Consider the following 144,179-nt stretch of genomic DNA (forward strand, 5'->3'; position numbering starts at 1 on the left):
TAGGAGCCTACTCATCCTCCCAAATGTCCAGCTCTTATGCCAGTGTCTCGTGCCAGCATGAACACAAATCACACCAACACTAACCACAGACTAACACACAAATAAGAATGAATTTAAGGACTTACTGACCATAATATTATGTAAAATTCAGGAGAAGCAGTTGCAAGATGTGACAACACTGCATGGCCATGATTGCTGGCATAGATCATGAGAGGAAGGAGGATGTTTAGTCAGCTTGTCCAGGATGTAGTGAGAGCTGTTGGCAGCTGGGAAGGACAGTTTTGGGCAGTCAGGGAAATTGCAGGTGGATTAAACATTTTGGAAGGTCTGGGTATCTCAGTTGCAGGAGATTGAGCAGCTGAGAGGACAAGGGGTCTGTGAATACTCCCATCATGTTGGGAGGGGCTTCTCTCAGACTGTCTCTGGATGACCCTGTGAATTTTGATGGCAAAGCAAAGCCATTCTGACAGGCAGAACAGACAGTGCAGAAGCCAAAGCACACAGGAGGACATTGCTGCTTGTTTAGGTTTGGAATTTAAGTGATTCTGTTGCAAAAATTGCCCAAAGGAACTGCTGTACCTGGTGGCTGAGGTTCGCAGTGTGCAACTGAAAAATAAGTCAAAGGAAATGAAGAAAGTGTGTGTTTAAATACACCTACTAGTTATTCTGAAGATTCAAAACAAAGTTAATTGTTCTAGAAGCAAGAAAGCTTACATTTAAGACACTAAATAAATGTCAGATCATCAAGAAGAGCAGGGAGAATCACATGCTTAGCACGTGCATATCAAGGTTTTTAATGTTATCAGAGGGGAAGTTCTTTCAAGAAATGTAAAGTATCCTGATTTGGCTTGAGCATAAGTATTCCCTTAGGAACACTAACCAGTTAGGTAAAAATCTACAGAAGACTGTTTTGCACAGACCTTTTGTCCTAGATATGAGTGAAACAGGAATAACTTCATGATGAAATGTACTCTACTCTCTGTTCCCTAAACAGGGCTCAGTTCTAACTTGACTTTCATCTATGAAAGCACTACATCATAAAGTTTTTTTGTACAGACATGAGCATTTTATTGTACATTGCAAGCAGCAGTTCAAGCCATGATATTTGTGTTGGGCTTCTAAACATGCCAAGGTGTGTTTGGACAGGGCAATATGGGTTAATTGTAACTTTACCAGTTATATATTGCAAACAAAACACTGATAATAAAACATGAGACAGAAAATCAATATGGTTACAGACAAATTAATTATCAATGGTATATGGAGTTAAAAATAATGAAATGAGATCATCCACTTAGTTATTTTCAATGTTCTGTACCTCTGTGGTCCTCTTTTGAGTTTAGAAAATTTTCCATAGATCTGCAAAAGCAGAATAATTGCCTGTTCAGTCAAGCTCCTTTCTCCTTCTGCTTCTGCATTGTAAACTCAGCCACACTTCACTAGACCCAGTCATAGGCCTGTGCCTCAGATCACATCAGTTCCTGCCTTGCTGGATCCTCCCGATAAGGCTCTCATGCCTTATTATCTCAAATTAAATGAGTGCGTCCATTGCCAAACTTTTCCTCCCTTTTGCCACTTCCTGCTCAGGTCCCCAGCAGTGAAACCTCCCTAACCATTCTGCTGACCCTCACCTCCTACAAAGCCCTGCTCTTTCTTATTGCCTTCCCATTGTTTCCCTGGCCTGGATTTCATTCCCATGCATTCCTTGTTCTGTCCTTGCTTCTTTTGGCCTATCCCCTATTTTGCATCCTCCACATCACCCAGGCTTTCTGAAGTTCTTCAAACTCGTTTGAAGGGCTTCCATATCTCCATCGCACCTGCAGCTCCCACAATCTCCTCTGCTACACGCCCTTAGGTCAGGTTTTCAACTCAATGGTACAGTTGCAGACTATCCCTTTCCCAAGACAAAAGCAGATGTCTTTGGGCCAAATCCGAATCTGATATGCATCAGCTTGGCTCTCCTGATTTCAGGGCAAGGCTGCAGGCTCCAAGCAGCTGAGCAGCTCACAGGCAGCTTTGCCCAAGGGGATGACTGCACCACATCACACTGAGAAGTTCTCATTACCCCAGTAATGGCTATGGCTAGCTCTGCCTAAAGGCCAAAGACAGGAGCTGGTATATTATGTTTTTATAGTTGTGGGTCATTTGCAGTTCTGTCAGATACATAATAATGACAACAGACTTTGTTTGGCTGTTTTCAAAAACTTGAAATTGCTTGCGGGAAAAGGGTGAAAAGCAACAAAAGGACTTAATTAAAGCGTATTCACTGAGGTCACCCAGTTATGACACATACATTTGGTTTAAAAAAATACATTTTTGTTCATTGTCACAAAAACTGGCAATTCCGATTTACAAGGCCAATTTCTGTCTGCTGACTCCACTGTTCAGTTTGGAGTCTCCCTTAGTGCCAGCATCTAACAGCAGTGGCCTCCTGCAACCAACATTTACGTAGGACAAAGTGTGATTTTCCAGGTTCTCCTCCCTCCTGGATTACCAAACTTTAATTAACAGGACTCAGAGGTCAGCAACTCAGACTTTCCACATTAAGGGATCCTTTCATCAACAAATTATGGCTCTGATGGTGCCGCAGGCGCAGCCCTGGGACAGCAGTAGGTGATGACGGCGAGCCAGCCCAGGAGCAGCCCTGGGAGGCTCAGAGGAGGCCCGGGAGCGCAGAGGCCCCTCCGTGGGGCAGACAGCTCTGTGTAGCACCGGCGTTTTCCCCGTGTTCCCGGGAGCCCTGCCCGGGCACCGCGGCCGTGGGAGCGGAGCAGCCGCGCCCGCACACCTGGGCCCAGGCGGGCTCGCAGCATCCGCACGGACACACCGATCTGCCCCGACAGGTTCCGCTCCCCAGCTGCAAGACGACTGAAATGTTCTCAGATGATAGCTCTCTGAGCAAGATGAATGTGCTAAGAGCCAGGGCCAAACCCTCAGCTGTGGAGACTCAGAGCCACGGTGATTTCATGCAATACGGAGATTTGCTTTATTGCTTGGTTTGAGGCGCTTGTTCCCCCTGTATTTCCCCACAAAACAAAGCTGCAAAATTTGACTAGAGATTATTCTGCTGCTTTGTCCACCCTTCTGTTTTTCATTCCCTTCTTTTTTTACTCATTTTAACCTGATAGATTTTAAATTAAAAAAAAAATAAAATTCATTGCTTACATAACTTCCAGTGTGCCATTCTGACTAATGAAAGCCAGCAAATCTCAAAGTAAAACCAGTGTGAACAATGGTGCTACAAATGAAGAAAGAAGACACTTAGCAGAAAGTTGCCAAGAGAGGTGCGAGATGCCAGATAAAAGCCAGGGATGTATCTGAGGAAACAAGGCAACTGCAAGAGATAAGAAGGCAGATATAGAGATTTAAGCTCAAGAAATACAGCAGGTTTTTGTAAATCGGAACAAAGATATAAAGACAAAGATGAGAGAGAAAACCAGGAAGAACAATATGGAATTTATCAAGACAACACTGAACAAACAAAACAAAACTTGAAAGTATGGTAGTAGAAAGAAAGCACAAGAGAGGGAAATAACATTTTATTGCAGTGCTGGGAAAAAGACAGAACTCTGTAAGTGACAGGGCACAAATCATTAAAAGAACTGAAGTATTCTACAGAGACTTGGAGTCCTGCGTTTATAGCAACTAGCCAAGAAAAGAGTTTTTGCCTTCAAAAAGCACCTCTGAATTCACAAATGAATGAAATGCGTGGCCTGACCAAAGCGTACAGTAGGTCAAGGCACTGGCAGGCAGCTGCCTTTGATAATCCATGCAACAGCCTGTCAGACAGCAGTGTGCTCGTTCTGATGTCTGTTTAGTGTCCTGTATAAAAAAGAGCTGTTGGTTCCCTTGCAGGAGATACTTGTCTCTCTTACAAAGGATACCAGGGTAGTTGGCACAACCAATTCTCTGAGCAAAGACGCTGAGATGACTGGGCACAGAGATTTTTTTTTTTTTTAATATAATATGGGCTAAGACATAGAGATATTCTGAATGAACAAATACAGCATCACAGTTACTAACACTTAGCATGACCTCTGCTAGGAAGGTCATTAGAGACTGTTTCAGAAAATTTTAGCAAGCTGCCATGAAATGCCTACAGCAGCCTTCCACATTTGACTGTCTGCCCCCAAGTATGACCATAGCAGCAATGTGTGGGATCAGAACAAAGGTCTGCACCTTTTTTCTCCAGCAGTGCCCAAATACAGGAGCATGTGGAGCATCTAAGATCAAGGCAGCATGTACAACATTTCTGTAAGCCTTCCAGTCCTCAGCCCTGTGTCCCTCAGCAACCTTCTAGGCCAAAAATGGGTTCTGTGTATCCAGGAATCCTCAGGTTTCCTTTCTGCACTCTGGCAAAGCCTTCCCTTTAAGGCATGTAAACCTTTATAAAGAGATAAATCAAGGAGTGCTTTGGTTTACCTGCATGTAGGGTGAAAAATCACTTCTGACCTTCTCCAGACATCATCATTTCGTCCATCCCTATAAACAAACACATTTTTATGAGCCTCAAAAATCTTTTTCATGGTATGCAGAGATCTTTTCTTAATTGTTCTTTCCATATGTTGCATCTTCCCTGTAGACCTTCTCTGAATAAGAACCACGATGAACCACTTGAAAAAGAAAATACCACCAATGGTCCTTGTGACTGATCTGAGGACAAGCAGAAGGCAGTTTTGTGTTAATGGTGTGGGGGAGAGGGATTTAGTGACGGGGGAAGCAAAATGGAAAACATTTTTTTCAGAAAAAGAAGGCAGGAGAGATTTGAGAATGAATTGAAATTAACTTATTTGGCCCTGACATACGTGCAGAAATACAATGCAGGTGTAACAGCATTTCTGTAATAGAAATCTTCTGTACAAAAAGAAGATCAGAAGAGGTCCCCTCGACTCTTATGAAGCCCCATCATGCTGAAGCAGCCCAGCAGAACAGGCAGAAGAAGCCAGATCTCTGACCAACCCATCTTCCCTACTGTCTTATCACACGGGCCCAGGTTGCCACTGCACCAAAAGTGAAAGCCCCTTAGGGAATAGCAGCAAGATCTGCCTTCCTCTGAGCTACTTGGTAGCTTCATTCCCCTCCTAATCTATCTTGGAAGAGGTGATTTCGCACTGCCCTTATCTTAACCTCCATTAAACCATCTTTAATTCCACTGTGCCCCTTAATTTTAGTAAGATCAACCACAGATTAAGACACTATTCAGGGCAGGAGTGACCCTACCCGCCACTTTTGCCTCTGAGAAACAGTCTGGGAAGTATTTCACAGGTATTTAACAGCTGGTACCTGTTACCATCCCTTCACAGATACTTTAGAGACCAATCTATTTGTTTATAGTATTCATTTATCCTAGCCTATGCAGTCAAGTGCTACCCTACCTGGGGAGAGCACCAGCAGTGCAGAGCACTAATGGACAAACTCTTACAAAGAAAAACAAGAGAAAACCAAAACGCTTGCAGCTCCTTAAATCTTCTGCAACATCACCTACAACCCTGTGCCCCAGCTCCAGGGTAATTGCTAACATGGTAGGTATGGGCTCCAAGTAGGCAATCTGCAAGGGGTTCAACACTTGGGCTGGATCTGGGAGCTTCTGCTACAGATCTGGCCTGAGATCTGCTGTTTTCCCGCGACAAACGCAAGAAAGAATCCGTCCTCTGCATCCTGTTAGCATCCGAGCAAACAGGGTGTTTAATATTAGAAGCCGGTATGCATGTGGTTGCTTAGGAATGAGAAACATCCTTTTGCTATGCCCCCCGATACGCGCAGGGTTGCTGTGGGATGTTTTTGTGCATTCTACTTGAGCAGTTACCAGGGTCTAGAGTCCACGGGAACATGACATTGTAATCTTGGTCATGTTTTATTTATGGGAAGTAGCGCAGCAGATAGGGTGTGTTAACAAACAAAGATGATTGCTTCAGGGGCACTCTCTCGTCCTGAGGTAATTAAGAAAAAGTAGTTTCACTGGTTGGGGGATTCATACTGCAGACAACCTTTCCCTTGCTAAAATGATCTGCAGCAACCAGGCCAAAAAGGCTAAATCAGAAGCAACGTGGGTAGTGTTTTATCTTTGGTTAAAGGTGCATCATTAAATGGCACTGACATAAATTATACTTCTTAAAAATCCATATAACATTAAAAGCTACTGAGAAGAAAATGTCATTCTCAGAGATGTGCAGATTTTCAGCTGGAGAAATATCCAAAGAATTACTGCCATAGCCCAGCATCTCTTTCACTTCTTGAACTGAAAACAGTAACTGTCACCAAGGCCACCCTAACCACAAACTCTGAGAGATGCTGGCCTGACAAAACATGTAAACTCAGAGTCAGGCTCAGCTGTCAAAGAATCTCAGCATCACAAGGGAAATCTATTCCACCATCAAAGGTCACAACTCACAGACCTATGGCTGCTCACATTTGTTGGTTGTTTGCAAACTGTATGGCTGTGATCACAGCCCTGCAGTACTTGCTCCAGAGGAACAGACAGAAACACACACAAGGCACAGCACAGGTTTCAGTGGGAAGTACACAAAGACCTTCCTCCTTGTCCATTGCCTCTTCCCCCTTCTTTTACTGCTAGCCCCATCCCTTCCACTGCAGCATGTCCAGTTAGAAAACTCTCCCCATCTCCTTCTCCCTCTCCACAGCAGGTCAGCTTCTCCTGGTTATGGGCAGGTGCCTTGGTTGGCCAAGGTCAGGCTGATCCCGAGTGGTCCAATGCAGTCACGCTGTGCTCACACCTAAAGTGGAGAATGGCCTTGCTCCCTGAAGCTTTTAGCTGGCCCACTGAAACCAAGAGAACACTTTTCACTGATTTAGGCAATCTCTGGGTGAAGCTGCTTTGGAGGAAAAACCTAATTTCTTAGACCTTGAGACATAAAAACCATGCTATAAAAACATGTGTCCCAAAGAATGTCCCTTAGGACTAAGATCAAAACCTACCAGAGCTGAACTTGGAGGAGCTGCACAAAATTTCTGGTTACTTCACAGAATTTTTTGTATGACTTTCAACAAACAAATTAATCTTTCTGTGATTCAGAATCCCATTTATAAAACTATTATAATAGGTTTTTCTCCTACTGTTTATACATGCTGCCCAAAGATATTAAGTCTCACAAAAGCAGAGGTAACAAGCTCCAGCATTGCTTTTCTGGGACAGTTATAAGCATATGGGGCATTTCAGAGGCATTAGCTATAAAGTAGTTCATTTTCAGGACTCCCCGTCTTTCACAAATAGGCTACATTTGCTGTATAGAATGCTTACAGCAGTGCTGCTGTCTTCTGTCAGCATTAACCCAGAAGAGTGGTCTGCTCAAAGCAGAGACAATTTGAAAGGAAAGAATAAATACACTTAATGAAACCTGACAGGTACCTTTCACACCTTTCCAGGGAAAGACATTAATTGCCCCCTTTGCTTTTAACTGTCCTATGCTGATATTTTAAAATAGATCAATATAGTAAAGACCAGTATCTTGATTGCTTGAACTGTACTTTTAATTAGACTAATTTGCCTAATTTTCTCTGAGTTAATTTAAGGGCTAAAATCAGGTCTGGTGAAAGAAGGGAGAATTCTTTCAAAGGTTATGTTGCTTTAGCTTACACCAGGTCTGAATCTGGTCTGCAGGTCTTATTTTATGTTTGATGAAAGCCGGGTGAAGCCAAGATTGCCATTGAACTTCTCTGGTTAGTAAACACCAAAAAACCCAAAACCCCTTGCTCTTTTAAGGTGCCACTCAAGGGAGCCATGATCACTAATTTGTGAGGAAAGGTTTGCCAAGGAAAAATTCTGAGAGTGACATAAGGTGAAATTCCTTGTGAAGATGAAGTGGATTTGTTTCTTCTTCCAAATACCATGGAATCATATGATTCCCCACAGAGGGGGAGAACACCTTTTCAACATTCTTTTTCCTGCTTGAGAAGAGTTATCTTCCTCCTTACTTTGGCTCCTTCTGCTCGTATTTGGACAACAATCCAAATTATTCCAATATTTCCTCATCAGACATACACAGTTTCCTTTGCTCCCTTTAGGTCAGCCTTCCAACTGGACTGCATTTTTTTAGATTCTTATGAGCTGAACCCACAGCTGGATGTACAAAGTCCTCACCAGTGCTGGGCAGAGTGCACATCACACCATTTACAGGCTACTCTGGTTGATGAATGCCATGGTGGTATCTGTCTTTTGTGCAAGAGCATTTTGCTGTCTCCCTGTCACTTATGATCCTTCATACCCTTTTTATTTCTCTGACCAATGTCTGTTTAGTAAATTAGTCAAATATTAAGATCACTTTGAACACCACCATCAGCCTTCAACACAGAGTTGATCTTTCACCACCTGGTTTGGTCTGCAAATATAATAAATTTTCTTCAGTCCATCACCTTAGGATATCATGAAATTAAATTTAATGGCACAGAACTGGCCCTAGTCCTGACCCCTTACAACCCGCTCTATTTTGAGAGTGGCTCCTCCAAGATGACTTTGTTCCCCTCAAGCTGTATGTGTATTTCCCTTCCTGAACAGAAAATGTGCCTTGAAAAGAAAATTGGGAGTGTGTAGTAATACAAGCAGACTGAGATATGATATTTGGCTGGTAGACACAGAAGCAAGCTGAACAACACTTCACTTGTAGGTATGCAGGTTGTTCTGGTGTCCTTTGTGCTCAGAGGATCTGAATTAATTTTCTTTAAGCTCCTATTTCACTTAGGCAGCTATTGTGTGGGACAACTGCAGAAGCAGATCACCAGACCCCTGGGCCAGAAGTGTTTCACACATCAATAAACTTCACTTGAGGCATAATTACCTGTACAAATTACTTCACATTAGCAGTTTGGGAAGAAACCAATGTCCAGTCTTGCCCAGCCAGAGAAAGAAGGGCTGAAACCTCGTCTGTGGGAAAACAGCATGGTGAAGAGAAATATACTGATTTTACATTGAGGAATCATTCATCACCAGGTTAAAGTGGTAACATGAAATCACATTGGAATAACAGCTAACAAAAGAAGCAGTCTGAGTATGGAAAATCATGTGAACTCTCGGGCCAAGGTTTTTGCATATCAAGACAAGTATATACTTCTGGGAAAAATTGCTTGAGAGATTACATCAGACTGAAATGACAAAAAAGTTACTTCATTCTGCTGGCTGATCATTCACATACCTCACAGAAGTTCCTACTGACATGACAGTAGACTTAATTTGCCAAGAGTTGCTGCTTTCCACTACTCACTCTTTTTTTGAGGATTGACTTATTGGAAACTGACACTCAGTATCACAAAGCAATCAGGTAATTTGTTTTAAAACATTTCTTGCTTTAAAAAGTCTGAAGAACATGGTACTCTTTTTAAAAAATATATCCAATATTAAAACCATTTACCAAGCTGAGTTGGATAGCACAAATTGTAAAATCACTCCCAGCTGAAAAGTAAAAATGCCTCTCTGCCTTGGCACAACAGAGCAATGCTGATTTACATCAGCACATATCCCACTTTAGTTTGCTCCCCCACAAAGCAGAATTAGAAAATTCATTTCTCTAACTTACTACTAAAAAAGGGGAAAAAAATCAGTTTTTAAAATCCACATCTTGGAAGACAATCCATCTTCATAGACACAACCCCATCTCCGCTGGTCATTACCACTGTTCTGCATACATCTGCTGTGTGATGGATGGACAAGACATTCTACAGCCATCATCACGGATAAAATGTAGAACGAAGTGTGCCAACTGAAATTGTGCTGTTGAAGTCCTCTGTTTTTCTCTGATTAGCTTGATCTGCCTGCAGAGAACCGGTTAATCCACCTGACTTTGCACTGGAGGGAACAAGGAGCACCTATGAGAGCTATACTGCCAGTCTTTTATAGAAAGAATAAACTATGGCAGAGGAGTAAACTGCAAATGTTCACATATCAAACTTCAGAACTAGTGCATACATAGCAACATTTCCATCAGAGAACATTTTTCACGCAGCGACATGAATTTTTGACTAAAAATGTGTTTCCCTCAACAAGAAAGTTCATGTTTTTTGTCACTTGTAGATTGAGCATCTTAAATAGCTAAGATTTCATAGTATTACTTCAAGTCTTTGCAATAAACCAAATTGCACATCTAAATTTCAACCTCCTGCAAGTAGAGAGTGGTATCCACCAGGGTGTCATTCCAAGAGTTTCATAGGACTATTGCAGCACTTACAAGCCCTGTTGATCTGAATATAATTCTGCGGCCTTTCATATCCAATGAAATGGTTAAAACGCTGTCTTGGCCATATGCTGCTTACCCTGAATTTGCATTATCTATTGGGTACAGTGATGGGTTTCTCCACCAGAAACACTGGGAGTTAGGAGTTATGTCTCTCTTTAATAAAGATGAAGTTAAGCCACAAACTGAAACAGGATGGATCTGGCATTTCAATTCCTCTAAAATGTTCAGACATTAAAAGCAATAATTTAAGCGGTTTGAATATGAGCAGGATAATATCTATGACAGGATTTTTTTTCTAAAATAGCTTTGGACCACTGCCTTTTTTTCCAATATTCATTTGGAAATACAAAGGTTGTTAAAAATCAGTGGGTCTTAGAACTCAAGTTACCTCTAAAATGCGATTTAAAATCCCATTTCACTTAGGTATTTTGAAATGTCTAACAGTCTTGATTCATCAATGATCCTCCAACACATTCCTTTCATCTGAACATGATTACCATGTGAAACATGATTTTCTCCCTTGTTTATATCTCTTAACATCTCCTTACCTCTCCTCTTCTAATTCTGTAATTGTGTCATTTCATTCTGTCAGTCATTTGGGAGTATTTTGCTGGAATGGTGCTTTTCTCTGTGAAGCTGCATTATGTTACATCATTGCTAAGAATTCAAAGTATTCTGTAATAAGTGTCTGGATTCTGATTAGATTGCTTCAGCCACATCCTGAATAGAAACTACTATTGCTATCAATATCAATTTTCCTTGGTTTTGGTTCTGGTTCACATAGGAAATATATTATATGAAGACTCTCCTCCTTTGGCCTCCTTTTTCACTCAAACAATTCTTCTCAGCATCACATCACAGAGAGTTAAATGAGGAGAGTTTGTCCTGAGTTCTTTGTTCTGTGCTTCATGTCTCCTTGGCTTTTCTAATTTATTTTAGTTTCACTTTGTCTCTCTACATCTCACCCTGTTGGGAAGACCTATTTAATATTGTGAGTGAAGGCCCACATATAGTTTTATGTAGTTTTATCCCTCTTCACATATGAATTAATACATAGAGTGGGGGAAAGAATTATCAACATACCTTCTAGTGATACTTTGCTACTGTGGAAATTTAGCATGTACCATACTATCTTGGCTAGTCATTGAACTTTGCTTTATGATCTATTGGTTTCTAGTGAAAGTTAACATTTTAGATATTTTAATTGTGTCTCATAGAATGTTATACAGACATTGTTCACATGCAATGGGTGCTCCAATTGTGATTTCTAGGAAAGCAAGGGGTCTTCACTTGTCATTGTAATATCCATTTTAAATCAGTCACTAAAGTGACTACCAATCTTAAGAACATACTGTGGTGTACTAAAATAAGCTCAGTTACACTTTTCTGTTAATTAGGAGAAATTCAAATGAAACCACTATTATACTCTAGCTTTCTACAGGTACACAAATATCTAAGTTAGTCACAGAGAGATGTATGCATTGTTTTTGCACACTTACACACATCTAATGTGTTGCTCATTGGACATATTCTTTAGACTTAAAACATTTTTGAAGAGCAATATTTTTTTGCATTACTGTAATTCCTAGTCAGCATTCAGCAACAATTAGGTCATCATTGTTTTCTTTCACATTCTCATTAGGTTTATGTTCTCTGATGGTACCTATGATTTCTACCATAACCAGCACAGGCACTTGCCAACTCTATCTGAAAATGTGCAAGTGATCTTCACTTGCACCAGAAGTTTGTCACTAATATCCTGACAGAATAAGAAATCATTTAAAAGATACACATAGAAGGAAACCTGTGTCTAACTTTTCTGCAGAGGAAGTAATCTATGAATCAATACCTTGTCTACATATGCAATGGTCTCCAGATTAGTTTGGGAAGAAGAAGAATCAGAACAAATTTTTAAACTAGTTCTACCCTCAAACTGCAGTCCAACAAAGACCTGAATTGTGTGTCCACTCTCACTAAATTTGGTACCTGTGGTTAAAGCCATGGGGAAATGGATAGTGACAAGACTGGATGGAGAATCTTTTCCTACCAGCCATTTTTTTCCAGTGTACAATTACATTTGATTCTGTTCTACATAACAGCTTGTTTAGGAAATGTACTGAAAGAAACAGCCTTGCACTGGTAAAGCATTGGGATATGGAGTGAACTGGCCTTTTCCATCTCTCACATGTGTGATCTCAGAGAATGGTCTGTCATCTGCCAGACAATGAAATGCATGTTGTCATTGAGTAGCTAAAGGTCAGTGTTTAGCTGAGCTAGGAGAATAATTCAGAGCAAATCAACTATTAGGCAAATGCTGCTTCTTTTTTGCTTACAAGTTGTCTGCAAATAGATCACAATTTTCTCAAATATATTCATTATTCAGAATTATTTCCTGAATGATTTTTGTGTGTAATTATTGGTCTGTTCACAAGCCTTTCATTTTGGGTGCTTGGTTTTCAAGCTGTTTTAATTGGGTGTACAGATCACATGGCATCTTTCTATCCTTTGGTAGGCTAAATGTAACTCTTGGACTCCACTTTCTGATGGAAAAATCTCAGTTACTGTCTTGGAGTTCAATGACCACTGTCATTCTATTATCTATTTCCATCATTTATGTAAGTTTTATGTACATAAAACCACTAAAGCAGATTCAAGTCCATGGAATTGTCCGGCAAATCAGGAATAAATGTATTGAATCCAAAGAGTAATATGGTGTACCACCAGTGTGAAGAATAAGGACCTCGAGGAGTCAAATTTCCTTTATAATAGTTCTTCATTATAATTACAAAGCTTAGTTAAATTACCTCCCCCTTCATATCAAAGTTTGAATTCCATTGGTTTCATATGTATTCCACAAAGATTTTTCTTAGCCCTCTTCCTTTACCAATCATAATGGAGTTCTTGGATTACACAAGCATGTGTGAAACAGCAGTAACTAACCCAAGGATGTCACAAAGAGACTCACTTGGATTTAGTTGTTTGCAGCTTTATTTGTGTGATTTCTCACATTTTCTCTGTCAAAAGGGCCTAGTTCTACTTTGTCTCCTCATGCCAATGTGTGTGGGTAATCAGGGCTCTGACAGACAAGTTCTAGCATATTCAATGGTGATGAGTTAAGGCATTAAAACTTCCAGGGCATCCAGAATTCTCCTTACCAGGCAGATATCACTTTCCCTAGCAGAGGCACTAGACAGAGACCCCTTGTACCTCCAAACCCTCCCATCCACAAGCTGCCATGCACAGCAGTGGCTGCTGCTGCTAAATCTTCGAGCATCACATCAACATCTGCAAGGCCTGCAGCGTCTTTACAGCAGGCAAAATGACATGGTGGTGTAAAGCTTGGCTGGAGTGAAGTCATGTTTATGGGGTGTCAAAAACACCCCATTCAAATGCAAACTGTACAAAACTTAGAAGTAAAACGTAACAGCCCTTGCAGCTCACTTCAGAAGGCATCCAAAATGAACATGGCATTTGGGAAATTATAGCGTGAACTATTGCCCAATATAATTGTCAGCGTCGGGCTCTGATTTCATTTTCACTGTTTTTTCATGAGTGCAACTTTTCAAAGCCTGTAACTTTTATATCACTCTGAAGCCTTGATCCAGCAAAGCGCTTACACACATACCTAAATTTAGACTGTAGATTCAGGGAGCCTGAGATCAGGAAGGGACCATCTGTAGGAGCTCTTCTGTAGCACACACCACTTAGCTTCCCCTCCTGACTTCTGAGTTGAGCCAAATACTTTAAAGTCCAGGAGCAGTTCCTTTGAAATGAATTTCAATTATCTGCCTGCTTTGAATCAAAAGCCTGCTACGTGGTTTGTTGGACCAGGGCCTCCAGGAAACCAGAATCTGGTCTCCAACACTCCAAATCTTTCCTATGCTTTCCAGTAATGGTTTGAATAACAATTCTCTTATTTAAGATATCCATGCATTAGCTAACAGGTTGGTTTGATAAAGAGCATCAGGACAGTGAACTGCCTGTAGCTGTCAGCTCTATCCTCAAAATGCAAATTGTGCAAAATTCTGCCTTTTAATGTTCATGTCTTTGTCCCTAGCTGAGAAGGAGGAGCAAATGTTTAGCTGGAGTTACATTTTGGTACTTCTCACTTAATACAGTCTGTGGCCCAAATTCAGGTCCTGGTTGAATTTGTAAGTGTTCTCCCTATTTGCATTGGCATCCAAAAAGCAGAACATGGTAACAAACCTGAGTGCATACACCATACGGTTACATTTATGGGGAGGGAAGGAAAAAACCACGAGCAAAGCGCTTCTCAGCATCTTCAGAAAACTGAGATAATGGCCCCAAACATAGCATAATTCTGTATGAGAAATGTGTCTGTTTCAAGCATTATTCTACCACTTTCTCTCAAGACTTCTATTCAGGATATACCTTGCATTCTATTTAAATCCAAGGGATGAAAGCAGAACTTGAGCATCTGCTTAGCATCATTCAGGTTCTCACATATCCTTCTCAAACAAGATTTTTCTCCTGATGGATTCCCATGAGAACTGACAGAAAATATGGCAGGAGCTCTATCTTCTGTACTGAGGCTTCAACCCCTTGCTCCCTTCTTTTTCCCCTTCCCACCCCTCAGTGTCAAAAAAACAGGAAAGACAAGATTTGGAGATCAAGTCAAATGTCCAATTTATTTTTATAACTTGAAACTGGAACAAACGTTGTTTTGAACGAGCGTACAAATGAAATGGTAGACACATGCTGAACTCAACATTGTGACAATAAGGGGAAAAAAAGAGGCCAAAAATCTTGTACAGAGAATAAAAGGAACAATAAATATTTCACTAAGCCATATTGAAATGACCTCCAGCCATCTCAACATTTTATCCATAATAAAAAAAAAAGTGCTCTCGTTTTTTAAACAGAGCACAAATACCAAGCAATAATAAATAGTTCCAAACTTGTAGTAAAAGACAAAACCTCCAAGTAAACAACAAAAGCTCATACAATAAGTAATAGAAAAAGGTAATAAAAATATTTTGCCTTGCCGGTACAAATGCAAACAACTTAAATCAATGTTACTTTGCTTTGCAGTTCTAAAATACAAAGAGCACCATAAAAATGAGTTTGCCTGTGATAAACAAAACCTTGGACTGTCTTTTACATAGGACTGGGATGAAATGCTGATTTTTTTTTTGACCCTTTCCTTAAAAATTTCTATTTTTCTTTCCAAAACCAGGTTTCTGCACCTGTCCTGTTGCCAGGGAGTCAACTGGAGTTTTGTTCTGGACTTCAATGGCAGCAAGACTACACACAATGAAAGTAATAAATTCAACCTTAAAAAAAATATAAAACTAAAAGTGTGAAAAGAACTACGGCAGCATTCTAGCTATGTCCATGTTATATTGTGCTTATGGCCTAGTAAACTACGGCTCTTCTAAGCAAGAAGAAAAGGAGGGCCATTTCAGTATCACTACAGTCTGCAGAAACACAACCCTTGTGCTTTTGGGTGACTTATTGTTAGTTTCAGTGATCTAAGTCACAAAATTAGACAACTGCTGGTGTTAGCTATCCTGGATAATTAAAAACGACAGTGAGACTGAAACTCCTAAACAACTTACAATAAAATGAAAAGTGAAATTCTTTCTTAGATCAATTAATTATTGATTGAAAATGTGCAGTTAACTTCTGTTCTTCGTTGCACTGATGCAAGTCCAAGAGATTCTTCTGAGTTCTGTCGCATGACTGGATTTATACAAAAGCCAGAGATCTGAATTTTCACCAAAAAGTGAAAATGTGCCTTTAAGGGACCACATTCCAACCTCAATTATACTGGAATAATCCAGGAGTAAGAGTGATGAATAATTCCTGATTTATATCAGTTTAATTGAGATACAGAATTTGTCCAGAAGACTTAAGGGTGCAACATTCAAGCCAGGAGGGCATATATCTATCTGATCAGGTGGACCAAATTCTCCCTACTGTCACACCCATGCCTCTCCAATTGCTCCAGTGGTTCTGCACTGATGAAAGCAGAATAATTTGGCATGGCAATATATTTTTTTCTTGCTTTTGTTATAAGTTTTACCGTCATTTTCTGCAAGAGCGGTGATCATTTTCTCCTCCCCTTCACTAAAGCATTAGTGCCTCTTCTGCCACGTCTTCCCCTCGACCCAAAAGGGAGAGAGTGTGAGAGAGAGAGAGAGAAAAATAACTGCAAAGAAGAGAGACATCAAAAGGTACAGGATTTCATCCCAGTCCCTCAAACATTCAGAAATTTATGGAATGTACAATTAGGAGTGAACAGCAGCAAAGCAGCTAATAACATGGACTGGCAAGACCTGTACACGGAGTCGATCCTGTTCTGACAGGGAAGAGGAGGGCTATGCCTGGACTAATTTTACTTCAACCCGATTTCAGCTGTACCAACAGCAGGCCATTTCACCATTTTATGTCAAAGTGATGCAGCAGCTCTCACTTTTTGCTATAAAAAGGCTTTCTTCCAGAGGGCAGCGGCAGGGTGTGAGGAGCAATGAGTGGGGGTTGGCCAGGAGAGGGAAGATGTATTGGGCATCTTGTTTGGAAGGAGGGGAAGAAATCTCCTCTCTCTCTCTCAAATCTGCAGGGAAGCTGTGGGATGTCACCCCAGACACCTTTCCAGGAACGGAATTTCTTTTCACACAAATAGGCAATATCCATCCAGCCTGGTTCAACCATACCTGGTAAAACCTTGATGCAAGGGGTCCAGGCAACTTTGAAGTTATTTAGAGCCCTGTGGGAACAGCACTTTTTTGTAGGCCATTTCTGACAAAAAATATATATACAACTAAAATTATTTGTGAACAACAACAAGAAAAAAAAAAGTAAAATAAAAAAGCACTTAATTATTTTGTTTTGTTTCTTTTACTCAAAGGTCGTCTAACAACCCCCTTTTTTCCTGTACAATAAGGACTTCACATACAAATTTTTTTTTTATTTTTGCAATATTTTATCCTGCCAAATTAAAAAAATATATTATGGCAGCCTGTTTGTTTGTTTTTATTTTTATTTCCAAATTCACTAACAAAAAGGTACATTAAATCCCTTTAAAAGGACAAGCGTACAGTTAAAAAATTACAAGCTTCAGTAAAAATACAGCAAGTGCCTACATCATATGAATCAACCAATATCAATATCCATTCCAGAAGGGGAAGGGAAGGGGAGAAGGGGAGAAAAAAAGAGAAAAATAGGTACAGGTCAGAAACGTGATTTTTTTTTCTGCAAAGCAATAACAATATTGAGCACTTTTTTCTACATACTTTTTCTACATGGTGTAGCAATCACCTTTTAATCCCCGAATACAAGATTCTATACATTTTTGAAATAAAAATTCAACACCCAAGGCAGAAAAAAATTTACTAAAACTCAAGACTTTACAGTTACAGTGACAAGAACAAATTTATAGACCCACCATTTAAATTTTACTGCAACATTTTCAAGGAAAAAAGAAATTTTTTTTTTTTCTTTCTGGTTTTGTAAAATGCCCAGGCATTCTCCATTATTACAAATACTGGTCCACTTTTACAGTAATCAAGAAATTTTAATATATATAATATATACTAAAACCCCGTCACCAAAAGAAAACAATATACACATGGCCATTATGGCATTTTTTAATAACCTATTAAGCAAACTTTGAAAAAAAAAAAGATTGCTCAAACACACATACACACAATTTCTTTTTTACCCTTGTATGTATTCAATACTGTAAACGTATTTTAAGACAGAGTGCACTAAATTTAACTTTTAAAAAAAAATTAGCCGTTGTTCCTGAATTGTTTTTTCTCATTCAATGATAGCAACTTGTAATTTGTGTCATTTGAGTTTTAATTCAGCAGTAAATCATTTCCATTCCATTTCCTAAGCAGCGTTGTCCTGAAAAAAAAAAAAGGCTGAGAATAATTCAGCTAATGTATGTCCGAAGTTGTGCTGGGTATACATCTTCATTTGATTGGGTCTTATGGCATTTTCATGTCCACTATCTTCAACCAGTAATTTTTTTTTTTTAGTAAATGTGGCTCTTTTTTTTTTCCTAAAGAATGTACTTTTCTTGTTTTACTTTTTTTTTAAAAGTCTTTCCATTTCACAAAAACATTTTGCATTTGTCTCAAGAGACTCAAATAGGAAGATCAGTTTTCAAGGCACTCACGTCAAATTGAATGGCAGTAGAAAAACTGTCCAATAAATTATTTTTATTTATTTTTCTTTATAGTGCCAGTATTGTGAATGCCATGCTTAGCAACACTGACACTTAATCTCAGCTGTTCCTTTACAGTTTAACCCACCTTTGGGCCAAGTAGAATATGATGTAATTTCTTGTTGAGAAGCCATTTTTCTCTTAACCACAAACAAAAGATTTAAAGTGCGGGTCAACATAATTAAAATCTCTAACCATAATTGTCTACTGTTTGCTAATATTAGTTGAAAAAGGCTTTTAAAAATTTGGAATTATTAAGTAGAGCAGGTGCATTTTTCTTTGCTTTAATTTTTCTCTGTCGTAATGCTTTTATTTGAATACAGTTTCATTCTGTTCCTAATTGAGTTGGAAAAAATCTTACTGACTTCAGTAGGAGCAGAATCTTGCCAAGACAGGTAAATCAACCAGAATTTATTTTTTCCCTTCTTTATAATAACATCACTGTACAGCATCTAAGATAGTTCTAATATTTCTATTCATAAACCAAATGCCTGAGTTGAGGCTTTTCATTGAGAAATTCACACTTTCCTATCTTTTAGTAATCAACTACAGCAAATATGGACTAAAGTAGATCTCCTAAATTCAAATTTAGGATTTTGTGGTTTTTAAAAAGAAAAAAAAAAAAAAAAAAAAGAGATGGCATTTGGCTCCTCTGAGGTTTGAAAATAATATTAAAATGCTCAAGATGTACTTTTATTGTCTCTGGAAAGAGTCACAGGAGGGGAAGAGGGAGGGAAAAACACTCCAGAAAGTGACAAACTGGCATCATTATGTTGCCATAGCTTTTAACAAGAAGAAACTATTCTATAGTAATGCACAATTAAGAATGTTTCTGGGTTTTGAGTGTAGCAGCCTTCTGCATCTACGTCTTTTTTGTTGCCATAACTTTAGTGCTGAAATCCATCTAGAAAAGGCCTCTATCTTCAGTGACATTGTCAGTGCTACGTATTTGATCCAATTTCAAAAGAAAGTGCTAATTTTAAAGATTGTTATCCGCTGTACAATTTTGTTTTCTCTAATCTTCAAGGTTGTTTAAGAAGAGGAAAGAAAAAAAGGAAGGAAGGAAGGAAGGAAGGAAGGAAGGAAGGAAGGAAGGAAGGAAGGAAGGAAGGAAGGAAGGAAGGAAGGAAGGAAGGAAGGAAGGAAGGAAGGAAGGAAGGAAGGAAGGAAGGAAGGAAGGAAGGAAGGAAGGAAGGAAGGAAGGAAGGAAGGAAGGAAGGAAGGAAGGAAGGAAGGAAGGAAGGAAGGAAGGAAGGAAGGAAAAGAGAGAAAGAGAGAGAGAGAGAAAGAAAGAAAGAAAGAAAGAAAGAAAGAAAGAAAGAAAGAAAGAAAGAAAGAAAGAAAGAAAGAAAGAAAGAAAGAAAGAAAGAAAGAAAGAAAGAAAGAAAGAAAGAAAGAAAGAAAGAAAGAAAGAAAGAAAGAAAGAAAGAAAGAAAGAAAGAAAGAAAAAGAAAGAAAGAGGGAAAAAAGAAAAAAGAGAGATTTCAGTTTAAATGCTGGCTTCCTCACAAGAAATTACACACACTTAGCTTAAATTTCAACAAAGCAGCGGCCCAAAAATTATAATTTTAAAAGATATGTTTCTCTCCTACAATGCAAGTAATCTCAGGCTACGACTGGGTAAAATTAAAAAGGGATACCCAACAAAATTTTAAAATAAATTTAAACAGAAAGAATAAAAAAAGTACCTGCACATGCCAAAAAATTACAAAAACCCAATAAATACAGAAATTATTGCACAGTTAAAAGGCTCCACAATTTTTACTGCCTTAATCAACCCTCGGGTTTAATAGAACTTTGTAGACACAGGTTATATTTAAGTGCCAAAGTCTGGCACCTTACCATAGTTATGCTAAGTTATGTTTACGGAGGCAAGTTAGGTCATCTTTTCTCAGTTGGCAATAGTTAAACTGTACAAATAAAATGGTACCTAGACCCCTGAAATTTAACCTAGCGGAGGTGGGGGTGGGGAGGGGATGGGGGGGGGTTGCGGGGGGGGGGCCTTAGCTTCTTTCTGCCTGCTCAATTTTGACGTCATTTGTCAGCAAATGTTCTCCATGCCACTTTTTCATGTGTTTCTCCAGGGTGCTGTAAACACTGAAGGGCATCTGGCAAATGTCGCAGCGGTAGACCTCCTTCCCTATCTGGCCATGCGTTTTCATATGGCGCGTCAGCTTACTGCTCTGGGCACATGCATAGTTGCAGAGCTCGCATTTGTAAGGCCGCTCTCCAGTGTGGCTCCGACGGTGAACCGTCAAATTGCTGCAGTTCTTAAAGACCTTGCCACAGTACTCACATGTATCGCTCCTGCGTCCTTCCTTCGAGCTGGGTCGCCCGGGGCCGGGTCCGCTGATGTGGGGGGTGCTGCCTCCGCTGGCCGTGCCGCTGCGCCCTGAGAGCCCCCCGTCCAGCATGTCCCCCGGCGGAGTGGAGAAACGCAGGCTCCCGTTCTCCGAGGAGTGCTCAGAAGAGGTCGCGAAGGGGGATTGTCGGGAGTCTGTGAATCCGAGGAACGGATCCTTCATGAAGTGCCGCGATGCTGCATACCCTACCAGCCACTGGGAGTAAACGTTTTCGGAAGGTATTATCGTTGCTGGTGGCAAGTCCAAATCTTTCTCTACCTTTATTCTTTTAGAGGAATTGTTTAAACTGGGGCTCGTGATAGGTGTTGGCTTGCGGGGGAACAAGTTTGGGAAGGGTTCACCCGGGCCAAAGTTTCTTCCGTTGACCGTACCTTCCTCAGTGCGGTCCAGCTCTCCTACCACTGAGTCTTCGTCACCCGGATCTCTCTGACAGAGGTCTCGAGGACACAAGTCTCGCTGGTCAGAGGACCTTTTCATGAAGCTACTCCTCTTCTGTTTCTCAGCTAACATGTCGTTATATTGCTGAATGGCACCTAGACTTACATTCTCAATGACTTTTCCCAGGACGAGGGATTTCTCATCTGGCAGCGACTTGGAGCCATTTTCTCGGTTACGACTCAGCTCTGAGTCCATACTGAAGCTCGACTCTGGCCGGCTCTCATTTTCAAGCTCCTCTTCCTCCTCCTCCTCCTCTTCCTCTTCTTCGTTGTCATGGCCCAGGGAAGGATCGCTCTCATTCCTGAAATCTGCCTCACTGGATTTCAGTCCCTCTCCAGTGAGCTCACTTGTGCCTGGCTCAGGAGAACTGGTGGTGGACAGTCCATCATCTGACCTGCCTGTCATGGAGCCAGCTTTATGCATATGCGTTTTCATGTGGCGTTTTAGCTTGCTGGCCTGGGAGCAAGCGTGGTCACAGAGCTGACACTTGTAGGGTTTTTCTCCTGTGTGACTGCGCCGGTGCACGATAAGGTTACTCTGGAACTTGAATGTTTTCCCACAAAATTCACAGGACTTGCTCTTGGCCTGAGGCTGGGGAGGCGTAGTGCTGCTGGGGGGCATGGGGGGCAGTGGCGGGGTGCTCAAAAAAGGTGATTTAGGACTCGGCTGGAAAGGATTCAACAGACGATGCATAGGGTTGGTGCGACTGGGTGAGACTGGTGGAGGGGTGGAACTGTTTCCTGCCAGCTCTCGAAGCCTTCTGGAGAAATCCATCGCTGGGGACTCAATTGCCATGGGGTTTAAACGCATAACTCTGTCAAAGGCACTGGGATGCTGGGCAACTAACCCCATTTCTTCGGCACTAAGGCGATGTGGATCCAGATGATGACGAGGCGGTGGGCTGAACAGCGGAGGCGTGTTTGGGAGCCGACCCTCACCAAAGCCAGGGTGTTCACGCAGGATGGGTCCTGTCATGCGCAAAAGGTTGAAGGGGTTGCTGTCTCCAAGAAAATTCATCAGCGGGGACTGTGCAACAGTCTCTGGTCCCAGAGGAGGAGGGATGGTGATGCGTGGAGTAAGGGAACTGTTTGAAGGGCTTGTTTCCAGGTAGATGCGGAATCCATGTGTGTTCTGGGCATGCTGAAGCAAGAACCAAGCGCTATTAAAAGGCTGCTTGCATGTTGTGCAAATATAGCTTGAAGGCTCATCTTTACCTATAAAAGAAAAAAACAGAAAGAACACTTAAAAAATAATACAGCGGAGAACATTTAAATACAGTTGGCATTCACTTTATTTTGTTAACACACTTCCTCCTTGGCATTTCTGAAAGAAGGATTTAATTGCAACGTATTGACTGATATAAATTGTTGAACAGCACATTTACTCACCGCACTTATTCACTTAACATGTATGACAAATATCACACATACGCATTTGTGCTATATACGTTTACATCCTCTAATTTGCAAATAAAACCTTCTTTTATGACGTGTAAGGATCCAAATCCTTTCATGTGTTTATTCCACAAAAAGGAATTTGTTTCAAGGGATTTATGACTGCAGACAAAAACCAAGAAAAATGCAGTGTGGTAGGTTTTACAAGGCACCTGTAAGGACCTTCAGTGTCATTTTCACTCTCTCATTTTATATACTACATGCAGCAGTCCCCTGAGATCTTGCTGAATTTAATTTATACATGCTTAAGTCATGCCAGCACTTCCATTTTTAAAATATTATGTAGCTATTTAGCCACAAAAGTCCTATTCAAGTCAACAGGAGCTTGGAAAACATACCCTTGCATAAACCACTTTGACGTTCTTTTTGCCAAAACACCAAGAAGCCACTCAAATGAAACATCCGGTAATCAAAGCCGACAGCACAGTTGCAATTAACAGTAACAAATGTCGGGCCATGCTTGAACCGGGTCCCAAGAATTTCTGAGCCTGAGCCTGCCCTCCAATGCAGAAATGCTCACCAGAGCCAAAAACACTGTTCTGTTTGCTTTTCTAGCCTCTTGGAACAACTGCATAAAGGTGGAAAGCATTCCTTTAACCTTGATTCAGCTTTACATAAAGGACAGGTGTGGACAAGTCTGCATCACAGTCATAATTTTGCTAGCTAGAAAATTCCGGTCCTGGGCACAATGTAAACTATGTGGTATCTGAAAAAAGCACTTCCCTCCTTGCCCCCCTCCTTTTTTCAATGCCTCTGCAAGACTCTGATAAATTCATAAATATGTGTCAACTTGAAAATCATGATCCAGAATTTGTGTTGTTGTTTGTTTTTAAATGAGTGGGAGGTTTCCTGAAAAAAAACTGACCATTTTGGAAAATCAAAAATTAATTCCTTGCTTGCTTGTTTGTTTATGATAGCACATGTTTTGTCTTACAATGGCCCCACTGAACCTAAAGGCACTTAGGTTCCTGAAAGCTCAATACTTGAACCAAGCTTCCTTTCTGACCCATGGTGGAACCAGGACCGAAGCAATCCCTGATTCAGCCCCTCCATGGGAGCTCAAATCCAAAGCTGAGCTAACAGATCCTTTCTAGAAGGGACGCTGCCATCCCCATTAGCCTGTTGCATGAGCTTGAAAATTAAAGTGTTTATAAAGTGAACAGAAACATGTTATCAAAACTACCTTGTAAAGAGGAATAACTCATAGCAGACCAAAAAAATCCCAAAAAACAAAAAACAAACGTTTGAACTTGGGCACATCAAGAGAATCTGATTGAATTCCCCTCTTCTGGCTGTTGCAGGAATGACTGCTGCTAACAAAACCTACAAAACCTTAGACAAGGAGGCTAGAAGATTATCTGCCTACCTATCAGCCTGTCAGTTTATTTAATCTTATCAACCAATATGCATCCATAACAGCATAAAGGAAAAAGCATGTATCAGATTGAGACATATTTACGAAGGTAGGTGATAAATGTGGTGCAAATCTTCATGCACCTATTGATTTAGTAGGGCTGTTGCTGTGGATAGCAGCTTCAAACCCTGATTTCACTGAAGCTGCCTCTTCACAGCCAATAAAAAATGTACACAATACAGTAGACATTTCTGCCTGGCTGATGTGGCCCCCATGCCCTGGCCCCACACTCTGTGTCTGTATGGGCCAGATGCAGTTGCTTTAATTTCTGACAATCAGTATTGGAAAAAAAAAAGTTTGGGAACTGCCCTTGGCTTGGAAAAAAGTGCCTGTAACTGCTATTGACATTAATGAAAGCCACATACAAACATGGAAAGGAACTGATACATTATCCCTTAAAAATCTACTCAGCACTGAAGCAGTTAGGAAGTTTTATGTCAGCTTTGCAGCCAAAGCAACAGTAAATGCTCCCATTATTACTTCAAATATTTAAATTTCTGTTTCTTACAGAAATATTATGAAAATGTCTAGACCTTTAACTTTTCTTGCACAGCAACATGTGTAGTATAAAAAGTGACAGAAATCACTGAAGCAGACTAAAGTATATAACATACTCTGTCAAAAGCTTTTTTAAACAATATGTTTTACCTCAGCTCACCCTAGAATGGATTTTAATAAAGCCCCTTCCAAAGTGTGATCTAATAGCAAATGAAGTGCAGCATCTTACAAGGTCATATATCTTCAAATTAAAGAGTGCTCTGCACCCTTCACCTTCACTTTATCCACTCTAATTAATCAATTTATTACCCACAGCTGTTCAATTCTTTCATTTTTAAAGTCACAGCATGCACTTTTTTTTGTTGTGGGGTTTTTTTCTTTAAAACAATAAAGTGACTGAGTGTCTGTGTATGTGCATGCATTCTCTTTGCTTAGCTCAAGAACTGACAGGAGGAAGAAAGCAGCTGTGTATTAGGTGACAACAACAGCAACATGTTTACTTCAGAAAAGGCACACACGTAAGAAGGAAAATTCCTGAGCAGGCTGAGGATCAAGGCCAACCTAAAACTGAAATGGCTGATTAAAAAAATTACCCTCAAAATGGCAGCTGGCTGCATGCTTGCTATTACATGTTACATGGAACTAAGATATTTTGGCTTGTTTTGCTCTCCAAAACTTCACCTACATGAAATTCAAGAGGGGAAAATAAGTCCCCACCTTTTTATTTTTATTTCAAAATGACAAAATTAGTGCTACTAGTGATCTAAGATTTATATGCTAGCAGCCATAGGTCTTCTCTCCCTTGTTTGTTTTGTTTGGCTTTCATGTTCCTCAGGGCTCCTCTTCAGGAGACCTCAGCACAACAGCAAAGTTGACTGTAGGCTACCCAGCTACTTATCTCTGACTGATTCATGAATGTTCATATATTCATACCTATTTATATATTTTTTTACAGCCCTCAAAGATGCTCCCCAGACTCCCTCTTTAAAAAAATAGAAAAAAATATTAATTACCATATTATCACTTTTGGTTATCTTGCCTAAAAGTTGCCCAGAGCAGTGTAGATGCTCACTTTTACGAACAGAACAATGTCAAAAAGTCTTTGAAGATCCACTCTGAACATTTTTATGTTCAAAAACTTGCTAAATATTTTAAACATGTCCAGAAACAGCCATGCCTTGCTCAAGAATGAGCCTTATATTTAATAAGGCACCTACACTATAAAAGTCTTTGTTATAAGGCTATTTTTGATATATAGCTATCTTAATCCCTTGCCACCTGCACTGAAGTCTGCCTAAATACCCACTTTATGACAACTACCTATATAGTCTTTGCCATATGCAGTCTTTATCACTTTAGCATGTGCTTCACTTTGAGCATGTGAGTAATCAACATCAGTGAAACTTAAGCATAGGCTGAAGTGCTCTGTTGGATAGTGATGAAATTATTCATGTGCTTAGAGTCAAACACAAGCCAAGACTTCATTAATACTGTTCAATGAATTGCACATGGTTTCAATCCTACAGTCTGTAACTAGGCTTGAATTTCAGGGCTGAGAGCTGAAGTATAATTTATTTTTATGGTAGTTCGTAGATATGTGTATGTACAGAGATGAGACATCCAGGTCGCAGCTCCTGAGCAATCAATTGTAGCTTCCAGCTTACCGTAAAGCCAAACAAATACTGCCAGTGTAGACATGATAGAGGTTTGTAGGGCTGAATCCTACTAAGACCTACTAAAATGGTATTTCAGGTATTCAGAAATACCATTTAAAGGCTAGGAGGGATTGTGAAATTAAAGACTGAGAGAACTGGGATAAACCCTAAGGTATGGCCTCATCCAATTCCTAACCCAAAGGATAACAGAGTCATAGAATGGTTTGGATTGGAAGAGACCTCAAAGCTCATCCAGTTCCAGCCCTTCTGTCATGGGCCGGAACATCTTTCACTAGACCAGGTTGCTCAGACTTTCATCCAGCCTAGCCTTGAACACTTCCAGGGATGGGACATTTGTAACTTCTCTGGGTAACCTATTCCTGTGCCTCACCAACCTCAGAGTAAAGAATTTTTTCCTAATATCTTATCTAAACCTACTTTCTTTTATTTCCCTCTTTGTCCTGTCACCACATGTCCATATCTATGAATCTATTCATATCTATGCCAGCTGCTCCAATATCCTGCTTCAAAGGCCACCAAATGGAGAGCCTAGAATCTTTTTAAAGTCTACCTCATTCCTTCTCTCCTTTACCATCATTAAGATTCCCCAAGTGCCTAATCTAAATCTTTCTTCCTGCAATTTAAGATTTTAGTATATTGTCCTACCCAGATGTACATGCAAAACACAGGAAACAAGTTAATCTGCACCTCACAGTTATCATCCAACCCAAGGATTTGCAGCTGAACCACTTTGTGTCTTTTAGGATCCCCTTCTCCCAGTTTGATTTGAAAATGTTGAGGGAGAGTTCACTTTGTATTGGAGTAGCGAGTGGCCATGTTGACTATTTTCAGTATGAAAAAGAAAGCTGTCTTTCCAATTCGAGTTGCTGAGTTCAACTCCCAACAATTAGATCTTGCTGTATTTTTACCTGGGAGATTAAAAATCTCTCTAGTATCTTCTCCTAAACCAGGTCATTATAAACTTTGAACTTATTGAACACTGCAACATATGCCTTTTCTGCATATTATGACAAAAAATGGTCTTTTCCAGAAATATTAAAATGTGTTCCCTCGATTAGTGCATGACAGATTATGTTCCATTCAAAATGTCAATGCAATAAGGAGCATTTTTCTCTTTCATGAACAGCTCTAAACAAAGCTGACTTCAGACCCTGCCTCCCAAATTCTGCCCTTACAGTAGACAGTGAGAAAACATAGGTCAGAACAAGACTAGACTGGGTCTGTAGACATCCACCCCACTGCACCAGTCAGCCTGAATCCCTGACTTATCTGTCCCCTGCAGTCTGACTTGCATCCTTTAGTGATATGCAGATCTTCCTTGCCCAGTTGGTACAGAACTTTATATGTACCCTGGATGCTGTGCGCCTTTACCCTGGAGATAAAAATTTCCCTCAAAATATCCTCAGTTATTCTGGATACCATCAAACAATAATCAGTGTGAGATAAGAACTGTTGAGAATTCATTATTTTCTGCTGAGCTACAGTGACATCCAGTGCCTTATGAATCCTCCCCTCAGCATGCCTGAGTAATTCCATTAGCGGCAGCAGGGAATGAACTCCCCCTCGTTTTAATCACCCACCCATAACCCCTGCCAGGACTGCAGTGAGGACCTGCAGTCAGGTCCATGTAGCCACTGCCATTCCTTACCTCTGGCAGTGCTTTCCAGATAATGTTTCTGGTTCCATTTTACAAAGTTACAACAGCAGCAATAAAAAAATGTTAAGGAATTTTAATGTTGGTTTACTGCACCTTTAGAAGTTCAGGAAAAGTAGAAACTTGCAAGCTTTAAAGAAAGGACACCTTTTATTGTAGCACTCAGAAACAGACATGTATCAGGTTCCTACAATCTTTCCTCCAATATTACTCTCTTCTCCACCACTTGATTTTTAATGAACATTTAAATAATTACTCCTTGTTATTATGATGGTTACCCTAATAATACCAATAAAGGTAGCATGGATGCTCCATAAAAAACACACCTTTAATTGAATTATTATTAAATTAAAATGCCATAATTGAGAACACAATTTTAACCAGTCTCCTTATAAGACCAGCTGACATTAAAGAGAAGGGCATTAAATACTGGAAATATTTAGTGTTGCATGGTGAAAAAAATATATCATCATAAGTGGTTTGACAGATGGCCCAGACAAGGGCCAAATTCTTTTCAGGTGTCTGCAGTGTTGATCTGCTCTGTGACCGATATCAGCTCATGCTTAGTGCTTGGTTTGGTCTGCAAAAATATCTCTAATATATCGAGTATAGTATTCAGTATTTATGCTGAAGGGGGTTTATAAGCTATATTATAACTTCAAATTTTCCAAGTTAGCAAAAACTTTTACTCACCTATGTTTATAATAGAATAAACATTGTCTGAGCAGACACAACATTGAGAGTTTTACCCTCCCTCCCTGCATTCACTGAGCTGTTTGGAAGTGCTGCTACCTCAATTTCAGAAGGACTGACAGTCTCAATAAAAATTAAGTCAGAAATGTAAAGTGGGGTCCAAGTCTGGGTGTGAATCCCCCCTGCCAGTCCAATGCCAGTCACTAGCTTTAAACAACAGACACAAAAGTCCCATATCTCTTTCTACTTCTCTTAATATTAATTCTGTTTTGACGGCAGCAAGAACTGAAGATGAAAAACGAGCACAACTCCATCCCTAGAGTTAGCACAGTTCATCCATCCCTATACTCCCTGATCTAAAGAAAGGGCTCAAGAGAGTCTTGCAGCACATCCTGCTGAGGGTTGCAGGGACTATCACCAACAGTTCATAAAGTTAGTGTCAACTGGAAGCTAAAGTTGGTATTTTATGACTTAACAAGTTGCCTGCAGTCTCACAGCCCACGCACCTCCAATTCTACGCTCAGATAAACAGCTCTGCTCTCCTGTAAATCTCAGCCAACCTGAAGTGCATCTCAGTCAAGAAGAGCAGATGAAGGTTTAGGTGTAAAAGCCCAAGCATGAGGGGCCACAGGGCCTGTCATCATCTGGAAATGGGGAATCTCAGGATGAGGCCAGTGAGAGGAAAGAATGTGACAAGGAAACAAAAATGAAATGCTTTTAAGAGGTGGATGGAAAATCAGGGGTGTCTGAAGAAAGAAGTAATCGTGAGGTGTTACTTCTCAGTTACAGAATCCTATTTCCTCCCATACAAGGCCCTGTTCTCTTTTCCTACCTTGCCTCTTGATAGCCTATCTCCTCCAGTGCCATCTTCAACACAAGAAAAATCACGACTTCATGCAATATTCTTCTCCCACACACTGCCTGTACGTTTTACAGCTTTCCCCATCCACTTTCTACCTTGACTAGTGAGACTGCAAGCTCTCAGCAGAGATTATGCAAGAAGCTTTATGCCAAGAGAACCTACACACCCCACAGGACCCTATCATTCCCTGCACTGATTTTGATTAGTGATGTGAATATTCTTGAGAGCATTTTCTACCTGTTGGAAAATATCTACAGTAGTACTGGTTGACACAAATATTAAAAAATATTAATATTACACTACTGTTAGCAATGAACTAATAATTCTTCCTGTGCTAAAGTCAACTGCCAAGCTCTAGTTTTGGTGGATTAAGTGTGACCCCACTTTTGGGAAACTATTTTATTTTCTGAAGCCATTATAGCAGTGGTTTTTTCCTGTTAGGCAGAACTGCAAATGATCTGTTTGTCACTCTTGTAATAATAAATATCTATTTTGCCAAATTAACTATTTTATTAAATTAGGGGAAAACCAAATGAATTAATTACCAATAGAGAGTTGAGAAGTCACTCTCATGCTATCTAGAGCCAACCTTTCAGAACTCCAAGAACAAAGAGCATGAATCCTTGAAAGTCTGAGCAATATCAAGCTGATACACCTTGCCAAACTCTGATTTGAATTACCCTGCTATGAATTCAAAGTAGCTGTGATGATCACCAATGCAGACTTTTTCAAAATTTTCCAGATAAACCATACCAGGTTGTCACTGACAAGCATCTTGTTACATAAATATACCAAGTTGCAATTCATTTGGTTTTTTCATTGAACTTTCCCCAGAAGTATATTATGTGTCCTCTCTGGCATTTATACTTATAAAAAAGGAGGAGGCTGCAGGCAGACTACAGCCATGCATAACACAAACAGATGCTTCCTGCTTCTTAATGGACATGGGCGACCTTTGGCTGCAGCAGCTTGCGTTCAATGGTCCCATTTTCTGTGAGACTGAATCATACCTCAGATCTGGACTGCCAGAGTCACATAAATGAACCAAATGCACAGTTCAGTTTAATTTCTAGTGCATTACAAAATGGTCATATTATATTTTTAGGTATAAAATGTCAATAGGCATTTTGGGCAACTTCCTTCTGGATGTCCAATTTCTCACTCCTTAAAAGGGCTTCTGGCTTACTGGAAGTTAATGTTCAGCCTACAGAAGTGTAAGAAATGCTTTCACTCAGTGCAGAAAAGGAAAGAAAAATGGGTTGCAGAAGTTGGAACTTGTGACACAGGGATTTTTACCCAGAAGCACCATTTAAATGGAAGATAAAAAACATGTTTGTCATCTCTGAACACCTACTCCTAATTGGTGTTAAATCTAAAATGCAAAGGCAATTTATAAAGCAGAGGAAGGGAGAAGTGTGAAAAGTAAGGAGCAAACAGGAAAATCAATATTAAAAGATCAATAGTGAATGAGTTAACTTTTAAATTAGCCCTTTGTGATACAACAGTTTCAACTAACTCCACCTTTAGCATCTAAACAGCTTTGTGTCTTTTAGATAGTTCCTTTGAACCTAAAACATCAACTAGCAGACTGAACAGATGTTTTACAAACCTGCAGCATAAAATAAGTGAAAACTAACAGCTAAAATGGGGACAATGATACAGAGGGGCACCGTACCCACTTGTGAGATTAAAAGACCATAGGACTATCCATGGCTGGTGGTTTAATATATAGGATCCCATTTACAGCACTCATGAAAAACCCTTGTACTGCTCAAGGACACTTTTAGGCCTTTTCTTTGCATAAGGTATTCAAATGCATTTGAAATAATGTCAGTCTTTTCTACAACATATGAAATATGCCAGCAGCTTCCCTTTAAATCGGTTTCCTGTAAGCAGTTTTGTTTGAAAACTGGCAAGTGCTGGGATTTTTTTTTTCCCACAGACTTCTAAGGTGCCATTTTCTCATCTTACAGTCAAGAATTCTCAGTAATCTGAATAGGAACTAAATGGAGGGTACATGAAGGAAATTGTCCATGTCATATAATGGAAAAACAAAGAGTAAATTAGAAAACAATAAAAAAAGCCAAAGGGTGAAAAAAAAATTTCCTGGGATTTTTTTCCCCAGGAGTAGTTCTGTCTGTTTTACTACAGCTATTTCTTAAGGGTATTAGGTGTCTATTCATAGTTACTAAATAAAATAGCATTTTTGTTTTAATTCATTGCTTCTTTAACAAATGCTAACTCCCATCTCTGCTTCTTTAAATCCACAAAATCTCCACATTCAAGCCTAAGAAGTATTGTAAAGGCTGTAAATCTTGTTTTAATGGAATGTACATTTAGCTATGAGGAGATAATTGACGTTATGGAGGGCCTAGATGCTGAATTATATAGGTTATCTAATACAAAGGGGACTCATTACCGAAGCACTACAAACAAGTAGTAATATATGTATATTGTTCTGAGTGGCGTTATAGCAAAAGTGTTCAGGTCTGCAGGGATTTATAAAACACAAGAAAACAGCAGACATGCACTTGTAAATTTGTCTCATTTGTCTCTGAAGTTAAAGGTTATTCCCTTGATCTGAATTTGTAATAAAAACATGCTAGACTAAGGTTTGTAGAGAATGTTTGAATATGTAAATTGTGTATAATGATAGGCAATTATAGGGTAAAAACTGGACCTTATGAATGTTAGAGAATTGCATGGAGCATCAAAGTATTTTCCTTCAGATGAAATATTTATCTTTTATGCATGTTATAAGCACTTTTTCAAAGGTATTCAGCAACCTATTTGAGCAGAGAGTTGACAAAAATCAAACCATTACAGCCAGCTAAGACTGTGGGCTTATGCACAGGAGAAGCCGCAGCTTTTTACAGAATATACATAATAAATCTCTTGAACTAATGGTTCTGGAGATGGATCCTCAAGGACAAGTTCCACTGATTTTCACTCCCTTAGATGAAAGCTGGTCAGATGTTCCTGGATTTTTTTTTAAAAAGATATGGGGGTGGAAGTGTAAGGAGGGAGACTGCAGAGAATAACTAGGTAAGGATGTGAATTTTCTTGGATTGATTCAATGAAGCTCCATTTTCCCTCCAGTTTGTTGGCTGCTGTTTTCAGGGAATAATAATAATATTAAAAAAAAAAGGATGCTCCATCAGGATAGAAAGGAGTAAAGCCAGGAGATGATACTATAGTTTATGCTACTGAAGATAAGGTTTTCTCCTTCTCTGAGCACGACAGTCTGTTCAGGTTAACCAACTGCAGTGTTAGAATAACTCCAGCCGACTTGTCACAGAGTACAAAAGTCATCAGCAACTGAATGTTCTTTTCTGCACCGCAATTAAGACGAATCAATACGACGTGCCACAAATGGTATTTTACTCTCAATAAGAACTCGGGCTGAGTTTATTCAGAATATTTTAGCGCTTCCCCAGGGGATTTTGGTCCGACGCAGATGGCAAATAAAGTACTCAGCCTAGGGCTAGAGCACATTATGCTAATTCTAATGTCAGATGTACTTTAATATACAGCTCTATTTAATCACCCCATTATTTCACATTTCCATATGAAAAACCTGCGGCACTTCTGCAGAGCTTTCACTCTGCGACAATGCCAGCTTCCTTCAACTAGCTCACTGTGAAAGAGAAAAGAAGACTGGTCATTCTCGCCAGTCAAAATGTTACAGTTTCAAAGTTTCAGTATTCCTGAATTTAAAGTGGGTCTTCCAGTGCAATTAGCAAATCGCTCGGCTAGAATGCTGATATGTACAAAATGCTAAGGAGGTGTGATTGAAAAAAAATAAAAATAACAGCCCTCCCTTTCCAGCTCATCTGCTCACGCATGCAGGCATAGGCAGGCACGTACCTCAAGCCTGCTTGCAGAACAGTAATAATAAAAATAATGAAAATATTTTCATAGTGCAATTCAACCAATATTCTCAACACTTGTCACTAAAACGTTGCTATTCCCGGCTGCGTGGCTTCCGTTACTCAGAAGAACAGACATGGCTGGCACAGCTGCCAACCTACAGATGTCTCTGAATAAAACCTTCCTTGTGTATCAATAATTTTTGCCTGCAACGAACTACACCTCTAATTAGGTTTTAGAAGGCACACACCTTCAATATGGGCCACTACCCAAATTATTTGCAAATTTACCTTGATGCCCCTTCTCTTGAATGCAAAATGATTTAAAGCTGGATTTACATTGAAAGGAATGAAGGAAAAGACTTTGCTCTGGAGCAGTTTTTCAAGCCATGTAGGCTCTCAGTGTGCAGACAGGGAAAGCAGAAGCAGTCCTTGGAGCACCTCTTCAGCATCCAAGCTTCCCCTTCTAAATAATGCTGTGAAGGATCCTTAATTCAGCAGGCATGTACAACCACCAGTGAAATGAGTTGCATGGTCTCAACAAAATCTTCCCTCTGTTTGGCATAACTGGGGCTGCATGACAACCAACACTGCTCCTCAGCAAGAGCCAGGTCAGGCCTAGATTATACAGAGCTGTTATTAAGGAATGCCTGAAGCTTGAGTCGATAATTTTTTAATCATTTCGTTAAACCTAAAACATATTTCACAGGAAAAAAAATGTATTTAGGAAAAAATATCCTTTTTCCTCTTCCAACCACCCAATCTGCATCCTTTAAAAATTGTTCAACAATGCATGCAGCAGCCAGCACCTGGGGCCAGATCTCACCTGGTTTCACTGCTATGCAACAACATTTAAAGACACAGAACTGCACTCTGTGCCTTGACACGACATATGCCACGACTTCCCTGTCCTAATTTGAACACAGAGGATGATATCCTACACAGTCAAGGCAGAAATGATTACATTTCAATCTTTATTTTCATATGCACACACATATCTAAATGTATGTGTGCATGTATGCATTTATGTGTGTTTATACATATATAAATATATTATTTTGTCTCTGTTAGACTGGCTATGAGTACAGCATTATGCACAAAGGAAAAGGGCAGCTCTGGACAGGGCAGAGCTTCATCCCTCCTTAGCTACTTAAACTAGACCTTCAAACCCATGATCTTACCATGGGAGGAGTATATGCAACAGTTTCACCTCGCTGGAAGTTTTGTCTGAATGTTAAACACAGCCCAAGCTGATTTAGTAAATTAGGGTGACTTTAAGATTTGTTTAAAGTGAGGTCGGTCACTCTGAGAATAGTTAAATTAAAAAAAAAAAAAAGAAGATTAAATAAATGTTTAATATCCCAATGCAAAGCCCACCAAAGTCAATATGAATCTTTCCACTGGCTTCAATGGGCTCTGGAAGCAAGTCTTCTTCCACACTGGGATTTGTTAGTCTCAAGACACTGTCTTCAGTGTAGGGATAAATCTGGTTGTGGTGGTGTAGTTAAAAGAAGATAACTGATTTCACAGCAACTAAAAGCCTAAAGAACTCAGCTGTAAATATTTTAGAGGAATAAATGGAGACACGAATAGTAAAGTATCTTATGTATCTTTAGTTAAAAGGAAAAGCAGTTGAAATATATGAAATACATAAACTGAAATTAATCCTTGGCAATTCTGTTGCTTTTTCTTCTGCTGATACTATGTTGATTTTTGGAAATAAAAAAAGGACAATAGCAGTTCGCCCTAGGTCTGTCCTATTTCTTTAGCACACTTTAGATAAACTGCATTCTTAAACTCCATTTTTAAAAATTCTGTTGCTACTAGCAAAACAATTCTTAATAACATATTTTTTCTTGAAAATACACAAATTTGTGGAATTCCATTTAATTTCCATCATTACGGAAATTTTTGAATGCCAGAATCTTTGCAGACACATCTACACTAAAGGGTTCCTACAGGACTCAGAAGTCCTGCAAAGGAAAATCCAGTCTGAGTGAACAAAGAAGGAAAATGAACAGAAGATTTAAAAGCCTAAATGGGGAGGGGGCACAAGTGGGGGGACAAGGGAAGGAGGAAGGTATAAAATACTCAGATGAAAATAAAACCTATTAATTACAGAGGTAGGGATCTTGAGGATTGCTCTAGATAAAGCAGTTAAATTGCAATCTATGACTATGAAGTTGCAAAAGATGAATCTCCAATCATACTTCTTGAAGTGCAAAGATAAAAATACAGCTTCTCCTCCTTAAATAATAATCCCTATCTTGGCTAAAAAAGAACATCCTAAAAACTTCATATTTTATTTCTATACAATCCAGATTGGTCACCTAAGAGCAGCATAATTAAACAATGCTAAGCATCCCAACCCCTCGGAGAATGTGCTGCTTGAAAATATTTTTAGAACAATCACTGTAGTAATTCTTCTTAGTTGTAGAAACACTCCAAATCAGAAAGTCAATTTTTCCTCTATTTGCAGAAGTGTGCTGGTTTTCACTGGAAAGGCGCCTGTGTTTTGTTTGGCTGCTGTTCATATACTGCCTTGGCAGGATTTCCTTGGATTGCTTACAGTGAACATTGCTCTTGCATACAGTAGCACTCCCATTTTAACCGTCCCAGCCACACGTTTTCTAATAACACACGGAGAGCTGCAAAATCCCTATAAGCACAGCTCTTTAGAGCAGCAACAGAAGGGGGTGGGGGCGGAGGACCGGAGAGGGGGAGGCTCTGCCCGCTCAAAATCCAGCGCTGCAAACAGAGGAGAGTCCTTTTAAAAACAACCAGTGTGGATTGTGTTTAAGGAGCAGCTTTCCAGGGAAAGAAAAATCATCTCCGAGAAGATTCAGCTGATTCACCGAATCTGAGCTGCACAGGCTGGGCTCTGAGCATCGCTGAATTGGGTCCTAAGCACTGTTTATGTGCTTTCTTTTTTTTCTTTTTTTTTTTTTTTTTAATATTTTTCCTGCCCTTCTGAGGGGTGTGTGGATAGCTTAATAATTTGTAGGATTACCTTGCATTTTTGAGACCCTGCACCTGAGCCCGTGTTCCCTGTGTGCCCCAATTTTTTGCCACATCTTGGAGAGGCTGGGGTGGATGGGGAACACAGGGCTCCACTGTGAAAACCAAACGGGCAGGAGAGATGAAAAAGAAGGACATCTATCTCGCTGCAATAGGAAACAAATGCAGCATTTCTACCTAGGGCTGAGCAAGAGAAAAAGCCAATAACAAAACCGTTATTCAGCTCCGTGCCCTTTACAAATAGGACTGACTTGTTAGTGGACAGCTGCGGCTCAGCCCCCCTCCACACCATTCCAACTTGCTGCCTTTGCCACCCTGCTTTTGGAGATCAGCAGCAATTTGCATCTCCATGCATCTCATTTCTCATTAAGTAAGTTGATTAATTTGGGCGAGGGAAGTTGTCATTCAAAAAAAGCAGAAATTTCCACTCGCATAATTTCTGCCTTTCAAAACCGGCTGACCTCCTCCCCACCGATCCAGCCCCCACTTCACACCTCTCTTTCTCTGGGTCCCTTTCTCCCCCGTTCCCGCTCCCTCCCTCCCTCTTTCCCTCTTTCTCCCTGTTGTTTACAAAGGTTTCATTATGTTTTCAACTAATCAGAAAGGCCTACTAATACACAATTAACATGTGACTATAAAAAAATAGCTTCCAGAAGAAGGAAAAGTAATTAAGTAGAGAATGCTTTTCAGTAAGTGCTTGCTTTAACCCATTGTCAGAGAACAGAGTGTAGGTTAGTCCACAATGGATGGAACAGATGCCAAGGGCGAAATGTTAAAAGCAAATAAAAAAGGGCATTATTTTCTTTGGGAATAATAACTATCAACGCCACAAAAACGTACATCACATTGCAGTTGTTTATATGTGACCTCCTCCTCTTTCCTACACTTTTCTGAAGTGCCTGATCTGCCTTTTTCATTAAAATAAATGCAAAAATAAAGGTATCATTTATTGCATCTTTGCTTCCAAAGTGACAGGAAACCAAGTGTCCTGGTTTCAGTTGGGATAGTGTTATTTTTCTTCCCAGTAGCCAGCACAGAGCTGTGTTTTGGATTTAGAATGAGAATAATGTGGATAACAAACTGATGTTTTAGCTGTTGCTTACCCAAAGGACTTTTCTTCTTCTCGTGCTGCCCTGCCAGCGAGTGGGCTGGGTGTGCACAAAAAGCTGGAAGAGGAAACAGCCAGGACAGCTGACCCCAGCTGACCAAAGGGATATGCCATGCCATATGCCCTCATGTCCAGTATATAAATTATGGGGAAAGCTGGCTGGGGGCTGCTGCTTGACTGTAGTCTGGGCATCACTCTTTTCACAGTAAGCAGCGGGTTTATATTCACATCACTTGTTTTTCTTCAGTTTTACTTCTCTCTGTTTTTGTTATTTGCATTTTGATTACAATTTTTCATTATTCTTTTATTTTACTTCAATTATTAAGCTGTTCTTATATCAACCCACAAGTTTTCTTACTTTTACCCTCCTGATTCCCTCTCCCATCCCGCTGGAAAGGAGTCAGCAAGTGGCTGTGTGGTGCTTAGCTGCCAACTGGGATTAAGCTCAGCGACACTGAGTAATCACCATCACTATCAAAATAGCACAACACTGTAGTTTATTAAAAAGATCTTACTTCAAAATATTTTAGGCCTGAATGTACACATAAACTAAGCACCCAGAAAAATCAGTAGGAATTATGGCCAAGTAATGACAAGGGGTGTTGAACCCTTCTCAAGATGGGCTGTGTTATTACAACACAGGAACTGCAGGAAACAGTTTTAAAGGATGTAGTGTTTGCAACACTTCAGTTATTAACTTTAGATCTGTCTGTTGACACTGTCCTCAGGCTGAGAGCTGCCACACAGGTTGGAAGCCTGAGGACACTAGCATATATATGTGTATGTGTGTGTGTGTGTGTATTGGGGAGGGGGCTTTAATGAAAGTGTTATCTAAATAGATTCCGCTTTTTTTTTTAACTTTTTTTTTTTATCAAGGGATTGTCAAAATATGTCCAAATGTTCCCTGTGTTCTTTATGCATTCAGCCAACCTCCACAGTAAAAATGGAAAATTATTTATTCCTCTATACGTGTGTCCTTGGAGTGTTTGGGATATTTTTTATTTCTGTTCCCCTCCCTTATATGAGTTCTAAAGCAAACAAGACTTAGTTGTGTAATTTCAAAACCAAATTCTGCAAGGGGCTCAGTATTTTCAACAAGATATTAAACACCATTTTGGTCCCACTGAAATTAAGTGAGAGGTGTTGGGAGGAATAGGTCTTCCAAAGTCACAAAGGACTACACGCAATAACAGCTCCTTTTCCTTATATTCCTCCCCCCAACCCCATGAATTTATATTCCAAACTATGTATCACATACAGAGTATTTTTTACTATCCAAAATCCCATTAGTTTCATTGGCACTTTAGGTAATAAGATTTGCATGGTAAAAATTCCATTTCTATTAGATTGGGTCCATAGGACTCACCAGCCTGATATGATTGTCAGAGGAAAGGGAGGATGTGTGGGTTTGTTACAATATGAGGATTTGTCCACACAGAATTTGGCACCAGTTTAATCAAAAGGACTCAGTTTAACCAGTGCAAACCCCACTGTAGCCGCTATTTCTGTCAGCTTAAAACTGGCTGTATCAGGAAATTTCTCACTGTACATTTATATAGGTATGCTAAAACAGGCCAGCTGAACTGCAGTGGCAATCAGTTTAAATAATCTATGCCCTCAAGTATTCTGGATTATCTGTCTGAAGACTCCTTTAGCTAAACTAGTAGAAGGAGGTGTTCAGGCCTGACACAAATGATGTTTCACACAGGAGCGAGAGGTGATGGCCTCCTGGGCTGGCTGTCTCTTTCTGGACAGAGTGAAATCAGTGAGAAACTATCAGCCAGATGCTGCTGCTCTTGCTCACGTAAGAACTAAACCCTCTGGGTCATGCCCACAGTCAGGAACCCATTTTCAAGCCACCAGGTGAAGCTTAGGGGAAAAGCTTGTGAACCAAGGTAGAAAAAAGTTCACAACTAGACCCTGTCCAGACCTCCTGGCAATCAATGGTTTAGAGCACGATTGATCAGTCATACTCAGGCCTGTTCATTATTTTTAGCCCATAGGGCAACCTGCAGCAATGAGTTCCACATCTCTATTTGTTGTGAACAAAAAACTGCATCAGTTTTTGGTCTGCTGCCTGATTCATGGGGTATTAAACACGGACACTTGCACTGTCAAGTGCAACCTGAGCAGGTCACAGCAGCAGACCATCACAAGGTACTCTCTAGAGATATGGACAGAAAAATCACACTGTCTTCTTTTACACAATTCTTACTTTATTCTTTCTTATTGATCCCACAGGAGACTGAATTGTAACTAACAGCAAATGGAAAACTTCAGGACCAGGCATAAGTGAGATATGGTAGCTCCTTTCCAGCCCATCCCTCCCTTAGTTTGTTTGCTCTTGATTTGTGATTGACTAAAGAGTTTCTTGTCTGTTCCTAGCTTTATTGAGGCTTAAACAAAGGAGACATAGTCACAAAATGCTAGGAGATGGTTTTGTAAGTACTTTGCTGAAATCTGGCAGTTTTCCACCTCTTAAGAGCACTCTATGACCTGAAAATGAGTCATGGTCTGGAATTTTTTTCTAATACTCATTTCACACATAGTTCTGTTACCTATTATTCATGGCTATAGCTCTCATTCTGAAAATACACCTATGTGTAGCACCAGGCTGATACTGAAGTCTCTTTGGCTTCACCGACTTTGAAACCTCACTCCAAACCTTCTGAAAATAGGGCCTGGACTGTTTTGCCTTTATCACTCAGGCAGATGTTTAACCCTACACAGAAGTTATTTTCTAACCAAAACATCATGGCACACCAGATTTACAGAAAAATGCAGTTGGGGGATATGGGATTCAAAGCAGGAAGAAGGGCCCTGGACATGCACAAATCAGACAGCAATCAGGCTGACTTATAACCAGAATTTGGTTGGAGACTCCAAATAATCATCCAGGAGTGTCTGACAGGGGACAGATAGTGAGGCTAGCAAGGAATTGTTTGCAGATCCCACTGGGGTACAAGAAGAAGTAATGAGATTTAATTGGGCTACTGACAGTATAGGCTGATTATCAGGAAAATATTTCCTAACTCTGAGGCCAGCAAATCCTTGCAAGGAGCCCCAAGACGCTGACATCTCAGACGAGGAGGAGCACTTCAGAGCACACAATGATAATGTCCCATTGCCAAAGTCAGGCAGCATTATGAAACAGGCACTTTCTGCCTTCTAAATTTACAGTTGTGATTCACAAAAATGAATTGGGTTGATCCAAGCACCTCATTTAGAAACACTGGACTCAGCATGAGCTGCACACACCCCCTCCAACCTCAACAGAGTCTGTGCTGTATGGGAGCCTCAGTGTGCTCTAGAAATGAGTGTTATCAATATCAGTCACTGAGAGATCAGGTCAAAACTGTTAATATCTCATCAGTCACGCGAAATTCATCTCCTTTCCAACACACACCTACAGATTTATTATTAGGGTACTTCAACTCTTTTGTATTTTTAAATCAAGCTGATTCACATACTGTAACATTCGTTACATAATTAAAAATATATGATGGTAAAAGGTTTTTTCTTAACTCATTAGGAAAAGCATATGATATATATTTATAAATTACATATTATCATCTTTTTAGGCCTAATGATGTGTGCTGTCTCAGGCAAGATGACCTGTTACTCAGGCTAATTGATGCCATTTCATAGCTACAAGCACGAGGTATTTTTATCTAAGCTTGGTCAATTGGCTCTCTCCATTAAACATGTACTTGGGGTTTTGCTAGGAAGGGGGATGGGAGGGAAACAAGATTGAACATTTGAGTCAATATTTATCCCTTTGTCAAGATGGATGAGGAATGGATAAATCTGGTGTATATGCTTTGTCTGCTGAACCTGGCAACATGGACTCTGCTCAGCAGACCCTTCTAAGTCAACAAATACTTTCCCAATTAACAGGGAATTCTAGGTATGAGGCAAACAAAGTCCTGACTGCTGCAGTGAAAAACATGAACTTTCATGAAGACAAAATCAACTCCTCCAAGAGGTGAGATAAACACTCAAGGTAATTTAAGTGTTGGAAGAAATAATAAAATAATTTTGGGGGTGTCAATCCAAAGATGTCAGTTTCTAAAGCCACTTTCTTCACCTAAGATCCCCTAGAAATAGTAGCCTTCAATTCTTCCAAACCCCAATGCTCCCACAGTTGTTCTCAACTGTATTTGTATGTTTTTTTAAAAAGAAATTGGAGTAATGCATAACTCTTGCCTTACTGAAGACTAAAATGGAACAGAGGCATGAAACCACCCCTAATTCTCTAACCCTCAAAGCATAGAAAAGGACTTGTATCATTTTAGTCCTCAAATCAAAGAGGACCTAAATCAAAGTGGTCACTCCTGCCTCAGCCGAGGGCTCTGACCTTCCTCAGAGTCAGGGAGCATTTTGTCACTTTCCCTGCACAGAGAGGGATTCTCTGGAAACACAGAGCAGCAACTGGTGGAGTCTGGAGCCATATTGCACAGAGCTCTGCACTGCCAGCTCTCTCTCCCCTGGCTACACCGGTGTGTTTGTGCTTGGCTCTGGAGCTGCAGGCAGACCGAGCTCCTCTGCACGCCCCTGCTCTGTGCTGAGCAAAGGCCATGCCCGTGGCATGCACGGCTCCAGCAGGACAGGGTAGGGCTGGGAGGCAGCATGAGGACAGCAAAAGGTGACTGCCACAGAGGTACTGCCTGTGACAAGGCCACCAGGCTCTGGTGAAGGAAGGCAAATGGTGGCAAGGGTGGCATCAGAAAGCTGCCCAAAGAAAAACACTATGGAGCTCTATTGAAGATACAGGGAATGAGAGAGCTGCATGTTCCCCTTCAAATCTCACTCTGTGAAACACACAGTCCATTCATATCTTTCCTATTAATTATCCATCCCTCCTTTGCCAACTTCCCCTTTGTTTTACCTCCTGTTATCAAGCTCTCATATGGGAGCTTCTGTTTAATTTTTCCACCACGGCACTACAAGTCAGAAACTAAGCAGACCAAATTTTTGCCCTATTGTAAAACTACCAGAGCCTTTTACCAGAGATAAATGTAGCCCTGCAGGCACAATAAGATGCAACAGCATGGTATATGGAAAGATCTGATTTTCATTACTAGAAGGCTAGACAGTGCAGATATGTGGTGATTATTATATAATCCACACTTCTATAATGGACAAACAGGAGTCAAACTTGTGTACTTCAGTAATAAAGGGTTTACAAATGGGCCTCTTCTATTCATGTAAATAGTCTTCCCCATTTTATTAAGATCCATCTCCTGTGTGATGCACTGAGCTAACAGGCAATCTTCAGTTGCCACCTCGCGTGTCTGCATTGCATAGTACAATTCCTCCTAGTTAAATATCTCAGGAGAAGCAGGAAAACAATTAAAACTAGAAGGTAATAAATGATGAAGAAGCCTATGAACAGCATGCTGGCCCTCTTCCCAGTCTTCATTCATGCATCAAAAAATCCCATAGCTCTGAGTCTTTGAGAGGGCAGCTGGGCAGTAGGGATGTCCACAGTAATATAAATGGGAATTAGATATGATCAAATGTGCTCATTGCATTTTCAACAGCACATGTAATATTCTCCCCCCTTCCCTCCAGTTCCCCCACCTCTCACCCTGCTACCAGAATAGATGACTAATGATCCTGTAACCAAGCAACGGGGCAATTGAAGAGTTTCAAAGTTCCAGTACATGATAATTTAGCTATGATCATTTGGGTGATCGGGCTCTGACTGGAGAACCCATCCCTGAGTTAAATACCTCTGCTCTCTCCAAATAGTTTTACCCTGGCAAGGGTTTGCAAGGATTGGCGGAGGTAGAATTTTGTCCTCAGAGCTTGGCAGCTCTGTTCATTACTTCTGCTGCTCCCTGACACACGCGAGAGGATGACGACCACAGAGGAAATGAAGATGCATCTACTTGACGGTCACCTGCATAGCAGCAATGGAGGCAGCCCAGTTAATACAACCATTGTGAGACTCCATCAGTGACACCCCAACGAGATTTCATCCCCAGTGAGCAGTGCTCATCAGTAGGTACACTTAGCACAGTTTAATACACCGCTGTTATTGTATTTTTTTTTTTTTGCATAACACAAGAGCATTATTTATAAGAATTAAGTCACTGAAAACATTTTAAAATACCTAAATCTTTTTCATGGGTCTATTCTAACTGCAGTAGTCCTTTCCACTGGGGAATGTATTGTGAGATAATTGATTTTGATGCCACCACGTGTGCCCTTGCTTTAGACTCAGGACACATAACTCACGTGGGTCAATTATCTCATAGTACAATCCCCAGTGGCAAAGTCTATGGCATGAAAAGATCCTATGCTAGAAAAAGTATACCATTATCACTGGCTGGCATTTGTTTCCAAAGAAAAATGCATTGGTAAAATTGTTTATTGCTGGTCCACGTATACATGCAGATAGAAGTGTGTGTATAAAATATATATTGAATATAAAAGCAATATGTTGAATGTTTATCTATTTGTACATATATGTCTGTAACTCTCACCACTACAGCATCTTTGATGTAGATGTAGAAAAATACAATAATGATTTTTAACTCTTGCCTTGCAAAGAGATTATCTCTAGTAAGGACATTCAGCTCTAGTCATTTGAGTAAACAAGGCAAATATCTTTAAAAGAAATGCAGCCGAGATTCTGCTAATTGTTTTTAAACTCTGAGCTATTAAGCCTTCTCAAATCCTGGACTATCCTGATAATACTGAGTTAGCATTTGTGTATCATCCTTATTTGCCATCTAGCCACCACAGTTGAAAACTATTACTAATAAAACTTAACTCTATCACATTGACCCAAGATTAAGTTTTCTGGCTGATCACTGAATGGGGGTGGTCAGACATGCATCTGTACGTCTCCATTTAGCCACAGAGGCCCAAAAGAATGAGGCAGTATTCTAAAGAAAACTAGTCATAGGTAACTAAACCCCCCACAAAAGACTTGGCAAGCCACCTTAAGATCACACTGCCAAATTCCAAGGGAGTGAGTGTTTCCAATCCTCAGTAAGTAGAGAGGCTAGATTCTCTGGTGACACAGAGCCTAAATCAGTATCAGGTAGAGAAAATTGGTGCTTACAGTGGCATCTTTACCAGTTTGGGATTCTAGGCTGAGCAGTAAAAGATAGCTTGCAGAGAAGGGGATATGGCAGGAAAATCCATCAGCTGGAAAACATCATGTTCCTTTTCCTCAGCCCAGGTGCTTGGTGCCTCTCCATAAGCACATTCGGGTTCCAACCTCAGGTTTTAAGTTACTTTCAATTCCAGGTGAATGTTGAAAGTATTCACATCTTACCACTTACAACTCCCATTGTTTTTTACCACCTTAAGCCCACACAATATAGCCTCAGCCATTTGGATACCAAACCTCAAGTCAATGTCAGTCCCAGTGAGAGATTTGCCAGAGGGACTGAGATCTGCCTTTAAGTGAAGACAGCAGAAGAAATTAGGAAAACTATCTTGGGAATGTGCAACACAGGAACACTTTAAATCTAAATGAGACCTCTCTTCCTTTTCAAAGCCAGGCTGAAAAACAGAGTTTCAAGTAAGAAAACATACACTTTGGGGAATTAAGAGGTTAGTGCAGATGGAGTTTTTAATCACTGCTTCTTAGTGTAGGTTTATTGGCCACTGTTAAATAGAGAAAAGAATGCTTAGCAGAAATCATCTTCAGCACGAAGAGCTTCAAACCTGGAACTATTAACAACCTCTTCAGGGTAAATAATTACAATAAATAAATTCACCCTCTTCGTCCATGTTAGAATTGCTGTGGCTATGAATAGTGTAAATAGGGTGCAGGGTTTTGGGTAGTAACCCTGCTCACCACACTGGTCCTTTTGAACTTATTGTATTGGGCAGTAATTTATAAAATTAGAATTTTTTAAAAAAAATCATTAAAAAAATAGAAACACAAAACCAAACTAAAACTCTCTCCAGGTCTTGTGAACTACGGGAGTGAAAGAGGCCAGGTCCCTATAGAGGCTGATGTTTAATAAAACTAGTAAGAAAACCACAGGGATAAAAGAGAGTGAGAGGGTTCAAGAGCAGAGAACTGAGTACCAGCCACAGAACAACTGCCAAAGCACTGCCCATTCTCTTCCTTGCTGAGGCTCTAACTCCCAACAGTTTGCTGGAGCAAAGAACAGATTTAGTGAAACAGCACGGACGCAAGGCCGTGGTGGCAGGAGGCCTGTCATCCTGTGTGACATGGCACACAGCCCCCTGTGCCAGGCAGCACCAGGGCTCCTCCCCAGCAAAATACCCATCCTGGAGTAGTGGCAGAGCCGCCCACTCCTGCTCTTCCTCCAGCCTTTGTCCTCTCAGGCAAACCCTGGGAAGGCAGCTTGGTGCTCCAGAGCTAGTCTATGATGGAAATGCTGGAATGGGCTAAAGGAGAAGAGGAATGGAGGATGCTCTGTTGCTCACACAGTGGTGTTGGGAGGGGCCTCACTCCTGTCTTACAAAATCCAGTTGGAAGCCTCCACAGAAGCCGACTGTGCTCCCCAAAGCAGGTTGCTGATGGTCAGAAAGAACCCTTTCCAAAAAGGGCTCCTTGGCAGCAGCCAGGGTAAAAGAGCTCAAGCCAAGAGTGCCCAGCACAAACCACTGGGAAGTTTCAATAGCTCAGTTTTTGACCCAAAATGTACCCTCCTAAGTGTTAACAGGGGTGGCCAGCATGTCCTATGTTTACTGATATGATTTCTGCTTGATTTACAAACCTCTCAGTCTTGCTGAGCATGTTCTGCAGTCGTGCACGCTGCACTTGGAACGCTGCAGGCCCATCAATTCAGCCTGATTCAAATCCTCACTCTGGAGTGATGCTTTGCACCGGGCTATTGTCCACAAACCATTATTTGTAGAAAAACAAACAAAAGGAGAACATTGGAGATACTTTTACATGATACTTTTCTGATTCCTGAAAATGTGAGATAATGAATAAAAATGTTCATTACAGAATTATTCACTTTTCTTCATGATTCATGTCCTAGTAATTACTGTGACCAGCCTAATAAAAACTGCTACAAAACGAAGGTCAACTAGCAGTTAGAAGTGTTCATTTTCATTTCAATGTATTCATCTCTGGCTCCTAATGGCCTCATTTTCTCCTATGCTCTTTAATAAATACCACTGAATTACAGGTTAAATAGCTAAATTAAATTATTGCAATTACAGCGTGCGGAGCACTGAAACTGGTTTACCTTTCCCAGTTCAATTAGAGGGGAAGTTTCAACAGCCTGAGACTCCTGATTGCTGTCAATATTCTGAATCACTAGGAATCCTCACTAAAGGCCAGGTTATTTGGCTGCAGACTGGGTAATTTCCACACCCCTCTTCCCTCCTGTATAAAGAGGAATGACATGAGTGCTCTCAGCTAAAACAAAATGAGGCAATCAAAGTATTTTGGGGAAAGTAACCGCAATGCATAATTGATTCTTTTTGACTGAAGAGAAGGAAGTCTTGAAGTGTCTCAGGCTGAAGGAGAGTATATGAAATGACAATCTCCTTCCTCTAAAGCAGAGGCAAGTACATTTTAATAAATATGAATGCTTAACCTGCCATCGGCCCACAATTATTTTACATGTACAAATTAAAGATGTTCTTCATTATTTAAATATATTCCAGCATTTGTTGATGTTGCCCCTTCCACGGGCTTAATTATTTAACATCCCTTTATAAGAATGAATATCTTAATAATAAGGACTGTTGGAATATAAATTTTAAAAATATAAAAAGGTTTCTTTCCAAAAGATCGCAAAGCATGCAGCGATATTTGTTGTGGAAGAGCTCCCCCTTACTTCTTCACTCTCATCTTTGCAAAAAGAACCAAAAAAGCTATCAAGAATGGGGGATTCTTTGCTGCAACGATAACAGGACGTGAAACACAGGCACTCTCAAACACAGTTAGAACAAGAGACTGAAATATTTTGACTGCTCAGTGCTATTGCTATTTCTAGCATCAAGGGAGAGGGGATCTCTTTGTCTTTCATCAAAATCCACATGTTCAAAGCCACATGTTCTGTACTGCACTTAAACAGAGAAAATATACTGTCACTGTGAGAAAAGTGAGCTGGACCATGCAGGTAAAACACTCTACAGGCTTGGATTATTTCTTCTTAGGATACCTACAGGAAGTAGCAAGAAAGGGAATTACTTTGTGCCAAGTTGAGGAGCCACATTAAAACATTTCTACAGCCAAAGTGAAAATATATAAACTCATTAAGGTAATTGGAAGCATACACAAAACTCTGTTATTTTATTATCTCATCTTTGAGATGTTTTGCCATTACAAGAATTTAATTCCCAGTAATCAACTGGATGTAAGCAAGAACAGAAAACAGCCAAAACACTGAAATGAAGTTGGAAATTATTATGAATGTTAAAGAAGGGGACAGTGATAGGGGCACAACTGTGAATTAAAAATGCTACTGAGTCCTCTCATGTGCCATACCAAGGATATGCAACATTAATATGATTTTGCCTGCTAGATTTTAGGCTGAGGTTTTCTCACATGTGGATCCTGCTGCAGTTAACTCTAATGAGCCACAATATTACAATGGTGAGTATTCTCAATAGCTTGAGCAGAAGTGTATCCTACTGTATTTTCTACAAAATATAACCCACATTTCTCATGAATTTGGGTAGAGAGACAGATTCCACATGTGAATTACCAAGAGAAGATCAAATCACCCCTACAGCACGGGGCAGATCCTGAATGCATGTTATAGCAATGCAGGAGTTAATTAGTGGCAGCGCCCAGGGCCCCAAAGGAAAGCACTGCACAGCTTGTGAGTGACTCAGCAAAGACTGAAACACAAGTAGAGGGAAAGTATTACCAGGATCACTTCAAAGTCCTGAGTGAAGAGTACAAAAGGGCTCAATGCTCATATGAGTAGAGGAAGATGAAGAGGAGTTCTGAAGGTGTGAATTTCTCAGGTTCATCCCTCTAAGCAATCTTGAAAGGTTTGCTTCTCCACCCACCCTTCCTCAGCCTGAGAGCAGGGTTCAGTTCACACACAGCCTTGTGAACTGGACCCTGCAGGGCTTGAACAGCTCTAGACAAAACTGTAGCAATAGAAATGAAATGAGTGTTTTGTGATAGCTGACAAACTAGGTTACCTCTCTCCAATTGTGAAGTGCATCCACCCTACAAGGTATGCTTCCACCACTTCCCATACAGATCCAAGAGGGCATCCATAACACCCCAGGGCTGAGTGACCCATGCCTGGACTTTCATATCCTATTTGTAATCTAGCTGGGACACTCAGGACATGGAGGAGACAAGTGGAAGGCTTTTCTTATGTCTATCACATTAAAAAAGCTCTTTGATGATAACTGTACCAGCCAAGCAATTTAGCCAACATGTAAAGGCCACTTCTCACAGAACACCACAGTTCCTATCTTAAAGATCTGACATGGTTAAAGTTAAAACAAGTTAGAAGACAACGAACTAGAGATGCTCAGAACATTTTTATCAAAGATCTTTGACAGCTAATATGACCTGTTTTGGGAGCTGACTTTCAGTGGAGTTTCATCACAAAGACTGAGCGAGAGAGAGTTGCTAAGTGGTCCTGAGCCCCATGTTCAACTCCTCTTGTCAGACTACAAATCACATCAGAGAAAAATGCTGAAATATTATTGGTACTTACCCAGAAGTCATCAGATATAAAATACTGTGTGTTTGCCTAACAAACTGAGAAGAAAATTTAATTTCTCCGCATGTGGGTTTCATTCCAGTAGAAAAAACCCACAAGACCTTAATAATTTTGCAAAGTGAACATTAGCTCTTTTCAATTCTTAGGATGCAAATCCTTATGAAAAACCTACAGAAGTGACCATGAAGTTTCTGGTGGGTTTAACAGACCACAGTTTCATATGTAGACCACGGAGGGTTTTTTCAGAACACTAGTGCTAATGCATGAAAAAATTAAAGAAGATTTTTTTTTTCTGGGCAATTTCAAGCTTTTATATCATTATGAAGTTCAGGTTTCCGCAGCAAGAAGCCAAGGCAGGAACATTAATGAATTAGTAACAGATAGGAAACATAAAATATACATCTACAATTCCTTGAATTACAGAGACCAATCTCAGACAATTTGGAAACATGAGCCAACACCAATTTCTTTTTTGCTCTTTGTTTTCACTCAGCAAAGCATAGTTTGTACCCTGTAGGGTGAAACTTTTATTATACTCCCTAGGGAAGAAGCACCAGCTTGCTGAAGTCACTTGTTCGCTTCTGGCTAAATCACCACTCCCTTCTTCAAGGTGAGGAGAGAAGGCAATATCACCATAAAGCACTATTGAGATCTCAGCAACTTCAAGAGGCTCCAAACCAGCCTCTCAGGGCTGGTGGTAAACTGCATCGCCTGAGGGAGGGTAGCAATAAAATCCAGAGACTTCTTCAGGGCTGACAACTGCATCACTGCAGTCACATGCAATTACAGGGCTGGAGCAGCCAGCAGGAAAGGGGGTTGACAGTGACCAAGAGAGTGGAAAGGCCTGGGAGAAAGCAGACCAAACATTAGTAATGCAAAGTCAGTGCCTGCATTGCTAAATCCACGCGTTGCACAAAGGACCTCCTTTGGCAGCCACTGCCCACGATGACTAACGTTTGCTCATGCTGACTCCAACGAAAATTAAGTGCCTGAGAAACTGCTACCTAGGGTGAGGAAGGGTACGTCTGCATGGCACCTGGCGGGCTGACAGAGCTCACCCTGCCCGCGCTCCAGCCTGGCCAGGCACAAGGCAGCACCAGAGCAGACGACCTGTAGCTGTGGTTAGTACAACCCAAAGCTGAGGCTGCTTCTCTGCAGGGCTGGGGCTCCACATCCTCGCTCAGGCAGCTGTACAGCTTCCGCTGGAGCTTGGCTGGGCTCCAGTTGGCTCGAAGCATGGGCAGAGCAAGCTCGTGTCTGCTTGCAAAACACTGCTTACACACCTACCTTCACACAGAGCTGACTCTCGCCCAGGAGGCTGAAGAAATGAAGAAGACTCGCATAGAGCAGCCATTATGGATCCTTGGCTTCTTCAAAACCTCGAGACTCACACTCTAGAGCCAACCCTGGGTTGCTTTCTTAGCAGGCTTCAGGTATTAAATACTTAATCTCAACAAAATAAAATTCATTGCATTTAAATATTTCAGGTCCCCTCTTTTTTTTCTTTTTTAATTTATTTCACATGTTCTCAATTACAGTAGAAGTTAAAACTCATTATTTGATCCAAAATGCTCCAGTATCTCCATGCCAAAGCAAGAATTGTAGATGTACATCTGTCATGCATTTCAATTCTGACTACCTTGGGCCAAAATAGTCTTACCTTCTGCAAGATAATTTGATGACTGCTGACCTGGATTATGGGCTTAATCCAAACCCTAAGCAAACCACTTTCAACAGTAAATTCATTTTATGCCTTTTGTTCATGCAGCAACGTGACCAGACCAGATTTTTAGAGGCTGGGAACTTATTAACCAAGTTTGTGCCCAAGCTCTTTGTTTTTTTCCTGCCTGTAACATGGTCATATGCACCTGTGAGGGCTGATTAGGAGAAACCACAGAGAACTAGGCTACATAATCTCAGGCAAGTTGCAGCATTTCAAGGGATTATTGCTCCACTTCTAAGCCATCAAAATCCTATACTTCAGAGAGCAGAGCAATCAAGAAGCACTACACATTCTGACCCATACATATACTAAATCTTTAGAAATCTACATGTCAACGTGATGACCAGTATAAGTAACAAAGCTGGACACTTTACCCTGGTGCTTTCCAATCAAACCAGATTGCTACACCCCTTTCCAAAAATAATGACTAATGAAATGACTAAGAGGGATGGGTAACTGAAAAGAAGAGGCTGCAGGAATGACACAATACTGTGAAGTATTACTTCTGTCAGAGAATCTGGCACTGTTTGAGTATTTTTTATCCTTTCTCTTTGGGAACACAATGTTAGCCCAGCCTGGTCATTTTATTGCATTGGGGAGGGGAATTCCACCTTGCAGCAGGAACCTCAGGACCACAAAGGAAAAAGTAAAGTAATCCAATGGAGAAAATGTTAAAGCAAGCCTAGGAATTAGAACTTAAAGTAGGACTCAGAAAGGTGGTAAATGACAACTGCATCAGAATCTTCTCTTGCTACTTGTGATACAAAAGATATGAGAGAAGTGAGACAAGAGCATGGCAATTTCAAAAATGAATGGATTGTGCCAGACTTTCCCTTACAGCCAAAATGCCCTGTTGTCTCCTGAAATACAACTTAATAGCAGTCAGGGAGCAAGCAGCCTGACCTAATGCTTACTGAATCAATAGCAACTGATTCTCTGGGTAACTTCCACGGACTTCATCTATGACCTGCCCTGAAAGAGTTCACTTATTCCCTCACTATTTGATCATATTTCTTCTTAGAGTGGATCTCCATGGGTTCTCTGAACATACAAATCTATCCACAATAATCCTGTTTAGGTTCTTGCACTGCTTGCTTTATCCACAAAACTGTCTGCCTGAGATTAACCTCACACATCCTCATTGCAGCCACAGTTCACAGAGAGATGGTGTGGTGGGGGCAGCAGCAAGAAAACCATTTCCACTCTCTTCCTAGTTCATCCCTTGACCTACAAAACTACCCCTGCTATAATGACTTGGATTTCATTGTTTATTGTTTGCTCGCTCTTCAAATTAGAAGCGCTCTGGGCTCCTTGGAATGAGAAGTCCCAGCTAAGTACTTGTTGTAGTTGTTATCATTACGATCATTTATGAATAGAAGTGTCAAGGTAGATTCAGAACAAGTTCTTCTGAGGGCCATATTTCTTCCAGGCATCCATCCATGCTGTTATATAGTATTAAGGTGTGAACACCATGTACCCAGTCAGTGCTGTGTTTAAGTGGCCTGCCAATTCCAGCTAATCACCAAGTTATTTACTTCCAGTTTATTAGGCCGAAACTGCCACTAGCTGTTGGCAGCCTCTAATATACACATCTCACTTTCCTGGGGTCTCTTCAAGCACTGCTGTAATAAAAAAGCCATTTCTTCCAGTTTCAGATGCAGGAATTAACACACAGAGCACCTCACAAGGCCAAGGCAAATTCTGATCTCAGTTACAAATGTGCAACCCCATTGATTTCCAGTGGCTTAATTTGCAATGGTCTTGAGCTGCTGTACCTGAGAGCACAATTTCATCCACTGTTTTCACAGAGAGGAGTAACAGCAGTACCTCTTATGTATTTGTGAGTATTTTAAACACAGTAACAGTTGGATAAACATCAATCACTATCAATGGCTCTCAGAGTCATTTACATCACATCCAATAAAACCTTGGACAAGCAATTAATCAAAAACTAGTCTAAATTATTTGCATTCATTTTATATACTTCAGTAGCTTTTTATTATTTTAGTATTTGAGCACCTCAGAAACTTCCACATCTTTGTCCCCATAATATTCCCATCCAAGAGTGAAAAGTTGGAATTCCTTACTGAAGTGGGAGACTTCCCATGGAGAAATTAAAGAACTTTTCCAAGATCATAGGAAAAATTCAACAAATTTCTGGATTTAGATTTCCCCAGCCATAGGGAATAGGACAAGAAATGCAAGAATCTTCTTCTCTTATCAGTGCTTTTCACTGGATAACAATAAAAGCATACAGTAAATTCTCTCACAATATTTTTCAACTTGCATTTTCCTATTTTAACCAGATAAAGGGTCCTTACACTGGGATCACTGGGGACCCCTAGACAAGAATGTTTTATTTTCTCCCACCTGTACAGAGAGCCTGCTGTTGGTATCCCAGAGCTGCTTTTTCCAAGGAACACTCCCTGTGCGGTGTTTTCCTTTGATTTTAGATGCATGATTAAACCTTACAGCCATGCCTGCAGTTGTGTAAGGCCAACAGAGTATTTGTCCATGCAGAGCAAACAAGAGATTCCTGATGCTAAGCCTGAGGTGTGCACTGAGCTGTGAGCACCACGTGAAGTTCCCAACCCCATTACACCTTCCCGCTGCCAACATGAGGGAGTTCCACAATTTGCCCAGGGCCAGGCACGCCTTCATTCAGAGGAAAACCTGCTAAGAAGCAGCCAGAGAAAACCAATACTTACTCATAGCACCCGTGTACTTGCTCAAGTGACCACTTCCAGGAACAGTAAAATACTGCAGACAAGCCCTGTCCTGCAAAAATTGCACATTCACAGCTCATTCTGCAGGCTGAGTTCATTGCAGTGAGGAAAGCCACCATGTTATAAAAGATATTTTTAAGAAAAGAGAGATATATTCATAAAACATATCTTTCCTTAAAGATATTTTCTCATACTCCACATAAAGATGTAGGAGCAACCAGACAGGAGACCAAAGAAATTGCCACATATATTGCTGACTGCATGGTCAGCTGTGCTTTCTCTCTTAACTTCAGTCCTGGCTCTTCTCCAAAGAAATGAAGTTTGCTATGAACTACTGAGTGACCAATAATGATATAAGCTACATGAGTAACTCACCAGTTTAACTTAGGATAGTCATATTTGCACCCATTCCATTTCCTGCCTATAAGAAATAAAAGCTAAGAAGAGGGTGCAGAAAGTAAGAAAAGTAAAGACAAAGAGCAGATTTTGTTTTTTAGTAACTTGAAATTATGTCCTAATAGGGAGAGAGTTACCATTTACTTTATTTTGATCCACTTTCTAATTTCCAGTCATTTTGCGAGCTATATCTGCTAGGAATTGTAGACATCATAGCACAGTCAGACAGATATAGGTTAGGGAAAATCATCAAGAACAACCTGAATGCTCAGGTTTTATGTTAGTAAAGTATAGTTACTTTAACTGAAAGAGTCTCACTGCTCAGATCAGTAGTGTCTTAAAAAAAAAAAAAAAAAAAAAAACAACACCATAACAACAATACAAATAGTTATATTTGGAATTATTGTTTTTATAGTTAGACCCTGAATGAAAAAAACAGCTTGAAAAAACAGTCTCTTCTCTGTTCTCACCTGGCTGCTGTATGGAGAGTCCCACTGAGGTTCCAGGGGAACAGGAGGTGAAACTGAAAGTACTCTTCTTTGCTGTAATTTTGACATGACTACCGTACAAAAGCTGACATAGACAGAGTTCTGGGATGCCAATACCTGTCCTTCTCCATGACTCCTAATCCTTTCTCTGTGCCTTTTATCTTCCATCTCCCCTCCTCTCTCTCTTTCCCTCTCCTGCCATATGCACATCCCAGGTCAGTCTGATTTATTGACATCAAGGAAGAGTTATGTTGGTCTTTACATCTTTGTCTGTCCATCTGTGAAATAGTTTTCTTGTCACAGACATTACCTGCATAGCAATTTAACAAACAGTAAAAATGCAAAAGCTGTTTCACACACACACACACACACACACACACACACACACACACACACACAAATCAATGTGACTCTGTCTGTTATGTTTTCTGTCTAACTCACAGTAATACTGGTGAGCATTTTAAAACTACTGGAAATATTTCAAAAGAGGCTTTACAAAGAAAGTGCTCTCTGTTTTTTGGAAACACTGACAATTCTATTGCCATTATCAGAATTTCCTGCCCTTGGGCCAAAATGTCTCCTCCTCTGTGCACTGGCCACTACCCTGCTGTTACACAGCAGCTGGGCAGGGGAACTCCAGCAGCCCAGAGAGCACAAGAGAGCACTGCTTGTGAAAGGGCTGTAAAGCATCTTTGCTAAACTGAAGAGCCCATGCAAAAAGATCCTGTCTGTACCTGCTTTTATCTAAAAAGCTGCTGCACTTACTGTGTGCAGTGCATGTCAGAGTTGCCTGGATGATGCAGAAACTGATCTTGTGCCCATGCCATTTAGTATTTTGCTCCTTTTACTGTCTGCTCTCCACAGATCTGCATGAGCTCAAGCTAGCAATCTCTGAAAAGCATTTGGCCTGGCTCTCCAGAAATGCCTGAGCACCTAGCCAGACCACCAGCAGCGAAGACACCAGTATCAGCTTTGGTTTCGTTGTGTGGGGTGGTTTTCAAGGGATTGGGTTAACTTCAGAATCAGCACTGTGCACAGAATGCACTAGAAACTGAACTTACCTAGCCCTTGGACAATATACCAACACTACTCCCTGAGTGAAAACTCACAGACAAAGTCCTTCTTGTCATCAATTCACAGTGCCTTCCCCAAACCAGAGTTTGTTAAGTACTTCTGACAATTTGAGGATAACACACTCTTGTGTATAGCTATTTCACAAGCAGAGCAAAACCTACCTGGGATATTTTATTTGCTAACTGTTCACTCTGCTCGTGATAGGTGTGTGACTCTGAACTCTGTTTGGCATCTAACATCTCTCTTCTGATAGATAGCAGTCTCTCAGCAGCTTGCTCTCTGAGCCAGTGCAGGCAAGGAATGGGCAGCACACGTTCATCAAACTAACATCTGCTTTCAGTTCTCATTCACAGATATGGAATCCTTTCAACTGGACATTAATCTTTCTCTACAGCAGCAATTAGATACTTGAGACAGATCAGAACAAATCAAATTAGCCTTATTTATTAAACAAAAAAAAACCCTAAGGAGTAAATAAAAAAGGATGGCAGACCATCCTGTGTGCATCAACAAAAAAAGAAAATTAAGATACTGACACACAGGAGTCTAAAAGCTTTCAGGTGCTATTTTCAAAGCCTCAACTGTAACTAAATAGCAGAGGGCTCTACTGCAGAATGCCTCATGGATTATTTTAGCAATAAGGTATAATTGAAAGGATTATCATGAATGTAATGTTTCCCTTCCAAAAATTCCAGGAATGCAAAAAATTAGTCTCATGTGCACTGCATGACTCATGTTTTTAATGCTGGAGCTTCATTTTCACTCATGAGGAATTCAAGCTCAGGGAAATTTTACCACAGAAATTCTCATTTGATTGACAAAGGAAAACCTTTCTTTTGCTACAGTTAAAGAAAGCCTAAGAATTGTATCTTTAGAGAGACTGGCTTGGTTCAGCTTCAGGCAATGGACATCCTGCATGCCAAGAAGAGACACTGCCATCCCTGAGGGATCAAATGGATTGTCCTGAAGAGCTCAGATTCTGCAGATTTGTCTCAAACCAAGCAGAGCAGCTTCCTCTTGCTGGATTTCCCCAGCTTAACATGGCAGATAGCTTTAAGTGAGCAGGGTGGGAGACCCTGCCACATTTGCATGGAAATTAGAAGCAAAACATTTGTAAGCCACAAGATGAATGGACTGATCATGGGGAAGGTGCACAGCTATCCACTAAGCACCTGATACTCTCCCTCTTTCCTTAATCTGCTTTTTTCCAAAAGTCACTTTAATTTTTTATTAAGGAAACATTTCAACATATTCATTAGAGAAAACTAGCACTGCCTGAGTGAAGCAGAGTTCCCACCATCTAGAGTACATGTATCAGCAGCATTCCAGGGTTGTCTTCTACAATGGGAGCTAAATGTTAAGCAGATGAGAAGTTTTATGAAAGAATATGTTGGAGAACAGGAAACAGGGTTTTGCCATCCAAAACCAAAATGATCCTCATCTGCTGGTGCCATAGATCATAAAGCTGATCATCTGCTCTCATCCAGAAAGCCCCATCCCACGCTGGGCTGCTGGAGAGCACGAGGGTGGGACAAGCAGGTCTGGAGGAAATGTGATTCTGCTGCATGTCTTAAAAAGCTGTGCTGCTTTATCGCCTTTGTTCTCAGCATCTGTTCAGGGTGTCCATGGGTGGGATGCATGGGAAGGAGGAAGACACATTTTCCAGTGAACCCATCCAACCTCTCCTTCAATATCCAGAGCCACTCATGCTGATCCTTCCATCTTCCTTCCTCAACTCTACATACACCTGACTAATAACAGCAGAGATACCATCTGGGGTTAGCTCATTACATGTTTATTACTCCTTTGTTTATTTCTTCATAAATATAAACTGTTGCTACCTGTGCAAGCCTGTGCATCTAGCCCAGTTCTGGTGAGCCTTAAAAGCCCCAAATTGAAAATAGCCTAAAGATGTGAGAAATCTCAGCCAGCATCACCACCAGTTAGCCAAGGTATGGAGAGAGAACCATTGCAACATGCAACATGTAGGGTTGGGTTTATATTTAAGATTTCCTGGCTCGAAGGTACTGTGTTAGCTGGTTAGATGTGGTTATAAATGGAAGCACCTGCTGACATTAATCACAATAATTTGGCAATGTGGCTACCAATGCAAAATTACAAAAGAGAGAGTAATCTTGAAAACCTAAGTCCAGTTTATGGTTGGCCAGAGCAATTATCAGCCAGAGAAAATAACCTTTCCTCTGTGTTCTGTGATCTCATGCAAATGGAGATCTGAGGAAGAGAGGGAGGAAGGGACCATGCTTTTTTATTTGATTGGATTTTTCATTTGGTTCAATGTAACTTTAAGAAATATTAATCTGCTCCTTCATTTAATTTTATCTGTACCACTGGCCAAGAGAAATGTACTAATTTATAAGTTGAAGCAAGCCTTGAGATAATGTCACCCACCATTCATCCAAATTTGTCACTAGCATCCCATTAAAGCCATAATTATTTTTTAATTAAAACTAAGGAAGCTGGCATGTGTGTGCCTACTTTATACATCTGTTATGGGTTAAAATAGCTTTTAAAAAATGTTTCTTTAGACCGCAGTCTTTTGTGGCCATGGCCTATGCCAAAGAAAACGCAAACTTGCTTATTTTCTCCATGGGGCGCAACACTGCCTATGTGTGCCTGAACAGATTCGACTGGCCGTGAAAAGAATTCTAAATAAAACACAAACATGGAATTTGGCAACGCCACAGAAGCGAGCTTAAGACTAATTCCAGCATGCGGACGGCTCTCACACAGCAAGTCTGGCTCCACTATAAATGAAACCAGGCTCTGTAAAATCGCCAGTAAAGTTTGAGTTAAGATTTAAAGAGACAGCACTCTTATTCCAAGGTCTAAGGGGGGAAAACACACACGTGCACGCACACACACATACCCCAGCTTATTAAGGGAATTCATGCTGGCTCAGTAAGTCTGTACATTGCAAACTGAGTTTATTTTCAGCAGTCATTTCCATTTTAAAAAATGTGAAGTTTAAAAAAAAGAATTACTAAAAAGAACAATTTCACTTTGGACTTGTTTTTTAGAAAAAAAGTGCTGTAATTATGACTTCAGGGACTACTGGCAGTGACAGCAATGAATGAAGGACCTACCTGATGGAAAAATTGAAATGTTATATATAAAATAAGAAAGAAATATGAATGTCTAGGGCAGAGCAGGAGAAGGGAAAGGTGCAGATGGGCAGAAGCTCCATGGACAGAGTGGCCTGGGACAGTGCATCCTGTTCCCATCAGAGAGCCAGCAAGCAGGATGGTGACTCACTGAGGCTTGCTGGGAGGGAGCTATATGCACTACAGCTCCATGCTGCTGTGGAGATGGAGAAAGCTAACCCTGGGGCAATGAAATCCCCTGGGAAATACCTCCCCAGCAGTGCCAGCCTGTCCCAGAGAGCAAAGACACGTGTGAAGGAAGATTGAGGAGAAAGTGAAAAACAGCTTTCACTCATCTTTACCTATTAAGGAGAATACAAATTTAAGAAATCTCAGTCTATAATCACAAGACACAGCCTGACAAACTTAGACAGAAAGGGTAAGGAGCAAATTACTTAGGCACCGATGGTACTGTCTCCCACACTCTTTTTCCCCCTTACAGCTCTGGATGATACCAGGTCACTGAATTAAAATTATATCTCAAGTGCTACCTCAAACCCTGACCACTGTGTTTTTTCTCGAAAAGGAAGAGCAGAAGGGGAGATTTGCTGGCTAGAGAGCTCTAAATATGGGAAGAGCTCAGACATTTATGAGTGTGCTCAACTGCACTAATGAATAGTGACAGTGGTGATTGAGGCAGGAGCAGGATGGATGCAGCTTTCACTGCACTCTTCATGGAAAATGGGCAGGGAAAGTGTGAAGGAAATTGGGAAGGAGTTTACAGCAATCTCAGAGGATCATTTTACAACTATTCTATGTATCTATTGATAATGACAGTGAAGTGTTTGGTTTCAATAGACTCTGGAGCTTTTAAGATTCTACTTCAAATTTACAGTAGAGGAATTAGTTCCATTTGAAGGGAAAAAAAAACAGAGAAAGATTGATGTTTTTTGAATTAGATTTTACAGAAAGGTAAAGTTACTCACTAGTCTTGTACTCACTGCATGTCCACAATGCTCCTGTTCCCTGTTTAATCGACAGTTCACACATTTTTATAAAGGATTTGGATTAATCAATCCATAAACACTCAGATCCAATTTTTGGACATACTTTACATTATAAGCCTGTCTGTGCCATAACAAGTTAACTTATTCTCTCCCTATTCAAACAGAAGAGATGAAAAAATAAACCAAAACTCTGTTAGAAGATGCAAACTGAAAAAAATAATTCCCCTGTGAACAGAAGGTAGAAGGCACTGCTGCTATACCGAGGTCTTAGGAGATTCCATGAAGTTTTGGGTTTTGCTCTCATCACCATGGACAGTTGTAAATTATATGCATTTCCCAACAACACTCTGACTCTTGCTTAAATCTCTGTACATCCTGGAATTCCACAGGCCATGTTCACCACTGGCAGAGCAGTATAACAGCACTGAAGTCAGAAAACACCTCACAGGAAGATGCTCGGCCAAGCATCCCTGGGCAGCCCCTAACCCATCTCCCAGTGGACTGTTGGCATGGCACAGCACACCCTGGCAGCTCCACGTTTGTCACGCAGCCATGGAAGAGATGTAAGGATCAGGTTTAGATCCCTGCCTCACGTGAAATAATCTAGGTCAATACAGGACATGTGAGGAGCCAGCCTGACACACAGGAAGGATGGGATGCTCCTCTCACATTGCCAAGGGGATGTACTGATAATAATACATTTACAGTCGGCTTCAAATAGCCAGGTGAGGTTTAAACAAGAATTAAAGCTGCAGGTATGTTGTGCAAACCAGCTCTTCTCTAACCAGAGGCCCTTTATGTTCATAGCAAAGACATTTAGAAGGCACAATTTCATAGCACAATTCCAGTGACTGTCTCCCCATCTCCTTGCTTAGTGCCTGCATTAACCTCATTCCTGAAGTCCCAGGACCTCTGACTCATACAGCTGAATTCATAAAAAATGCAAGCCTTCCTATGTGGGATTTTTGCCTGCTTCCTTCCAAGTGCAATTTTTAGTGTCTCATTGAACCTGGCTTGCCCAGGCTGTGCTATGGCAAGTTACATTAACAGGGGCCCAGAGAAATGGCTTGATCAAAGACAAAAAAAAGAAGAAAATAAAGATACCAAAGGCATGTACCATACACTAGCCTACCAGATTTCTGTATGTACTGCAAAAATTCTTGGAAAAAGCCTGTCCAAAAGAAGGCAAACAGCATAAAAAGGTATGTTGCTAACAGTTGCTCAGCTCTTTACTGCTCAGCACAAAGGAGGACCAACATGCAGAACACAGGAACACAGTGGGGCACACACAAGATGCATCAGCATGGCTTCTTTGACTCAAATCCCATTCTGAGCATAAAGCATCCCATCTGAGCATAGAACACTTCCTTTCATCTATTTTTATGAAGCATTCAGAAAACAAAAAAGCAGAGGTCCTCTGAATTAGCTCTGGAGGGACACATGCTACTTTTTTTGCAGTTCTCTGGCTTAAACCTGAGCCACCCCAGGAATAAATGATCCAATTCCTCTAAAACAAATAAAATAAAATTAGGTGATTTCACTACAAAATGTACAACACCTCGTTGTTCCCTCCACCTTTCCCATTCTGGCTTGTGAACTAAAAAGCAGTTCTCATCACTACTACCTACACCATACACCATAGTTTGCCCTACTTCCTTTGACACTGAGCATTATATTTGTGCACGAGAGGTTTATCTCTGTTCTCACAAACTGAACAGGCCAATTCACTTCCTGGCTCAGGCACACAAACACATCCGCACAAATCTGACAGAAAGCGAGAAGAAAAGTGATGACAAAAAGCTACTGCTGAAGGGGCAGGAGGAAACTCCATCCTGAATATGCCAGGTGAGGCTGTGCAAGTGAACTGTTTAGCATATGTTATGTACAAATGAATGGCAATTTGCTGAGAGAAAGAAAGAATAATTGCAAACATTTATGCCTTGTGCACGTGTATTTAAAAAAATAATCAGCTTTAGGAAGCTGGTGCATTGCCCAACCAAAAAGCAAGGCACCTGACAAGTACTACCCCTAATTTTGCTGCTTTTTAGGTGATTGCTTCCTTCCTTCTCTTCCTGCAGTTGATTTCTTCTCTTTTTAGGAAGTGTTCACCAAGAGGCATTTAACTCTCTGAAAATGGGTGGGAGAACAGCGGCAGCAGGGAAGAGGCTGGTCCCATCCTGCAAACCGTCCCTGGCAGTTCCTCTGCTGCAGAAGCATGAAAGCCATTCCCATCCCTTTGCTGAGCACGGACACACACCATGCTACAGCTTCAAAAAGAGATCTGCTCCTCCTTCAGTCAACCAAGGTGTTTCTGGACAGAATGGCTGCTGAGAGCCATGGTGGTGCCCAAACCTTTCCTACACTGCCTAATTAAAGCAGTCTTCACTTATGCTGGTGTCTGGTGGAAAGTACTGCCACGCAAAAAGAAGACCCTAATTTGTTTGGGTCTTCTGTCAGAGCAGCATAAACCATGTCATCAGTGGTGCCTCTGTAACCAAGCTACTCTCTGCCTTCCAAACTACCAGTACTCCCAAATGTTTAATGGAGCAAGGGGGGGAAAATTGGGTTATTACTAATGGGAACAAGAAGACACAAGGCATGAGAAAGAAGCCCTGCAATGAAAAGGAAAAAAAAACTCTTCAATGAGATAGAACAGAAATGTCCTTCCCTTGCTTTTCCATAAGCTCCCTTTTTACCTCATCTCCCACCTGATACCACCAAAGCCTGTTTGTGCATTAACAAATACAGATCTGTTGCTATGTGCTCCCTTGGTCCTTATCTATATTCTGAAGTCACCTCTCCTAATTCAGCTATCACTCAGCAAACTCCAAAAGGACAAAAATTCATTCGTTCCAATAAACAAATTATAAAATCACCTTCATCCATCTTGTTCCTATATTTTTAAATTTGATTGTGGCCAGAGAATTGCTGGCTGGGAATTACCCTTCCCCCACTCTCACATGCACCCTTTAAAAATGCAAAATCTAGCCCTCTATTTCAATATTTCTGATGTCAGTGACCGGTGTCGGCTCTCCCCATACAGTAACTGCTTTAAAGCGCTGCATACAGCACTGCATTAAAAATTAATTACACATGCTATTTTATTGATAGTGCATAATGTAATGAGCACCAGCTGTGCTAAACATCCAAACTCCTTTTTAAGACAGCTATAAAAAAAAGAAAGAAACTGCACTTCCAAATGCTTCTCCTGTCAGAGGAGAAAAACAGCAACATCTTGGATGGATTTGAAACAGGATTCTTTGATTTAGCTCTCCATTTGGAGCGTTTGAAGAGTTCAGACTCTCGGGCTCAGTGTAGTGGTATGTGATCGAGTTAACTCTCTCAATGTTGGAACCATTGTCCTTACTGCAGGCAACGTTGCCTTGCACCTTTTCCTACCAAGACTACCAGATTCAGTTCCACCCATTAATATTGCAATTAAGGGCTTTTCTTTTTTTGCTGGGATGTCTGGAAATGGCAAGCATCCGCCTTAAAGAACCTTTAAATATCACTATTGCTCCTGCTGGTTCTTAACTTGACATAATTAGGACTTACAAAGTTATAGTGATCAGCCATCTGTCTAGAACAAAGCCACAGCCATGCTCTCGGTGCCAGCGACCCTGCCCCATGCAGCACCCTCATTTTAGTCACCTCTTTGCAATTTTAAGGTCTCTTTGCTGCCTCTTGGCAAACACACTATTCAGTCAAAAAAACAGTCTGTGTTAAATCCCCTTATTTTGAGTTTGGATCTGATTTTCATATCTAGTGAGACAGGGAGCTGCCTAGACAGCAGGTCACACATGATTTTAATACTTGGATAGGTGAATGAACACAGAGATTGATAGATAGGTGTAAAGATGGATGCACGCAGTCAGACTGATGCACTACTCTTTTTAGTGTATACATCTCTCACACATCCCTGCACTCTGTAAGTACTGTCCACAAAGTCAATTCTACTATAGCATGCATTAAATATTTCACTAAAATAAATAAATACACGACTCATAGGGGCATGTCTCCTGAATGTTAGCCAGTATTTTATGCAAACCTCTTATTTATGCAGCAAAATGAAAAGATACATTTACAAAGGCTCTCAGGGAAACTGTAGATCTTTGTCTGTCCTCTGACACTTATACCAAATTCCTCTTTCTCCTCTCAAAAAAGCCTCAGTGCTGAAGAGAAATCAATTTTTTTGCATCTTTTTTTTTCTTTTTTTTTTCCTTTTTTTTGAAACTCCACACAGCAAAAAATGAAGAGTAGAGTATCAGTCATTTTCCTGGGACATGATGAGTTAGAAGGTTTTTGCTGGATGAGTTTTTATTTTCTGCTCTGATTACTGTTTTGTTTTCCATTGATCCTCCTGTGCTAATAAAACCCAGGCTGGAGTGAACAAAAGCTTGCTTCTTGTTCAAGTAAGAAACGTGCCGAGTGCATACCATATCATTAACATAAAACTTTTTGAAATAATACTTCTTTCTAGACAGACTGTATTAATTGCATCAAGCTTTTTACAGCAGGGTGGTCTAATCTGGCTCTTCTCATTGGCTGACTCCAGTTATAAAACCAACATAAAATGAACACGGTGATATAATAGATGGAGGAAAAAGTATTCTTTTAAAACCTATGATTTAGTTACAGGGACTGCTTTTATCTTTACTGTCACCTTAACCTCTGCCAAGAAAACACCAGACTAGTTAAATGAAGCAGTAAGTAGAATTTCAGTAGCCAAGTAAATTGATATTAACTTTACAAGATGACTGTGATTTTCAGAATGTCCTAATGACTAACACAGCTGATTCCTTGAATTAGCAGGAGCTTGTTCCTCTCTTCCAAGATATGGCCCCATGCCTTCCTCTATTTTAGACCTTAAATTTCACAGCCCTGTCCATTAATCACTGCTGTCCATGCCCACTTGCTGTTTTTATACATGCAGCTAAGTATCATAATTGCTTTCCACCTCCTTCCATCAGCCTACATGTGGGAAGGAAGCAGTTTCACTGCTTAGATGAATATATGTGTACTGGACAGATTTAATTATCTTTACAGGGGTATATAAAACCCTCATTTGTAGGCCCAGGTCCAAAGAATTGGGACCAGGTATATATGTGAATGCAGGCACAGGGGATTAATTATTCTCTGTGCCATTACAATCCCCTTTGTCTTATGCTGATTACGATCCTCTTCCTGGGGCTTTTGCACCACAGTATCTTCAAGGCAGGGACTTTTTTCTTTGGAGAACACACTGTAAAGTGCCATGCACTTCTGTGCTGAGATTTTCAATGCTCATTTCTCGTTAACTTTAATGGGAAATGGGCATCCAAATCTCTTAGGCAGCTTTGACAATTTAAGCCTTAATGTACAATATTAATAAATCAGCATCATAAAAAGAGCCTTATGAAGATGTATTGTGAAAAAATAGCCCCACAAAAAGCATTGCAGTGTATGTGTGCATGCACACAGACATATACTTTTCTTTACATAATTATGTCTCTCAACAATCATTTGCATGTCTCTGTTATGCAAAAAAAAAAAAACTGTGTGTGTTTTACAGTTACTCTGAGCAGTTGCAATTCATTGAAATGAAATAAAAAGCAGGCTCAAAAAAGCACCCTAATCTGGCAAGGGGTAAAGCAAAATGAATGCTTTGCCCATCCATATTTTAGGTCCAAGCTACATAACCCTGTGAATTTCATTACTCTATTCCAACTTCTAATTAAATAGGCACTAAAAACATTTGAACGGGAGAACCCAATTCAACTGACAAAAGCTTCTGGGGCAAAATATATAAATAAATAAATAGACCGAGAGAGATTGAACCAGTGGTAGAGATTTTTTTTGAAGTCACATGAAAAAACATGGACCTTTACTTGCAAATTCCTCATCCTGGGGTGCCTTGGACACAACGAATTGAAGAAAGACACAGAAGACCACAATCAGCACTGGCTGAGCAGCACAGTGGACATCCAAGCAGACCTCCCAGCACCATTTGCTGTGACTGAAAATATCAGCAGCACATTTTCTAAAGATCACTAACAGGTCTGGATGAGGCAGCACAACTTCCTCTGTGCATGACTGAACACTACTCAGCATCCCAGACAATCACTCTTATCTAGGTCGGAGATTTCCAAATGCAGTTTTCACACATGTGTACCCCAAATCCCACCAGCAGCCAGACATTTGGATTCTCCAGCACAAACTGCTGTGAGGGGCTCTTGAGGGCCCAGTTTGTGAGTGCCCAGTAAAGATTTTGGAGTAGCTACAGCTTCAAGCCATCAGTAGCAGTCTGCTTGAGAACTGCATGGAAAATCTCCAGGTCCTGAATTAAATAAATGCTGAAAAACAGGAAAGGTAAGAAATGATGAAGGATGAGGGGAGGCGGGAACTGCTGATGGCTTTTGTTCAAAGAAGTAACCAATTCCTCAGAAGCAAGAACAGGGCTGACAGAATAAAAGGCTAATCAAGTCAGAGAGACAAGCTGATCTCTAAAGCTGGAGCAAGTGACTGTTGTAAATGTCTATATTTAAAAAAAAGGCACAATGCAGGGATTGTCACTAGGTTATTAATCAACACAAAGAACTCACTTTTTTATCATTTCCACAAAACATTTTGGGCGACAGAAAGAACGCACAACCCTTGCCTAGGCTCAGATACAGTGAATACTATGGGAGCTAAGAAAGGGTTAAGTAGACATAATCTCCTTTTTCAAGGGAAGAAAATGTTTCTTTCAAGCAGACCTTGACCAGCTACTGTCATAAACATGTAGCATGCACTTTGATAAAGCCTATTCTCTAAGTGTGGCAGACTGCAGCAGTAATTACAGGAAGCCATGATAACAGGTCTCCCTCTCCACAGAGCTGGCACCGCTCTCCCAGCAAACAGGCAATTCCAAACGCTCACAGCACACAACTCCAAAGTGAGAACTCCAAGTACACAAAGTACAAAAGCCTCACCTTCCCCACATTCTTCAATAAGTTATTCCTTCCTTCCTTTTCCATTTTTAGGTGTACTTGCTTCCATTCCCACTAGCTGCTGCAATCAGAAGCAAGAGGGAACTGGGGTATCCAATTCAGTGTTACAACTGTGTGCCTCCTGAAGGCATGCACATGCATACTACACCAGTGAAGGCAGAGAAGACAGCAAAACATGAGACCAGTTCCAGTTTGATTTACTGGTTCCTGGGAGGAGAGGAGGCAGGGAAGCTTTCTGAATTTCTGATCCAACACTCACCATTTGCAAGAGCCTGTCTCGACATTGGTCAGCCTGCAGAGGCTGATGAAGCAGAATTTCACTAAAACTGCATCCTCTGCAACACCGCATGCATCAGCTTGGACAAAAAATGTAACCAGACCCTGCATTTACTGATGGCACCTCACCACACAGTACATTGCTAAAAAATCAAAACCTGTGTGCCAGTGCAAGTGGATGGGTGTAGGCTGAGCATCTTCCAGGCAGCAAGGGAGCCTTCTCTGTGTGCCCTGAGCTTCACCCAGGATCTACACAGCACCCTGCAGAGTGCTCTTAGCCTCCTTCTGAGAACATTTTATCTTTCAACACCCAAGGTTTCCAAGATACAAATTTAAATTTCTTGCAAAACTTTATATCTCACTTTATTACATCAATGAGAGATGTACAGGAACCTTCTCATGAGATACAGCATACTGTAGCCAAGTGGTACCAGTGCTTGTGGAAGGAAAAAGGTAGCACAACAAAGCTTTGCCAGCTTCAGGGGAGAAATGAGGAGCCATTTCCCAAAGGCTTTACTCCTGACAGTCATTGCTGTCTCTCTGAATCCTTTGGTCCTCACTCTTTACTTATCCAGCATCATTTCAGGAACTCCTTATTGAAACTACATGCACATTATCATGAATGAATGCTGTGGGATTTGGCCCACCACAGTGAGAGTCCATAAACATTTGTGGATTTTGCCACATCTGCATTTTCTTTTAAACCCTCCCCATTTTCACCTCACCAGCCCAGAGTTCATCATAGACGGAGTCTTGCAACTGATCCATGCTCAGAAACACCCACTGATTTCAAAGAGATCACTGGGTCTGAAATGATGGGGTCTGGTGACAATATGTCCGTGTTCTCTTTGGCTAGCTTGGTGTGCCTTCATTTTCACTTTCCCCTCCTTGTGGTGATAAAAGTCAGGCATCCAAAAGGAACAAAGGAAAAGAAAAACTGATGGGGTAAGAGGCCAGGGATGCATGGTGAGCTACCAAGGAGCATTTTCTCAAAGCAAGGGAGAAAACAGCATGGAGCACATACATCCTGCGTGCACATGGATGCGGAGGAGAGCCTTTAATATGAATGACTGAGGAGGACGGGCAAAAAAGAAGGAAATAAAAATGCCTCAGATGTAAAATGCTATCCAATTAAGCTTAAAATAAACAGCCTAAAGAGATGAAATCTCGATATTGGGGTGTCACATTCTGCAAGGAGTCTCAGACATTTGTTCCACAACATGGCACAAACGGCCCAGCAGTGGCCGCAGGTGACAACTGAGGGTGGGCAGGCAGGAAGGGAGGGATGAGAAAATGGAGGGAGTCGCAGGCCCTTTCCCATTCCCCATCCTCTTCCAGGGTGGAGAGGGAAGGAGGAAGGGAAGTGGGAGGGGAGGGCAGGTTAGGGCATTTTCTCTGCCTTCCCCATGCGACCCAGCAAAGGCAGCTCTCCCACAGCAAAGATGACATCACTTGGCAGCACTACTGACCTTCAGATAGCAACAAAAAAAAAGTATTTCTATTACCTGACAACTGACAATGACATCCAAATGTGCCTGACGTCTCAGTCTGAATCTCAGTCTGAGTCCCGCCAACTGAGACTGCACGTGCACCACAGCAGGGCAGGCTAAGGCAGGGCGGGAGGGAGGCCAGTGCGCGGAGAGGTGACGTGATCACGGATGTGTGAGGGTGGGAGGAGGCAGCTATGGGAGCCCCCGGCAGGTTTGCAGGCCTGGACGGCCCTGGAGAAAAAACAATAGAAAAAACTGTCAGTCGGATCTAAGTTTGAAGGGACAGAGGAGGCATCAAACAAGCGAAGTGGGGGCTGGCTGCCTAACGCTCAACATGCTTGCTCTGAACCCCTCTCTGGGGCCAGCTGAGGGCTCACACTGGGTGGGGGAAGAATAAGAAGAGACCTGGAGGACCTGCAAACCCAGGCTGAGGGCCTGTGAGGGCATGGAGCGGGGTGAAGGTGGGGGATGGCCAGCCCTGGCGCGGAGCAGAGCCAGAGGCGGCGGACGTCGCCACCAGCGCCTGCTCAGGGACCAAATCAAAAGGGGAATAATTGTTTTATGGCTGTGTTAATGCACTGAGCCGACACAAAACTGGGCAGCCTTTCTGCCGAGCCACTGCTGAAGTGGGCTCCACTCACCAGCCCGGACAAAGTGCAGTGACTTAGAGCTCAAATGGCTTCAGTGAGGTGCCAGGAGCCGAGCTCCCAGAAGGAAGCCTTGGCGGCCATGTGCTGCCTTCCCGCTTGAGTTGCGGCCAGTTGTGCATTTTGCATGCCCCGATTATGCAGGCTGATTCCCTACTGAGCCTGCGAGGAAGGGAGCAACCTTTTTCCTGGTAGCTAAAAGATGATATTGTAACCTACAACCTTATTATTTATTTTTAACCCCTCTAGGAATCACCTGCCATTTAAAAGCTGTATTTAAGAGTTTTCTCCTGCTCCACTGGAAGTGCTTGCTCTTCCTGGCACTAGTCCAAACTGAACTCTGTAGCTTTGAAAAACTAAGATACAAGTCTTAAATATCAGCATACACCTGCACAAATACAGACACACACACACACAGAATCATGTAGGAGTCACGTTTTTGGCTGGCACAAATTAGCAGACTTTAAATGGAAGCTGAGTGAACGGCACCACTTTCCATCCATTGGGAATCCCAACCTCTCCATTTCAAACTATTCCTGCCACTAAGTTATTAACTAAAGGGTAGCTACTAATCAAGGCCAGTTTCTACATGAAGAAATGTGGTGGAGTAGTCGCCATTAAAAAGTTGGCATTTGCCAACAGTTACCACACAGTGGTAGATCAGAAACCACAGTTTCCCCCTGTATTTAGATCAGGAAATATGTGTGCTAATTGTGGGGTACCTTCTGGCAAATGCTTTCTTACTAAATGGTGGCATCTCTGGCTGTGCATGAGTGTGCACCTTGCAGATAGATGCAAACACCATGGCAGCAAACAGAAATATTTATCTGTGTTCCCTCCAACCCTAGAAAAAACATTTCCTAAAGGAACCTACACTGTGGCAGCAAGGAATAATATTTATCCATGCTCCTTCTGACCCTAAACATGCAAGATTTTCCAAGGGAGTCTCTCCACCTTGAGAGCCCCTATTCAGAAACCAGGCCTGCATGCTGATCTGACAGCTACACATGTGAGGCAAATGGGGATACTTCATCCTTGGCACAGCATCCAGCACTCCAGTCTGCAAGGACTGCATTTGCTTTTGGCGTTTATCTTAAATGGCTAAGAGACCACCAGTGCAAAACATTTGTGTGAAGCTTTTGCCAAAACCACAAGTGAAGAGTATAAATTCCCTGTGTAAATACTTGAGCTTCAAGCATTGAAGATAAAATTTGTGCTGTTTTGTGAGGACTGGTTTTAAATAGAAGCCATCTCTGTGGCTTGTGGGACAAGAAAGGACTTTTTTTTTATTTTGGGAGCTCTGTTTGACTTTTGTAACTCTTTGGTCTCTCTGGAAGTACTATACAAGCAGGTATGATAACTGCTATCCAGATCCTACCTACGTTGCATTTCTGGCAAGACGGTGTGCTGTGCATGAGGAAACTGATGTTGGACATGGATTCTATGTGTGCAGGCTGTACCACTACTGACACTGTAACAGATATGAATAATGCTTGCTTTTTTCATGGAATAAGGAAAGAATAGTACAGGTTCCCTCCAATGACTTAACAATTGTATCTTATATTCCTAATACAATAAAAATTGCATGGCAGTGTTGAGCTGTCTGGGCATTTGTCCTTGCTTAGAAATTCATCAGCTTGAAATGGGGATTTAGAGTAGAACCACAGGGCAGCTACATCTCAAGTTATGCTGAGATGTGTCTGTGGTTTCACCATGACTAAGGGCACAGCTTTGCAGTCACTTGGCCCTCTATATATCATGATGCCTTGCTATGGGTTTTGAAAGAGATAATCACACAGAGGAACTACATGAAGTCCAGCAAATGCATCACTTGACTCCACTGCACGGGGCTTTAATGTGGAGGTCCATGGGCCCTGTCACACAACCCTACCCTGAGAGTAACAGCCTTCTCTCCAGCCTTGGTGCATCCCATACTTGCATTGGCAATGAATTTAATGCATTTTGCACTGCCCTGAGGTGTGCAAGAAGATGCAAAAAGCTCTCACCAAGGAAGGCCCTCCCAGATCTTACTCAGGACATCTCTAGTGTGGAAAGGGATTAGAGGATCTCAAATAGGAGATTTCTCACCATCTGGCCAAAAGGATCCTGTAGGAGCCTCCCAACAGCGCTACTGGGGACAAAAAGGCTATCTCTTTTAACAAGGTACCTAACAATTTTACCAGAAGAACTGTATGAACCAGATGCCAGTGAACGGATGGAACTGAAACTGTCCCTCAGAAGTTCTTTTTTATGTCCTCACCCTGGAGAAGAGACGCTCTGGGGAAACCTTATAGCAGCCCTCCAGTACCTGAAAGGAGCTGACAAGGGAGTTGGTTTTTTTTACAGGATTTGTGATGATAGGACAAAGGACAATGGAATTAAACTCACAGAGATAGGTGTAGATTAGGTTTAAGAGAGAAATTCTTTACTGTGAGGGTGGTGAGAGACTGGAACAAATTACCCAGAGAACTGTGCTCAAGACCAGGTTGGATGGGTCTTTGAGGTGTCCCTGACAATGGCAGGGGCATCTGTTCCAACTCAAACCATCTGTTCCAACTCAAACCATGGAGCTCAAATCGTAGTTTTATGATTCTATGATTTGATGTTGCCCAGGACAGATGTAAATTTGAGGAAATCTGAAAATTGTTAACCTAGTATTACAGAAGAATAAGGATTGGTAAGGGAGAAGAAGAGTGGACCAAGAGAGACTCTGACAGATGATAGGGATTACCACCAGCACTCCCAAGTCCAGCACTAAGAGACAAATATTGTGCAGTTGCCAGACCAGGGGACTTAATTCTGCCCCAACAAGAAAAGTCAAATCAGGTGATTTCTCCTCCCCTTTACTACCACTTCAAGGTTTACTTCTTTGTTACTAATCAGGACAGTCCTACAGAATCAGATCAAGTGGAAAATTATGAAGATGGAAATCATATCCAGTGGCCTCAAGGAAAAGCAGGGAGAAAAGGAGGGGTCCACCATTAGGTACATGATACCTCTTCATAGTTATAGAAAAAAAAGCGCTTGTGTTCAAAAATACTCAGCTTGTATTTGCTAGGAACATGTTCCCATTTCGTCTCTTCATCTCCTCTCTGTGGGATCCTAGGTGTATTTTTTATTCCATAAAGGGTCTATTTAAAGCTGAAAATGAAGATGGAGGCTCTTCAACTTAACTGTTACAAGTAGCGGACAAACACAAAATGAACAAAGATAAAAAGAGAGATAGATTAGATAGATAGATAGATAGATAGATAGATAGATAGATAGATAGATAGATAGATAGATAGATAGAATCTTAAGGTGGTGCAGAGACTATTTTGCTCAGCCCACACAGCAAGAGGCAAGAGAGTGGAGTTGATCTCTGGAATTCTACATCCAATCGACCACATCACATTTTCAAAGAGAAAACACACCTGCGAGCCCCTGACTGCCACAAAGGGCATAGCCACAATCAGCAGTAAAGGGAAAGCAAACCACAAGAACTGCAGTGCAATCTTAGAGGCAAATATCCCATCTGGATGGGGAGAGCAGGCACACACGTGCAGCATTGTGTTGCCTGGACATCCCTGACACGATGTGTGAGGCTCGATTTTCCTCCTGGGTCAGCACTGGGAAATCACTCACCTGCACTGCAGATCTCAATTATATATTCTGCATTCATTCTGCACGGAGAGTTTTGCACATAGCACGAGTGTGAAACACGCACAGGGACTGTCACCATGTAAATAAAACATCTGCATTGCTGATGGTAAAGGAGGATTTTGTTCTCGTGCATTAAACAGGCTCAGCATTTCCTCAGAACCTGTACATGGCAGTAGCTCACAGGTGATGTTGTCTCCAAAGCACCACTAAGGGTAATTTTCTTTTTTTCTCTCTGCTATTTTTAAACTTGCAAGGAAGAAAATAAGGTAAATTGGACACGACCCCAGGTGGAAAATGGAAAAGCCTAGATGAACCTGACAAAAGCCACAATCAAGGCATAAATTGCATCCTTTTGTTGCCCCTCTCCCAGAGCCTAGACATGTCTGGCCATATGATATGGTGTATGTAAAAACACCACACTCCTCTGGCACATCTGCAGAAAAGTCCCTGAGCAAAACACAAAGAAGGAGCCAAAGCAGCATTCAAAATGTCCCACCTCATCACGGCTTAGACCAGGGGAAGCAATCTTAAATTAAGAGACGTGGTTTTACATCTCATGTCACATGGAACTGCAGCCACACATAGCTGGTGTGTGCCAGGGGTCTGTGTGGGTGCCTGGGTGTGTGTCCACGTACAGGCAGACAGGCAGGTGCACAGGCAGACGTGTGAGCTGCTTAACAGGGCACAAACCAAGTTTTTCTGTGCCTGTGTTTCTCTGTGCCTGTCTGGTGACAGAAAATCCAATCAATAGCTGGTTAGAGAATAAAGCTCAGCTCCATTATTAAAAAATTCTCTTTCAATAAAAAGAAAAACATCTGTTCAAACAGTGTACAGCTACAAATTTGGAGTGCGGGCTGAAGCATCATCCCTGCCCTGTGCCCATCATGTTCAGGGAAAATACTGCAGATGTTTTGAGGGGAGTTTTACATGAACCATTGCAGCAGGTTTCCAAAAATTATAGACAAATCCATCCACTAATCTCTCCAACAGATTTTTTTTTCCAAGCTTTTTCTAAAACAAGCTGTCTCACATGCATCGCACCCTCTCCTGTGGACTGTTCCCACCTGATAGTATTGTCTCTCTGCCATGTCTCTTTTTGCAGACACTAAGAGGGTTGGGAAGCAAATACACACCAGCACACACACAGAGACACACAGAGACACACTTCCAAATACACACAAGCACAAACACTTCCAACAGCAACCAGGAGAGCAATGCCCCCTGTGAGGGGCAGATACACACGGCATCCCCCAGGAAAGCAGAATCTCTACCTGGTGTTCAGACACAAAACTGCACACACTCACACCCAGAGTCCAGCACTCAGGCAGACACACCTGCACGCCAGCCTTCACCTGTCCCCCCAGCACACACACAGCCCCTTGGGAGTGGTTTCCCCACACTGATTGTGATGCTTAGACTGAAACTTTGCTCAAGCTGGAAATGCGAAAGTTGCAGCAGGTAGAGAAGAAGGAGAGCAGGGAAGAGATTTCTTGTTGTATTTTGCTCAGGGATTTTTTCATTTTGGCAGACCAGGATTCCCTTTGAATTGATACATTTCTTTCTCCCAAGAATTTCGAATGATAATGCATAAATGAGTCATAGATCAAGAACACGACGTGGTGAGCAAGGAGGAGAAAGAGTGTGAGTGAGGGGCACTGGCACAGAAATTTGACAGTACCCCAACTCCCCCCCTTCCTCCCCCCATGCCAAGACATTAATTCTCACAAGTCGGAGAAAATTACTATGCATGAATGCAAAAAGCATGATCAGGAGTAATTAACATGGCTTCATATGCAAATTTTATTAATGCAGAAGTACAAAGTCATTATGCAAATGAAACTTACGTCAACTCTCTTGACAAATATTCATTTCTAAAGCTCAAGTTTCTCCTTTCTAATTTTTTTCCTTGATTTTTGGTGTAAAACCAAAAAAAAAAAAAAAAAGTGATGAGGACTGCTTGACAAGTTTGCAAAGTTGTTTTTCAACCGGAGAAATTTTATTCTTGCATTGTTGATATTTTTTTTGTTGTTGTTGTTGTTGGCAGGTACACGACAGCTCATGGAGGAGAGCGGGAGGATGGGGGACGCGGGCTACCAGCAGCAGGCAGCCAATCAAAACGCCAGCGGCTGTAATGAGCGCGATTGATGACTGTTTGGCTTTACTGCAGGGTAATGAACTAGAATCCAGTCTGAGGAGGGAAAAAATATGAATATTCATGAAGCTGTGCTCCTGCCTTTGATGATTAAAGAAATTTTTAATATTCAAATAAGCGCTTGCCAAGTGATTAACAAAGAACAAGCACGCAGGAATATGGAAATGGAGCTGTGGAAGATTTGGGAGTCACAGTCTGTGCAGAAAAGACAGCACAAAATTTCATAAACAAGATAGGCAGATAACCTAATTCAAATCTGAGCAAATAAAGGGGGGAAAATCACCTTCTTTTTCATCAGTTGGATATTGTATCAGTCACTTTGTTTTAGAGTGCAAAGGAGAATTAAATCAACCAATGCAATAAGACGGGGAGAAATACCCAAACCCTGAGAAACACAACCCAGCAATTGCAAAGTAAGAATCCTGGGTCAGAAACCGATAGGAAAATGATGGCTAAGGCCACCCTCTGCTGTGGGCTATTGCTTTTGCAAAGCAGGACCCTGCCTGATGCTGAGAGCCTCCTGGCTGCTCAGAATCGCCAACTTGTTGTATACAACAGGCAGGAGTCAAAAGTATCCTGAAATCACCAAGACCAGTCCCTGCTGCTAAATCCCTTTCCTTGGATAAAGGGCACACTGCAGGGCTTGACTGCTGTCTGGGAGAGGAGGGAGTGCTACAGAAACAAGAAATATTATTGCCAGGGAAAAGAAAGCAAGAAAAAAAAACTGAAAAGGAGGATGCAAGGAGGTCTCAGCTGCCCACCCTGGTAATCAGTTGGTAAAAAATGTGCTTTCCATGTCTGAGCCAGAAAGGTCCTCCACTCCCCACAGATTTCTGAACAAGGATACAAAAATTCAGGCACATTATAAAATGTCTGATAAGTTCAGGCTCTCACAGTTTAATAGCTTCACTAAGGATTCACACTGAAGCAGATAGTAACAATATTAGCTGCTAAAATGACTTTGCAGTTAAAATACATCTAATTAGCAGCCAGCTAATTTTTTTTCTTTGAAAAACAGTTAACTTCAGAGCTATATTATACCAGAATGAAATGTGGTTGAGCTCTTTCTGTTACTCAAAAGCCAGAGTAAGGATATCTTCAAAGTCTTAGGGCACTGGAAAACCAACTCACCTTTTGGTTATTAGATCCTGGGGTTTCACAGGCCTGTTTGCCTTTTCTGCAGACCTTTAAAAACTCTGGTTAATTATTTCTTATTTAAAAATCTAAAGAAAGCATAGGCTAGGTACCATTTAATAATTAACTGCTGTTTTCAGAATGCAAAATTTCAACTGTACTTAAAATGAAAATAATAACAGTAGCAGCACGAGGACAATGCTACAAAATGCAAAAAATGGCCATGATAAGAACCTTCAAAGTTGTCATGAAAACACATTATGTGGCTCATGGGATTTTTTCCCCCTATATTTACTTCATTTTTGGAAATACAAAATTATTCACTATTGATGTATCACAGAAAAGTGCTGAAAAAAAAAAAAAAAAAAAAGAAAGTAAGGAAAGAAAAGGAAAGAAAGAAAAAAATAAAAAAAGAAATGCCTAAATGTAAGTAAAGATAAGGTTAAACACCATGCCGAGGTATTGCTGGGAGCCTTTGCTCTGAATAATGCCAAGACCTTTCGAAGATGTCTGTTGTCTCTGAGTGCGCGTGGGCGGGTGAAGTGTGATATTACATAACTCGCACGCGGCAGCGGCTCTGCACAACCGTACTGATTGAAACGCCCGGCTGTGAAACTCACAGCTCCATTTCCTGGGCTGTTTGTGGCTCGTGTCAGACCTCTGCACACCGAAAATGTTATCCTTTGTCTGCAAGGTTCCTTGGCTTTGTTTTAATCGGCGCATTTTCTTTTTTAATGACAGAGGAGCAACTACCGGCTCCTACAGTTGGTTGCTTTGAAGCGCTTCTTAAATGGCCATTAAATTCTACCACACAAATGTGAATACTTAATATTTATTCCATATTTTCATTATTTCTTTAAAAGTACCCCATTTACATATTTCTGGAGAATAATGGTACTTCTGCAGGGCAGGTGAACACACATTTCTGCATATGGAGTCAATGGGGAAAAGCATTAAGAGTCCATATTGTAAAAATCAGCCCCTAAATTTAAGTGGTTTGAATTGAGCATGCAGCTGTGGTTGCCTGTCAGTAGTTAGATGCTGTAATAATAATAACAACAACAAAAATAACAATAATAATAATAATCTTTTCATTTCTCTAGTGCCTTCCACGCAAAGATCTGGAAGTACTTTACGAAGATAAATAAACTGAGTTTGGAACACCCCATGTGGTTAATAAATATCCCAGCATATCTAAAGAGCATGCAATTCCTCTCACTGTGTAAAAATCCACGTTATGTCATCCATGTATTTGCATATGATATTTTGGAGACTTGGACACCGAGGGCAGTCTGGGGAGAATTTTACTTACCTTGAAACCATGTGAATTCACAGAAGAAGCCCACACTATGCCTGCAGGATTGTTTTGACAAACCCCCACTTTTAGAAAACAGGGAGGGATTGTCAGTGGCCCCACTCAGGGGCCAGGGTGAGTGGTCCCCAGGGGTATCCAGGTGCCACGTGGCAGCATCCCTCTGAGCCAGGTCTCCACAAGGGCTCCTGCAGGACCACCTGTACCCCCCTCCCACCTGATGCTCATCTAAACTTGTTCCTCACCCCTTGTATGTGCTATGAACATGAAAAGAGAAAAACTGAAACATCTTGGCTCCCCCCCAGTTGAACACACAAGAAAAAGAACTCTCGCCTACCCCAAGGCTGCATTCATCGCCTCCCCCTGATGTGTCCTGTGCCCACCCCACCAACACAAGCCTTTGCCCCAGGAGAGCCGTATCCCTTTGTCATGAGAACAAGTGGGTGCAAGAGCAAGAGAAAACAGGGCAGGTTTTGGCCTAAAAACATCTTAAGGCATGAGTAAATATGACATGAGGACAATAGATGTGCTGAAAATATAACACAGGGAACCAGGAAGTTTCCTCATCTCAGGAGACTCGTCTTGCAGACCACTGGGCTGGGAAGAAGGCTGGGGTGCACAGCCCAGGGCATGAGCCACACAGGCCATGAGCCACACAGGCTATGGCACATTCTCTCCTGGAGCTCAGCTTCCCTTCCGACCTTCCCACTGACTGCCTGTCTGGTGTGCTCAGCCCCAAGATGCTCTCCCAGCTCTCACTCCGGGAATATCGAGTGTCTAACACAAGGGTGGCCTCATCTGAGCTGCAATGTCCAGAAGCTACCACAATAAACTAACAAATAATAACAATCACCCTGATTTGTGGAGGGTTGGGGTTTTTTATGTATTTTGTATTTTTTCCCCCAAAAGGCATAAAGGGTAGACAATAAACAGTTCATCAATTTTCCCAATTTTTTTCCCCAACTCTTGTAATTAAGTCCTGGGGAGTTTTCAGCGGTTGCAAAAATCCTTGTGGCTACTAAAAATTTTTGACCTGATTATATCATGAATATTTCTATCTACCAGCAAATATTTCTGATGTAATTGAAAAATATAACTACCCCAACATACAACTGTAGCAATTAAACAGGCTCTGAAATTAAAAAAGTAACTCAGTGGATGGAAAGAGCTGCTTCCAAAGGGCAAAATAATATATATATATATATATATATATATATATATATATATATATATATATATATATATGGAGCTAGAGCAAGAAACGCCCCTACAAATAATCAGAGGGCTTGACCACAAGAGGATGTTCAAGAGGTGAAAATGAAGGAATTGAAGTGGCCAGGGAAGAGACACAGATAAGCAGGAGGCATTAATACCAGTGGACTTCTCTGCCTTAGCCTTTTGGAGCTGAGTCCCACACACTGGCAGATGCTGCATTGCAAACATGTATCCTCAGGGTGGATATGGCCTCTGGAAAAGAAAACAGCAGGATCTGCTGCTTGGCTAAGTATCTGCCTTGCTCTGAAGTTTGCCTTCTACTAGTAGTTCTGTCCCTAAATTTTTTCCCTGTCTCTCACAATAAAAAAATAATCACAATTTTTAAAAACTTGGAGGATTTAGGCAAAATGAGGCCTTAGCAGCTTTTCAGCTGTTTGGCAGCAAAATCAGTTCCTGGAATGGGAGGGAACTTAGGGAAAAAGAAGCAGATGAAGTCACTCTGCCCCTCTGTGCCTCAGTCTCCCCATCTGTGAAAATCGGCTAATGACATCCACCTGATTTAGTTAAATGTCCTGGAAACTAAAAAGACTCTGTAACAGCAATATATTAAGCAGCAGCACTGTTAACTGCTTCACTGCTGGAAATGCAAAGGAGAGCCATCAGGTGATGCCATGTCCCTGCACAGCACAGATGGACAAACTTAATATACAGAAACAATTAGCTTTGGGGGAGAATCACAGCTTCTGGTTTTTTGCCTCACACCTTGCCAAAAGCAATGTAAGTGTAGACACTGTAAGTGCTGAATTTCAATGTGAAAAATAGTCTACCTGCCTAGTGTGAATGCATACACCAGACTTAAAGTAATATAACTTCGAAATAGTGGGGGAAGGGAGGGACATTAAGAGGCACATTCATGATTTTCAAATTTTTCCTTGTGCATGGAGCATTTTCACACTTAGAAAAGAAACTCACTAACACCGAGCAAACTTGAAAAAGCAAAACAGAGCAAGCAACTGGGAAGGGAGGGAGGGAGGGAGCAGAAGAGATTTTTTAAATGAGGGTTCCCATTGAGTTTTGGATCTCTCAGGTGAAAACTACTCCAGCTATGTGTGTATGAATAGACCCAAGTCTGATAACTGAATCTATCAAATTAAATGAGTAGAGCAATCATCTGGAGAAGGTAAAACAATCCACCAAATGAGAATAACACTGAGGATATAAAGGCACAGTCTTCAATCCACTGGACACCAGCACAACTAAGCAACTAATGCTCTGTGAGTGGAAAAGAGGCTAGGAAATTAACCAGCTTTTAAAAAATGAAAGAAAGCAGATAAATAAACCAGCAACGAGGAACTTAGTTCAGACTATAATGTAAGCCAAAAAAAGGAAAGAGTGAACCAGCATTTCATTTGAACGAGGAAGCATGCTGAAAACTTGTGCCCAATCCCTCTGCTAAATAGAACAATGAACTTTTACCCAAAGACTTGGATCCAAACAGAATTTGGCCAGTCACAAGCACTAATTAGACAGGATAACCAAACCCTGCACCAGGAGAGGTAAAACACAAGTGCAGTACAATAAGAACCCTGTAATCCTTTCACTCTGACACAAAGTATAAGAAACCAAGAACCATTCTACGTAAAGAATTTTTTTTGAGGTATTTATTTTCTGGACCAGATTTCCCTGTAACTCTCAATTTACCCATTATTTGTACAGAACAGCATCTTTCTCCATAACATAAAAACATGGGATACAAAAAGGCTTTTTTTATCAAGTCTGCTTGAAACAGAAACTGAATACACTTACCTAGGAAAGCGTATTCAAAAAAAATGAGATAAAAAACCAGACATACTGTACAAGCAAGGTGAGGCAAGAGAATTCCTTTAAAAATCCACAGTTAGGATGAGGAAGCAATTTTAAATTCATACCTATCACCCCAGTAAAATAAGGCTGGGTAGGCTTGTTTTGTTTCTGATGAAAATATCAATATTCTCCAATGACAGCTTATTGCTTTATATCACAGACTAACCAAATCTTTCTATAACCTCCTGCATTATGAGCAAAATCTCTAAAATGTCACCAACTAAAAAACTGAACCAGCCTGTAATTAGTTTCAACAAAGTCATCCTTTTAACCCTAATTTTCTAGATGTAGATGTTATTTCCATAGTAAGCATTATGAACCTTCCTTAAGGACAAGTGGAATCAAATTGTAAAATCATAAGCAGTGATCTAGTAGTTCTTCCTCGAAGCAAGCCCTTTATTTGCCTGTAATAAATTCAAATCCAGTCTTCAGTCTCTTAATAGGTGATCAGAGAAAATATGCATGCACACCTAAACTGCCACAACAAACCTTATTTTTTAAATAACACTTCAATCGCTAATATAATAAAGATTGTTGTAACCCGTTAGCACTGGTATCATTATTCCTTATGATTCAATATTCTAATGACTGGCTGTAACAGAGGTTTATGTTCTGCAGAGGTTTATACCACTATTTAATGTAATTAAGCAAACTGGCAGCCAGTGCCTCTATGGAAATATCATTTCTATCACAGAGTATTCCCACCAGAAATTCAGCGGGATCATAACATACAAACTTTGATTCTGTTTATTTTTTCCCCTGTTCTGAAACTGATCTGGCATTTCTTGGACTTAGTACTAAGTGGAAGAAGGAATTAATTTGGCTTCTGTAGACATGTTATTATTGACAATACTAATAATCTATGACAAATGGGCCATCCCTGCTCCTCTCTTTCAGAAGGCATTGCAGCCTACAACATCACTTTGCAAAGCCCCAGAGCTGGACTCTCCTCGTGCAGGGAGCCCTGTGAGTGCACCAGCAATGGGGTTTTAAGTAAGCCATTAAAATGCTAATATTCAGCACGGGCCAGATCCCTGTTACCACTGAAAGCAGAACTAAAGCTCCTCTGGAGACAGGATAAGGCCCTTCCAATGTGATCAAAGAGTAAATACATGCAAAGCTCTGATGGGAAAAAGGATCTTTTTTCTAATTTTAAAACTAAACAGGGAGAGTCCACCAGGCTCATAATCCATGTTACAGTCACATCTGGGATCACTGACATCTGGGATAACAGCCCTGAGGAAGATGGGTCCAGGCTAAAAAGTTCCCGCCTGGGGTCAAAGAGGAGCACTTAACACCCAGGATTCTGTGAAAATGGACTTATTTATCTTTTGGGCTACAGTCCCCTCCACTCTACACAGCTCTGCTGATGACAGCAAATATGCCACACTATATATATTTGTTTTATATAGGTACATAGGTATAGATATATACATGCACTATGCATTGCTTTGTCACATTTGCATTTACCCCATCTTGCAAAGGAAGCTGAACCCCTCACTCAAGTAGATGGTTATAAGGTCATCCAAGAATGCAGGGTCAGGAGAAGATTCAGACCAAAAATGAGAGTTCATCCTTTGCCTGCAACAGCAGAGCCAATGTTGTTAAATAAAGGCTTAGTTACCTCTCCTTCCCAGCTATAAAGCTCACTGTAGAGGGAAGGGAAAAAAAAAAAGCCAGAAAAATTTTGAAAGAAAACCCACTCCCATTTGTGGGGGGGGAATGGGACTTGGAATAACAGAAAAGTGAAAATGTCTAGTTACTATTATTACTACCTCCAGCACTTTCACCTCCACAAACAGCTTAAAGAAGGGCTTCTGGAACAGAAGTTCAACTTTCCTTAATCTGGGCTCTTAACTGCCAGGATCTGGTTAGATTTTCTCCTTTTCCAGATTTTAATACTTCTATTATATATTCCAATGGGGAGCGGGGGGAGGAAGAGTGGGAATCTCAGTGTCACTCTAAGGAAGAAGTCACCGGGTTTTGCGATCCAGCAGCTTCCTTGGCAGAGGGAACTGCTGGTTGGCATAATCCACTCGTTTGACAAAACTACTATTTCTGGGCACAGGCTCAAAAACAGGTAGGAAGCAAATGCTGAGAAATAAGGAAGTAAAAACAGCCAACAGATTTTTCACTACCAAGAACGCCAAGAGTAAACATGATTTATTTAGCTGTGTTTAACATGTCTCTTCTGCACTAGACTGCAGAAATCTGCTTGCATTTAGAGCAGGAGGAGGAGGAGGAGGAGGACGGGGGGAGGGGATGAAAAGGGAATCCATTACGGCGCTCCGCTGGTACTTTCTGAATTGTTCAGTCACACAGTTTTATGGAGTACAAGTATTTTCTAGCCCAAAATATATTCATGTGTCAGAAGAAAGCAGCACTAATCTGCTGTTAATTAACAAGCTGCTGCTAACAAAAGATGAAGGACCCAATTCATACAAACAATATTTACGTGGGTGTCGCATGATTTTGTCACAGATCTTTTCTCTTTTCCCTTCCCCCCCTCCCCAGTTCCCCCCCCCCCCCCCCCATCCTCTTCCTCAGCACCCAGTTGCAGGGACACAGAGCAGAGGAGTGCCAGCTCCTCTTGGGACCAACACCCAGAGTGGAGGTGAGGGCACAAGCCATGTCCCAACCCTGCCAAACTCAGACAAGGTCTCACCTGAGCCCCCCAGCTCTGGGGTACGTGCCCACCCACACAGGGAAGGGCCCTATCACATGTTCACAAGTAAATTTTCTTAGATCCTTCATTTATGAGGGAGAGGCCATCTCCTGGCACTGTGCCTACAGTGGCAATACTGCTGAGGCTCCATAAAGTGGCATGAAGCCTCCCATCCTCATCCATCCTCACCAACCAGTGCAGGCTGTGAGAGGGGATGGGAGACATCACTGCGTCCCCGGCGCCTGGCCTGTGATTTCATTTTTGTTTAATCTTTGCCAAGGAGTTTGGGGATGGGGGGAGCACACTGACAGCACAGAGGCTCAAAGGGATTAGGGCTTGTTCAAAAATACCCATGCACACACAAATGGGTAGGGCTGTGAGCAATGAACCAGAGGGCAGCTCTTCCAGCCACAGCTCTGCTGACCTTCCTTGCTCCCTGCTGGAATTTTGGAGAGTAGCACCTGTGGCCTCATCCAGAAGGGTGCTGAGCGCTGCAGGCTGCCCCAGGTCCCTGCTGGATGCAGCTGGGCACTTTGGAAAACAAACACATTCACAATCTTTTCTGCCTCCTGGGAAATGAGAGTGCATATCTCCTGTGGGCGTCTCAAAGCTGGTGCTGGCAAAGACATGGGAGAGTTAAAACCAACAGCAACTAGCACTAAAAATTCCTGGACTTGTTCCCCTGTCAGGAACAAAGCTGAGGCTGCAGGGTGGGAAAAAGGGCTGATGGTCCCCTGTGCTTCACCCATCAAACCACACCAGACTGTCCTACAGAAGGGATATGGGGGACAGGGTTTAGGCTCTGCTCTGCACTGTCACCACACAGCCAGGGCTGGGAGAAGCACAGGGACAGGAGGGTGGGAAACAGAAGTATTTCAGTGTGATTCTGGAAGTGCCAGGGTTCTCCCATCATGGCATGGTGGGGTGGTATGTCTGCTAGCACAGTTCTCTGCACACCCCAGTTAGTGTCTCACCCTCAAGGCCACAGCCTCCTCAGTGAGGAACAAACTCCACTGGAGCATACACACATCTGCCCTTCCTGGTTTTCTCTCTGTACCCTTACCCAAACCCCAAAATCATGGGATTTTTACTGCAAAAGTCACAGCCACTCTCTCAGCACATTCCCTAGGCACCCTGGCCAGCACCCAGCCCCGCCACTGGCTCCTTCCAGGACCTGCTCTGGCAGAAGCCTCTGAAAGGGACCAGCCCTGAACACAGGCTAGCATTGACTCTTCCTCACATCATCTCTTTGTGCATTTCCAGAGTGATCCCTGCCATTTCTAGACCAGAATTTTAACAAAGTCCTGGCGTGGGCATTTTCAAAGATCTATTCCTTTAATTATTTTTTTCTTGGCAGTGATACTTGAAACACTGACATCTACCATTTGAAGAGCAAAGAAAACACATTTAAACAAGCATCTTAAAAGAGCTAATGAAAAAAAAACCAGATACATATGTATTGTGTTCTCCACTCACTATCTCTCAAAGAAGTAAACCTTTCCAGATAGCAGGGAAGTCTCCCAAAAGTGAAGACAATAGCTGTTCCCAGGCTTCCTGCAGACGGAGTGAGGACAACCAGAGAATTGCCCCACCCGGTAACGCCTGCTGCAAGCTGCCAGCTGCCCGGAAAAACCCTTGCCCAAGCAGCCCCAAGGCCCCAGCCCACAGACTTCATCAATCCTGCTGGTCAGTCCTTCCAAAACAAGCAGGTGCCTTTGCTAGGGGCCTCCAACCACCACTGCATCCTTGACCTCCCTTGCTGAATTATTTCTAATGAATGTTACTGTCGGATAGGGAGCATTGAGGATTGAGGGTGCTTTTCCTTACCCAAACAGCAGACGTGCTATGGCTGAGGCCAGTCCAAGACAATGCATTGTCAAAAGCTCCCTGAAGGGATGGGTGCTTCTGGTGGCCAGTAAAAATGTCTTTTTGCTCCTGTGTACTAGCACTGCTAACAGAATACCCTGTTGTGCATCCCACTGGAGAATCAGCCCCAACCAGGAATCATCAATCAGTTTCAAAATCAAAAATAATGTGCATCACCTTAAATGATGAACTTGACACAATGAGGATAACATCCTTCAGTGGAGTCTGGGAGCTGGAGTGGGGGTTCAGGGTTTTTTTAGGAAATTTTGGGGGCTTACCATTTTAACTTCCTTCTTGCAAAAAGACCCTGTACCATAAACATTAATCAAACACCATATTCTGTCTTTTAGTCTTGAGCAATTATGAGTACAGTTTTGTGATCTTTAGCCATATTTACTGATACTCAAAGGCAGATTCTATCTTGTTAGATTGTTATAAATGGGACCCCAGGGAATCGGCACACAGGCGGAGGCAGATGTGAAAGAGCCTTCTCAGAGCTCGGGTGTGCTTCAGTTTTCTACTGCTAAAATTACAAATGTTTTGGAGAAAAAAAAATCCAACCAAATTCAGATTCCTCTGCCAGATCATTACAAAGAGCTGTCTGTAGATTACAAAAAAAAAAAAAAAAAAAAAATGAGGCCATTTTGCTGAACTTAATATTTTTTAAGGTTAACTGTTAAATTTCAAAGTGTGGTTGACATGTGCTGGCCACTTGCATGAACAAAAGTTTCAGAGACAGACAGAGAAAAGGTTTCTGGTTATAAACGATTAAGGAAAGAAACCCACAAATTCTATCTCATTCTCTCTTACTTAAATATGTTGTTTCTGCTCCAGACCTGTTTCATAATACCATAAAATAGAGGCATGTTTCTGACACTAGATTTGAGAAGCTGTCACATTAAAGGTAAACTTTTAATCTGCTAGAGACAAACAGCACACATTTTTACTTCCCAAGAAATAGCTCTTGAGAAATGTTTAAACAAGAATTTAAGAGCTGTGTGGTAAAGCCACATACAGGGGTCTCAGACAGCTACTGGGTTTGAGCTTCTTTTCTGTGTTGTTGCTTTTTTAATCCTTTAAATAACCCACTAAAAAGTAGACTTCTAGGAACAAAGTAACCAAGAGGCATGGTAAAGTGAACCTCCAGGCTTGCTTTTATTTCTAGTTAATGGAAAAGAAATGTTTTAACTGAAACACAGGCCTGAATTTCTAGCTGTTCATCTCCATCTTTTTATTTTCTTGGGACTCACAATCAAATACTTTTAAGAAGTTAATTGTGTCACAATTAGTAACACATTAGTCCTCCGATATTTTTAATAGCAACCCAGGTTTTTCCCCAAGGCGCTTAAAAATGGCAGGCTCGGCTATATTCTCCCTTTTTTAAAACTCCCATGCACTTTCTTCTTTAAAAAACTCCCACATGCATTTCACTTGGTCTGAAAATACCAGCACAGATCTTAATCCTGCAAACGCTTACAGACATGCTTAACTTTGTGCACATCAGTAATCCCGCTGACTGCAGAGGGCCGCTGGCGCACCTACGGCTCGGTGCAGCTGAGGATGGAATCCGGCCCAAGCCAATGGCAAAACCCCCATTGACGTCAGTAAGGTTGTGCCTTGACATCCAGTTTGTTGCAGGATTGGGACCATCCTCATTTCAAGGTACTTTCCCAAAATCTATTTTGGTTTAGTTTTTTGGCTGGTTTTTCTTTTCTCTCTCTCATTTTCTCTTTCTGCTCTTTCTCCCCCTCACCTCCTACACTCGCTCTTGTGGGGCCTCATATTGAGACCACTTGAAAACTTCTGCCTTTCAAATCCCTCCGTGAGGAAAACCCCCTCGCTGAGACAGGAAACATCCTTTGCAGGTAAAGCTGAAAGAAACTATTTTGCTCCACTGTGTGCATTTGAGTAAACTAATTAAAACCTGGGAACTTGGGTTCCAACTGATGCCAAGAAGCAATCATTAATATGAGCTGAAGTGAAATGGGAAGCTCCAGACATTTAAAATCTGTCAGGGAAAAAAAAAAAAAAAAAAAAGAAAGAAAAAAAAAGTGGAGGAAAGAGGGAAAGGATGTTTTGTAATTTTTGCCAAAAAGTCAACTCACTGCAGCTTGAACTGCATGGGGTTAAAAGACATTTGGGGGGATGCTATACAATGAGGGGATAAGCCCTGGTGAAAAGCAGGGGAGGCGAGCGGCGGCGGGCAGCTCGGAAGCGTGGTGGTGCTGTGAAGAGCAGGCAGAAGTGAGCAAACCAGCTGAACCGCTTGCAGAATTAATCAGTAACAAAGAGACTAGAGCTGTTGGCGGGCTTCAGCCCTTGAACCTGGACTCTGCTCTATAAATTTCAACTTGGAATGGCTCTCTACTTGTTGAAAGACAGGTTGGCTCCGGGCCAAGACATAGGGGGAAGAAAAAAAAAACAGAAGAAAAAAAAAAATTCCTTCTTGCTCAGGAAACTTCCCTTCAGTTTCTAACTCTTTTTATGAGCTAGTAATAGGGTAGTCTAGAAAACGGGAAACAAAAAGTGGGTCTTGAAAGGAAAAAATGAACCAGAAGTTGGTTTAATAAGGAAAATAAAACAAGTAGGTGCTAAGTTCAAATCTGGATTTTGTCTGCACACAAGTACATCAGCTCTAATAGAAGACTTCAGAGCACCTCGGCAATAATTCAAAGGAGACTTTTACAGTTACATTAGCTGACTACAGGTTTGACTCCGAAAATAATAAATGTCTTAAAAGAGGAAGAGGTCTGTTTAATCCTTGTCTGCAGCCTCATCTTGATCTTGTTCTCTCCTCCCCCACCACTCCACCTTGTTTAAATGACCATTACAAAAGCAGTGTGGTATAAAAAAACATGTAGAACCATCATTTATTCAACAGCATCCTTTCTTATTTTTCCCCTCTCTAAACAGGGCTGTGCAGGAGAACTGATGCTTTCCTCAAGCTCTCCTCACTGCCAAGGCAGTCTCAGCCACAAATACCTTGCTGCCGCCGTGCTTTCCCAGCACGAGAGACAAGGAGCGGGCTGGAGCAGAGTGAGGGGCTGGAGTGCAGAGGGGGGGAGCTGTCAAAATGGGAAGAAAGAAGGCAAACATCTATTCAGAGGCCAGATGCGCTGAGCAAGGTCAGCTGCAGAGACACAGCCCTTTGCAGCAGCGATGCAATTACATCCAAAGGCTGCACAGCACAGAGAGCCCCACAACCTGCATGCAAGGGCTGGACTGCAGGGTCTGGGGCAGCTGGAGGAAGGTCTATAACGATTTTAATTGCTCTTCCAAGATGCTAAAAGGTAGATGAGATGCTCTTTAACTAGAGCAGAAGGGTTGATGCTCTGTACTGCTTGCAAGAATACATGCAGATAAATTACCCTAACGAGAGAATGGAGAGAGAAACAGGGTAAGTGCCAGCGGTGATCAAAACATGAAATAAAATAGTGAAACAAGATGCAGCTTAATCACAACATGGAGGACAAGGATACAAGATCTTGTCACCAAAAGTGGCTGTTAAGGTAAATTAGATTAATCACTCCCAGCTCTCTTCCTCTCCAAACTCCCTTAATTTTAAAGAAGAGGCTGACTCCTGTGAGGCTGCACACCATCCAAGACTGCTGGACATTTAAAGCTATATACGTAGCATGCCTGCTACAGACACGCATCCTGTACTTCCACTTTCCAAGAAAACTGGGATCTGCTACTTGGTAGGTCTTTTCCATCTGCAGCTTTTATGACTCTGCCGAGGGACCAGTGAGCAGGGTCCCCCTTTTCTCGCTCAAGAAATATGCTACCAAATGCCAGAAGAAGGAGAGAGTTTAAGAGCTGTTGGACTTAACAGTGGTTTGTGCTGATCACCCTTGAATCTTTCTGCAAAGGCGTACATGCAAAGAGAAAAAAACAACAACCACTAAGTAACCACTTCACATCTGCCATTAACGTTATTAAACTCCTTACAAGCAGTATCTACCCCACCTTCCCCACTACACACAAACATACACACACCCCCGAGCTCTGCAGCACAGCAGCTAGGAGCCAAGACAGCTCTCCTCTCCTCACTGCAGCAACCACATTCATTCCTGTTAAGGGGTTAACGATTCATTTCCACTACTTCTCTCGAGAAAACCTACAATGAAAACATTGGCTCACGAAAGCGTTCTCACTGCCAGAATGCCACAGCGCGAGTGAAAAGTCCGTTTTGTTTTCATTACATCTCTGGGATTTCCGGCTTAACTCCTGAGCTTAGACACCAAATCCCTAGATACCCCACCCACCCAGTTTTTCTTCTTTTTTTTTTTTTTTTTTTATAACATTTCTACTGCACGGCCCACCAATTACCATTTGGAGGGTGGGAGGGAATGGGGAAAAGAAACCATGCAGAAAAGGATGTTCTCATTGGAGGGAGCACACGCATCTCCCAAGACAAGAGTTACCCAGTTTCTCCTGGCTTCTAGGATTTTCTGCTGAGAAAAATGGTTTTATTTCTACACCTGGCCTCTCTCCTCTATTTCTTACCCTGCAGGCTCCCATCTTCCCACTCGGCCACTGAAGCCAGTGCTGAAAGTCAGCCCCAAATCTATGCCCTTTGAAGTTATGCGACATGACATAGAAATCCAAGCCTTTCTTGTACAAAAAGTATGATTACTTCACAGAGTTGGGCTTTTTTTTCTCCAGTTATGATAGAAAAATGTTCCAATCTCAGAAAAAACCCAGAAAGGTTCAACCTTTATGTCACAGCTGATTTGGTCACTGTGCGTATAGGCAGCACAGTTCAAACACTGGCTGAGAAAGAAAAACAATCTATGGAAAACACATGAAGGGAGACAACCTCATGCTATAGCAACACTTCTGTCCTGCTCAAGCAAAAGAACCACTTCTGTGCCTTTAAGTATTTATCCACCATTGTAGAAGAGCATCATTGGAGGCAGCTTTTCTCGTTTATAATACTTCCACACACCTGGCTTTCCTTTAGCTACATCCCAATCCAAAACTCCCCTGCAAACACATACAAATTCTTCCTTGCAGTCAACACTCCAACAAGCACGAGCATATTGCTATTTGTGGCATCCACACAAATGCCAAAGCAGTCCACAAGCTGGTTGGGCACTACTTTTACTTTGCTCTTAAAAGTTGCTCACAAAGTTGTCAAGAAAAATGAGGAAGGGCTGGCTGAACAGTGCCTTTTCACCATTCACTGTTACTGCTGCCTATGAAAATCTACCAATCTTTCCATGGTTAATAATAACCAGATATGCATACAGTTTCTTGACACATGACTCAAGTAATTTCACAAAAGGATTTAAATAAGGGCCAAAATGCCACTTTGTTGGGTGACATTTTTAGTGGGTTTTAACTCTGAGTAAGTCCAGAGTTCTTCCATTGAATTAAAAGAGGCTAGCAGCAGTGCCAACGTGGTACAACAAGCAAGTTTTGCTCTTAAAGAGTGACTCCTCACATGCATTCACCCCAGAGCAAGAAGACCAGCTGTGTGTACTGAATGACCTTCTTAAATCCCCTCTCATCAGCCTGCAAAATGGCACTTCTGTCGGAAAGGTTTTACCCAGCATTGTCACTCATAAAACTGAAGATGACTATGACTAGGAGAGATTAGAGAGGGAGAAATAACAGCAGCAAGCTCCTGTTTCTCAGTACGGCACACCATGCACTCGGGGGCAGGTCCTCCCTTGTGCCACCCAGCCAATCCAGCAGGGTCCTGCTGGTTTCAGGGGAATTACCCCAGGTGAAACGGGGGCACAGCAGGGTAGACTGGACCCCCATCACACCTGCAGCCTTGTGGGAATTCTCCTAACCACATACAGGGCACAGAGGATAACTTTTAACTTTGAAAAATGGGATGATGAGAAGAACAAAACAAAAAGCGAAGATCAGCAGGGAGAATCAAGAGCATAATATGCTCAATATTTTTTTTTTTAATCTGCTTTTAAAACTCAGTGTGATTAATTTCACTCTTTACTGGCAGATGCCACAAAAGCCTTGGTGCCTGGCAGGGCCAGACCCTGGGCAGGACACAACTGGGACGAGCTGAGGTGGCAGCAGGGAGAGGGTGGTTGGTGGCCTTGGGCTGGGTCGGAGCTGAGGGTGCTGGAGTGGGGCCCCAGGGTGTGGTGCAATTCAAACAAGGGGAAGGAAGAGTTTTGTAACTGTCAGGTTTCTCACCTTTAACTCTTGCCGGGGTCAGCAGGGTCGCCTTGGTGACTTGCTGCCTCGGTGAGAGACACTGGAACCACTGCCCTGCGGCTGCAGCCCTGGAGGTGACGTGCTGACAGGCACCCTCCACGCTGCCCTCTCCTAGGAGCTCCCACAGGGGCACAATCATGTTCCTTGGAGAGCCCCGTGCTGACCTCCACCAGCAGCCTTAAAACTGTAAGCCACCAACATTTCAGCAGCCCTTGTTGAAGCTGGAAGCCTCAGCAAACCAGGGGAGGGCAGCTGCCACTGCAGGCGGCTCCTGTGGCCTCAGGGTGCCTTGTCGCCAGAGGAGAGCCAAGCTCCCCAGGCATGCCCTCCACCCCCACCCAAGCAGGTGCAAGCAGGGCTCTGGGTGAGATCATCCTGCCTGTTTTTCTCTCCACACCCCAGCAAGGACCTCAACAAGGTCCCAGGGGCTGGAAGCTTGCTCGTTAACCCACTCTCAGGGCACTGTCAGTTGACACCTTCCTTGTGTCATGTGTCCTCCCCTTACTGTTCAGCAACACCAATTAGCAAAACGTGTTGCTAAATACCTGCTGAAGCAGCAAAGGAGTAGGAGGAGGTGACCAGGTAACTCCTCTGCACTCAGGAAAACCCTAGCAAATTCAAAGGCAGAAACAAGCCTGGAAAAGCCTCATGAAAAGGATTGTAGCTGAGTTTCTCAAGCACTGTCACCACATACTCCTAGAAGCCTCTTTTTCTTCACGTATTGTTTTCTCCTCGCCTCACTTTTAGAAGTCACCCCTGCAAGATCCATTACCGCAGGGAGGTTCTGGTATCAGCACCTGGTGCCATGACAGCCTTGGGAAGGGGACAGCCACCAAGCCCTGCTCCAGCTCAGCTTCAGAGCGCCTCTTCCCAACCTGCCTGATGTCACCGTGGCAGTCCTTGGGCTGTTTCAGCTCTCCTTTCCCTCCCCGCACGTGTGAAGGCATCACGCCGGCTGTCTGAGTCCTGCAGCTAAATGTGGGTGCACGGGTCCATAATGGTACATTGTAAGAGAATGTCTCAGGGTAGGCAGCAATAATAATTAGCTGTCAAGATTTGAAAAAAGGATAATCCATGCCATTGAGTTAACAGTCACTCACACAACACACATGGATTTAACTAATCTTAATTTGGAGAAAAATAACAATTCTAAATATATCAAATAGCCCATTTCATGGCAACCTGCAGCGGTGTTTATCTCTGGCTTCCAGCACATGCGAGTTATTTAGTTTCTCTCACTGGCAGTTTTACCATTCAAAAGCCTGAAATGAACATTCATGGAGCAGGGGTTGCAGTTAAATCCTGCCTCTGACAGGGAGCCTTTTTTCATGATGTACATCTAGTACAATATATGGAGCCCAGCACTGGTGGCCAGGACAGGATGAATGAGAAATTCCAATCACCCCCCTCCCCTCTCCTAGCACTATCTTTGCAAGAATTATCTCACCATCTTAGTGAACCTGTGCTGCTGCTGTAGTTTTATGTTTGTGAAGATCTGCTGGCCTGAAGGTGCAGACCTGCCAGTGAATCTGGAGAAGGTCTGGTCCAAGTAGTGCCTACTCCACAGAGGCTCCCTCCTCTTTGCTGGGGTGCTTAGCATTAAAACCACTAAGCATTCAAATCAAGCCGGCTGGTACTTTTTTTTGACTTTAAGTTTCAGAGAATCTTGCTAACAAACAGAGCACAGGGCCACGGGGAAGAGATGAGATACCATCAGTGAAACGACAGTGGGAGCACCTTCCCAGGTCATTCTTCAGCCAGGACAGCTCACCTGGTTATGCCCAAGATCTGATAAATATGAAAGATAAAAAGACGTATGAAATACAACAGTGGTCTATTTTTTTCCAAAATACCTGCCAGCAGTGAAATAAAAGAAGCAGTGACCGATAACTGCTTGCCAACTCATTGGCCTGGTTATGTTTTGCTGTGCAACAATCTGGTACATCTCTTCGATACTATCACACCCTCTGTACAAGAGGCAGAACTGATTCTCAAACAGGTCAGCCAATTTGAAAAACAGGAAAAAAAAACCTTCACAGGGCAGACTGCTCCTAAGCAAGTCACGTCCTCCCAGTGCCAGCTGACATGCTACCACACATCTTACGGACAGTGGTAACTAAATGAAAACACCTCCAAAACTTGGATTTGCAAGTTACCAGTCAGGGAGAGATGACAGATTTCATTATCAGAAGATCTTTAAAAGCTGATTGCAGAGACAAAGTTGCCTTTGTTTCCACTGGAATATAGAAATGTCTGTCGGAGATTTGTGTTGCATACATAAAAATTCTCGTGGGCTCGTGAGTTCTGCCTCAACGTGTCCCTCAAAGCAGCACAAGGTCTGTTGTGTGGTCAAGAGGCATTCAGTGACTGGGGCAAGAAGAGCTACCAAGAAAGTAAAGAAAAGAGAGGAAGAAAGACCTGGGGAGCACGCTGTGCCAGGATGAATAGTGAGCGCGGTTTCTGCATCCCAATATCCTCACACCCAGAGCTACGAGAGGTACAACGGCAGAGCCAAGCTCAGCACTTGACATACCCGCAGAGCGTTCAGCCTTGGGAAGCTGCAAGGTCTGGTGGCTTAGTCACACCACAGAAGGCTTTACAATTCATTCTGACCAAATAAGAAGGTCTGCAAGAATAACACAGGATCAAGGAGAGGAGCTGAAACCTCTTCGAGGACAGCAGTGGTGGCAGCATATTTCAGGGAGCCGGAGTGGCGAGTGGGTGATTTCTGGTTTCCCTCTTCAAATACAAAGACTCAATTATCTTTGAACAGCTTGCTTTACACATGAATTGACACATTTATTTTACAATAAATAACTGAAAGTTATCTATGTTTCCTTTACTGTTAATCTACACAAAGAAATAATAAACAGAGCTTGTCTACAAAAATGCAACTACTGCAGTCCTCAGAATTCAATTAAGCTAAAATAATTAATGCTTCCACCATATTAAATTACTTTATACATTTGAGCCACTGAAGTTTTTTTTTTTATTCTTTAATCTTTTTCGCCTTTTTATTTAATAAAAAAAAAGTTAGTTTCAAAGGGGGGGGGCTGGCTAGGAGGGGGAAAAAGAACATGATTTGCTGTTAAAATGTAATGGTCTCCTTTAGCTGACACAGCATGTAGAGTGTTTTGTGCCTTTGATTAAAATAACATTTTAAATGCTTTGAACAAACATATCTCCCCATACTTCTAAGGGATTATTTTACATATTTCTTGGTGGAATAAAGAAATTCATTCTTCCTGTCGCAGTACAGAAAGGCTAAGAATATCTTTCGTCACATATAAAGTAAAAATACTGTAGGCTGTTGCATTATTACAAAAAAAATAAAAAAATAAAGAGAGGGGGTGGCAGGGTAGGAGAAAGCTGCCTTAGAGATTAAGTTTCCCTTTTATGAAATCGTATTTAGTCTCTTTTTTTAACAAATCTAACAACAATGCTCTACAGCCGCTCACTGGGAAATACCTTTAATGTTAAATGCAGATTCTGATTTTCTTGGCTAATGCAGAAAGCCTTTCTATTGAAATATAAATAAGGGGTTTGGTATATCCCACTAAAGCCTTTCCAGTGAATGACTTCTGTGGGTTTTTCATGGCTACCCTCCATGGCTGTAATGTGAGGCTTTTATCCTACTATTGAAAACTATCCGCTGCTATTAAAAAAAATATGGAAGGACACTGCACCTTTTTATCTCAGAGCTGGGCTCCTAATTGAGAAAGTATTATTACAGCACTGTTTAGTGGATGTCCCTATCTCCATGCACTGCTGAGAAAATGCCAATCAAATGATAAACCCTTTTATTTTTCTCAATTCAAAATCTTTCCTACATATTTTTCATTTGATACTCAGTTTAGTCTGAAAGAGATTAGGTGCTCCAGATTGGCTTTTAATTTTTTTTATGCCTTTTCCACGTGTGAACATCTCCTTCATGACCTCCCAGAAGATTTTCTGCATGGCAAAAGCTTTGGTTATGTTGTTGCTGACCCACAGAAGATGGGATGGGACAGCATCCTCTGCTCTGGGCGTATCCCTTGAGGTACTGTGGACTGAACTTGGACAGAGATTAGTAAGAGATGAGCTCTGGACTGCAACTGCAGCAGAGCTCTCCTAAACCAGCCTTACTAAGCACTGCACACCCTCTGCAAGGGGCTGAGCACCATCAGCTTGCACAGAGATCAACAGCTTTTGGGAGTGCTCAGCACCACCCAGGCAGCCTTCAGCAGATGAGGGAAGGTCCTGAATATTTCCCTTCTGCTCCTACCAAATGGAAAGGAAATCTAGCCCTCAAATCTGCTACACCATGATGCAATCATCTCTACCAAGAAATGTATTCACGACTGCAAAAGGATGAAGAGAGCTGAAAAAGGATGAGGAAAAGACGGGGTCAGGTCTCACGGTAGGTTTGATTCCAATGCTGCAGCACAGGCCTGCCACAGCTAATGCTCCCAGAGCTGACAGCTGCCCCATGTCAGGGTGGTGGCTGCACCCCAAAAAATATTCTCAGAAGAAAAGAGTGTAGTCAATGGGAATTATACACCCTGTCCTAAAAGACAGGAGGTCCAAAGCCTGCAGCATTTTAAAGCCTACACCCTCAGTGATGTGTTGCCCAAGCCTGTCAGATGCTGGGGACTGGCTCAGACATCTCCAACACTAAAGGCAGAAATCTCTTAAGCTTCAGTTGTAAAGATGGAGCCTCTCACCTGTCTTCTGGGGATCCCCTCATGGGAGCATCTCTGCCACAGGCAGGATCCTGGACTGTCAGATCTAATCCCATAGGACAATTCCTAGATAAATCGGGATAGTGGCAGCAAAGGCAGATTGTCACTGGTCCTCTGCATGGGATGCAGTCGGTTTGAACAAAAAAGGCCCGTTTGAGGGGAGATCCTGCTGTGTAACATAAAACCCCCACTCACTAGCAGGGAGGAGAGTCATCCTTTCACCACTGCAGAGGGGAAAAACACCCTGCTTGATGGAAGAAACCCCATGCCAGGCACTCTGCAGGAACCACTGCACACCACCTCACCTAGGTGGATAATCATCACCTGCCTGCCCACGTCTGAGGGGGGGAGGCCCACTGAATGAACGTTAACTTCACCACATGTGAGAGTTTTAGAAAAAGAAATGCCTGCAATTTGCTCACCCAGGCCAGCCTGTGCCCTTGTATCCTTATTCAGAAGATCTCTTTGGGGCATGCATGAGAGTGGAGGTGTTACCCACCCAACCCAAGCCATCTAAATAAACCCAGGACAGGCAGCACAGGCAGCAGTGCAGGCCAGGAAGCTGACATCTACCACAGGGAATGAAAAATAAAGGATTTAATGAAGCCTGCTTTAGCCCTCACAAAAAAAAATATCTTCTTTCCACTACCAGTCAATGGGAAGAGGATTTTTCCTAGCGTCAAGACGCAGCCCTTCCCAGTGAGTCTGCATGTGACAAAGGGTATCTGGAACAGGACTGAACTGGGCACCTCAGCAAAGTCTCCTATCCCTCTGCCACTCCTACTTGCTTAAGGATGCTCCTGAAATGTTTTCTGACCCAAACTTTCTGCCTTTTGCCAGATGTACAGACTGCTCCTTAGCTCTTCCAGCTGCCTGAGAGGCCCCTTTCTCCAGCAGCTGGCCCTGCACAGACAGCTACAAAGAATTAAACAGGGCATGGACAGCCCTGCAGAGTCGTGAGGATCCTCCAGATGGATGGCACCTATAAAGACGTGTTGCTGAAGCCTGTTTCGTGGCACTTTCTAGAGGACTCTAGTTAAAAGATTACCTAGGCAAGTTGATTGAGTGTAAAACGTGCTGTACCTGCAATGTTCTCCTGCTTGGGGCAAATTCCTTTTGTAGGCGTGAGAAGACGGTCTTCTTCATCGGGTGTGACTTGGATCCCGATTTCCACTGGCTCTGACACTTTCCTGAGCTCGGCGCGTGAGGAGGGGGGAGGGCTGCTCTTATCCATGCTCTTTTCATAGCAGACACCACCAGTGCCATTGCACTGTTTTCTCTTGTGCTCTATAAAAACCAAGATGTCTCCCAGCGGGAAGTTCATCTGGCACTGTCCGCAGGTCAGCAGGTCGGGGTCTGTCCCGCCTGCGGCGATGCCGATGCCGCCTGGGTCTGCTATTGCCAGGCTCTCGTCCTCGTCGGCCAGCGCCGGTTCCACATGGTCGGCCTCTGCTTTGCATGGACAAGGAGAAAGAGGGAGGAAAGGGGCGAGGGGAAAAGAGAAAGAGATTGCTTTGAGTGTTCACAGACTCTGAAGGATGCATCACCAGAGGCCCGGCCTCCCCGCACCCCCCTCAAAGGAGCCAAGCCTGATTAGATCTTTCTTTTATTTTTCAGCTTTTCCGCTCTCCCAGAATGATTTCAATATATTTTGCAACCAAGCCTGCCTGAAACAAAATGGAAAGGCTGACCTGGCATAGCTTTCTTGACAGCTCCTTCCCACTGCTGCCAGCACTGCAAGGATATCAGCAAAGAGCCATTTTGCAAGCGTTCGAGCCCCGAGTCACATTCTGAAATAGTTCCTCTCTTTTTATCCCACCTTCTCATTCCCTCCCTGTCTCCCAGCCATCTGGCCAAGGCCCCATCCAGCAAAGCTTATGCACCCAAGTCTTTCCTTCTTTTTCAGGGAGAGGGGAAAAGCTTTTATGCACCCAACTAGCAGGATTGGGCTCCCCACAACACACAAAATTAGCACCACCTTGTCCCATTACAGAGTTACCAGCAAGATTAAATGACCACCCATTAGCAGAAATTACAAAAAAACTACAAGCAAGACTAACACAAGCAGGGTATGGTCTCGTGAGCAGTTAAGGGGTTTCAAAACTGTGTACAGTGGGAAAGGGAACGAGGCACTTATTTAACACACTGGAATATTGGCTGAGCCTGAAATATTCCACTCTATTTTTCCAATGCCAAAAACCCTGCCATTGCTACATAGACTAATAAAAGATTTTGTTTAAATCTTGTCCACAGACATGTTGAATTTCCTACCTTTACCCCCAAAGACTGGGAAAGAATTTCTGGGTGACTTGAATCATTTTCTAGGAAATATGTAACTTTTCATGTCACAATTAATAAAACACAGTATGTTTTAAATCAGCATTTAGAAGATAATTTTTACACTATAAAATAATTGTGGATCACAATCCATTCTTGGGGCAAAACATGTTTTTTTGTTGTTTTCTCTTATTCTGCCATGTAACTGCCAAATCATACAAACCTTGGACTTTACTCAGGCAAAATTTCCACTGACTTTTGCCTAAGGCTGGTTTGCCTCTGCAAGGACTATAGGATTTGGACTAAACAAAACAGAGGAACTAACAGTATGTAAATCAGTGACTGAGACCTCTAATCGAATCAGGATTAAAGGAATAGGATGAAAAACATTCTCTATTAGTTTCCTCATGGATTTCCTGGGAAAAGTAAGTAACACGAATATCTCAAAGAAGTAAGACTGTGAGAGACAGATGTTATAATTCAGACCTGGGCTCTTCTCCACTCTGAAAACAAAAGGATTTTTGTCCCACTCTACAGCAATAAAAAAATAAAAATAAAAAAAAAAAAAACCAAAAACCTAAAAACAAAATTAAAAAAATAAAAAGTAAGAAACATATAGAAAAGGGGCAAGAGGTAGAAGGTAGAATGCATTGCCTGGCAACTAAAATGGTTAAGCCTCGAAAAAAGGTAGTTTAGAAAAAGAATCACTCCCATTTCTGCCTTCCAGAATAAATAACTGATCAGCATATCTACCAGCTGTATTACAAGTTGCATCAGAGCTCTCTAACAGCAAAGCAGAGAGTGGCAGCAGCAGCGGCAGCAGAAAAGGACGGGGACCCCAGAGCAGTGCCCAGGCATGGACCATCCTGCTGGAGCCAGCCATGGGCACAAGGAGGCTTATGCTTCCCAACTCACCCATTCTGAAAATCATTAATTACCGTTTTCCTCTTAATCTAGGTTTAAAAGGAGTTTGAAGACAATGCTAAGCAATTAATTCACCAATTTATATCATGAAAAGATGTCTCCTTGCCTTAGTGAAAATGTGACTATAACCCTGTGCTGAAAAGGCACTGCTGGGGAAGGGAGCGGATACCTGCGAACAGTGTGTCACGATGCAAAAGGTAATTATTTAGTGCTGCAGTTCCCTTTAATGATCTAACATTGAGCAATATTGTTTATATTGAAGAGAGCTTGCACCTTTAATTACCAATTACATATACATCATTTTAGAGCCAAAAGAAAAGGACTGTGAAAAGGGTCTTTTAGAAACGTGCACGCAATTTGTAGCCAGAATTCCTATTAAGGGGGAAGAGTGTGTCAAAATATTTAAAAAAACTGTACAGAGAGGCACACACAGGCACGAAGATACACAAGTGAGAGATGGGACAAAGAGCTGGAAAAGACAACACGAAAACAGGAACTGAACCAAGGGTCGTAAGAATAAAAGATGGCACGGGAGAAAAATGCTTGTTACTACTTTCACTAACATTCCTGTAAATCCTTTTGATTAAAGTCTGTGTCTTAAATTACAAAGGCTGAATTTTGGCATTTATATATATGTAACAAATATAAAGAAAGCACGGATCTCAACTTTATTATATTTTTGATGTGAGGATTTTTTTTTTTTTTGCCTGTGATTTAGATCGTGCTCTTCTGAAAATGTAGCAAAATTGCTGCAATTGATAAGGGTCCTGACCAGGCGTCTGTGGAAACATGAAGGAGGTTTGAACAGCTAAAGTGTTACGAATTTTTTCTTTTCAGTTCTACACTTCATTTGAATATTAGTTAAATCCACATATGCCTATTCGCTTACACTCGCTCACTCTCTCTTTCCAAGGACTCTGCAATGGCACTTTTTTAAAATAACATCTGGTATTCCTTCATATTTTGGCAGTCGTCACATCACCAAAAATCAGCTTTTCGTTTTCTTGGTACGCCGAGCCCTCGTGATCAGTAGTAATTGGGTTTCAAACTATCAAAAGATTTTTTTTTTTACTCAACTCTATTTCTGATTTGAGCTTAATAAATCATCAATCATGCGACCAACTATTCACCCAACAATGCGAAAGCTATATTACATCCCCTTATTCACAACATGGAAAACAGACATAAAAGAATGAAAAACAAAATACTGAATAGATCTTCAAATGCATTTTATCCATGTCAATTTGCATTTATTTTTTTTACACAGAATAAAAAAAAAACACAAGAAAGAAAAGGCTTCCTATTGACAACTCAATTAAGCCATTAAAGTAACATTACAGTAACTATATTCAAGTAACATTACAGGAGAGATTTAAAACCCACAAAGGGAAAGAGAAAAAAGCCTGCGAGTCCAGCCCATAACGCATTGGGTCATGCCTGGTTAATACAACAGCCAAGATCTTAGGCTGTTTAAGGAGCCCTTTAATACCAGTGGGGCAATTTAGGCCAGTCTCAATCTAAATTTCTGACTCTGCTTGTGTCTGTGGGTTTAAAATGAGTCGCTTCACATTATTTGAATTTAACTCTGTGGTTTTATTGCTGTTGTTGGTAGATGGGTTTAGAGGTAGGAGGGTGTTTATTCACAAGTATTTATTTTAAGTTAATTTTTATTTTTAAGAAGGAGAAATTAGGCCACACAAAATAGGAGGAGGGAAAACATCTCATGTCGCTTACATGGGAAAAGTAAAAAAAAAGCAAATGAGCTATTTCCAGCCAGGACTCGTGCCCTGGTTCTTTCAGGCGTGTTAAGGTGTGCCCAGTATTTTCCCTGCATCCAGAGATTCCTACACAGAGCATTGCCTTGGCACTGCCTGCCTAGGGAGCACAGTGAGTTGGCAATGGGCAACCTTTGGAGACATGAGTGACACAGTTGTTATGTGATGGCTTTCTGAAATTAAAGCAATCGGACAATCTAAATCATTTGCTTTACTCAAAAAAAAAAGTGTTACACTTGCTGACTGGACTCTAAGCAGCATCTCCAAAGTCTCTGGCTTGGAGATACCACACCAAAATACAGTGGACAAAACTCTTAATTCCATAAAGGCACTGTCACAAAGCCACCAGCGCTCCTGCTCCAGCGTGGTGACATCATTAGAGCATATGTGCCCCATGCAAACAATGCTCTCATGCCCAGTATTAAAGTGAATGCAAATGCTAACTACTTTCTGCCTGTCAGTTGTCTCAAAATCTTACCCATTAATAGTGGAAAAGACTGTTTTGCTAAAAGTCATTTCCAAGGCTTTAAAGGACAGACCCATGGATGCTTGTTCACAGAGTTTGGGTGAGGCTGGGTCCAGACAGCAATCATTTATTTTCTTGGATTTTTATTGCTTCACAGAACCAGGGTAAGAAAGGATCTAGAAGTTGCCAACCTATTCTTTTCCTTATTTTTCTTGTTCTACAGTATCAAAATGAGGCAAAGGGGGCAGAGGAAATGTTTTGGTGTGGGGCCAAAGTGTTGCATGTGAAGCTTCCCCCCCATGGCTGCTTTCTGCACGAATCAATAGCGGGGTGGTGGAGGCAAGAGCTGCCAGTGCCTTCACTGCAGAGGTGCTGCTGGGTGCCCTGCCTGCCCCAGCACCATGCCACAGCCTCTGTCCACCCTTGTGCCCACCTGGGGGACAAGGCACAGGCTACCCCAGGGGCCACTCTGCTCTGGGACAAGCTGGGGGAGCTCAGAGTCCACCACAGGGACACAGCTCCTGGTGGCCAGGTACGGGATACTGCCTAGAAATGTGCTGCAGCACGTCAAGTGCTCTGTTCTCCTCAGTCACTGCGGTCTTGAAGGCACAGCCAGAGAGAGCTCAGCCTAGTTGGGGAGCGAGCACAAAGGACTGACTTGCTCTTCAGGGTGTTGGCCCAAAGCAGGCCTGAAAATTATGTCCCTTCAATCAACACCCACATGTCACATTTACTGTAACATCAACATGCTTAACGGAAAGTAGCTCGAATCACACGCTCTCAGGCTGGGTTATCACCGAGATCGGTGTCAGGATCCTTGCTGCACAAAGACTAACGCTGCTCAGAGCGGGCAGTGCGGCTCTTTGCCGTCGAAGTTTATCAATAACCTGCCTCCAGAGCATCCCAGCAGCTCCCTGCAGCCACAAGGTGCACAGCTGAGATTACGCCTACATATTGCACCAGCATCATCACACTCAGCGGTACCAAGCACCGCTTATCTGACACCAGTTTTTAATTTTTCTGAAGACTGCAAAGCAGTTGTTTGTGGTATTTAATTTTTTTTCCTAAATGCAAGTCTGAGGCTGAGTTTGCCAAAAGAGACAACTCGACGGAGAAGCCCCCAAAACACAGGGGACCGCACTGTGCCTCGCTTCTCCGGCATGTGTGCAGAGTGCACAAAGGCAGCCGGAGCAGCGGCGGGCGAGGCTGTGCCCCTCCGTGCCGTGCGAGCGCGGCCCCGGTGCGGCCGCAGAGCCGCGGTCCCGTCCCGTCCCCGGCGCCAGGTGCGGGCGGCAGCGGCAGCGGAGCGCGGCAGGTGCCGGGCCCGGGGCGGGATGCAGCGGCCGCCCCTCGGCACCGCACCGCACCGGCACCGGCACCGGCGGGACTCCGAGGGTGCAAGAAATGACCCGGCCACTCCAAGGCTTCGGCACCCGCAGAGGGCTGCGAGGGGAAGGATGTGCTGCAGCACTGCTACTTCAGACACCTTCTGCAGAAAACGGAATCTCTCAAAAAGCAGTTTAACCCTCACAGCAGTTTAACCCTACACACCTGAGGCAGAACAACCCCAAGCGTTGCCACAAAGAGACACTCAACACATCAGGATTTAGGGAAAAGAAGTAGGGAAATGACATAATAACCATGCCGGAACCCAAATAGGACAAAAGACAAGAATATCCCAGAATCTGCACAAATCTCCAACACTTGTCAGATGTTACTTCTTCAGAAACTATGTACTGTGTTACGGAAGAGAGTAGTGTATCTCTTAAGTAAACGATACATTCATAAAAAAATATTTACTGCTTTTGAAAGCAGAAAATGTATAGGCTCTTCTATAGACTGCAGAAGCTGTAAATCTCTGCAGATAAAATGGGATGTGATGATGTGATATAAAAGCACTCTTTGTTCCCCAGTGAATACATTTGTTTTATTTAAAACTAAACGACAACCAAGGAGAGAAAGGAGTGCTCGGTGCCACAAAAGGAGAAGGAGCGGTATTTGGGTACAGGCTTTCAACTGGCATAGAAAAGAATACTGGAAGCAGAGATTCTTACCCAAGGATTTTAAAGGCATGATCAAAATTAAGTAATTAGTTCTGAGCATGTATAAACACACAATAGATCTGTTCTTTCTTAAATATCAGACTCCAAAGAGACTGCATTTTTCAATTGCTTATTGCACACTGTTGGTCATATACGATTTTCTTAAGCCTTTTTTTTTTTTTATACTTTCATTGAAGCATACTCATTATAACATTCAGCGAATTTATGGCTTCTTCCAGTGGCTTAGTAAAAGGGGTCATAAAAAAGTTAAGTAAACCAGTATGTTTTTTTCCTCTCCCTTAACTTTGGATTCCTTTTTTGTACTGTGCTGTCTAGTGCTTAGTCTTTGGAAAGTACCTTGGGCATATCCAGCACACATACAAATTATCAGCTGCTCCAGGAAAAAAACAAAACGGAATTTCTTGCACTGAGGCAACTACACAAAAGACTTGCATATGTCAAAAATACAGAACTAAGTCCCTGTGAATGCTGCACCATTAATCAAATCCCCGATCTGGTGTCACTTTTGCCAGTAAAATGATTATATTCTTCTAACCCCCTTCTACTGGCGCGTGCCTGCAATGCATGAAGTGTGTCCCTCTACTTTAATTTGTTTTCGAATAGCCTGCTTTAGGCATTTTTTATATATCCTTTGAAAAAAAAGAAAAAGAAAAAAAAGAAAAGTAAAGAAAAAAAAAAAAGAAAAGCAAAGAAATAAGCTGCTACTTAAAGCTCCAGCAAGGGTCTACAGCACTGAGCAAGCAACAGCTTTTTGAGAAGCAGGGCAGACAGCGAGAAAATTTAACTGATGTTCAGGAGCCTCTGAGGCTGCAGCTGAGTGCCGAGAAATGGTGTGCAGCCTGCCCAGATACATTTTAAAAAAGTAAATAAACACCAAGGAGGAAGGTGCTATAGTACGAGCAGCTGAATGAATCATGCATTTATCAATGCACGCAGTTATTGATGCCTTTTTCCTCCCTCATTAAAAAGATGCATACATATAAATCCGTCTACAGACGATGCTGATGCTTCACCAAGTGCTTTAGTGGAATTGCTAACTTTAAAGCATGTGGGTAAGCCCCAGCCACTCTTTATTTTTCCACATGCTTTCTCTGGACAGTACCGAAGGGAGGCTAAATTCAACCAACAGCTGCACTGCAACCCTAGAGAAACCAAACTGCAACCAAAGAGTAGGAAATGCTCTGGTGAGGAGTCTGAGAGCCATTTTGGGGTGACAGGTCTCCGCAGGGAGGCTTTTCCACCAGGCTTCGACCTGAGGGAGTGGGAAGGGTGGGAGGCAGAGGAGGGAGCGAGAGGAAGGGGAGCGTGTGTGTGTGTGCACTTGGTGGGTAGAGGAAAGGGAGGAGGAGAGAGGGATAGCTGTTTCTCTTGATAAAAGTTAACAATCATGCAATGGAAGGAAAGCCACAGTAAGTGAAGTCTGAGGTTTTGGGAGGGGAGAAGGGAAGGTTTTCCCCATGGCTGTGCAACACTAGCATCAGCAACGGCCCAGGCACTGTGCTCTACAGCTTACCAGTCTGTCAAATGAGCTGGCTGCTGTCTATACGCTTCCAACTACCTCAATTCATACATTAAATGAAGTAGAGAAATCATCAGATAAATTACTGGTCCTCTCTACCCAAGAGTGAAGGGTTTTTGTACAGCTGATGACAGCCCTGATCCTTTGTCTGACCTAATTTACTTCTCTTGAAGGTTAGAATAAAGCGCACTTTCCTGTCACAGGATAACCTCCATGCACATATTGCACCCTAAAAGTAAGAAGACACTTCTGCTGTGTTAATAGTGCTGTAGCTCGATGGAGTTCTCAGGATGAGTGAAACACATATCCAAAGTTCCCCGTGTGCATGCCACTAAATTATACATTCGGGGAGGAAAATGTCCTGCTAAAGTCTGTCCACGACACACAAGCCGAGTGCAGCAGAGAACAGCACAAGCCCGTCGGAGAAACCCGTGAGCTGCTCAGCAGCAACTTCTACGTGACAGATGTGATTTTGTGTTTATTCCTCTAGAAAAGAAAGAATGCTTATTTTCATTTGTAGGAACTACAGATAGTTTGCTCTAAGGATCAAAGTATGTTAAACTGTCTCATATCAGATCCTCTCTGCAGAAGTACATGCGGCTTTCTGATATGTAATAGATGCCAATTTCTGTACACGTGTGCCTGCTTTGTTGCTGCACACATCTTGCCCTACAACTCCAGCTTCTTCACTCTGTGTTTTCACATCCACTGGAACAAACATACGGATCTCCCTGGGTTCCCCCCACTCCCCGCCACGCAGGAACTCACTCATGTGCAGGTATCATTACCCCCATCACTATCTGACAACAACAAATTGAGAATTTAAACACTGTCTGTTGACAATAAAAGGCACCGTTAAAAACTAATTTTAATTAAAAAACCCTGTCCGCCCGAGTCAATTAATCAGCCGCGATTTAGTTAAAAAAACAGATTCGTCTCGCTGCCAGCCTCTCTCGGCTAGCTCCGTATAGATCTCGGCACGGAAATCAATAGCTCAACTTTCCGGCGGGCGCTGGGAGCGCGGTGCGGGCTCGGCGGCGCATCCCGCGCGTCCCGCGGCGCGGCCATCGCACGGGCTGGGAGCTCCCCCTAGTCGCCAAGCCCCGCCACTGGCGGCCGGGACGCGCGGCAGGCTCCGGCAGCCGCCGAAGTTTATTTTGGAAAGTGTTTTCCATCAACAAACAGCACAAAGGGCAAAGGGATCCAGGTAGGAAATGCGGGAGACGAGCTGAATGTCGCGTGCTGAGGCGTTTTGGAAGCAAGAGAGGTTTGCTCGCGGCCAGCTCAGCCCTGGGACGAGCAGCTGAAGTCAAGCAGAGTCTATAAATGATATCAAAAATTTGTGCTGCTTCTTCGAGCGCACACTTCTCTAAGTCATAATTATTGCCAAATATGCCACAAGACAACCCTTTGTTCTGCAGAGAAACACGCATTTTGTGCAAAACAAGGGCTCCCACCATTTCTATTAAAGGCGGCCAGTTTGTGGAATCTTGAAGAGTTTTATTTCTCAGTATTTAAAAAAGCCTGACAAAATATGCTCTGCATCTGCCGACCAGAAAAAAACCTGCAAAATGGTTTCTCACCCACTGTCTATCTATTTAAGCCACCGGACACACCAACCAAAAAGGGCAGAACAACCCACAGGCACAACTTAGTTACTCTGCAGCAGTTCTAAAAAATATTTTTAAAGAACAGAAACTATGAAAATGTGCCAGTATTCTTTTGACTTATTTTGTAAGTCCAGTACAAATATATTCAAATGAAAGACAATCTGGAAGTCGACAGCATACAACCTTTATTTTCCCCTGTCCTATTTAAAGTAAACACATGAGATGTCTTTTAAAAGACTGTGCTTTTCTGTGCACAGCCATGCAGGTATTATGAAAAAGTCATCCATCCTTAAAATAATAGTAATTTCCTCTCTAATTCTTCAGTCACATCTTACATTCCCTTTGTATTAGAGTTGATTACATTGGTGTGGGTTTTGTTCTGCAGGGAAAGTGCGTTAATTGCACTAAATCTAAATGTATTTTAAGAGAAGCTCCTTGGAGCAATTTGCAAAACTTTGACATGCAAAAAATCATAGGGGTTTTTGTTATGATTTTTAATGACTACATACAAAACAAAGTGATACAGGAAATTATTGCTCTTCCTAGGAAACCTGTTGACCAGGTACTGAAGACCTGCCTTGGGAAACCTGGTTCTCTGCCTGGAACTGTATGATTTTCCTGTGCCTTTCCCTCTCAATCTTTGCTGCTGCTCTAGAGAAATGTTCCAGCTTTGCCACCTTCTGCAAAACTGCTACCAGCGAGCTTTTCACATGCTCTTGCCTTTCACATTTCCTTCAAATGCAAAATGCAGGGCTAGTTTGAAAACAGATTTCTTAAGTTAAAAATGGAAGATCTTAAGCTGGAAAATCAGCAATTTGAACAGAACCAAAATAACATTTCTTTCCACAGAGCAGCTCAACACTTCAGCCTCCTCTCCTGTACATAATCAGCTCTTTTGCTTTGTCCACCCATTTAAATGAGCTTGGCTGCCAAGTTTGCTCTGTCCACCAGCAGTGGAGAAAGGTGCAGAGTTTCTTTTTCCTCTCCATGTGTTTCACCTCTTTCTTTTGTCCTGCTCACACACGGTCCAAGGCTGCCTGGGTGAGCCTGGCAAACACAGGCAGGCCACTCCGTTTTGCAGCCTCAAAGACCACTGTGCTAATGAGATACTGCAACTCTGGAGCACAGCAACATTGCACTTTCTCTCCTTTTTGAGTTTGTTTGTCTTACACTCAGGATCTAAACGTTTCTCCAAACATCAAGTGGAGGCAACCAAATAAACTCCAGCTGAACAGTGTCAGAAAACCCTCTCCCTGTCTCTCTCCCCATCTCTTTCCTTGCCTGGCAGAGACCTCCAATCCATCCTGAAATGCAGCTCCCCTTACAGATGCTAAAAAGGGAGACAGGGCAAAAAGAGCCCAAGATAAACACAACATAAAAACAAGATTTCTGAAAACAGTATCACTTCATCCTGGCTTTGGGGGCTTGGCTTGGGCTTGACTCTGTTGTAGGTGCTTTGGTTCCCAATTCTGTTTGCCCACTACTTTCCAAACTCCCCTTTAGAGAGGACACTGCCTGGCTGCTTTTCCCCCATGAATGACACTTGCCAAGGAGTGCAGAGACTGCGACCCCCTCTCGTGCAAGGCTGCAGCTGAGGCTCAGACCTGTGCGCTGAAATGCTGAAATGCTGAAATGCTCCTGCTCCTGCTCCCCAGCCCCAGCCCCACGCTGCAGCTCCCCCCCGCCTCCCACCACCTCCTTCCCCTGGATACCTTCGGTTTTTCCTGCCTCTGTTCAGTATGCAGCCTGATTTCTCCGCCAGCTTCCTCGGGATGGAGAGATAGATAAATACAGGAGGGGAGGGAGGGAAGCTCGTACTGCTCTGCTCTCCATTCCTCCCCCAGCCTTCCCGCTAAAGCCATTGTACGCGCAGCTCCTCGGCACCTTTGAATACTCTCCTGCCTCATTATTTACCTTCAAGTAAAGCGATCGGAATAGGAGATCAAATTGGAATAACAAACCTACCTGACTCTCTTCTCCACCCCCCTTCCCCCCCTCCCCAGCAGCAACAGCGGCGAGAAAAGAAATGTTTCACCCATTGAAACAAATTCAGACGTGCGCAACAAAACAGATTTTCCGCACACCCCCTTTCAACACCCCACATCTCCTCGCAAGTGAGACAGAAAACAAGTGGGAGAAATTACACTGGGCGATTTAGGTGGCTGTTGATGCTTTTTCTTTTAAAAAGAATTTAAAAACAGAAAGGAGGGCAAAATAAGAAGGCATCAACAAAAAGGATAAGACATTTTCCAAACCGGATGGTTAAAATCAAAAATGCAATTAACGAAGGGGAGGGAGTTGAGGAAGGGGGGAATCCACCTTTTATGGTGATGCAAATCTGGTTCCAAAATAACAATGAATTAAAAGCAACCCCCCCAGAAAAAGCTGAGTACCAGATGCATCTTCATCAAGGTTCCACCAGCTGATGGGCTGGAGGTGGGGTGAGGGGTACTTTTTAGAAAATAAAGACGCACATTTAAAAATACATATTATATATATATGCATATGCATGAATGTGTGTATATATATATATATATATATATATATATATGAAAAAAATACAGAAACAGTGAAAGAATTTTATATTTCAGAACTCAAACCGTCCCCCAACAGCCCTCCGCTATGAAAAGAAAATCCCAATGGAGGTGGAAAAATTACATACACATATATATCTCGATTTCCAAGGAAATCTTACAAACAGAAATTTATCACCGGTAACAAAGAAAGAGAGGAGCTCGCAAGCACCAAATGCTCCTGGCAGATGGCTCCTATTCTTGGCTTTCAGGGGAGGGGAGAGAAGCCGGGGAAATATTTTATTTATTTATTTAAATTTTTTAAAATCTCAACATAAATATTCGGATCCGCCGCGGCTCAGGCTCAGCCCCGGGCTGGCTCCGTGCGAGCCGCCGCCCCCCGCAGCACAACAACTTGCGGACTCGTCCTGCGGGCCGGGGGGAGCCGGGGTCCGATCGGGCTCGCCGGGCATTTATTTACCACCCCCCAAACTTGTCCTGTGCTATAGGGGGGAAACGGGGACCCCCCTGAGCTCCCCCTTGCCCGTGCCCGGAGGCGGCGGAGCAGCGCGGGGCGCTGGGGGCCGCACGCCCCGGAGGCGCCCCCACATTTCCCCCCCGCCCCTCGGCACAGGCCCCCGGGGACGGGAGCGGCGGAGCGGGGCTCCCGCTCGGGGACCTGCCCCCTACTCTGCCTGAGGCACTCGCCCCTCTCCCGGAGCTGTAGGGGTGGGAACGGGGAGGAGGGGGATTCTGGCGCTGGGGGAGGGGGGGATGCCTCTTTCCCTCCCCCCCCCCGCTCTATTTTTTCTTTCCCTATTTTTTTTTTTGGGGGGGGGGGGGGCGGCGGGTGGGAGTATATGTGTGTATTTTCACTTACAATGGGAGCTTCAGCAAAGTGCAGCCTCCACTCCTGCCCCGCAGGCGAGCCCCTGCCGCTGCCCGAGCCGCATTTCCTGCACTCCATCCCCGGTGCCCGCCTCGGCTTTCCCCGCGCCCCCCGCCACCGACGGACGCTCCCGCCTGCAGCCGGCCCCTGGCAGCCCCTGCCCTGCCTCTAGCCCCAGCCGAGCTGCTTCTGCCTTGCCCCGCGCTTCGGAGAGCGCTCTTCCCCCGCCGGCGCTGCACCTGGGGCGGGCAGGGCGCAGCTGGCCGTCTACCTGCCCCGCGCTGCGCTGCCGGGGGGCTCGGCCCCGCCGCCGCCGGCCCGGCGTCTCCATGTGCTTCCCGCTAAGTCCCCCCGGCCGTTCCGCGTCTCCCTCCCTCGCTGCCCACCTTGATCCTCCTCCCCCACCCTCCGCGGCTGTCACGCCGAGGCGAGGCTCTCGGCCAACTTTTCCCACCGCCCCGTGCTGCCCCCGGAGCGGGGGACGAGGAGCGGAGCCCCGGCGGGGCGGCCCGGCCCGGCCCGGAGCAGCGCCCTGCCCGCTCCGCGCCCCCCGCGCCCGCAGCCGCTGCCCGGAGAGCCCCGCGCCGCGCTCGGCCCGCCGGCCGCTCCTTCCCCGCCGCACGCCGCCTGCCCTGCCGCCCGCCCGGCCGCCTCACCTCCGCACCGCTGCACAAACGCACGGCAAACTTCGGGCTTCTCCCCCCCTCCACCCCCAGCCCATCCCCCCCAGCCGCACACCCCCCTCCCCTCTTTAATTCCCTTCTCCTCTCCCTCTCTCTGAAGTCATTTACCAGCTTTGGTTGCTCCTGGAGTTTCCCCCCCACACACACCCCCCCTCCCCAACCGCTTCCTCCCCTTCCCTAATTTTGCTTCTCGATTTCGGCTCGGTCTGGTTCCAAGTTCAAACTTACGTGTGATAATCTCTCTTTGTGACAAGTGCTGCGGGTTTCCCTGCTTGCGACGGGACATTGCCCTGGCATTTACACTGGCATCGCCTGGAGAGCTGCACTGGTTTGGGGGGATGTGTTGGGGGGCCGATCCTCCTCCTCTTTTTTGTCCCCTCTTTATTCTTCTTCTTCTTTATCGAGGTCTTCTTTCAAAAAAATCAAAAACGAAAAAAAAACGCCTCCTTTTTGTTGCTGCTGTGGTGCACTGGTTGGGATTCCCTCTCAATTAAAAATCATCATCATCATCATCATCAGGAAAAGCTCTTTCTCGCTCTCTTTCTCTTTCACACAGTGTCTTTTCTCCACTGCTTCTGCCACTTGGACTTCCAGATCTCTTCTTGAACTTAGGAGGATATGCACCGCCAGTGACACTTTTCTGTTTCCCTCTTTCCAGAGTGCTTGGCAAATTAGCAAGTGCGCTTTTCCACCAAGAGGGTAAAAAAAAAAAAAAAAAAAAAAAAAAAAAAAAAAAAAAAAAGGAAAAAAAAGAAAAAAGAAAAAATCAAAATAAAAAAAAACTGTAGTAAAAAAGAAGAAAAGTACTAGAATTGGGATAGCCCCCACTCAAAAAAAAAAATCGCCAAAAAAAAATGTTTCTCAGAGATTGACCCTTGCTGGGTAGATATATAGAGAGAATTTTTTGAAAAGGGGTAGCCGAAACTGTGTCTCCTCTTTCCCAGTTCAAGTGGCACTGCTTTGCCCTGGTGCTTTTGGATTGCCAGTGCTCCTGCACCACTTTGCACTCTTCCCCCCTCGCCTGGCACTGGGACTGGAAGGAAGGAAGCCCCCAGTGCAGCTGGGCTGGTGCTGGCTATTACTATTATATATTGCAATGTGAAGATGGCGGAGTCCTGGTTCTCTGGGAGCGCTCTGTCTCTCTATGGCTGGGGCTGCCTCTGTACAATGGGATAAAATTCAAGTTCAAGTGCGGACGTGACGTTTAATCTGCACTAGAGACAAAAAGACCCAGAGAGTAGGAGCACTGGGGGCGACTAGCGGTGGCTTTTTAACATTGTACCCTGCAAGAGAACAAGAAACGCCACTCGCACACACCGCACACACCGCACACGCACACGCACACACACCGCACACACACCAACTCCGGCACACGCAGGGCTCGCCGCCGCTCCGGGCTTTGTGCGCTGCCGCTTCCAGCGCCGGCGGCCAGGGAAACGCGGGGGGGAAGGAATAAATCCGCATCCTCACGCACGGCCAAACTTCCCCGAGCGCGGCGCCGGCCGCAGCGGGGGCGGCTCGGCCGGGGGCGGCCGCCGGGGTCCGCGGGGGGCTCGGGGGGCGGCGGCGCTGCCCGCCCGTGCCGCGCTGCCCGCCCGCGCCCCCGCCCCGCCGCCGCTCATCGCTCTCCGCCGCCCCGGCTCGGCGCTGGGTCGCGCTCCCTCCGTCCGTGCCCGCGAACGGAGGCTCCCCGGGGGTCGCGGGCTGCTCTTGCTTCCCTCCAGGCGCCGCCGCAGCTCCTCGGCGGCGAGCGCATTCCCCCTGCATTTCTTTCGAACAGTTTTACAACAACACAAATATCTGTGTGGGCTGGGGAAAGGGATTTTTTTTTTCCCCCTCCTCTCTCCCTACCCGAAGTGCGATGGTAGCGGGACACGCGCGCACACCCGATCCGCACACGCACACACGCTCCGACCTTCTCCCACCCCCCCCCCCCCAACCCCCCTTCCCTTAAAATCCTGGCAGAGACTATTTTTCCTTGGAGAAAATAAGTCTCAGCCACGAACGGAGAGACGCCGAGCTCCCAGGAGCTGCATCCCAGTGCACTTGTCCTTCTATTTCACACGCAGGTAAATGCCCACAACTGCGTGCGTTTCTAACTTGGAAGATTCTTGGAAACCAACTTTTTCCCCTCTACCTCCGCTCTCCCTGCCCATCTCCTGAGATTGTTTCTCTCTCTCCCTCCTCCCCCGATAAGTAAACAGTTCGGTGCAAACAGCTTTTCAGCACCGGGTCTGGCCAGGGCGAGAGGAGCGGGGACAGGGGAGGCCTGGGGGCTCGGAGGCAGATGGAGCAGAAAACCGAGGAACCAGCCCGTACCCGGAGCCCACTTGGAGACCCGCGCCGCACTCGTGTCATTTACTTTCCACGTTAAATGAGTGATTTTCGTATTAAATCGCATGCGAGTCTTGAGGGGACCAGAATTAATCTCGGTGCCCTTAATCAGCTTTGAGGAGAATTTGGCTAAACAGCATCGCTCTCGCCTCCTCCAGCAAATCTGCCTCTCCCTCCCCACGCCCGCCCGCCCGCTCGCAGCTCGCGTTCCGGCGCTGCCAGAGCCCGCAGCCCGGCCCGGCCAGTGCCGAGGGCACCCAGCCCCGGCCGGGGGGCGCCGGGCCAGCCTGGCACTGCCCTCCGTGCCCGGTCCCGGCCCTCCGCCTCCACTAGCGCTCGGCAAACGCGTCCAAGGCCATTAACGGCGCTTAAACTGCCGCGATTGTTCGCCCCGTGTGTTCGGTGTGTCCTGCGGGGTCCTGCAAAGGAAAATGACCGTGGTGGTGGCAGGGGCGGGGAGGGACAGGTCCACGACCCCGGGGCCCCGAGGGGAGCTCCCACTCCTGCCCTGCGGGGCAGCCGTGTCCGAGTCGGGGTGAAGGATGCGGCCCCATGGCGGGGGAGCCGGAGGGGAGAAGCGGCTCCCCTCGCTGCCCTCCGCCCCCGCGGGAAGGGGCCCGGGCCGATCGGCGGGGATGGGGCTGCCCTCACGGCTCTCCCCGCTTTGATGCCGCTCTGCTCGGGCCGGCGGGGCCCAGAGGCTTTTGTGTGGCTGTGCTGCTGCTCTCGGCGCGGCCCGGCCCCAGGCCACGCCGCGGGGCCCTTGCGGGGTGCAAAGTCCGGGCGCCGCCGTTCTCGGGCGAGCTGCAGGGAGCTGCACCCCTCGGGAGCGCGGCTTATCGGGAAGTCACTGGGCATCATCTGTTGATTAACCAGTGTCTTCCAGTGGGCACCGAGAGCAGGAGATAAGGGCCGGCAATGATTGACCGGGCGGACTCCCCGGCTGCCCGGGGCAGGGGCCGCCGCAAGCCCCCTCTCGCCTCTCCGGCTGCGGGCACGGCTTCAGGGGCTGACCCCCGGCCTGCCTCCTCCTCCTCCTCCTCCGAAAATACATCCCAATAGAGGAAAAAAAAAATTCCAAAGTGATTTCTCAGTCTTCTCTTTCCTCCCCTGTCTGGCACTTGTGATCATTAGCACTGAAAGCTGTTAATGTCTTGTCTCACAGCTCCCCCTTTAGTCTCTCTGCTCTCCCTGTCTCGCGTTCAAAGCCAGATCAATAGCAGGCTCTTTCTAACCTTGACCTATCCCTCGACCTGCCTCCATCTGCAGCTGGCCCCGCGCTTCTGTCTCTTCGCCAGCCGCCGCAGCCGCCCCTTGAGAGGGTCCGGGGTCCCCGGGGGCTGCCCGGGCGGCGGCGGCCCCGGTGCGGCCCCGCTTTGTCCCGAGAGAGCGGCCGTGCTGCCGGCACCGGGGCTGAGCCCCCCCGGCTGCCCCTGAGCTGTCCCGGGGATGGGGCCCAACTCCGGCCCCGCCACCGCCTGCAAACCTGGGACAGCAGCTCCCCACGACAACAGCAAAACACACAAACACCCTACGAAAATATGCCTAAAAGAAATGAAAAAAGGCCAAGTAAAATGGGAGCATAAACTGCAGCAAGAAAACAAGCTTTTTGCTGCCTTTGAAAGTACTATGGTCCCTTGTTTTAAATTAGGGGAGAGAAAGCACTCTCTTGCACTAAATATCTTATATTAAGATAATAATATTCTCTGTTTTCATAATATGTAAGGGATTTGAGTTCTCAGAGAGAAACACCATCCTTATAGGGAAAAACAAGCTCATCTGATGTCAAATATTCCATTTTATCCTGTATACAGCAAGGCATGCTGAGTCAAGAACTCTCAGCACAGAGGCTTATCTTCTAGGTTTCTCTTTCTTTTTTCTTTTCTTTTTTCTTTTCTTTCTTTTTTTTTTTTTTTTAATCATGCAATGTCTTTAGCTAAAATTTGGCATGGATATAGATGCATAAATAACATCAGCATCAGTGTAAAGAGGAAGTCCCAATATCCTCATGGAGGACAATGTTGATGTGCCACTTGGACATATTTTGAATGCATTTCCACTTTCTCTCCATTTGGTCAAGCAAGTTTTCAGTGGAAGAAAAATTGTAGCTGCAGATTCTGTGTGATGTCATTTTGGTTTCTGCTCAGTCTTTAATGTAAAATCTTATGCTAAGTCAGAAGTAAATTGGTTTTGATACAGGTGTGGAAGTTGGGGCAGGGTGGGGGGAGAGAAGAGAGGGGAGGAAGGAAGGAAGGAAGGAAGGAAGGAAGGAAGGAAGGAAGGAAGGAAGGAAGGAAGGAAGGAAGGAAGGAAGGAAGGAAGGAAGGAAGGAAGGAAGGAAGGAAGGAAGGAAGGAAGGAAGGAAGGAAGGAAGGAAGGAAGGAAGGAAGGAAGGAAGGAAGGGAGGAAGGGAGGAAGGGAGGAAGGGAGGAAGGGAGGAAGGGAGGAAGGGAGGAAGGGAGGAAGGGAGGAAGGGAGGAAGGGAGGAAGGGAGGAAGGGAGGAAGGGAGGAAGGGAGGAAGGGAGGAAGGGAGGAAGGGAGGAAGGGAGGAAGGGAGGAAGGGAGGAAGGGAGGAAGGGAGGAAGGGAGGAAGGGAGGAAGGGAGGAAGGGAGGAAGGGAGGAAGGGAGGAAGGGAGGAAGGGAGGAAGGGAGGAAGGGAGGAAGGGAGGAAGGGAGGAAGGGAGGAAGGGAGGAAGGGAGGAAGGGAGGAAGGAAGGAAGGAAGGAAGGAAGGAAGGAAGGAAGGAAGGAAGGAAGGAAGGAAGGAAGGAAGGAAGGAAGGAAGGAAGGAAGGAAGGAAGGAAGGAAGGAAGGAAGGAAGGAAGGAAGGAAGGAAGGAAGGAAGGAAGGAAGGAAGGAAGGAAGGAAGGAAGGAAGGAAGGAAGGAAGGAAGGAAGGAAGGAAGGAAGGAAGGAAGGAAGGAAGGAAGGAAGGAAGTTTGAGACAATCTTGCGTAAATGAGGCTGCTGTCCTCATTCTCTTTGAATCTTTAAATGTTGCTGCTTGGGAGGGAATAAACAGAGGGCGTTGATCTGTTCGGCTTAGTTAGCCGCTCCACCTTGTGAAACGGCACAGAAACACAGGATCTAACCAGATCATATTTACATACATATTAATAAAGCTCCCGAGGTGGCAGTTCAGCCTTCACATACAGAGCAAGGATCTCTGCGAGTTCTCATTTTAGACTCATAAAAACAGATAAAAAGAGGTCTTTTGGGCTTCCCCGAATATTTTTCTGCAGTGGTTTTATATCATTTCTGAAAATTACATAGTTAAGTGGCATCAAATTTCTGGGTGATATAATAACTCAAAATGTGTAATTTTTTTTATCAAATCACTTTGCAGCCATAAACAGAGCTTCAGAACCTCAATTAGAGGAATGATTTGGTGGGGTTTTCATTTATGGCAAACAGTAAAATTGTTCTTGTTATCTATTCAAATATATATAAATTGCAACATTTATTCACTTGATTTTCTTTTCCATGACACTGGTGTATTTGAGAGTGCAGTGAAATGAAGGCTTAAAAGGATAATGTATTATCCCCTGCCCCATTCCCAAGACTTTTTGGAGTGAGGCAAAAGGGATGAAGATTTTGCTGTGTTTTCAAGACATTTGGTGTCCCCTTAGTTTTGGTGGCTGTGACTTGCTGACGTTTCTAGGAGTGAATTTAGAAAACGAGATTTTTCTCAACATTTACATTCCAAACCTTCCTTGGAGTCTCTACCTCAGTCAGTGGTCTGTGAATTCTTTTGCTGAGTCTTTTTGGTGTTTTTTTTTTCAAGTAACATAGAGTCCCTAATTTTTCTAACTCTTTCCAACCAAGTGTTAAATGCACTAGATAACAGCCCAAATGCTGGGGCTGAGTTTTCCCCCACACCTTTTTTTCAATAAAAATAAACAAGAGCAAAACAATGCCACTTCTCAAAAGAAAAAAAAAAAAAAAAAAAAAAAAAACCAAAACAGAAAAGAGAAAAAACACCCCACAAAACCAAACCAAACACCAAACAAAAAACCCTTATTGAACCAGCAAGCCAGAACAGAATAAAAACTGTTTTAATTTTGAGGCTTTTTAAAAATCACATAAAATGCAAGATCAGTCCATGTTTTCCTTCTTTTAAGCATCAGACTTTCTGACAGCAGATATTCAGTTGTGTCCCCACTGAAATCACTTGCAGGACCTTAGGGACTGCGGAGAGAGCCAAACCTGCCCCCACATTTGTAACTTGAGGGTCCTTCTAAAAGATAACAATTCTGTCCAGCACCTTCTCTCATCCTGCCAAGGACTCCCTTCACCTGTGTGCACATGCTGACAGGCAGAGATAGAGGGGAACATGCTTTACAAGCATCCAACACAAAAAGGAGTCAAGCATTCCATCTGCTATAAGTACTCCATCCCACCATGAATGCCATTTGTGCATCCACACAGCACCCGCTTTAGGACAAAAAAATATTTGAAGGAAGATGGGCAAAACCCGCTGTTGCTGGGGAGGCTTTAAAAAAAAAAAAACTGGCACATCTTTTCTAGCTACTTCAATCCAAGGATTGTTTTTGCCTTTGGAAAACAAATGCCATCATTGCTTGGTGCAGTAAGCTGAGTTTTGTGAAGCAGCAGTAAATTCATCCAAAAAAAAATCCCTGAAAACCCCCTGAAAACAACAGAACTTGAGGGCTATTTTTGTCTGAAGAAGTACTTTTAAAACTTGGTCCATTATAGAAATGCATAACATAGTCTTGCATGAGAGATTCATGTTTAAGTTGGCTGGCATGTGATGGAGACAAAGAACCCCTTTTCCTTCCACAGGTATTCCTCAGAACTCACACAAGCTGAAATTTGGTACAGCTCTCCTCTATCTTCAAGTGCAAGTTTCAACCAATTTCTTCTCTTTCCCTTCTCAGATCATTTTAAGAGGATTTGAAATCTTTACATTTTTTAAAATAACAAAGGCCTCTAAGCTCTGAATGTTGCAATGAAATCTTCAGCTTGAACTAATGACAGAAACATTCCAGCCTGTCTCTTGTGAATCATGAAAATCTGTGTCTGAACATCAGAAGAGAGCAGCAACCCATTCATTTTTGCTCTTTTTCCCTCTACCTTCATCCTACCTTATTTTATTTAAATAGGGTATATCCATAGTAACAAATCAGCATCGTTGTTATTATTATTTTTACTATTTTAAGTTGTGCAAACAGGGAAATTCATCAGTTTCTAGGTTCAGTATCAGCCTCTGCAGTTTCATTATTCCTGTTGACAATTACGGATCGCAGAAATGTGGATGCCTGGCCGGGGAGTGCTTGTATATTGCACCCAAATTACACATTCCTGTTCATAAAGAGTGGAGCAAAATATGAATGTTAGCGTCATTGCTCGTGTCTCAGGCAACTACTCACATCTTAATTGAAAATGATCAAGTAGCAGTATTCCCTTTGACAAACAAATGACAATGTCTTGCCACGCTTGCTGAGGACAGAAGAGCAGGAAAGCCAGGGGCACAGCTGGCGTTGGCCAGAGCACACTGAGGACACACACATGTGCACACACACACGCATGCTCCAGCCCTGGATTGTGTTCCCTCCCGGCTCAGTTCCTCCAAGGATGCTGCTGCTGGCTCCAGGATCATGCTTCCCACTCTCCCAGCTGTGATTTCACCTTCTCCCCACGCACCTCACTTCAGGCCAGTGCCACAAGGACAGGTCAGCCCTTCCCCTCGCCTCCACTGCTGCTTTGAAAGGGAATTTTGGATGATCAGGCCACCTCAGTGCTGGGTGGACCAGAGGTTTGGCAGCACCCTAGCCAAAGGCCACCGAGAAGCAGAGCATGTGCAGAGCAGCAAATGAAATCTTCTCTGAGCCAACTGTTCCACCTGGACCCCACTACAAATTACTGTTTTCAATTACCACCTGTGTACTCCTTCCCATGCAACTTATTGATGTAAAATTACAACAACACTGGTATAAATAAGTTATGCCGTGGTTGTAAAATGGAAGAAATTTTGTTGTAGCAATTATGTTCAGCAAGATGACAAAATAAATTTCCAGTGCTGTGCTTGCAGTAACCTGGGGAATTTAAACCTCATAATTTCCATTCATTTCAGATAATTTGGAGTAATTTCTATATGTAATAACTTTGTAATGAAAAACACAGCGGTACTGAAGTGATTTCAACTCTTTTTTTTTTCCTATGGTATACATGGCACAAAATAAATAATAAAAATAATATTTCCTTTTTGTATGTGTTCGGTAATTCTTTCAGCAAAATCATAAACTAATACCAGGACTAAATCTCTGTCCATGAAATGAAAAATAAATTGAGTTAAAGAAAGTGAAAAAGTATGAAAGGCCTTGGATGTTTTATTGTGACTTTATTAAATTGTATCATCTCTATGCTCTATGGTATCCCCAGGGGTTACTGTGCTGGGGAAGGGCAGAGAGCTAGATAGATACATGTCCCTAGATCAAAAGCAGAGATGGTTGGAGGAAATTCATAAATAAGTGCTTAATTCAACCCCTTAATTTTTAAAATGGAAACTGGAAGTACCAATTTAAAAAAAATATGAGAGGTGTGGTATGGTACAGGACAAAAGGCACAAGTTGCTTTGGGGCACTGGTTTTCATTTGTGTATTTGATGGTAAGTTACTTAGAGACTGTAAACATGTGTAATCACAGAATGTGTTCCAATACAGGGGAATAGCATTTAATTAAAGATAAGAAAGAGTGCTGTACATTGCTGAAAAGTTGTATCTGTGTCCTACTTACCACCACAGCACAGGGCTATTATTACACAATAAACAAGAAATCATGTGCTCTGATTTGTAGAAAACAGTGACTTGTTTGGGGAAAATAATAATGCAATACCAATAATCTTACTTTTGCATTTATGCCTCCCATGCATCTCCAGGTAGTTTACAAAGGTGTGTAATGAGTGAAATGCTTGACCCAGTAATAAGAAAAAGGAGGCGTAAAAGGTGTTCCTATAACCTTGAAAGGTCACCCAGCCAAGCTGCAGGACTGAAGAAAAAATGCAAGATTACCAGGCTGAAAAATGGTTCTCTTAACAGCTGAAACCCACCTTCCAACTGCACCTCTACCTCTTGTTTTAAACCACAGCAATATGAAAATGCCATGTGATTACTCATGAGCTGTACAAGACAAGGGTCAGCTGGAATAAATTCCCCCAGTGTCATACAGAGAGGGTATTCAAGGTTTGCACCTGCACACCTTTGAATTTTCTGGGTGAGTGCTCGATGGTCTGTGCTGTAACCCTGCCTGAAGATAAAATGGAACACAAGAGGACTGAAGATTTATGACAGCCCGCTGGAGATGTTGTCTGGACATACCAGAGCAATGCTGGGTAACCAAAACTACTGTCTGCTCAGAGGGGAGGAAGGGAGAAGGTTAGAAAAGTCTAGAAAATACTCTGATTTTGAAGGGCCACATCAAGCCACAGAAAAACAATGCAAAATTTCTCAATTTGGGGCTTGCCTGATACTGAAACCAATGGTCATTAGGCACCTAAATAATTCTTGAGACTCTATTGCAAATTTGATCGAGTCAGGATTTTTCATCCAGCGCTTTATGTCCCAGGTCACCAGTAGATGAGGGTCCAGAGGCCATACTCCAGCAGATACTTTGGACAACTTAGATCTACAACACAAGAGGAGATGTAAAGGAAGCAAAAGTCAGGCACAGTACAACAGCACACAGCAGTTGGCACCAAGGTTTTAAAAATACAGATCCCATCCCCAACCTTCACACTAAAGAAATGGAAATGGAAACAAAGTTCTGAAAGCTAGAAGCAGGTAGAGGTCAACAGCAACATGTAGTGGCAGGGAGCTAAAAAACTCTGATCCCTTCATCAAAAGCAGCCTCAAAAGCAAGGACCGAAATAGAACCCATTTGTGGTCACAAAGTTGAGGGGCTGCATTTGAATAGTGGCTCCCGTGTCTCTGTATCTTTGTGTAATGATGTTGCAGTAACTGAGAAGAGGGAGCTCTGCTGCTGCTCCCTCAGAGCCTCCACACCAAAGCCCAGGAATTTTTTTAAATCTATTTTTCAAACATATATGTATATATATATGCTGTGTATGTATATATATATACATATGCTCATTCTGTCTTTTGTGAATTTTCTGATTCCCCCTTCAGAATTACAAATAATTGCACTGCCTTCCACTAAATTGCTCAAGAAGTCAATAGATACTTTCCCAAGGAATACTTTTTAAGAGAACATGTTAATGCTTATAAGCAAAGCAAATAATCATGTACTGAAGTACATATCTAAATTCTTCTGAGTCAGGTTAAAACAAATCTTTCCAAATGTCAACACTCTTGCATCTCAACTGCCATTCAAAGCATGACCTCTCCTTAGCCCTTCCTGAAAGACAAGGTGTCATTTATTGAATCTTAGCTGGGACAGTGCACAAGAGGATTCTATTTATTTTACTGAATATATGTAGATGAGATCAGCCTCTAAATTGAGGTTACAAAAAAAAAAAATCACTCTTTTTTTGTATTGAAATTTTAGTCGAGACACTGAGCTCAAACTAGCTGTCCAGAAACAGAAGTATACTGATAGGGGAAAGAAAAGAGATGAAGATAAAAGCAGGTGTCATTTTAAGCATATTAGTAAGTCCTCTTGCTTTTCAGATTATTCATGTGTTTGCAGAACCAGGCCCTTAGACTAAAGTACACCCAAGGCCATGTTTGCCTGTATGCACAGTGATGAGCACACTACCAGCGCCTGCCATGCAAAGGAGCACATCGAATAAGAATAAAACTATGCCAACAAAATCCCCCTCACCCCATGCGCAAATTAAATTCATGATGAGCAGGCCTGAGGGAGGGAAGCAGCAGTGGAGGCCTGGCATGCCATGTTAAACTGAATCTCCCTTCTGCCTACTCCTCCACCTCTTTCTTTTCCTCCTCCTCGCCATGTGGCATCCTACTCTCCTGCTGCTTGCCTGCTACGCCTCTGCATCCCCTCCATGAAGCGCCGCACAGGAGCAGGAGCAGCAGCAGGAGCACGCTGCCAGTCCTTGCCTCATCATCCCCCAGTGTGCCCTCCAGGAGGATCTGCTCACCCCCTCGGGCTCCTGTCCCACCCAGCATCACACACTGCCTGGGGGAGCCAGGGCACTGGGCACCTTCTGCACCCACTGCCCTTGGGGACACAGGTGTCAGGCAGCTGGCAGAGGCTCTGTGCACCCAAAGCCCCCACCAAGGTGGCTGAAGCTGCCACACCTGCAACACTTCAGGCAATCCACAGTCACAAAAGAGCTCCATGGGGCACTCAGACCTGCTATCCCCTGTCCTTTGCAAACCACTGACTGGGATATTAAACTCCTCTGTGGCTTTTTCAGGATGAAAGCTCACAGACTGACTTTTCAGGATTGGTTTCACTGTGGTTAACACTGTGCTGGTCATCCATGGCCATGGGTGTTGCTTTATCATTCTCTATCAGAGCCACGTAGCTCAGGCAGTGCCTAATGTTGGTGGGTGTTGCTGAACTTTTCCACACTTCCCTTTGACTACAGGGAAAGGAGGAGCCATGGCACTGGCAGAAGGGGAGATGGGGTGCTCTGGACCATAGGTGCAGGCCAGCAGCACCCGTGACAATACTTTTACCACTGGCAAACCAAGCCTTATCTCTGAGCCAAAGTACAGCATGTCTGCTGCTGCAGGCTGGACATTGTTCTGAGGTGACCAACCCACGCAAATCAATTTACAGTTTCAGCATTACACATTCTGATGAATTTATAAGAGGATAAAATACGAAAACAGCAAAACCAAAACCATTGGACCTAGGAGCCTCTGTGTACATCAGCTTTCTACAGACAAAATCTGCAGATACTCTCATGCCTGTACACACAGCCTTCTGGTGTTTGCAGAAGGGCTTTCAAACCCACTGAGGAGGGCTGAGCACGTCTGTGGGTTCTGCAAAGGCAGCTTCTGCCTGTTGGCAGCCACGGCAGGCTAGCACTGCTCTTCCCATCTCAAGGCTGGACCGTCCTGCTAGAGATGTAGGGTTTGCCAGCTCAGCCACACACCCTTCCTGACCCAAACTGCTGAGACCTGAGACCTTACAAACTCAGCATAGCAGAGCGTTTGAGATATCTTCATTGTGTGATGTGAAACTTGCCCTAGAAGTTGTAGTCACAGCCTTGCTACTGTTTCATTGCTGCCACCTTCAGATATTATTAAGATTTGGAAATTTTTGTGAAAAAAGTTCACAGTAAAAAAAAAAAAAAAGAGCTTTACCTAACTGCAGTGGGGAAAAGAAAATAAAAAGAAAATTGAAGCGTGCCAAAACTCCAAACTGTGCCAACCAAAAGGCTTAGCATTCCAGAGGGGAAAAAAAAGGACACTTTGCTAAACACAATAAAAGGAACTAAACCAGCAAATGCTTCTTCAGTCACATGCAGAGTGCTCAGTCTTACCTCATGAATCCAGAATGCCTGTGATTACTGTCTTGCTCTTCTCTATCAGCTTGGGCTTCATCTGCCTTTGAGATCATGAACCCTGAAATCATTCCCAGCTGGCCAGCACCCACCAAGGCATAAATCTGCAGAGTTGGGGGTCTCTGGTTGACCAAAATCTTGTCTGCTGGGGCACAGCAATTCCAAGCACAGCAAAAACCTTATGGGTTGTGTGAGAGGTAAAGCCTCAGCCCTTCTTTTCTCACCTTTGAGAGGTCAGTGGATGGGGTTCAGTGCAGGAAACCAGGAGGGAGGCCCAAGGCTGGCCTGGCCCAGCCTGGCACTGACCTTGTTTTGGCTTCCCTGGCCACTTGCACTGCCTGGTGCTGTGCAAAATGTCTGCTGCTCCCTGATACAGAGTACCTGCACTTGTGTGCTGCTGACTACTTCTTGAATGGAGTCACACATCACAGGCATATTCCTGTGTGCTTGAGGTCTTAATTTTTATTATGAATATGTTGAAATATTTGGATTCCCCAAGAGACTCATTTTGTGGCCATTTGGGACATTTAGTATTCAAATTGCCTGTCTCTGGGACACGTGCAATTCAAACCTTTCAACTCTGCCCATTGCTCTGCAGTGCCTGGATTAGTTGGTTTGAAGGCCAGAGGTCACTTGCATAATGCAGGCACCAGAACCTCACCGAGGCTGTCCAGCAACCAAACCCACAGCTCCCATCTGAAATGTAGAAAGCTGCCCCATCCTGACTGAAGGACAAGTCCAAAACCACCAGAAGTGAATTGTTTCAATGCTGCCCTTGTTAAAAACTAATACATCTTATTGCCAGCCTGAATTTGTCCACTTTCATCTTCTGATCCATGCTAGGACAGTGAACTGAATCCTTTTCCCAGTACTGGTCATTCCCAGTTTCTGGTCATGAAATTCCTGAACTTTGTCATCGACAAATCAGTTGTGGTGCCTCAATAAAAGGTGAAAAATTCAGAATCCAAATCACCTCCTTACCTCTTCTCTAAGCCTTTCTCAGCTCTCACAAAATTACACAAGACTTCCTTTACAGTGCTAAAAAGAAACAAAGCTGGTGTTCTCACCTCACTTGCAGAGCCAAAGAAATCAGTCATCAGGAACCAAAATAGATTTATTGTGCATAAGAAACCTAGAGAGCTTGTTGTATTTATTTAAAAGGACCAGTGAAGGAAAAGTATTCAAAATCCATTGCAGAACCAGAGCTGTGCTGTAGCCAGTCTCCATCAAAGGCAGGTTTACTGAGAAGGATAAAAAGGCTCAACCTCGTCCTCCCTAATTAGCTCTAATCAGTGAGAGATATTCCTGCCACGGGCTAAAGGAATTGCCACATCTCTGCAGAGCCCTCATCTCCTCAGCACTGCTCCCTCCCATCCTGTTGGTTTCACTGTATTTACCCTTGTCCTCCCTCTCCTTTGGTTATCATCTCCACTCTGTTTCAAACCAGAGATGCCCAGTATTATTCTGTTTTCATTGAAGCAGATATCAACCAGGAACTTGTGTGCTTTGAAGGCTCCTCTGAGGTATTAATTACATTTTTAAGAGATACATATACCTTTCAAAATCCTGCTGGCCAGAGCATGAGGCTGGGACTCATGAGAGGCAGATGCACTTAGTAACAGCCACTATCAATGTCAGTATTCATTTTAACAAACTTATCTTTTTTCCCCCACTTAAATTCTAGCCTATTAATATTACTTAGAACAGAATGCAGTAATGTCCCTAGTACACAAGACAATTATTTGTGCTAAGCACTTTCTGAACAGGATTGTCTTCTTGGATATTGCTTGTACCTTACCAGCACAAAAAATCTGCAGTTCCCATTGCATAATGTTGTGAAGTAGAACATTTCAAAGAAAATTAAGGCAACTGTATTTTTATCTACAGTTGTTGCACAGATGTCTTATCTCAAGTTGTACTTCAAAAATTATATTTACAAAAGAAATACATGTTTAAATATATGTTTTATGCTTTTCCTTCTATGTATTGGAATAAAAATGCAGATGTTCAATGAGATTATATTTTAAAGCTAGGTCATCGGTGCTGTCTTATATCTACTGGATACAATGTCTAGCTTAATATCTCTGCCTATTCCTCTCTTGTCATTCCCAAAAATTCTCACACAGTCTTCAGCACAGGTCAGCTGAGTTATTTTGATAGTGAGAGGCAAGCTTCACATAGGTAAGGTTTTGTTACTCATTTTCATTAAAAGAAGAGCACAGGTGATTCCTCTGAAATTTCATCTGTCAGCAAGTGATGATTATTGTGTAAGTTATCTTTCTTTTATTGATAATTCTAGCATGTCAGTTACTTTGAAATATATAGATACCTGCATAGGAAGTGTTGGATATTTATACATCCTGATGCCAAACAAAGAGGCAGTCAGTCCCACTGTGACTGCACTTGAGCTCCTGTGGATGGAAGTACTTCAGCTGTAGGATGGCACCAGTGGTTTTAGATTTCAAGCCCATAGTCTGCAAGGAGATGTGTGAAAGCATGTGGCCACATGCCAGATTCTTGGCACAGTAGGCAAACCACAAATTTAGCTAGCTCTTAAAAATGCAGGCTGAAGAAATAATTTTTGATGATTATATAAATTAGCAGTGTAAGATCTATTGTAAAGTATATAATGCACTTGGTGAAACAGGAACTTAGAAGCTTTGGACCTGATCCATGTCTATCTGGTACCTTGGGTCCAAAAATGAGTGCCCAAAGTCACCAGATCAGAGTGAAATATTTTATCCACCCTTTACCCTTTGCACACAATGTGCAGGAACATGCAGTCAGGAGGTCTCTGAGCACAGCGCAGACTGTGTCTGGGCCAGATTCTCTGGGCGATGTTATCTCTTCTGACATGGCACAGGGAGCAGAGCTATGCCCTTTAGTCCTGTTTGAGTCCTGGATGTGGCCCACAGAGACTGTCTGTCTCCTTGAACAAGCAGAGGGTACAGAGGGTTTGTACTGAGACAGGAGGAAAGCTGTGCACTGCCCCGTGCTCTGCCCTGGGTGGTGATCTTGAATGTCAACTGTTATAAACTCTGAGCAATAACATCTCTTGTTTCACAGATTTATTATCAACAGCCTGTGTTGCCCATTGACCTCAAGGTGGTTTTATTGTACATCACCATGCTGTGGTCACATATCTCTGGGTTACAATGAATTGCTGCTTATCTCTCCTTTCAACGGCATCACAGCTCCGTGACCCAGCTGGCTCTGGCCTGCCTGTTGGTGTAGGGACAGATGTGGGGCCTGAATTCTGCTGGCCATGCCCTGTCAGGTGTGTGGACCCCCAAAACTCCTCCTGCTGCTGCAGCCATGCTGTGGATATCTAAAAGGCATTCAGCTTTTTAATTCCTTAGGGGGCTGGAGGATTGAAGCAAAGGTTTTGTTTCTTTACCTCTCTTGCATCTTTGCCCTTGCCAGGAATTTTCCTTCCAGCCCCTCTTGTTGTTTCACTGCAGAATTCCCACACTGGCCCCCGCTGTCTGTGTTATTGGTAGACTGTTCCCTCCTGCTTGCTGCCTTCCTTTGCTGTATTGGTTTGACCTTTCCCTGGGACAGCTAGCTGTTCCCTTGGTATCTGGAGGTGTTTCTCAAGGGCGAGATCTCCTCTTTTTGTACATTTCTGTGAGAGGGACTCATGTCCTACAGATGATCTTGGTTCCATTTGAGGGAGTGTTTAACATCTCCAGAGTTATAGATTTTGCAGCTCTGTAAGGCAGGTGTCTATCTCAGCTCCTGCTTCTTGAGGTGGGGTAAAAGATACAGTATTTCTCCAGAGTTTCATTCTGTCTGCAGGGTCATGATTCTAATCAAACACCTTTATCAGCTATTCCAGTGTTTCAGGCATTATTCCTGGCAACAGCATCTCACTTGCTTCTTGTCCTTTAATTCCCAGTGGGACAGTAAAAATCTTTACCTTCATTTTCTCTTCTTTATCTCTCATGGTCAGCTCTGCATACAGACTTGGTTCTGGCTTCCCTGCTACCATGCAGGTTTGGGATTTTTTGTCTACCTTCACACCTCATGTTTGCTCTCTTTCCATCTGTGCTCTATAAATCTGCTTTTTCTTGCTTGCCCTGGGTCGACTGCCTGGGTTCATGTGCCACACGCTGTGTGATCCCAGGAGAGGACTGTAGTACTTCTAGGCGTGGCTCTCTATTAAGACAATTTCTTTGTTTATGCAGATATGCCACATTCACTGGCTTCCTGGTGCTGATAAATGCTTCTGTCCTGCAATTCTTGTCTGCCTGTCCTGTTCCCAGGGTTGGGCCAGAATTGTCCAGCCAGCATCCATCACAGTACCCTGAGCTGCTGCCGGGTGGGATGGGACATGCAGTAACAGCAACCCATTTGCTCTTTTGCTCTCTTCTTGAGCACAGTAAGGTGTCCAGACCTTTAGCAGCCAGCAGGATACAGCTGGACAGGCGGGGTGGGGCTGTCTATGTGCAATGGGCAGGACTTGTGCAGTCCCACACACACACGTGCAGGCCTTGAGCTCTATCACATATGGAACGAAACAGATGTGGCACAATTCAACCTAGCCTAAAATGCATGCTAAGAATTACTCCACAAACAAAAACAAAAACAAAAACAAAATCAAACAAATAAACCAACCAAACAAACAAAACAAAAGAGTTTAAAATGCTTGTTTCTCTCCTTCTTTTGTCATAAGAGCAGACTGCCTCCAAAATGGAGAAAACATGAAGTGTGCTTAAGAAAGAAGAAAGCTCAGAGAAACAACCCAGGGAAGAATATTGATTTTGCTTTGTTTTGCTGGGAGAAGGATAATAATTCCTTTTTCTTTTGTACTTAGAAAAGGAGAAAACTTTGGTGTTTGCAGTAAATGTTCAGGATCCAAATCTCTTCTCTGATGTAGTTGCTGCTTTCCTTTACTCAGTGCAGCTATCCCAGTATAAGACCAGCAACAGAATAGAGACACAGTTTTTGTTTTTTTTTTTTAAATAGGTGAAAAAATAGATGAATGAAAAGCCCTGTTCTCCTGGTGCTAATGGAAGGCTTCTTTGTATTTAGTACTGCGGAGAAAATTTGTCCAAGAGCAATTCAACCAAATGTAAATATTGCCCCCTACTAGTACTGCCAAGATCAATGAGAAGCTGGATTATCTGCCTCTTAAATGTCATCCTTTATGCTAGATCAATGCTGGGAGTGGTTACATGTATGCACCTGATTTTCCAATACCTTTTTTTAAAATTCTTTTTTATATTTCTTTTTTTTTTTAATTTCAATTCAGTGATTGCAATGCTGATGAAAGCTCTCAGGTTGAGGTCTTTGGAAATTGAAGTCACCTGGTTATCAGAAGAAGACACTCTGGTGTGGCATTTTCCAATTCCTGAGGTGTTTTGAAGAGACATCCCCCAGGTAGGATCAGTCTGCTGCCCTCTGGTCAGCTGGTCTGACAAAGATACTTGCATGTGTGTAAACTAATGTCTGTACCCCAAGGTTTTCTCACTCAGCTTAATAGGCTGCAGAGCTCATTCCTCACTGCTCATGTAAGCTTAGATCCTCATTGCTGCCTTGGGTTTCTCTATAAGGAAGTGGGAATTAATTTTCATTGCATACTCACACATTTTTATTCATTTTCCACAAACATTTATAGAGAAAATGTTTTTGTTTCTTCCATCCAAGAGTGTTCCCAGAAAGTCTTGCAGTATCTACCAAGAAAGTTGGACCCTGATCCAACAAAGTAATTAAGCATGTGCTTAAAATCACAAACTATCCCTGTGACTGAAGCAGTCTGTCAGAACCAGGACATCTTTCTCCTGTCCTGACTTTTCATTTGGTGATTATAAATTATCAAAGTAAATGAAGACAAGGCAGTGACACAGGGTAGGCTGCAACAAAAGCGCACGAGCATGATCCCACACAATCAGCCCCAGAGACAGGTAGCTGGGGCCTGGAAAGCACATTTGTGCTTTATGTTACTTCCAGATTCAAACTTTTGTGCTCACTTGGGACTGTCCCCCCTTGGCTGGACCAAATCTGCTTTGCCCAAGCCCCCTGGATTTGCCAAGCCCCCTGACAGCTCCTATGCATGTGCCCACAAGCTCCCTACAACCCCAGAACTTTCCTTGAGGTGTTTCCTACACACAGACCAGGAGGAGACCAGCACCTATTCTTTGGGGAAATTCCTGTGAGATGGAATCCCTGCAGCTCCAGCATGGCCACAGCAACATTTTTGAGCAGCTCAGGATGGAGGTGGTGGTGCCAAAGCTTTTACAGGAAATCTGCGCTACGTGGAGCAAAACTGTTTCAGGACACCCTGAGGAGCCTTAAAGCAATATGACATTTTGTCAAATTTAATCCAATTCCACATATTTTGCCAGTGCTTTCCAAACTTCGTTGTCCTACGAATCTGGCAACCCTTCCTTGTCTGCCCTTACAAAACAGGATCAGCTTTCAAAGAGAAATGTGCCCAAGCAAAATCTGCATCTTCCTTGCCAGCAATTACAGGAACATTTTCCATCTCCTTTGCCTTTCTCTAAGAACCTTCTCCCTCCCATTCAAAATTCACTTTACAGGACTTTCAGTCCTTCACCCTGATCTCCTCCAGGCAGACTTACTAGCTAAGGAATTTCCCAACCTTTCTCTTTGGGAAGCTGAATCTCCTTCTAGAAAATGAATGCACTTTGTAAAAGGAGTTTTTACTTATTGCTGAGAAAAAATATCCATCTTCTGTGATATGGATGAAGAGGTGGTTGCTCTGATTAGGGTAAAAGAAACCAAATAACCCTCATCCAGTCCAATAATAACTGAAAGAGCAGTGGGCTATATATGTACACTCTTACCAATGCATTCAAATCTTGCCATCTGCTGAACAGAACCTGAACTGGCAAGCCATCTTGCCTAAAAGTGCTAAAAATTAAAGAAAATTTTCCTTTTGCTCATGTTGTCCAACTATTTGTCCTGAGAATCTGACAACCAGGGCCAGTGTTCTCACAGTACAGCAGCAACTCAGAAGATTCAGTGAGCTAATACTCTTGTAATAGTTCGTATTTATAGTGCCTTTCCTTGAAGAGGTTTTTTTTTCCTTCAAAGCCCATTGGTGAAGGGATTAGGTGGGGTGAGGGGAGAGATAACTATCCAAGAAAGTAAGAATATACATCTGTGAGTCATCACTTATCTTAACAGACCAGTCCTGAGAGCAAAGAGTGCTATGGAAATGTCTATTTTAGTCCAATTAAAAAAAAAAAAAAAGTTTGGAGAAGTGAACATTTCTGCACAGATTGTCACTACTTTGTGAATACTCACTGAAAAAGCCATGAATCTGGTACAGCTCTGCTGCAGACAACTTTGGAGGAAAGCTTATTCTCCGGCCGTGAATTATGCACAGATAATTATACTGTTCTTTTTTGGCAGCCCACTCTGTGGTTCCCATCTTGGCACATCATCTCCTGTTCCAAGTCGCACACCCATTAGCTCGAGCCTGAGAGCCCTTCCCCGGGTCACACACACAACACCCTCCGAAGGAGTGGGACCACGATGACAATTTGTCAGATATGATAACTCACAAATTAGTGCCTCGCATCGCCGTCAACGTTTGGGGTTTCTGATACAGCGCATGTGGAGCTATTCATTAGGCATGTTTGACAGAGGGTGGGAGGGGAGAGGTTGTTTTGTCTTCCTTCACTTTTAATTCTGACAATTGCAAAGACGCTGCAGGCTTCTCAGCTCATAAGCGCAGTGCACTATCCTGGCTAAATCCTACTGAGGAGAAGAAATGAGCTCTCTTGGGTGACCACTCCAGCGTGTAGGAGTGAAGCATCCTTTTCATATTCTGTCAGCACTAGAGCAAAAGCAAAAATCTTTCAAAACATCCTTCATGTATATATTCAGATTCCTCATACTTTTGTTCCACTTTAGGAACATAAGATCATTGGAGACGTCCTAGTTCTAACAAGTATTGTGGAAATACATTGTCAGAGCCTTTTAAAATGTTCTCTTAGATACCTCATCTTAAGAGGCAGCCCAGCAGCTGTGAGATACTGTAGTCAGCCACAACTGCTACAATTTGCTGCAGCTCAGCCTCCTGGAATAATTCCTGTCAATGAATCATTATGGATTAGGCCATACTTAAAAGGTTAATTTATATACAACTGCTGGAGCTTGTATTGACCCTTCTTACACTGGTCTAAGGCGCTGAATGTTTTATTGCCTCTCTGTATAAACAAAAGTTCCAGATAACTGCATATCCTTGACAAGATGTTCTTAACTCTTTCAGTGATGGACAGCCTCTGTGAGAGAGCCCTGCTCATGAGGACACCAGGAGTGGTGTGTTTGGGGACAGACCAACACCTCCTGCTTGGGGTTACTGGTGTGTTTGCAAAGCAGTCCCATTACACCGTGGCACTGCCAGACTTGGTTTTGTAGTTTTGTGTCCCTGATAAATATATCAGAAGGGAAAACTGTGCAGAGAGAGCTAAAACCTTTCATTAGAGGAAATGGTGGGATTTGGGGATATGTTTATTGTTTGTTGCTCTCATTTCAGCCTGGAGGAAGGAGTTGTGTGCCTGGGAGGCTGTCCATTTCTATACAAGTCTACCATGTTTCTAGTGTAAACATGATTCATGCTTACAAACCTCATGTCGCCTGATGCATGCTTAGCCACCCCACAGGTAGATGTTAGAGCCTTAAGTGTTATTTGTGAGTAATATCAACCAGATGTCCTGGACAATTCTCCACTCTGCAGCCACAAGACAGTGGACACTGTTCAAGCACCCGAGGTATCCTTTAATTCCCAAACATACCAGGTGCTTGCACAGCTCAGGAAAACAGTAAAAAACTCGCTCCCATAAAAGCTCAGCAGTGGCTTAAATGCCTCCAGTTGCTCTGTGCAATAGAGATGGTGGTTGCAATCCATCATGGCCCAACCATATGTGATGGGAGCACAGGCTGACCTCAACCATCTCCTGCGTGTGCCAGCTGCTGCCCTGCTGCAACCTGACCCTCCCCACAGAAATGCCTGCCAGTGCTGCAGCCAGGACCTCCACCATCCTGAAACCATCACAGCAGAAAAATCAGAGAGAGACTCCCTAGGCTGCATTCACCATGGGCATTTGGGTTTCCAGATACTACTGGAACCTGCCACCACATCCCAGCTGCAGTTGTAATGACTGAACCACAGTGTGCTCCACAGACTGGGCCTCCTCAGCACACCTTACGTGCCTCTTACCTCTGATTCCATTGTGTTAGAGCAGCCATCCACCCTGTGTGCTCTCAGCCATCCCTTACTCAGGCATCTGCTCCCTGCATGCGAAAGCATCCTCTCTGCTGGCACTCTTGAGGGGCAAAGACACGAGATGCATGTCCTTGTCAAGGTTTTCCTAGATGGAGAGACCTAGCCCTTCTGAAGCCATTTCAGTCCATGTTTGCCAGAGAAGTTTCCATCAACTCTTCCTTCTGACATGTGCCAGGATTACAACTACGATCTACATTTTTTTTTCACAGCTTAGATTTTTTTTGGCAGGAAAAGGCCACCATCTTCTCCTCCCAAAGCAATCCCAGCAATCCCAGTGTGAATACTGTTGCTGCCATGGGTTGTGTGGCTACAGCTGGGTGCTGAGGTCCTCAAACTCCTGTAAAACAGATGAATCAGGGCCAGTCCAAGGACTTTGTAAGCCAGCCTATCCATCTCTGCATATCTGGGCAGTGCTGCCACAATGAGCCTGGTGCCCTCATGGCCAGGAAATGTTCATGGCCATCTGCAGATACACAGCTCAGAGCTAAAAATGAATGAGTGTTAACATAAGGCACCTTGGGGATACTCAGGTTAAACTGGGCTACTTTATCAGTACTCATAAACCCTACCCTCACAGATTTAGCAGTAGTCCTCCTGCCTTCTGCCAGGACAGTAGATCATGGTTCTCCTGGTATGAAGAACAGAAGCAAAACTTCTGTCTCCCCATGTACCCAGAAAGGACAAACACACAAGAGCCTGATGTAAAATACAAAAACCATCCCTCATACAGAGCCTGTTATCTTCTCTTCACAAACAACCTGATGATATAGAAAAATCTTTTTATCATTCCAAAAGAAACATTTCTTCCAAGTCCAGTGCTAAGAACTTTCCCTTCATCTTTGATTTTATCAGAGGCCCTTTTCTGCCAATGTTGTGTGTCAGTGTCATGTAGTGGAGGCCCCTGTTAAACCCAGTAGCACACCTTCCTGGGCAGGTTATCAGTACCTCTTTGCTGCTGTTTGCCCCTGTGTTTCTCCCCTGTAGAGATCCTGTATCTCCTCCAGGATCAAGGGAAGCTGCAGCCCTGTGCTGTCTCTCCTGGGCTACCCACCCATGCACACAGAGAAATTAAAAAACCTCAGGGACCTTCCAGGGTCCTCAGATGTAAGGAGGTGGCACACACTTTATAATGAAATGTACATTTAATATCAGAAGTTCCCTTAGATCAGATTAAACCTACCAGCTTGGCTTAGAAATAAATTCAATACCAATCTGGACAGCAAAAACAACTCAGTGTGCCCAGGGTGTCCTGTTGTGGTACCTTGCTGTTAGATCCCTAGCAAGGCTGGATGGGCTGATGGCTGGGACAAGCAAGCCTTGAGATATTTTGTCATGGTAGTGTGCACAAAAGTGCCTCTTGATCCTGCTCCTATTTCTGCATCTCCCTCTCTGGGTAGCAGGGTACACAAGCTGACTGTTGGGGTCAGTTTTGCTGCAGGAGGGTTCCCCCACTGTTTGTTGCCACGTCCACACCCAGCTCTTGGTTGCCAGAAGTGATTTATGATGTGGTGAGTTATTTTTGCTGAAATCAGAGGTACTTCTGCTAGGAAGAGAAAATAGATCTAAGTCCTGCCTTACAAAAGCAGATAAGAATCTATCTCCGTTTGAAATTAGAGGCTGCTTTAGAAGCCTAAAGCAGGTCATCATTCTCTCATAAAAACTATGTGGAGGGAAGAAAAAGTCTCCCCCCATGTCCCCTGGATAGAGATGCAGCACAGGAGGGGAGGCTTGCTTTCCTCTTTACCATCCTGCCTGAGCTCAAGGCCAGGTTTCCCCTGAGAAGAGGCACAATCCACCGTACTCGGTTTCCACCAGCACGACTCCTCTTGCAGAAACCCTTCCACTTGTTGTAGATTATAAAATATTTATTTGCCCAGAGATTTGGGCCTCTCTTCCTTATTTCACATTAGTGTGCTAATCGCTGGCAGCAGAGTAAGCCTCTCTCCCCCTCATCATGCGCGGGTGCTCTCCTCCTTCACTTCAATGGATATTTATTTTTCATATAAAGTAGACTAACTGGAAAACCAGAGTATCTGATTACCTGGGGGCAGTGCACTGTGCTGAAATGATGTGCAGCAAGCAGGCAAAGAGTTTGAAGGGTGGTCTCTGCTTTCCATTTTAAATGGTGTGGTTGCCATGGGGTAAAACAAGATACCTCTATGGCTCAGCAGCCTTCTTAACCCAAATACATTGGGCATCTAATAGTTTGAAATGTAACTCTGAAAGGACTTCCTTTACTGTAAAGTTTACGCCCTTGGTGGGACTGAATTCACAGTGTCTAATACCAAATTTTTTTCCATAAAAATGGCATGGAACTTAAGGATGATAAAAACCCAAAGCCAAAGCCTTATCTCTCCTGGCTTAGATGATGCCTTTTTTTCTGACAAAAACCTCTTTGTGGGTAATTAAAGGGTTTTATTTGAGAATTTCTCTCATTGAATTCTTGAGTCAAAGACCAAAAAAAACCAAATTTTAAAAGTATTCAAAGATCATTCTGAAATTGCTTGGTATTTGTGATCCTGAAAAGAAACAGAGATTTCACTGTATCATGAATTCTGTGTTCTCCTTCCTATCCAATAATCTTTGAAATTCTCACATGATTACTTACATGAGTGGACAATTACAAATTTAAGCAAGAAGATCAGAGCTTTTCTCCTAAAATTTTTTCAAACTTTGACAGAGGGCAAGTCCTACCCCTTACCACCCTTGCCTACAGAAATCAGCCTCTTCAACCACTTTGAAAGTTGGCTGTACCTACAGTGTTATTGAGAGCATTTTTCCAACATTGCAAGAAAAATTGTCATGACAACATATTATTAATAACTAAACCTGCTGCTGTTCTTCCTCTGTGGCACCAAAATGATAGAAATTACTTAAAGCAGGAAAGATAATAATCTATTCAATAAACATGTTTGATGGTGGAAGAGCTTCTAGACCTTTTCTAGTCAAAGAACCACCTAATTTGTATTTTAAAAAATGGACAAAAATAAGTTTGGAAAATAAGTTCATTTATTTCTGTCAAGCTTTTTTGTTTCAATATTTGTGAATGGGAGAAACATATATATATAGTAGAATTTACGTTTATTTTTGCAGTGTGCCTCTGACTGGGACCAGAGTGCTGGTTCCTGGGCAGGACAGTGAAGATTGTTTGGCTTTGGGCAACAGGATGCTTTGGTGATGAGAATTCCTGGTGTTTTTTCCTTCAGTGCCTGGTTCCAACACAGCCCTGGTGTGTAACCACCCACCTGCGACAGCTGCTCTCCATAAACCAATTTATACCTCGGACATGACCAGCACTGGGATTGGCTCAGCTAAAGCTCCCCAAGCTGGAATGGCTGCAAGGTGCTTCTTTTCAGAGTACACCACCAAAGCCACAGCTGTTAATGGCTGAGCACCCATGCAAATCTCCCCTAACCTTGGCCTCTGCACCGGGAAATGTGCCGATGGCCACCTGCAGCTGCAGGCTCTGCCCTGCACAGGGCACGGGGGCACTGCCTCCCGTGTGACTGTCCCTGCTGCCAGCTGCAGCAGCCATGTGGGGCTTGCACAGGGCTGCTCCCCACACCAGACACCCTCTCAGAGCAGGACTGAAGCAGGCTGGCAGGGTGTGAGACAGCAGATATCTTTCACCCTGCACCCAGGTTGGTGACTGAATATATGCCCTCGGGTCTACAGAGAGCAATATACAGCCTTTCCTTTAAAAACTATGTTCTATTGGAAAGCGTTTAGTGTCGTACAAAGCCAGTAACTGGGTGTGTCTGTTGAAACTCTGAGTCATTTCTCAAGTCCACTCCAAAGCCAATTTGAGTCCTAACGGGCAAAGGAGCAGTTAAGCAATTACTGCACACTGCAGTCCACATTGCTGATAAAAGACAAGGGCTCAGGTTGTCACAGCTCAGTGTCCATCCCCATTTTTTTGTTAATCACCAGGGCTAAGGTTTTAATTCACACTCTTGTCAATTTTGTTGCAATAGGATGTAAAATAAAATTGGATACAGATTTGTTTCAGTCAATCCAAGTTATAATTATTGGTCAAAAGTCACAACGCCAGACACATTTATTGTTAGTTATCTCAGTAATCTTTAACCTTCCATGGCAAAAGATCTCCAAAGAGAAATAGAAAACAAACAAAGGTTGGGCATTAAAACATGATGACTCAACTGAACCTGCACTAGCCTACGACTATTTTCTCTTCTTTTGTTTTAAATGTCCTTGCAAGATTACAAAGCCAGCTTGGCATCTGTATCAGGACACAAGAGTTGTTAACTTCCTAGTGATCTTGTCCATGGAGCATCTGTGGAAGTGTTAGGTTCTCTGAAATTCATGGGTTTTGGCCAATCAAAACCCAAATCATCCCCTACCACTGTGTGATATCTTCACACATTGCTTAAAACTCTGCGTTGAACTGAAGATGTTCAGTCTGTGCATAAATTCCAGCCTGTTTGTTAGGTGCTGAAAGGGTAGATACTTCAGATACCATGCAAAAAAGCTCTGAAAAAGTGCATATCACTGTACTGAATTCATATGTCACTTGATATTATGTGCACCAGAGCACATAAGGTATGTCCAGAGAGAGATCACTCACCTATTCTTTAAATATGCAAGCAGAATCACGAAATGTCATTGGCACAAACTGCATTAGACAGCTCTCTGCCAGAAAGGCAGATGAGCTTGAGTTTAAGGCTCTGAGGAGACCTGGGTTCAAACCTCAGCACTGACTTTCTGTTTGACCACAGCTCAATTAATTGTGCAGATAATCTTTGTAAAGTGATGTGAGACCTTTGAGTGAGGGATCATGTAAGAGCCAGGTGATACACACTTCCATAAATCTCTGGTGTGTCTAAACAAAATACTGAAAAAAATAGAGCTCTGTGAAAACATGATTTCATTTCACAAAGATTCATTTCAGTTTGGGCTGCTAAGGAATTGCACAACCATGTTTTGGTTTGCCTTTTGGGGTTTAAAAAATCCAGTGTTGGCTCTAATATTGGCAATCAGGATTACTGAGACACTTCTGAAGATGTTCAAATTCTAATGAACCAAGTCTGTGGCTCACAAATTTGCAGGGAGACAGAATGTGTGTCAGCTGTTGGGATTTTTTGTAGTTGTTTTTGTTATTGTTTGGTTAGTTTGGGGGCTTTGGGGTATTTTTGGGGGTGGCATGTTGTTTTGTTTATGTTGTTGGGATTTGGGTTTTTTCTTGGAAAAAATTGTCTACTTTCACCTAGTTTTAAATTGACACCATGAGAGAGTACTTTTGGCAGGTTTTTTAGTCCAAACCTGTGAGTCCTCCTAGCTCCTGAACAGTGTGGAAATAGTTTTAGAAATTCAGGCAGATTAGAGAGAGAAAGAGAGAAAAGGAGCTCACAAGGGAAAGAAAGAGAGAAATTTCTCAAAGGGCTAGCAAATCTCAGCAACCTTTTGACAAACGTGGTCTGAGTTCCAAGCTTGCAATGAAACCTGAAGCCAGGCAAGTTTCTTGTGATTTGGGGCTCTGCTATGAACATTTTGCACAGCTCTAGCTAAAAGGATCTGTCCTGCTGTGCTGCACTCTGTGCCCTGTGTGCAGTGCATTTGTCACTGTGCAGAACAGAGGAGGGGAGTACAGATCAAAGGCATCAGAGAAAGATGGGCTCAGCAGCATTCAAGGATCAAGGTGCCCCTTAAAGTTTTTCTGGTTTTCTATTTGTTGTTAAATATTTCTATTTGGGGGCATATGAGGGGGGAGATGCAGAGAGAACTCTGCAGCCCTCTAGTTCTGTGTGCTGCAGATCATTTCTGCATGTAGCACACTGAGCCTTGTCAATTAATGCCTTAGCACCCACATAGAAGCACAATTATGATCTCCATATACATAAAATCAGTCTCATTCCTTTCCAGAAAGCCTTGCCTGCTGGAGCAGACCAGCTCTAGAAGCCCACTTCTAAAACAGTGTTTGTGATGCTGCAAAGGAAGGATTTGGATTAATTTCTGTTGCCCTGCTTATGTGCAGAGATCTTCAGGCAATCAGAAACATCACCTGCAAATCTTCCTGACAGTACAATTTTGCCTGTAGCTATGAGGTTCAATCACACACAAGACATCTTCCTTCTAGTCTCACTGCTCTTGGAACAGTGGTGGGCACACTTTCTGTTTGCATTAAGCAAACACACAGACTCAGCATTTGGCATTGTTTGTAAGTCTATCATTACCTTTGTTCATATTGACATCAAAAGCTTCCTCCATGTGTGTGCCTATGAGCTCAGTGAAGCCTCTCTATCAATCAATCAAACAACCAGGCAATCAATCAACCTACAACTATCTGAAGCTAAATACAACAAGAGAGCATGTCAGGCAGATACCTGGCTTCTAATTAGGGCTAGGTATTATTCTAATTTCTCTGACTTGTTCTATACTTCATAGGACCTGGGGATGTGTTTTGTCATTAACATGTCAATAAAGCAATACAAATGAGGCTGGAGGGAAATAGCAGCTCCCTGCACCACGGTGTCAGCCCTGGTCTCTGATGCATTCTTCTGCTGGGGGGTGGGAGGGGGAAATGCACTTTCAGACGTAGTTGATCAAAGAAATATCATATACAATAGATTTCCTTCTCTTCACTCCAGCGGCTGGGTGGCCCATTGCGATTGATTGAATTTTATGAATTAAGTGAATGAGTGAACACACAATGACAAGGAGGTTGTGCTACAAAAGCTAGGATGCCAAATTCCACATCCCTTAAGCCAAGGCCGTTTGGGAATAATCCCACTGACAGCAATGGAGTTACACCAGATTCCTTCTAAGGCAGCTTGGATCTGGCCTGCCTTGGTTTTTTTGATTGCTGTAATTTAGTTTAATTATTTATGCTAACCCTTTGTGCCATACTTTAAATGTGCTATGATATATTTTCTCAAGGTAGAGAAAATTTAGTAATATAGGTCATTACTGCAACATTAACGCTATTAAATCTTTGGAGAGAAGAGATCCCACTGCTGGCAGTGTGAAAATGATGAGGTATGTAGATTAGCACAGAGTGAGATAAAAATATTCAACTGTAAAAGAAGCAGAGGGAAAACAACAATTCCTCTTCACATCTCATGTTATTTGGAAATAGCAAAAGCATCTTATTTTATTTTCTATAATATGATATTTGCAAAATAGAAAAGAAAAAAAAAGGAGGAAAGTGTAGAGATCCTGGAAATATTGCCTAGGATTAAGAGTATCCATCTCTTTCACAGCCTTAAGAGCATCCAACTCTTTCACAACAATGTGCTTTCCTTCACCCTTGTAAATTTCTTCACTGCACTCATGACAATGAAAAAAAAGAACATGATAAATAGTAGCTTTGATGACTGCAGAGCCTGGATAAGCAGAATTATTGTACTTAGTAAATTATCAATCTCTATTCTTATGTGGTTGCATAATTCAGATAACTTAAAGGAAGAGCTGTTCTGTTCATGAGATTTAAGGATTGTTTAATGCATGAATGAGCTGCTGCCATCTTCTGACTTTTCTGAGTTCTGCAAATTAAAAAAAAATTCTACTGTAATCCAGCGCCCTGGGGAAAATACTTGTAGTGTTAGAACTTGGAGGCTCCCAGGGCTCCTTTAATAATTTTTAAATATGATTAAGTGCTTCAGGTAACTTTTACAAACATATGAGGAAAGATTAAAATTGGAGTTTGGATATATCAGTGGATTACCATGAAGAGAAGCAAATGAAAACACTTTGCCTGGAAAATGCTCTTTCTGACAAAGGTAAACTCTAATTTGCTTCTCTACAGCACTATGGACAACTCTATTAAACCACTGGACACTGTCCATGTGTAAATGGGGTGAAAACATGATTTAACCAGCTGAAGGTGGCGCAGAGATTAGGATGCATTTGACAGTGCAAGCTCTAAGAGAAAGCTCATAGTTTACCCTATCTAAAAAAGAAGGAGCAAATGAAATGTCTGGCTGAAAAAAAGCCTTGAATTTAAGCAATTCAGTTTCAAATTTTTCACGACTCTTCAGTTTTACAAGAGGCCAAGATGGAATCTCAGTTGTGAGCATCCACAGCCTTGGGGACATTTGAAATGAAGACCTGTATTCTGCAGTTTGAGTCTTTTTGAATATCAGTGCTCTTTCTGCTGTTATTGTTTTGAGGTTTTCTTGATGCAATGTTTGCTCGCAGAGGCTGGATATATAATCCTATTCATTTATCAGCCTCAGGGAAATCCAGAGAGATTCTTTTAAGTTTATTGTGAGAAATAAAGACATTATGGGCTACTTTAAGTGAACTGTGACTACTGCCTGGCATATTAATTGTTTCTGGATTGTCTTCTCCTTCCTTATGGACCCGGCTCAGGTAGCATTGCCTGAAGAGAGACTTTGTGTTGAGTCTGAAGACTGGCTATTCACATATTTCAGGAAGAAATATGTGGATATGTCTAGGGAGAAAAAAAGGCTTTGAGAAAGAAACTTTTAAGTCCAAGATAGGTAATTTTTATCTCCTACCTATCACTTGTGCTCAGCACCAGCCATTCTGAGTGTTTACAGTTTATTTTCGAGATATGTCTGCACTCAGCCCATAGGTCTGGGTATCTGTACACTGATTTTGGTACCTGACAAAGTGAAGCCCTATCAGAGGCTGACATATTAGACAGCCTCTACCATCACACCATCCCACCCTGGCAGTGGAGGCACTCAACCAGGGTGAGCACGTTCTGTGAGCACTCATCCTGCTCTGGGAAAGAGCCCTCTGAAGTTCCCCTGAGTTCAGCATGCATCCAAAAGGGAAATGCTGTAGGGAAATTTAACAAGCCCAGAAATTCACTGGGACTCTGCCCACAGTCCTGAGGAGCAGACTACACAACAAGAATCATAGATTCAAACACTACCTAGTCAGAGAGATTTCCTTTAATTTCCTCTGTTGGATATACTTCTGTCCTCTTTAATTGCTCTGAGGGAAAATAACAAGTTGACAAAGTATGTTCTGATCTGCAAATCAATAAGAGTCAGAGGATATAACACATCTCTCTCCCACGTGCTCCTTTCTGCTCCAGCAGCAGCCCAAGTCATGCAGAGGTGACATGGCTTTAGGGGTACTGTCATACCCATCCTGGTGCCCATTCTTAGGAGAGGTGGGTGGAAATGGAAGATTCCCTTCACCATGTGAATAGATAGGTAGACCAGGATCCAGAGCAGGTACAGGACAGCAAGTACTCAATGCTACCTCTGTCAGGGGAGGGAGAAACCCCAGGTCAGACAGTTCCTCTCAGTGTGGATCTTCCCACAGTCCCAAGCAGAAGCAGCTCCTGGCTCCAGCAGCATATCAAAGCCCCAAAGCCTCCTGAGATGAATCTCCACACCCAGCAGCATCTGTCCCTGTCAGACCAGACCTGATCCAACACGTCTGTCACCCACTGCGCCCTTCAGTCAAAGAAGAGCAAAGCACCCCTCACTGTGCCTTGGTGCAGGAGGCTGGGAGCCCCTGCAGGCTTGGTGACCTGCCCTCACCCTGGCAGCTTGCCCCTTCATGCCCACACAGTATTTACAGCTCCCCTGTGCCAGCCCCACTGCCAGCTGTGAGAGTGCCAACATGCTTCCTCCCTACTGCCTGTGGAGAGCCACGAGGAGCCTTCTGCCTGTGTCCTGAACCAGGGCTGGCTTATGGACTATATCCGACATCCAAAGGCCAGCTGTGCTCCGTTCCATTCCTAAAATCTCGAGCTGGTGAATGAAATGAATGAAATGTAAGTGCTGCTTTATGAGCCTCTTTTATGTAGTCACCCCAGGCTGCACAGGTGTGCTAGGAGCTGCTGGGATGGGAGCTGTGTGTACGTGGTTGAGCCATGCAGAGACATTTCATCTCGGGAGCACGTGATGAGGAGAGGAGAGCCTGTTCAGAGACACCACCAACCTGGGCCTTGAGGAGGTGTAAGGCTGGAATACTGACCACACCTGGCTGTCAAAAATGCTCTCTCCTTAGCCATGGCTAAATTGCAGAGTGGGTAAAAATACTTTAAATATTCACATTCTTTCTATATGTTCCAAAAGAAATTAGTGTTTTAGGCTTACTGTGTTAAAATACTGGCAGCTCTGCCTGAAACACCTGTACCCAGGAGGGATAGCAGGTAATCAGGACATATATTTATGTCCCAGGGATGCCTGCAGATTTTCTGTGCAGCTTTGCTGCTTGGAACAAAGTCTTCCAAATACTGTAACACATTTCCTAACTACCTTTGGTTAGGAAAGGTGTTTCCATGATGTTGTAAATCCTAAATCCAAGCATCCTTGAGGAGACTTTTGTGTTACTAGATGATCCTGCTAAGGGATGAAACTGACAGTTTTTCTATATGCTGGTCCCCCCATTCTTCCCCCCCCTTTTTTTTTCTTTTTTGCTTGATGCAAATTTTTTTCATTCTCCCCAGTAACATGCACAGCTGCTGTCATCTCCACAGCTTGAGAAAGTGTCTTCTTGCTTGATGAGCAAAGATCAAATTTCCCTAAGACCCCCATGAAAATCTGTCTCCACTTGCCTGAGAAATTTACTCTTTACGATACATCCTGCATTCACTAACTGTGAAAGAAAAAAAAATTAGATGGAAAATATGCTAAAAGTTGGTGGGTTTTCCCACCCTCATGCCTATGATCTACAAAATGTTTTGAATCATGCCTTTTGCATTAATATATTGAGCCTTCCTAAAGAAAGCTGGTAAGACCTTCTGGTGATTTAAAGGTCTGGCTTGTGAACATGCAGACTCTGACCTGTAAAGAGTAAGGAATAGGTGCACAACCTTGTGTGGGAAGAGCTTCCATGCTTACTGGGCCTGTTCAGGAGCAGATGCTGCCAAGGAGAGTGAAGTTACAATTCCAACAATTACAAGTCCCAGCTCTGCTTTCATTGTTCTCATCTCCAAGAGTAATTCTGACACAAGGACAAATTCTTTCCCCCACTGAAGAAAACAAAACTTAAATAGCTCTCAAGTTCATTTGTTGTGCCTTCTTATCAAGCTCCCATTCCTGTTCACCCAGAGGAAAAAAATTAAATTTCTACTTTCTCTGCTAAGAATGGAAAATGGCTGGTTTTCAATCTTTAACCCAAGAGGCAGCTGCTTTCCAAACACAGCAGAGTCACTGCCACATCTATCTGCAGCTGCTTGTCCTGAACTTCATGCTCAGGCCATTCTGGGTGCTCAGGGTCCTGTCCATGAGGAGAGGGAGTGAGAAGGGTGACAGGGCTGCTCCACTGCACAAACTCTCTGACCCAGCTCCACGCTGACAGAAGTTCCATGGGGAGAAAGCTCCCTGCCCCATCGTGTTTGCACACAGATGGAACACAGACAGAGCATTTTCTTTTAGTGCAGAATTCATTTGGTGACACTTCAGGGATGGCTATGAATAAATGCTAATTCAGAATTGCCAAAATAGTAAAACTGGAAAATGAGGAGACGTTGCACAGCAGGAAATTTTTAAAGTGTTCAATTGCTTATTCTGTTGCCTGAGAAAGTCCTTTACCAAAAGGGAGGTGAACTTACATGTGATTGAATAACCCTGGGTGATGTGTGTGTATATATATATATGTGTGTGTGTGTGTGTGTATGCTATAAATAAATACCTCAAAGATGAATATGTGTTTCTTTTTCCAGAAGATATTCCACAGTTGATGTCTCTTTTCACAGATCCCACCTACACCATAGTGTCACTCATTTATTTACCTC

General features: G+C 43.0%; 1 protein-coding gene across 4 annotated transcripts; it reads right to left on the bottom strand.

Moving 5' to 3' along the window:
- Window positions 1-14,814: 14,814 nt before the first annotated feature.
- BCL11B (BCL11 transcription factor B) lies at window positions 14,815-111,773 on the bottom strand. 4 transcript variants are annotated; one of them, XM_058025724.1, is made up of 5 exons: window positions 110,676-111,773; window positions 96,812-97,177; window positions 68,338-68,553; window positions 20,675-22,393; window positions 14,815-18,056 (listed from the first exon to the last, which is right to left on the bottom strand). In XM_058025724.1, coding segments are annotated over exons 1-5 (2,361 nt in total). In that variant the 5' UTR covers window positions 110,734-111,773; the 3' UTR covers window positions 14,815-18,054. The 4 variants fall into 4 exon arrangements, with proteins under 4 accessions (XP_057881707.1, XP_057881703.1, XP_057881704.1 ...); XM_058025720.1 differs by lacking the exon at window positions 14,815-18,056 and having other exon boundaries at window positions 20,377-22,393; XM_058025721.1 differs by lacking the exons at window positions 14,815-18,056; window positions 110,676-111,773 and adding an exon at window positions 108,075-108,203 and having other exon boundaries at window positions 20,377-22,393.
- Between the last annotated feature and the right edge of the window lie 32,406 nt (window positions 111,774-144,179).

The sequence above is a fragment of the Melospiza georgiana genome, chromosome 6 (assembly GCF_028018845.1).
Source record: "Melospiza georgiana isolate bMelGeo1 chromosome 6, bMelGeo1.pri, whole genome shotgun sequence".
Taxonomy (NCBI): domain Eukaryota; kingdom Metazoa; phylum Chordata; class Aves; order Passeriformes; family Passerellidae; genus Melospiza; species Melospiza georgiana.

Coding starts and splice junctions, on each gene's coding strand:
- BCL11B (XM_058025720.1), bottom strand. CDS start 110,733: ATGTCCCGTCGCAAGCAGGGAAACCCGCAGCACTTGTCACAAAGAGAG. Junction 97,178..110,675: donor ACAAAGAGAGATTATCACAC/GTAAGTTTGAAC, acceptor CATGCAAAGCAG/AGGCCGACCATGTGGAACCG. Junction 68,554..96,811: donor CAAGCAGGAGAACATTGCAG/GTACAGCACGTT, acceptor TTTTTTCTCCAG/GGCCGTCCAGGCCTGCAAAC.